We start from the raw sequence: 130,633 nt of genomic DNA on the forward strand, positions 1-130,633 counted from the left end.
TTTTACACTATTGTGGAGAGATGTACTGCTTGGATTCTTTACAAACGATAGAAATAAGCTGAAACATTTTTATGTAATTAATTTCATTATTCTTTTGGCCAAATTTCATATACACAAATGTAAATTTACAAACAACAAAACACATTTTCTTACCCTACAAAAATAAATTGAACTGTATTTTAAGACAGTTAAATACTGTACTAACAAAAAAGCTGTTAGAATTGTAAGTGTATGTATATCCCTTAAGGTCCTTGTGTAATTGTAATGTGATATTGTACCCCCTAGCTCGATTGTCCATTGTATATAATCTATATATTGTGTTCTCTCATGTACTTTCTGTATTGATTTGTTGTTAATACAAAAATTAAAAATAAAGAGAGAGAGGTATTTCCGTTAAATAAAATCAGACGTTAGCCGCGACGTTATATCCGTTTCCGGGCAAACTAAAATAATGTAGTTTTATTAAATTACAAACTCGCCCGTTTTCCTTCATGTTAAATGTTATATCACCGACACTCTTGTTATGGACAGGATACAATTATTCGCATTCAGAAGAAAATGCTGGGTTGTTCGAGGGGGGCGGATAGATACCTCGCTCGTACGCTTCAGCTCGACCGACTAGCTAATCTCTACAGCATCTGAGAAACCTAGCCAGCTAGCTACACGAGAACTTGTTTCTTCGAGAAATCCACACAATGTGGAATCGATGCACGTGTATAAACGTAGTTTTTTTTTAAATCGGACATTAAGGGGGGCGGACACGATCTATTTAGCTTACGCAAGCTCATATTTGATTTAATATAATAAACGAAACTGATTTATATAAGAAAATATAAAACAAGTTATTTTTCTGTCTCAGCATCATTTAAAGACAGACTGTTTTCACTATCGAATAACTCGTTTTGAGGTGAGTTAACGTTCCATGAATTATATCCTTGCTCTCTTAACGTTAGCTACCTGCACATTTGTGTTGGGAAATAGTTTCTAGCTACTGTTATATAGCGACAGCTTGTATCTAGCTACGGAAAGATAATATACAATGCATGTCCATATACATTGCGTCTTTGTTAGATTGCTTAGCTAGATAGCTAACACATTAAGCATGTGCATGCTAGCGTAGTAACGCTGCTTTTGTTTTCTTTTTAAATCAATATGGAGGAGAGTGGCGTGTATACTAGAAGTGGAGAGAGAGCTCGCCCGAGTCGCTGCTGGTCCTTGACCATGACTCTAATGCTGGCTAATAGCTAGTTAACGTTAAACAGTTAAATAAACACAGGCAGCAAGCTAGACTGCTAACTGAGAGTTTTCAAACCATCTTTGGCTAACTGATCATTATTTGCATTTGCAAATGACCAAATCATTTTTTAACGATCTTTGACTTTGGTATCACCTCCTATTGTAAGCGGTAGCTAGCAAGCCCTCCGATTGTTTACAGATTGAAGAATGTGTGTTAATGCACCATCTCCTGCATGATTGCCACGGCAATTAAAATTGGAACTGCCAGTGGCCAACCTATCCATAGTCTTTGACTTCTATTGAGCGCTGTGCTCATTGGATGTTTGAAATTTGCGCACTGGTCTCTTGCTGGACATCCCTTTGAATTATCTACCCCCCAAAATAACAAAATACTGTGACATTAGGCATAGTAAACCTGTAATAACCAAGTTCTTACATTATTTTTTACTCACCTATGCAAAGGGCCCCTGATAGAGAACTGGAAACAAGACTGTAACTACCAATTGGAAATTGGGGAGAAAGGGGTAAAACGTACAAAGAAATGTATATATAGACATGTAGCCACTGATGATTCGCCTTCTCTCCAATGCTATTTTGTTTCCTGTCTACCTTTTATTGATTCCTGATCCTCATTGCCCTATTCTTGACTTTGACCAGGAACAACTGTTGGTCCCACGGTCTACCTGATGAGTATGAGCGAGATTACAGAACCTTCTAATGATGATGCTCCCACTCTTACTGAAGGTCTTATAACATTTTTCATATTTCATATATACAATGTCACTGTTTCGTCTGTGTGGGGTAAGGGATCACATGTTTTTGCAAAACTCAAGCTGCTATTTCTACTTACAAATATACTTCTGCAGCAATGGGTAAACATAGACGTTTATCATTTATGTGTGGCACTCAGTGTTGTGAGTTTCCCATCTACCTCTCATTTGTTTAACTGAATTACAGTATATCAATTCAGAAGGTGAGGCTATTTGTCTCACAAGATGCCATAGAACAGGGCTCTCCAACCCTGTTCCTGGAGAGCTACCACCCTGTGGGTTTTCAATATAACCCCAGTTGTAAGTAACCTGATTCAGTTTATCAACAAGCTAATTATAAGTATTAGGTGTTTGATTGAGGTTGGAGTGAAAACCTACAAGATGTTAGCTCTCTGGGACCAGGGTTGGAGAGCCTTGCCATATAACTTAGCATTTGTAGGCTTTAAAGGGACAATCTGCAGTTGCTACTTCCATTTTTGATAAAGATGAGCAAAAAAAACGGTATAAAATAAATAATAAACACTGAGCTGTTGTATCCTCAAAAAAAAAAGTGAAATTATTTTATACAAATACAATTGCTTAGAGGTTTTGTTAAACATGTAGTAGAAAATACATTTAGAAAAAGAAAGAGGTCAAAATTATTAGCACCCCTGTTTTCAATACCCTAGCACCCTCTTGTGAGGATAACGGCACTGAGCCTTTTTCTAAAATATGAGATTGGAGAACACATTGGGAGGTGTCTTAGACCAATCCTCCATTACGAATCTTCCCAGATCCTTGATATTCTTTGTCTGCCTTATGGACGGCCCTCTTCAAAATCAAACCACAGGTTTACAACGGGTTCATGTCCAGAGACTGAGATGGCCTTTGCGAAATGTAGTTTTTTTGTCGGGGGGGAGTTAACCATTTCTTTTTGGATTTTGATATGTTCTTGGGGTTATTATCACAAACAAATGTAAACACAGTTGTCTTGAAATCACCACAAATCCAGAGGAGGCCAGACTTAGATGGCAAAGTTTGACAATTTGCCCATGAGAGACTGCCTGTTCAAGTGAGCACAACAAGGTGAGTCCAAAAATGAGTTGTACGCTGCTGCATAAATAATATACCAGAGAGGTGTGTACAGTGCCTTGCGAAAGTATTCGGCCCCCTTGAACTTTGCGACCTTTTGCCACATTCCAGGCTTCAAACATAAAGATATAAAACTGTATTTTTTTGTGAAGAATCAACAACAAGTGGGACACAATCATGAAGTGGAACGACATTTATTGGATATTTCAAACTTTTTTAACAAATCAAAAACTGAAAAATTGGCCGTGCAAAATTATTCAGCCCCCTTAAGTTAATACTTTGTAGCGCAACCTTTTGCTGCGATTACAGCTGTAAGTCGCTTGGGGTATGTCTCTATCAGTTTTGCACATCGAGAGACTGAAATTTTTTCCCATTCCTCCTTGCAAAACAGCTCGAGCTCAGTGAGGTTGGATGGAGAGCATTTGTGAACAGCAGTTTTCAGTTCTTTCCACAGATTCTCGATTGGATTCAGGTCTGGACTTTGACTTGGCCATTCTAACATCTGGATATGTTTATTTTTGAACCATTCCATTGTAGATTTTGCTTTATGTTTTGGATCATTGTCTTGTTGGAAGACAAATCTCCGTCCCAGTCTCAGGTCTTTTGCAGACTCCATCAGGTTTTCTTCCAGAATGGTCCTGTATTTGGCTCCATCCATCTTCCCATCAATTTTAACCATCTTCCCTGTCCCTGCTGAAGAAAAGCAGGCCCAAACCATGATGCTGCCACCACCATGTTTGACAGTGGGGATGGTGTGTTCAGGGTGATGAGCTGTGTTGCTTTTACGCCAAACATAACGTTTTGCATTGTTGCCAAAAAGTTCAATTTTGGTTTCATCTGACCAGAGCACCTTCTTCCACATGTTTGGTGTGTCTCCCAGGTGGCTTGTGGCAAACTTTAAACAACACTTTTTATGGATATCTTTAAGAAATGGCTTTCTTCTTGCCACTCTTCCATAAAGGCCAGATTTGTGCAATTTACGACTGATTGTTGTCCTATGGACAGAGTCTCCCACCTCAGCTGTAGATCTCTGCAGTTCATCCAGAGTGATCATGGGCCTCTTGGCTGCATCTCTGATCAGTCTTCTCCTTGTATGAGCTGAAAGTTTAGAGGGACGGCCAGGTCTTGGTAGATTTGCAGTGGTCTGATACTCCTTCCATTTCAATATTATCGCTTGCACAGTGCTCCTTGGGATGTTTAAAGCTTGGGAAATCTTTTTGTATCCAAATCCGTCTTTAAACTTCTTCACAACAGTATCTCGGACCTGCCTGGTGTGTTCCTTGTTCTTCATGATGCTCTCTGCGCTTTTGACGGACCTCTGAGACTATCACAGTGCAGGTGCATTTATACGGAGACTTGATTACACACAGGTGGATTGTATTTATCATCATTAGTCATTTAGGTCAACATTGGATCATTCAGAGATCCTCACTGAACTTCTGGAGAGAGTTTGCTGCACTGAAAGTAAAGGGGCTGAATAATTTTGCACGCCCAATTTTTCAGTTTTTGATTTGTTAAAAAAGTTTGAAATATCCAATAAATGTCGTTCCACTTCATGATTGTGTCCCACTTGTTGTTGATTCTTCACAAAAAAATACAGTTTTATATCTTTATGTTTGAAGCCTGAAATGTGGCAAAAGGTCGCAAAGTTCAAGGGGGCCGAATACTTTCGCAAGGCACTGTATACTGTAGCAAGGAAAGTAATACTAAGTGTATATTGTGTAGTAAGCTGTTAGTAGCTCATGTGGCTCACCCTAATAATTTGGTCTATTTTCCTCTTAATTTCGCTTACTGCAATCATTGAATATTGTAAGAGCTGTCATTGTCTGCTTATATGCCCCCTTTATTTATCCTATGGTTCTGTCCTAGCTCACTTATGTCTTAATCGAATTTACAGATTGCCTCTTATCTGCTTGTCGTCCCCTTATGCTATAGTTTGTACATCTCAATTGTCAGTAGAAACCACATTTGTTTAAGCAAGCTAGGCATATAAGCTATGTTTTTTTTGAAAGGCAGTAAATGAGGCTGAATGAACTGTTTCGCTGCCAGACAAGTCTCTGCCGATAGCCAGGTGTAGCAGCGGTAAGGTGTTGAGACTGCTGTTGGGACAGCTTTATGTAGGCCCTAACAGTTGGTGGACGGTTTGTCACCTTTATAGTGCAATTAATGTATTGTTTAGTGATTTGTAGTGGTTTTACTGGCATGCTTCCCCAACATTTTGTTTGTGTTTGCCCCACCAAGATTTACATGCCAAAATCGCCACTGGCCAGGAGGCTGAAGCTTGGCCGCAAGTGGATCTTGCAGCAAGACAATAACCCCAAGCACACATCAAATTCTACAAAGAGATGGTTAATCGACCACAAAATCAACATTTTGCAATAGCCGTCTGTCTCTGGATATGAACCCCATTGAAAACGTATTGTTTAAATTATCAGAGGGCCGCCCATAAGCGCAGATGAAGGATAGCAATATTCTGTATAGAGGAATGGTCTAAGATCCTTCCCAATGTGTTCTTCAATCTCGTCAAACATTTTAGAAAAATAATTGGTGCCGTTATCCTTGCAAGGGGAGGGTGCTGGAAAACCTGACTCCTATCTTTTAGACTTTTTTTTATGACTTGTTAAACAAAATCTTTCCCTTTTTTTTCATACAATATTGCTCAGGATTGTTTTGCTTATCTTTATCAAGGGTGCCAATAATTTCAGTCATGACTGAATACACATTCATTCTTGAAGAATAACTTATGAATGCCTCCTTAACTCAGTTAAGCTGTCGGACCCCATCAGAACCCAAAATATGCTTGTTTTTCTCCAATGTTTGTAAACATAGTAAATGTATAGCCTCAAAACTATCATGTTTATATATTGGGTGGTCAGTCCTTGCAACCATAGCGCTGTCTATAAATTTAAGATTGGTTACATTTCTCCAGGCCCCTTCCCTTAGCTTTTTACCAAAACAGAGGCCGGAAGGCACTTTATTGTTTCAACTGGAGTTAGCCCCCTTAATGAACAGTTCAGTATAAGTGCCACCATCAACAGAGTGGGCGTTTTCTGGAGCCGTGATTTGCTGCTCCTGCACCCACAGCCGCCATTAACCCTGCACCCACAGCCATCATTCCCCCTGCACCCACAGCCCCCACCCAGTCTGAGGTGACGATGACGACACCGGCTGAGGAGATACAGGAGAAGGCGGCTGAGGATGTGGTGGCCGTGGAGGAAGAGGAAGACGAATATGTGGTGGAGAAAGTTTTGAATCGAAGGGTGGTGAAAGGGAGAGTGGAGTACCTTCTTAAGTGGAAAGGCTTTTCGGAGTGAGTCTACACAATACAGATATATATATATTTTTTTTATCCGTATGTGGAATGCTTGTATTGACCAAACAAAACCCCTCTTTCACTCCAATGCCATTTTCTGGCTTAATTAACACTGCTTTTGTTTCTTCAGTGATGACAACACATGGGAGCCAGAGGATAATTTGGACTGTCCCGACCTAATTGCACAGTTTCTGCAGAAACAGAAATCCGCTCATGAGTCTGTAGGCAAGAGGAAGTCTGCAGAGCCTAATGTGGAAGGAGAGGAAAGTCGACCCAAGAAGAAAAAAGACGACGTAAGTCCTAAAGACAGAAGCGTGTACACAGATGGAATCATTTAGTCTTTTTCACATTGAGTGACACTCGCCCTGTGTTTTAGCCAGAGAAACTAAGGGGCTTCACTCGAGGTTTGGACCCAGAGAGGATTATTGGCGCCACTGACTCCACTGGAGAACTCATGTTCTTAATGAAATGGTTTGTATAGCCCTTACTGCCCTATTCATTAGATTTTTTTTTAAACCTTTATGCTACTAGACCTAATCATGCAGCAGTCGCAAGTCAATGTACCTGTCAATTCACATAACCGTGTTATTTATCATGCCTATGCATCAATAAAAAAAAGTAGATCCATTGCCTTCAATCTCTTCATTCTGTGCATCCTAACCTATTTCATAGCGCCACTACAATCCACTTAAGTACTCATCCAACTCGTGGTTCTCTCTACACGGCCTGTTCTTGTAGGAAAAACTCAGATGAAGCAGACCTGGTACCAGCTAAGGAAGCAAACGTGAAGTGTCCACAGGTGGTCATATCCTTCTATGAGGAGCGGCTCACGTGGCACTCTTACCCCACAGAGGAGGAGGAGAAGAAGGACGACAAGAACTAGCCGTTTTGGAGAGAGGTATCAAGCTGGTTCTGAAGACTGTAGAGGTAGTGTCAAGGGCTTATGGGGCTCTAGGCAAAGGGTCTGAGACAAGCACGACAGCACATGGACTCCCTTTTTGGTTTAATATCACCCATCAGGTTAAAATCTCTGGATATGACCAAAGTCAATACAGGCTATGGGTTCTCTTGAGAAATCACAACCCTGGAAAAAATGTATAATGCAGTGTTAAATGTTAAGATTCACTCTAGTGACCATTTGGACACTACAAGATCATTTTCACAGGGCAGTTGACTAAGAGGTCTAGGCCTTGTACATTACTGTGTAGGCTGGTGGAAATGTTATCATTCATTGTCTTGTAAACAAGTCAACGGTGCCATTTAGTTTTATGTAAATGTTTTGTAGCTTATAGTGCAAAACAATGTTAATCTTTGCTCATTTTGTGACTGTTTTAGTGTATTGAGGTAACACATTTTTGAAAACCATGTTTTTTTTAAACTTTGCTCATTTGTCCATCTTATTCTAACATGTCATAAACAGGACTTGCTTGTCTGTTTTTGGAGAATAAACAACTTGTTACAATTGTCATCGGTCTCATACTGACAGAGCCTAAGCTCCAAATTTGTGTAAATAGTTGGATACATTAAGGCATGTATTTATCTTCACAAAACCTAATGATCAGATATTCTATTCCCCCCAAATGGACACATTTCCCCTCATTATTAAATCATGCAAATGATGCAGTCACAGATGAAAATAAACACTTTATTAATCAATAAAATAACAATCCCAGATTGCCAGGAATTATTTAAAAGTAAACCAAAAGAAAATACATAACCAAAGCAGGGGCTGTGCAAAATGCAGACAAACTACAGAAAAGAATGACAAAAGGAGAAAATATTTACTGAACAAACAAGACCATTAACAAAAGCAGCACTAAGAAGTAATAACTTAAATGGGCTTTGCATTGTGTTGCAATGCAGGTGAACGTTTGCACGTCTTAAATATCAAATGTTTTCTGAAGTGCGACAACAAACAACTTCATTTAAATTGAGACAGCAACTTTTTCCCCCCTGCGAAAGTATTAGTACTGCATGAAAAAGTATTTTTTACTTTGGCTCCCCTCACAGGGTAATGATGACAAGAACTATGAAAGTTATGTGGATGAAGAACATAGGACACTCATCAGTGCAGCGACTTAGTTCTTTCCCATCCTTCACTGTAGATCTGGGGTTCACAAATGTACTCATTCTCTTTAAACAGCTATTCCTGTTGCATTAATAAATGGCCTAGTCTTTTTTTGATTCGGGGTACATGCTAAAACACAATTTGACCCCAAAAAACACATACGCTCAGGCAATAGCACTTCTAATGTTCTGATAACAGTCCAATAACCCTTTGTTCTCAAAACCCTCAAATTTAGAAATGTGCTTGTGAAACAAAGGCATTCGAAAACAAGGCTCTCACTTCACATATTATCCTTGTCAGTTCACTCAGTTCGATTCAATTGGTTTACAATTCTAAATGACACGTATGACCGTAGACTATTAAAGCCGACAACTAGGTTATTCATCAACTGTCTTGTCCATTGCTTCAGGTAACTATCAAATAGAATGACAACTCTTTCAAAGGCTACCACTGCAATTACTCGACAGCCGAACGGCTCATCTGTCACTTTACAAGAAACAAACCAATGATAGTAAAGATGGGTGCATTTGATTTGTAATAAAACGGGACACTTCCACAGGGTTGCAGTTCATACAATACTTCCTGCAAAGACGACTATCAAAATCAATATTCCCTGGCCTGTAAAATTCCTGCAATGTGGTTACAGGCACAACCAACAGTGTGTGATGCAATAAGGGCAGGGAGTAGACCCAGCATGATGAAGCTAGACTTATAACCTAGCTTATTCTGGACAGTATGAGGATGTGTGGAAAACGAAAAGACTACCAGCAGAGCTCATCCTTAAACCTGCGGCAGACGGATAGCCAGAGACACGGCACGATGCATACAGCCAAGCCTTAGGAGGACAAATTACAGAGCTATATAGATATACAGAAGCTGATACATTTGTAACGCAGCGTGTGCCTTCTTCCTCAGCGTTCCATCTCCTATACTTGTCATGCTCCACCATCGTGGCAAGCCCAAGACTACTCTCCCAGCCTCTTTTGTGTTCCAGTGTCCTAGTTCTACAGCAAAGGGACTCAAAGTCAATGGCCAGTCAAAACCGGTGGTATTTGTAATAAACACATTTTGAATGAGTGCAGTCAGACTAGCTAGACTTTTGCTTAGAGTACAAGTGAAGTGCACAACACATTTGGTTAGTATCGGCGGTATTGTTAAGATAATGGTATCCTGGATGATGGACTTGCTTTACCCCACTGGTATCTTAACCTTTGACATCTCCAGGCCCTGTCTTAGCTTTCTTCTACATGTGCAACTTCTACTTACTCCAGAAACAGTCACTCCACCAATCACTCCAAAGCCCAAGCAAGAAAATCGGTTTAACAATCCGTTCAAAGCTGACTAACAATGGACCGGAATTTACACCCAGTTTCACGTTGACTTAATGTTAGTTTTTCCTTTAACTCTGACTTCACTTGATACGACTCCCTTCACTTCATAACATGAAGTAATAACATGGCCTGGTGCCAAAGATCCAGAGAACTCTTTCAACCCCTTCTTTTCCTTGTTTGTTCCTTTTTTTCCACCCAAACAATGAAAATTCAGTACTCAAATTAAGAACTTCTGCTTCAAAGTCGTTTCCCAGAGAAAACACAGGAACCACAAAAGAAAAGGAAAAAACCTAATGCAGGAAAAGTAGTCAACAATGCAGTTTCTCCTCACAAGAATCTTCTCAAAGGAAAAAAGACCTCTCTTGCATCTGCAGAAATCTTTCTTAGTGATTTTAGCTAAATGAAAGAAAAGGCAACAGCTTCCTCACTTCTTTTTGTCCTTTTGTTTCTTTTCGGGCTTACGGGTTTGCTGATCTGTCATGGTGCGGGGCATGATCAGGACGCTGCCGTCGGCGCTGTACTGGAGCGAGTACTCGCTGGGGGGGTAGGGCTGGCCCTCCTCATCCCGAAGCTGGGTGAACACCTCCTGGTAGAGGCTTTGCACTTTCTGCTTCATCTGGCGGATGGAGCGAATAAACTCCATCTTCTCCTTCAGCAGCCGCGCCTTGTCACGGCGCAGGTCGTGCACCCCTTGCTCCAGGTTGATGATGGTATCCAGCTTGCGCTTGCGGCAGTTCTGGGCCGCCATCTTGTTCTTGCCACGTCTACGAATGTCGCGGACGAGGGCCAGTTGGGCCTCGCTCAGGTGGTGCTTGGACAGAAGCTCGTTGAACTCCTCCACAGGCAGATTTATGATCTTCTCGTTTGAGAAGGGGATCTTCATGGCCCGAGCCCGTCGCTCATCGCGACTCGACTGTTTGTCCAGGAAATCCTGTTGTGGCTTAAGCTTTGACTGCTTCTCACGGCCCATTTTCTTGCCAGTGGGAATCGGTAGCTCTAGGTGTTCATCGAACGATGAAGACAGTGGTAAATTGTAGGTGTGATTGTGGTTGATGTTGTCGAGCTGAGGGAGCCCATGGAACTGGGAGGGGTCCTGGTAGCTCATGCGGCAGAGCTTGTTGAACTCGGGCTGGTAGCCCCCCACAGCACCTTCTTCTGGTTCCACGGCAGCTGACTCCGAGTCAGTGCTGTATCCCACAGCCCCTTCCTCTGAGAAGGTGGCAGAGGTGGAGGAGGAGGAAGCGGCGGAGGAGCAGGAGGTCTCAGAGCTGCTCGGTGAGACCGGGCTGTGACTGGAGTCTAGGGAGAGGCCGGAGTCCGAGTCGAGTTCATCCTCCAGCTGAGAGGCCTGGGCCTGGTTGAAGCCCTCCTCCATTGCCAGGTCCAGCAGACTGATCTCATCCAGCATAGACACCTCCAGCATAGTGCTGAAGGGATCAGGCAACACTGGAGTGCAAGTGATGTTGTTGGTGCTGTTCAGAGGCGGTGGGAGAAAGAGTCCAGTCAGGTTGGTGGCTCCGAATGTAGAGTTGACGTTGGAGGAGTTGCTAGAGGACATTCTAAGCAAGGGGGTCCGTGGGGTGCTAGTGGCATCCATCTCTGGATTGAAAAGTGTTGGAAAGTCCTGGCTGCAGCTAGGGAGGGAGGCCTGGCGAAGGCTGACATCTTGGTGAATAAGGGTGGAGGAACGAGTAAGTCCAAAGCTTCCAACTGAGCCGGACTCACTTGTGCTGCCACTGGTATTGGTACTGTTGGAAGTAGTGCTGAGGAAGGAGTTGTCTGAGGTGTTATTAACCTCCATTTCCTTCAAAAGAGAAAAAAATTGTAAGAAAAATGTAGTTTTTTTTACTGGAGAAACAGTTGTGATTAAACCACACGTACAAACCTGTAGTTCCATGATAGCCATGATGTCTTGCCACTGCTGCTCCAGGTCCAACTGAGGCAACGGGGGAGTCAGTGGTAGGCCCAGAGATGTGGATGGAGCTTCTTCATTGGCCACCGCAGACTCAGCTGTGACTACAGGGGCTGGAAACTGATAAGAAGTTTACCTTTAAAAGTCTCACAATTATTTTTGGATTTCCATAGACTATAATGTTAATCTAGCATTTGTAATATCATAAAACAGCATGCAAATGTCTTTACCTCAGGAGATTCTTCTCCGAAAGGGAAGGTGGCCTCCAGCAGCCTTAGACATTCCTGCAGGGACAGTGAGGTCTGAGAGCCAAGGCCTAGGATCTGGGGGAGGAGCAGACAGCACAGAGGTCACTCCCTTTACTATCAACTACAGTGGACACACAAGATCATGAACACAATCTGTTCCCTTAGCTACCTGCTCTGGTATGCTCTCCCCGGTCTCTCCATCCACAGGCTGAGCCTCTTGAAGGTTCACTCCATTCCTCCATCTCTCCTGTGCCTCTGCTCTTTCCTCCTCCTCTGGGCTGGGCTTTTCCGCCTCACTCTCCTTCTGGCGACTGCTATAGTTGAACACTTCCCGTCCCGCGCCAAGGTCGATGTCCTGTCGCCACAGGATGTCAATCAAATCAATGTCCTGAAAAATCCATGATGTGAAAAATATGTTAGGACTACAAAGAAAAGAGCCCCCTTGATTGAGTTGCACAACATCTTGTCTTACACAACTTAATTCAAAATAAAAAGCACAAGGAGAGAACTACAGTGCCTTGAGAAAGTATTCACACCCCTTGACTTTTTCAACATATATATATATTTTTTAATAGCCTGAATTTAAATGTATTATATTTAGATGAGTCACTGGCCTATACACAATAGCCAATAATGTCAAAGTGGAATAATGTTTTTAGAAATGTTTACAAATTAATTAAAAGCTGAAGTCTTGAGTCAATAAGTATTCAACCCTTTTGTTATGGCAAGCCTAAATAAGTTCAGGAGTAAACATTTGCTTAACAAGTCACATAATAAGTTGCATGGACTCACCGTGTGAAATAAGTGTTTAACATGATTTTTGAATGACTACCTCATCTCTGTACCCCACACATACAATTATCTGTAAGGTCCCTCAGTCGAGCAGTGAATTTCAAACACCGATTCAACCAGAAAGACCAGGGAGGTTTTCCAATGCCTCGCAAAGAAGGGCACCTATTGGTAGATGGGTAAAAATAAAAAAAAGCAGACATTGAATATCCCTTTGAGCATGGTGAAGTTATTAAATTACACTTTGGAGGGTGTATAAATATACCCAGTCACTACAAAAGATAACAGGCTTCCTTCCCAACTCAGTTGCCAGAGAGGAAGGAAACCGCTCAGGGATTTCACCGTGAGGCCAATGGTGACTTTAAAACAGTTAGAGTTTAATGGCTGTGACAGGAGAAAACTGAGGATGGATCAACAACTTTGTAGTTACGCAACAATACATTAATCCTGTTTGCAATAAGGATCTAATGTAAAACTGCAAAAAAAGTGGCAAAGAAATTAACTTGATTACAAAGCGTTGTGTTTGGGGCAAATCCAACAACACTGAGTACCGCTCTTCATAAAAGCTCTTCATAAAAGCATGGTGGTGGCTGCATCACGTTATTATGCTTGTCATCGGCTTGTCATCGGCAAGGAATGGGAGTTTTTGGGGATAAAAAGAAACAGAATAGAGTTAAGCACAGGCAAAATCCTAGAAGAAAACCTGGTTTAGTCTGCTTTCCAACAGACAAATTAATATTTCAGAAGGACAATAAAACACAAGGCCAAATACACACTGGAGTTGCTTACCAAGATGATATTGAATGTTCCCGAGTGGCCTAGTTAGAGTTGTGATTCAAATCGGCTTGAAAATCTATGGCAGGCCTCCCCGGGTGGCGCAGTGGTTAAGGGCGCTGTACTGCAGCGCCAGCTGTGCCACCAGAGACTCTGGGTTCGCGCCCATGCTCTGTTGTAACCGGCCGCGACCGGATGGTCTGTGGGGCGACGCACAATTGGCCTAGCGTCGTCCGGGTTAGGGCGGTAGGGATATCCTTGTCTCATCGCGCACCAGCGACTCCTGTGGCGGGCCGGCGTGCACACTAACCAAGGTTGCCAGGTGCACGGTGTTTCCTCCGACACATTGGTGCGGCTGGCTTCCGGGTTGGATGCGCGCTGTGTTAAGAAGCAGTGCGGCTTGGTTGGGTTGTGGAGGACGCATGACCTTCAACCTTCATCTCTCCTGAGCCCGTACGGGAGTTGTAGCGATGAGACAAGATAGAGTAGCTACTAACAATTGGATACCACGAAATTGGGGAGAAAAAGGGGTAACATTTTATTTAAAAAAAATCTATGGCAAGACTTGAAAATGGCTTAACAACCAACTTGATAGAGCTTGAAGAATTATTAAAAGAATAATGTGCAAATATTGTACAATCCAGGTGTCCAAAGCTCTTAAGAGACTTACCCAGAAAGACTCACAGCTGTAATTGCTGCCATATTGACGCATGGGTGTGAATCATTTTGTAAATTAGATAATTCTGTATTTCATTTTAAATAATATTAAAAAAAACATTTTCACTTTTTCATTATGGGGTAGTGTGAATAGATGGGTGAGAATTTTTTTTTATATATAATAAAAATTGTATTTAGGCTGTATATAACACATGGAATAAGTCAAGGGGTATGAATACTTTGATGGTACTGTACTTGACTGTGGTGCAATAATCAAGGATGCCTATACCTGTGATACTGTAGGTTTTATATTTCGATATTTTCATCCTCAAGTAACTGTCCTGTCAAAATCTCACTTTTAAAAGCTCATATTCAGTTAGCGCATACACAAATAATGTTGTTGACTCATCCTGTACTCTTGTGGCCAAAGCATAAATTGGAGGGGGAAAAAAAACACAACCCACATCAAATGTGTGTCTCAAACAGACATGCTAGTTCCTCATAGAGGATGAGTTGACCAATCAGCAGTCCACTGGCATGAATATTTTTTCATGACGGGTATAGGCCTAGGCAACATCCTGTTGTTGGGTTATGCATGCCCACACCATTCCAACACAGAAAATCTGCTTTTTTAACAAACTTTCCTTCCAAAAGATAAGCATTTCAATCATATTATAATTAATTATAGGTCATATTTCATAGAAAATCATGGAACTTCAGATCATGTAAGCAGGGATGGGCAACTGTAGCCCTAGTCTTTGAGGCTTTAAGTAAAATTTTGGGCTAATTGGCTAACATGGGCTAATTGAGTGAATGGCAGTGACTGACATACGTGGAAAAACTGCTGATGGACGACCAAATTTCAAAATTGCACTTTATGTATTCTACTATTCTAACTCAACCTATTAAGTTGAGACCCCAACTGAGTTACTAATATACACAGTGGGGCAAAAAAAGTATTTAGTCAGCCACCAATTGTGCAAGTTCTCCCACTTAAAAAGATGAGAGAGGCCTGTAATTTTTATCATAGGTACACTTCAACTATGACAGACAAAATGAAAATTTTTTTTCCAGAAAATCACATTGTAGGATTTTTAATGAATTTATTTGCAAATTATGGTGGAAAATAAGTATTTGGTCACCTACAAACAAGCAGGATTTCTGGCTCTCACAGACCTGTAACTTCTTCTTTAAGAGGCTCCTCTGTCCTCCACTCGTTACCTGCATTAATGGCACCTGTTTGAACTTGTTATCAGTATAAAAGACACCTGTCCACAACCTCAAAACAGTCACACTCCAAACTCCACTATGGCCAAGACCAAAGAGCTGTCAAAGGACACCAGAAACAAAATTGTAGACCTGCACCAGGCTGAGAAGACTGAATCTGCAATGGGTAAGCAGCTTGGTTTGAAGAAATCAACTGTGGGATCAATTATTAGGAAATGGAAGACATACAAGACCACTGATAATCTCCCACGATCTGGGGCTCCACGCAAGATCTCACCCCGTGGGGTCAAAATTATCACAAGAACAGTGAGCAAAAATCCCAGAACCACACGGGGGGACCTAGTGAATGACCTGCAGAGAGCTGGGACCAAAGTAACAAAGCCTAACATCAGTAACACACTACGCCGCCAGGGACTCAAATCCTGCAGTGCCAGACGTGTCCTCCTGCTTAAGCCAGTACATGTCCAGGCCCGTCTGAAGTTTGCTAGAGAGCATTTGGATGATCCAGAAGAAGGTTGGGAGAATGTCATTTGGTCAGATAAAACTAAAATATAACTTTTCGTGTTTGGAGGACAAAGAATGCTGAGATGCATCCAAAGAACACCATACCTACTGTGAAGCATGGGGGTGGAAACATCATGCTTTGGGGCTGTTTTTCTGCAAAGGGACCAGGACGACTGATCCGTGTGAAGGAAAGAATGAATGGGGCCATGTATCGTGAGATTTTGAATGAAAACCTCCTTCCATCAGCAAGGGCATTGAAGATGAAACGTGGCTGGGTCTTTCAGCATGACAATGATCCCCAACACACCGCCCAGGCAACGAAGGAGTGGCTTCGTAAGAAGCATTTCAAGGTGCTGGAGTGGCCTAGCCAGTCTCCAGATCTCAACCCCATAGAAAATCTTTGGAGGGAGTTGAAAGTCTGTGTTGCCCAGCAACAGCCCCAAAACATCACTGCTCTAGAGGAGATCTGCATGGAGGAATGGGCCAAAATACCAGCAACATAGTGTGAAAACCTTGTGAAGACTTACAGAAAACATTTGACCTCTGTCATTGCCAACAAAGGGTATATAACAAAGTATTGAGATAAGTATTTGGTCAATAACAAAAGTTTATTTTCCACCATAATTTGCAAATAAATTCATTAAAAATCCTACAATGTGATTTTCTGGATTTTTGTTTTCTCATTTTGTCTGTCATAGTTGAAGTGTACCTATGATGAAAATTACAGGCCTCTCATCTTTTTAAGTGAGAGAACTTGCACAATTCGTGGCTGACTAAATACTTTTTTGCCTCACTGTGTGTGTGTGTCACACACACACACACATACATATATATATATATATATATATATATATATATATATATATATATATATATATATATATATATATATATATATATATATACACACACACACACACACGGGGGCTGCCAGTTGCCCATCCCTGATGTAAGCCCACTAATGCAACCGTAGCCACTTAATGACCATAAAAGCATGTGATTCATTTGGAGACTTAGTTAATTCTACTTTAACAATGGCTTAGTGTCACCCAAAACCACTGCCTCCAATTGGTGGTCCTGTGACTATTAGGGGCAAGGATGATTCTAATGGAAGGACATTACAATGATGCAAAAAACACATTACACAATAATGGCAGAAATAATGATATTTCATTAAAATGGTGATTTATCAAGGTTCACACATAAAGGCGTCTCTGATAGACAGCTAAATACAGTCATCTGAGAAGTAGGCCTATTTCCTCCTAGTAACATATCCCTCCCTGTACAATACAATAGAAGTGCCATGCCCCAGCTTGCCTTGATCTCACCTCTACTCAGGCTTTCCTACCTCTTTGGTGAGGTCATCATTGCCATCCCTGTTGCGCTGCTCCTGGCTGTCCTCAGGGGCCACGGCTCCCAGGTTGCTGTCCTCTCCACTTGGGTTGTAGGTGGACTCAGGCGCTCCGCCACCACCCCTCATGGTCGGGGTTTCGGAGGTGTTCACGTCCTCCAGGCCGGCTCCATTGTCCAGGGTGATGCTGGGGCTGGATTGGCTGGCGGCGGACACCACAGTCTCAGGGTCACGGTGCACCAGCCACGTGCTCAGCTCTGGACTGGGCACTGACAGGCGATCCAGCTGGCGCACCTGGTTCAGCAGCCGGCGGGTGGTAAAGAACTGGTCAAGGTCCACACTCTTGGGATGGATGCCATACCCGTCCAGCGTGTTGCGGAGGTTGTGGAACTGCGTCTGGGTGTAGGCCGAGCTAGGACCTAGGATGATCTCCCGCAGTGGGGGCAGCTGATTGCTCAGGTAGGTGTCCAGGTCCACCCGCACCCCAATGAGACTCAGGAGGATGGTGAACTGAATCAGGCCCTCTGTGAAGTACTTTTTCAGGTAAAGCATTGCTTTACAAAGGAACAAAAAGTGAAGTAAAAAAGTAAAAAATTAACAGGGGACAAACTAGCGTTGCGCAATAGTTAATACTGAGATAAAGACTGGGATAAACAATGAAAGTATGACAATTGCAGATATGACAGAAGAGGGACTTTCTCTTTTTGCAGAGTTAGCTTAAAATGTGAATAGAGAGGGTTTCTGTGGTCTTGTATGTGCGCCCAATATCAGTCAAAGGGTAAACCGTGTTCTAGGTCAGGCTTTGGTCTTCCCCATCAGTAAGTCCTCCCATACCTGCACAGACAGACAGACAGACAGAGAGAGATCAAGGCCAAATGAAACCTTGATGCCTTTAAAAAAAAAACGTATGACAGGATAAAGAAATGTGAATTTGTTGAGTAAACAAGCTTAGATTAATTGTTAGGTTAAATGTCCTCCAACCTAAGCTGTGTACTACAGTATGATTTCACAGTAAAAATATATATAAAAACATGACATTACATAATGTCAAAAGAATATATTACATGACATAACAGAAGCTGAATGCATCAAACATTGTTCGGACAAGATGAAATGTGAGTATGGCCTCAGATGTTGAAACAAACAGGCTTTTCCTCAAACGTGTACAATGGGCAGTCAGCCACAAACGATTTAAGATGACCAAATTCAATGATAACCAACATGAATAGCCAAATCAAACTAAACTTTAAACTCACAACCATAAACCTAGCATATGCACTACCAGTGAATGCAAAAACAAACTCATATTCCACATATTTCTATGGGAGGGAACAATAGACACACACTCCTTAAAAGCAAACCATCATGTCGCCACTTCCTAAAGCAGTAGTGTTCAAACATCTCCCTGGGGACCCCCAGCTGTTCCATGTATTTGATATATTCCAAAGAAAGAACACCTGATTCCAATTGTCAACGAATCATAAAGCCCTTGCGAGCTAGTACAGGGCTACAATCAAATTGTTAACTGGGGGTCCCTGAGGAGAGGTTTGAAAACCACTCTCTCTAGAGAACACACTACCTCAACCCCAATTCAAGAAGACCAATTTGACATGCCAACCTGACAATGTACAACTGAAATGCATCACCCAGTCCAGTGCATAACAGGAATAGATGTGAAGGTGAAAGAGGGAGGGTCTCGGGTTCTCCTCCAGTAGCTACGCTTCATGACTCCCATCCCTATCAGTCTCCCTCTCATCCATTTTCTTTTCAAGATCTGCAGCTCACCGATGTGTCACTCACACATACACAATTACATTAAAATAATAGCAATAAAAACGATGCATCAGTATATCTGTCAATGTTTAAAAGTAGGCAGCCTAACAACATCGTAGCCAGCATCCACCGGTATTTATCGTCCAGAGGGAAGTGTTGATAGCGCTCATTTCCGATATCAAGCAACCTCCCTAGCAACAAGTGGCGCAGGGATGACTGGCAGGCTGGTGAACCATTCACAAACCAAGGATTCGATCATAACGTGTGATTCTCAGAAACGTTAACCAATGGGGAAAAGATGGGGGCGGGATGTTGAGGTGACAGCAACGGGGAGGAGAAATTGCTCAAATGTAACGTTAGCTCGCTAACTGTTACTATGTATTTTAAAACAATGTGTTGCATTGCCAATCTCAACTAAACGTACACACAATAAGCAGATAATGCATCCGCCTACTTCACGTCGCTTGTCCAAAACATTCAAGCGCAATTAGCTACAAGCTAACGTTATGCTGCTAGCCAACGTTGGCTATCTACCAAAGCTAGTCGGCTAACGTTAGCTATCTAGCTAAAAACCTATTTTATACTTACGCGTGGAGATGTTATACATCTGCCTGTATGCCCACAAGTCGGCCACCTTCTATAACCATTATCTGATTTCAGAAGAGTTATCTCATATGTTTTATTAGCATTACACAATGTCATTATCCACCCTCTCCCCCCATTGAATGGCCCACCATGACTTGACAATATTTCCATAGGCTAGCTAACAGCGGCGCATCTGACACCAAAACACGCTTCCCAAAGAGCATGCGTAGGCGCATGTTTACATCACCGCAGTGAAAATCCTCGAATTTAATCGGCTGGCTTCAAAAATTAATTATTCAGTTAGTCTAAAAAAAAAACTACTTCATGTCATATTAAGATTGAGAAATTATGGAAATTGAATACAACAATCAGACCTTTCCATAAAATGAGTCGATTTCTGTGGGCTACACGCTTCCAAATCATTTGAGAATTAGGATGAGCTGCCTATGAATTATCGAATAATTCACACAGAAAGTGAAAAACTGGTTTCACCATTATGCCTAGGCTATTATGCCTGTGTAACAACATGTTTTGTGAAACATTTTATTCCATGTTTGTTTCTTAAAATTGTATTTTCCTTTCCACTATTTTCTAACCATCCTCTTATTTTAAAGGTCTAATGCAACCGTTTTATCTCAATATTTAATCATTTCTGGATAACAAGTACCTTGCTGTGATAATTTTTTACAATTTTATTTGAAAACAAACAAATAGCTTCTTTGCAAAGAACAATTTCTCAAGTAATAATTTTGCTAGGACTGTCTGGGAGTGGTCTGGGTGGGGAGGGGAAAACTGAAAACTAGCTGTTATTGGTAGAGAGGTTTGAAACAATCTTTCTCTATTGACAAATTTACTGCCTAGCGATGTCCCCAGGCAGGCCAAAACTCCATCCCAGCCAAACAGGCTGAAATTTCAGGCAGTCTTTTCAAACAGTTCTTACACTTAAAAGGGAATTATTATAATTTTCACAATATTATTCCAACCTCACAGTGTGTAAAAATATATATAAAAAACAGGAAATCCCATTTTTGACTGCACTGGGTCTTTAAAGCCTGACTCGTACACTACATCACTGTGCATGATTCATGACACAATTCAATTTAAAAGTAAAAAAAAAAAATATATGAAAATTGGAAATGGTACACAGACATTCTAAATAAAAAATGGTAAATGGTAAACAGAAAAAGGCAAATGGTAAACAGTTAATTATTAAAAAATAATTAACCTTATTTAGCATTCTGCGGCTGTGCTCTTGCAGTTATATTTGCAGGGCGACCAGTCCTAGGGTGAGTAGCAACAGTCATGAACTTTCTCCATTTGTAGACAATTTGTCTTTCCGTGGACTGATGAACATCGAGGCTTTTAAAGATACTTTTGTAGCCCTTTCCAGCTTTATGCAAGTCAACAATTCCTAATCTTAGGTCTTCTGAGATCTCTTTTGTTCGAGGCATGGTTCACATCAAACAATGCTTCTTGTGAATAGCAAGAAACATTTCCAATCTCGTCTCATTGATTGGACTCCAGATTCTCTGACTCCTGACTCCAATTAGCCTAGGGGTTCACATACTTTTCCAACCTTTACTGTGAATGTTTAAATTATGTATTCAATATAGAGAAGAAAAATACAATATTTTGCTTCCATCTGGTCTGATTGGTGGAGTGCTGCAGAGATGGTTGTCCTTCTGGAAGGTTCTCCCATCAATTGAATTTACCACAGGTGGACTCCAATCAAGTTGTAGAAACATCTCAAGGATGATCGATAGAAACAGGATGCAGCTCAATTTCAAGTCTCATAGTAAAGGGTCTGAATAGTTATGGAAATAAGGTATTTATGTTTCTAATTTTTTTTATAAATTAGCAAACATTTATAAAAACCTGTTTTCCCTTTGTCATTATGCAGTACTGTGTGTAGATTGATGAGGGGGGAAAATATTTAATACATTTTAGAATAAGGCTGTCCTGTAACAAAATGTTGAAAAAGTCAAGTGGTCTGAATACTTTCCAAAGGCACTGCATGGGTAACAGGGTTGATGTTTTATGCTCAACCCGCTTGGTTTTTCAGCACAAAACACCAGAAAATGTCCGAAAAGAGCAGCTCACCTGCTTTTACAGTATGATTTGACTATTAGATGTTCAATGTTACCTTTGAAAAAAACATTTAGAAAGGAATAGTTTCACCATATTAATTAAAACAAGAGTTAAGTTCATGTAACTGACCTTAAAATGAGGGATGTAAATGAATCACTAATCACATAAAATAAATTATAATCTTCAGAAAGGATTTGTCAAAGCAACAAAATAACTAGGGCTTTACAATGATGGTGAGAACTTGGATATATGTAGGGGTTAAGTGGGTTAAAATCTTCATAGAAGTCACAGGGGTGCACTGAGTGACATGTCAAAATGCTGAATTTTGGCCCTTTAGCAAGTCTTTATTGCTATAATAAATTTGATCTATTGAATTATCCATGTGGTTTATATTGAAGGGCACTTTATGTAATATAACATGCTTTAAAAATTCAATATTGGTGACCAATTTCAACTTAAAATATCAAAGGGACGCAAAAGGCATTATTCTCAATTGCTGTATGAAAAGTCACTAGTAATGCATCCATTCCATAGTCTAAGTGTTTATGTGTGATAATCTACTCCGTTTTTGTTGAGAGTTCCAGGACATTTGAGCAAAATGTATTTATATTTATATTATTAGGAAAAAGGTCTGTCGATGTGCCCTTGAGCAAGGCACTTTACCCTAATTGTTCCTGTAAGTCACTCTGGATAAGAGCACCTGCTAAATTACTAAAATGTAAATGTATATGAACATTTTCACCAGATTTGACCTTTGACCCCTTGAAAATGGCCTTAAAAATCGATATATAATGTGACATCCAGCCTAACTTTGTGTATCACCCAATCCTTGTTTGATCTAGCATGGATGAAAGCCTCTAACAAGCTATTTTTTCAAGCACTTTCTCCAGGCTGACTGTCGTACTTAACTCAAATGCAGTCAAAAATGCGATTTCCCTGATGTTTTGTATATATTTCCACACTATGGGGTAGTGTAAAAGCTGTTTAAAAAGACTGCCTGAAACTTCTGCCTGTTTTGGTTGGATGGAGTTTTGGCCTGCCTGGTGACATCACCAGGTGGTAAATTAGTTAATAAACCAATAACAAAGAGACTTCCAAACAGGGTTGGAACTTAAATTATTTTCCAATCGTTTCGTTCTGAACAGAACCATATATTCTTTTGGTTCCATTCCACTGTTCTGGCCAGCAAAATAAAGCTCTGAACGGGTTCGAACCAAAAAACTTTTTTTTTTATTGTTCCTTTCTGTTCCTTTTTAAACTTCAGATTTGTTTTCTTACATTTAGCTCAACATTAAATTATTTCACCAATCAGTGCGGATAGAGCAGTGGAGTGTGCTATAGAGCGGGCAAGCTATTTACATGCATTGGACAAACAAGTGTAGGATGCGATATGCAACAAATTTTGCGGGTGTTGGAGAGTGCGAGAGAGGGTGGAGCAGGAGGTTTGGCTTGAAGCACTGGGCATCTTGTTGTTTGACATGCATTATCTGAAATAGGCCCACAGAATTATACCTATGGAGGAGCGGCTTCTATGAAGGAACGTTGAACATCTTTGAACTTCAGAGAGTTGGCTTCATGTTGGACCAGAGCTAGCTAGCTAAAAGTAATTAACCGGTTCCCATGATTTTAAAATAATGGTTCTGTTCCGGAACAGTATATATTACTTTTGTTCCCAGTTTTCGGTTCTGTCCCCTGAACCTTTTCCGGTTTTCTGTTCTGTTCCAGTTCGAACCCCTGGTTCCAAACCTCCGTCAATAACAGCCAGTTTTCAGTTTTCCCCTCCCACAATCCCAGTAAGGTACATAATTATGACCCAGAAAATATTTGATATTGAGGTAAAAACAGCTGCATATTGGACCATTGGGATAAAAGTTGATCATCATCAGTTTATGCAATTTTATTTAAAGGTGCAATATGCAGAAATTTCTCCGCCATATCCTGGTTGCTAAAATTCTAATAGTTTGCCAAATTTCAGTTTATGTGACAAAACAAGCAGTGCAGAGAATCATTGTACCGTCTAAACCACTGTGAAATATATAGTCAATGACCCAAAATATTGTATTTTCAGATGTTTGAAGCTTCTGTACAAAAACAAAAGTAGAAGTCGCAAAAACTAAACTTAAGAATAGGAATCATACAAATAGCGCACATAGAACAGATCTACCGCTTCTTACACTTGCTTTCAATGAGAATGACAGATCTATAACTAATATTCCTATGTGAATTTGTCACCCAAAAAGTTACATTTTGCAGCTTTAAGGTCTGGATAATTTTCACTTTAGTCTGCCAATCAACTACAAGAAACATGTCATTGTCTCAAGAATCCCCCCTGCCTTTGTCTCTTGAACTTGAATCCTCTTGCTGTGCAACTGTCACAAAGACCCACATTACTGATTGACAAAACCGGGTGTCCTTTCCCTCCCTAGGTCTGCACCCCCCCAGTCTCTGTCTGTGCCGTGGCTGACCCTGGCTGGTGGAAGCTGACCTTCTCAAGCAAGAAGTCTGAGGTCAAGGTTCTGTACAAGATCCCCCCCCTGAGTATGGCAATAACACTGGGAATAAAAAGCATTCCAACAGCTCTAAGATCCCCACAGACAACCAGTTCAGTGCCAGACTGGAGAAGATAGTTGATAAGTCGGTCCCTGAAGGGCGCCATGTTAAGGTATCCCACGCTGGTCGCTTCAAGAAGATCCGTGCCACACTGGCTGAGAACCCAATGTTGTCCCCTGAACATGGTCTTAGTGATGAGAACCACAGGGCAGAGAAATAACATACATAACGCATGTGCATGCGCACACATACACACAGGCAAGTGCATATCAATACCTATGAACAACAAACAGCCACACCATTCACAAAAACGCAGCAATCTTATTCGCACAAAACATATATATACACTCCCAATGTGGACACCACACTCAAGTACACCGATAATACTGTTACCATCTAAATTCTCACTCACACCCATATAAACAATACTGTTCAAGGTTCTTGATGCACAGACATATTAGAATGTGTGGTATCTTTGTGTGGATAGCAAAGTACCTTCAACAGTTAATTCCTGTGAGCATTGCACTTTTCAAGACGGCAACAAAGTACGGCAACAAATATGTTGCCTGTGTCTGAGCAAGGGCACATGAACATACAGTGCCTTGCGAAAGTATTCGACCCCCTTGAACTTTGCGACCTTTTGCCACATTTCAGGCTTCAAACATGTATTTTTTTGTGAAGAATCAACAACAAGTGGGATCATGAATCATGAAGTGGAACGGCATTTATTGGATATTTCAAACTTTTTTAACAAATCAAAAACTGAAAAATTGGGCGTGCAAAATTATTCAGCCCCCTTAAGTTAATACTTTGTAGCGCCACCTTTTGCTGCGATTACAGCTGTAAGTCGCTTGGGGTATGTCTCTATCAGTTTTGCAAATCGAGAGACTGAAATTTTTTCCCATTCCTCCTTGCAAAACAGCTCGAGCTCAGTGAGGTTGGATGGAGAGCATTTGTGAACAGCAGTTTTCAGTTCTTTCCACAGATTCTCGATTGGATTCAGGTCTGGACTTTGACTTGGCCATTCTAACACCTGGATATGTTTATTTTTGAACCATTCCATTGTAGATTTTGCTTAATGTTTTGGATCATTGTCTGGTTGGAAGACAAGTCTCCGTCCCAGTCTCAGGTCTTTTGCAGACTCCATCAGGTTTTCTTCCAGAATGGTCCTGTATTTGGCTCCATCCATCTTCCCATCAATTTTAACCATCTTCCCTGTCCCTGCTGAAGAAAAGCAGGCCCAAACCATGATGCTGCCACCACCATGTTTGACAGTGGGGATGGTGTGTTCAGCTGTGTTGCTTTTACGCCAAACATAACGTTTTGCATTGTTGCCAAAAAGTTCAATTTTGGTTTCATCTGACCAGAGCACCTTCTTCCACATGTTTGGTGTGTCTCCCAGGTGGCTTGTGGCAAACTTTAAACAACACTTTTTATGGATATCTTTAAGAAATGGCTTTCTTCTTGCCACTCTTCCATAAAGGCCAGCTTTGTGCAATATACGACTGATTGTTGTCCTATGGGCAGAGTCTCCCACCTCAGCTGTAGATCTCTGCAGTTCATCCAGAGTGATCATGGGCCTCTTGGCTGCATCTCTGATCAGTCTTCTCCTTGTATGAGCTGAAAGTTTAGAGGGACGGCCAGGTCTTGGTAGATTTGCAGTGGTCTGATACTCCTTCCATTTCAATACTATCGCTTGCACTCCTTGCTCCTTGGGATGTTTAAAGCTTGGGAAATCTTTTTGTATCCAAATCCGGCTTTAAACTTCTTCACAACAGTATCTCGGACCTGCCTGGTGTGTTCCTTGTTCTTCATGATGCTCTCTGCGCTTTTAACGGACCTCTGAGACTATCACAGTGCAGGTGCATTTATACAGAGACTTGATTACACACAGGTGGATTGTATTTATCATCATTAGTCATTTAGGTCAACATTGGATCATTCAGAGATCCTCACTGAACTTCTGGAGAGAGTTTGCTGCACTGAAAGTAAAGGGGCTGAATAATTGTGCACGCCCAATTTTTCAGTTTTTGATTTGTTAAAAAAAGTTTGAAATATCCAATAAATGTTGTTCCACTTCATGATTGTGTCCCACTTGTTGTTGATTCTTCACAAAAAAAATACAGTTTTATATCTTTATGTTTGAAGCCTGAAATGTGGCAAAAGGTCGCAAAGTTCAAGGGGGCCGAATACTTTCGCAAGGCACTGTATGTTCATTCAAGTATATGAAATTATGAAAAATACATTTAGCTTTAAAGGTTTGTTTGTTATAGATGTTTGTTATACATATACATGTTACACATAATTACCTTGGCACAACTGCTCTCACATCAGCTCTTTTAACAATAATATACAGTTAAAGTCGGAAGTTTACATGCACCTTAGCCAAGTACATTCAAACTCAGTTTTTCACAATTCCTGACATTTAATCCTAGTCAAAAAAAATCCCTATGTTAGGTCAGTTAGGATCACCACCTTATTTTAAGAATGTGAAATGTCAAAATAATAGCAGAGAATTATTTCTTTCAGCTTTTATTTCTTTCATCACATTCCCAGTGGGTCAGAAGTTTACATACACTCAATTAGTATTTGGTAGCATTGCCTTTAAATTGTTTAACTTGGATTCACACGTTTCAGGAAGCCTTCCAAAGGCTTCCCACAATAAGTTGGGTGGATTTTGTCCCATTCCTCCTGACAGAGCTGGTGTAACTGAGTCATGTTTGTAGGCCTCCTTGCACACGCTTTTTCAGTTCTGCCCACACATTTTCTATGGGATTGAGGTCAGGGCTTTGTGATGGCCACTCCAATACCTTGACTTTGTTGTCCTTAAGCCATCCAAAATCTCCTTAAGCCATTTTGCCACAACCTTGGAAGTATGCTTGGGGTCATTGTCCATTTGGAAGACCCATTTGCAACCAAGCTTTAACTTCCTGACTGATGTCTTGAGATGTTGCTTCAATGTATCCACATAATTTTCCTCCCTCATGATGCCATCTATTTTGTGAAGTGCACCAGTCCCTCCTGCAGCAAAGCACCCCCACAACATGATGCTGCCACCCCCGTGCTTCACAGTTGGGATGGTGTTCTTTGGCTTGCAAGCATCCCCTTTTTCCTCCAAAAATAACAGAGGTCATTATGGCCAAACAGTTCGACTTTTGTTTAATCAGGCCATAGGACATTTCTCCAAAAAGTACAATCTTCGTTCCTATGTGCAGTTGCAAACCGTAGTCTGGCTTTTTTATGGCGGTTTTGGAGCAGTGGCTTCTTCCTTGCTGAGCGGCCTTTTAGGTTATGTCGATATAGGACTCATTTTACTGTGGATATAGATACTTTTGTACCTGTTTCTTCTAGCATCTTCACAAAGTCCTCTGCTGTTGTTCTGGGATTGAGTTGCACTTTTCACACCAAAGTATGTTCATCTCTAGGAGACAGAACTCGTCCCCTTCCTGAGCGGTATGACGGCTGCGTGGTCCCATGGTGTTTATACTTGCGTACTATTGTTTGTACAGATGAAGGTGGTACCTTCAGGCGTTTGAAAATTGCTTCCAAGGATGAACCAGACTTGTGGATGTCTACAATTTTTTTCTGAGGTCTTGGCTGATTTATTTTGATTTTACCATGATGTCAAGCAAAGAGGCACTGATTTTGAAGGTAGGCCTTAAAATACATCCATAGGTACACCTCGAATTGACTCAAATGATGTCAATTAGTCTATCGGAAGCTTCTAAAGCCATGACATATTTTCTGGAATTTTCCAAGCTGTTTAAAGGCACAGCAAACTTAGCGTATGTAAACTTCTGACCCACTGGAATTGTGATACAGGGAATTCTAAGTGAAATAATCTAACTGTAAACAAGTGTTGGGAAAATTACTTGTGTCATGCACAAAGTAGATGTCCTAAACAACTTGCCAAAACTATAGTTTGTTAACAAGGCATTTGTGGAGTGGTTGAAAAACGAGTTTTAATGACTCCAACCTAAGTGTATGTAAACTTCTGACTTCAACTGTACCTATATATATATATATATATATATATATATACACATATATATACACATACACACCTTAATATACCTTAACATACGTTTATTTCAAAGGCAGTTTTATCCAGACACGGATTGCCTGTGGAAACAATCCATAACAAATTCAACACAAGGACTTCAGTCTAATAGGCTATCGTTATTACATTATGACAGAGAAACTGCTGTGGTTGTGGGCCATTAAAAGACATATTAACAGCTAGACAGAACATGTAGGCTATCCCTGCTCCAATAGAATGGAACTCATGTACGAACGTTAAATAACTGACACAGTACTGGAGATTGTGCTTTTTACAAGTACAGTTTCTAGAGGTTGTTGAGGCCTGCGGAAACACATTGCTGATTTTCTGTCAATCATTATCAAACAGTGACTACTCTACTAGACAGACTTTGCACTTCATGAGTAAGAAAATGCAAAGCATTCCATATAGCATATTCAGATTAGTAAAACCTTGTGTCACAGGTTATGTGCCAGACTGTATAGTTCATAGTTGCATCACATGAATCATGTTCCATTGTTGCCTTGGAGACAATAGACAATCAGGCCTCCTAACCAACCAGAAAATGTCTCCTTTATTTGGTATAAAACAATACCAATTGAACAGAACAGCAAATGATGGATTAATAAGATACACATCATATAGCACTTAGTTATTCAACATCAAAATGTTCCTCATGTATTGAAATGATGGTGGTTTGATTGATGATGTTGTCATCATGAGTGAGTTGTACGCTAGCCCCAATCTCCAGCCTGCTCTTTAGTCCATTTCCCCTAACCGTCCTTGTCAAGGGGATAGCCTCTGGTACACCCAGCCTGCCTCAGCATGATGTTGATGCTCTTCTAGATCACTCTCTCCATTTTTCGGCCGTGTGAAAACAATACGGTCATGTAGCCTGTTGGTCTGACCCTGCCAGAACTCTATCATGTAAGGCTTGACGATATAGCCTCCCCTGTTGAAAGACAGGCAAAAACAAGAACAGGCTTGCATGATAAGACCACTTACTGCACAGGTTTGGCATGGCAAAGTCATGTAGAATTCCTGGTGATTTGATAGTAATACTAACCAATAGTCAGGCATTGGGACATCTGTGTCCTTGTACTTTTCCTCCAGCTCCACATTTTTCTGTCTCAGGTACTACAGAGTGAAACAAAACCGTCAAATGGGCGATTCCACGCCAGGACAGACCAAGAATATTTTGTGTATCTCAGATTCTGGCAATTTTCACAGAGAAACTTAATTGGGAGGAAGGATGTTTGACAAGCCTTTACATTTGTATCACTCTTTTTTTTTTTATCATGATGAAAGTGGTCATTTTAGGCCCTTTTAAAAACTAGTTTTAATGACTCCAACCTAAGTGTATGTAAACTTCCAACTTCAACTGTATGTCTTAAACCACTCCACAAATTTCAACCACTCCACAAAATGGGGAGGTTTGCAAGCCGAAGAACACCATCCCAACCATGAAGCACGGGGGTGGCAGCATCATGTTGTGGGGGTGCTTTGCTGCAGGAGGGACTGGTGAACTTCACAAAATAGATGGCATCATGAGGGAGGAAAATTATGTGGATATATTGAAGCAACATCTCAAGACATCAGTCAGGAAGTTAAAGCTTGGTCGCAAATGGTTCTTCCAAATGGACAATGACCCCAAGCATACTTCCAAGGTTGTGGCAAAATGGCTTAAGGACAACAAAGTCAAGGTATCGGAGTGGCCATCACAAAGCCGTGACCTCAATCCCATAGAAAATTTGTGAGCAGAACTGAAAAAGTGTGTGCGAGCAAGGAACCAGTTTTGTCAGGAGGAATGGGTCAAAATTCACCCATCTTATTGTGGGAAGCTTGTGGAAGGCTACCCGAAACATTTGACCCAAGATAATCAATTTAAAGGCAATGCTACCAAATACTAATCGAGTGTACATAAACATCTGACCCACTGGGAATGTGATAAAACAAATAAAAGCTGAAATGAATCATTCTCTCTGCTATTATTCTGACATTTCCCATTCTTAAAATAAAGTGGTGAGCCTAACTGACCTAAGACAGGGAATTTTTAATAGGATTAAATGTCAAAAATTGTGCAAAACTGAGTTTAAACGTATTTGGCTACGGTGTATGTAAACTTCCGACTTCAACTGTATACTGTACATGTAAGACCCTATGATCCGTAAACCATACATGATACAAAAACATCTTGGTGTCATTATACTTCTTTATAGTGTGCTTTCAAGTATTCTGAAATAAAATGTTTAACATTCATTTATTCAACATAAACAACATGAATATCTCAAAAGTACCCTTTTTGATACATCGTTTGGAATAATATACACATACAATTTCCAGAGTGGGCTCTCTGGTACCATTGAAGATATGACAAATGTAATACATAGACATGTATATTATAGGTCATTACCAATCACAGCCCTCCTTTAGGATTGCACATTCACATGTATTTTTTACTGTGTATATTATTATTTTTATTCATTTAACTAGACGAGTCAGTTAAGAACAAATTATTATTTACAATGATGGCCTACCAAAAGGCAAAAGGCCTCCTGCGGGGATGGGGGATGGGACTAAAAATAATTTAAATAAAAATATAGGACAAAACACACATCACGCCAAGAGAGTCAACGCAACACTAGATGAAGAGAGACCTACGACGACAACATAGCATGGCAGTGTGGGTGATGCTTATAAAATAATAACTTAAAAATGGTAGGCACTTGTAGAGTATGTCTTAAAATGAACAAAATCAAAAAGGGTACTTTAGATATATATTTTTCATGTTGAATAGATTCATGTGAAGAAGAAAAGTCTGAATCTAGAGGTACTCCATTATGTTAGAGCATACTAGAAGCACACTATAAGGAGTATAATGACACCAAGATGTTGTCTGTATCATCTACGGTTCACAGATTATAGGGTCTTACAGGAGGCATGTATAGGTTTAAAAAGGACCTAAAATAGCCAATTTCATTATCATTTTCTAAAAAAAAATTGTCATACATGTCAAGCATCTTTCCTCCCAATGAAGTTTCTATGTGAAAATTGGCAGAACAATCTGCGATACCCCAAAATATTATTGGGCTATCCTGGCCTGGAATTGCCCAGATTGAACATATTTCATTAATTTCCCTAATTTTGAGGGAATAAGTCCCTCAATGGTGGATGGCAATAATACAGTGGAGTAGCATGGACTGGTTTTTACATTTCTGTCAGGGACAGCAGTGCTTTGTCTGCTCACAATGGCCCCGATCTGGCTACTCTTGGGCCGGGAGTGGAAGTAGTCACAGGAGCTCTGGTAGGGGATTCTCTCCACATTGCCCTCGATACGGATCTGCACACACACATTCTCAAGGGTAGTGCCAACTACTGTGCAGTGCATTCAGTGTCATCCTGCATTAGTTAATTCATTCAAAAACCACATCACAATGTGTTTTTGAAAATCGATAGTTCGAAGATATTTGAAGATATTAAAACAATGGGTTGACAAGTAGGCTACATTTTAAGAGGTAAAATGAAGCACATACCTGCCTGTTGATGGGCTCCCAGTAAAAACACAGACATGCGTAAGGGTTGCTCTCCTACAGGAAGGGAAAGTAAAAATTCTGATGTAAAGTCTGCAAACAGAAGTAGTAGGGCTGGGCGATATGGCCCAAATATCATATCACAGTAGTTTTTAGTGTTGATGGTAATTGACTATTTTTTTAATTTTAATTTTAATAATAAAAGTTCTACATTTGCTTTATATGAGTAGTGCGTGATGCTACGGTGGCAACATATACATTCTACATGATTTTAATGGGTCTTTCTTCCTTCTGATTGTTTTATACTGTTTAATTTAACTTCAACCTAAAATAATTTCCTGCATTTTCATCAATTTCTGCATTTCCTGCAATCATTTTAGATCATTTTCACACTGCCAGCTAACTAGCGATTAGCAGCTAACAGGATTTAGCTAAAACGTGCTAAGAAAAGACAATGTAGCTGTGCAGATGTAACACAAACTAATTGTGTAATTATAGAACGCTTGTGGATTTAAATTAAGAAGACAGGTGGAAATAACATTGTTGTCATCAACATTGTTGCATGTGCTAGATTGACCATGCAGACTGAACGGAAGTGTCTCGTGGTCAAGCAACAACAAATGCGCTCCTTGAGTGACAAGGGGCGGGGCTACGTCTGTGTGGAAAGCGGCATAGATATAGAGAGCGGAGAAGGATGACTCAAGTAGAAGGTGTAAACTATAAAAATGGACGTTACACACATATCACATTTAACAAAACCATACATTCAAATACGGTTATAGAAGGTAAAGTAAAAACCCAAACCGGTCCGTGCATCAATATCGGTATATTGTAAAATCCTGTATACTGCCCAACCCTAAGAATAGTTTGGCATAGTCTAGTAGTACATACATTTGAGAGGACAGGAAGATGCCTGCCTTATGACAGTAGCAGACACTAACCAGCTCTCCACCTTTCCGGCTCTCGTAGTTGGTAAAGAAGCGGAAGCCTTCATCGCTGTAGCCTTTTAACAAGACCATACGAGCAGATGGACGTCCTTCTCTTCACAGAGAAATAAGCAGATTGATAGAAAATGTGTTACAATTTGAGCTTAAGAAGCAAGCATTGTGTTTGATGGAGTATTTATGGGGGTACTCACTTAGTGGATGTGGCGATGCACATTGCATTGGGCTCTCCAATTTCAGGACATTTTGTGGCTTGATCAAACCAATCTCCAAACTGCTTGATGGGGTCCAGAGAAACGAGCTGATTCTCCTCAAAGCACTACGACATGTTAATATAATGACACTTTTACATCAAAATGCACATTACATTGAAGACATAAGCAGACATTGACATTTAAGGAAACACATTTTAAGCAATGTCTATTATGCCATCTTCAATACATTTCTGATATATCTCCAATTACTTGGGTGTATGCAGTGAGGTGAACTTTCATAACATTGTAGATGATAAAGATGTTATGACTAGAGGTGACACAATTCTCTATTCTAGTATGTGGACAGCTGCTTGTTGAACATCTCATTCCAAAATCATGGGAATTAATATGGAGTTGGTCCCCCCTTTGCTGCTATAACAGCCTCCACTCTTCTGGGAAGGCTTTCCACTAGATGTTGGAACATTGCTGCGTGGACTTGCTCCCATTCAGCCACAAGAGCATTAGTGAGGTCGGGCATTGATGTTTGGCAATAAGGTCTGGCTTGCAGTCGGTGTTCCAATTCATCCCAAAGGAGTTAGATGGGGTTGAGGTCAGGGCTCTGTCCAGGTCAGTCAAGTTCTTCCATACCGATCTTGACAAACCATTTCTGTATGGACCTCGCTTTGTGCACGGGGGCATTGTCATGCTGAAACTTGAAAGGGCCTTCCCCAAATTGTTGCCACAAAGTAGGAAGCACAGAATCGTCATGGATCATCAACTAGATTCAGCCGCGAGCCAATTTTATCTTGAGGTGATGGTCGGGGGGCCGGGAACATATTTACAATCATTTGTATATGGCATCCATCCACCAAACCCAGATTTGTCCGTCGGACTGCCAGATGGTGAAGCGTGATTCATTATTCCAGAGAACGTGTTTCCACTGCTCCAGAGTTCAAAGGCAGCAAGCTTTACACCACTCCAGCCAATGCTTGGCATTGTGCATAGTGATCTTAGACTTCTGTGTGCCTTTTCGGCCATGGAAACCCATTTCATGAAGCTCCCGAGGAACAGTTATTGTGCTGACGTTGCTTCTAGAAGCAGTTTGGAAGTTGGTAGTAAGTGTTGCAACCGAGGACAAAATACTTTTAATGCGCTTCAGCACTCAACGGTCCCGTTCTGTGAGCTTGTGTGGTCTACCACTTCGCAGCTATGCCGTTGTTGCTCCAAAGACGTTTCCACTTCACAATAACACCACAGGGCAGCTCTAGCAGCGCAGAAATTTTACAAACTGACTTGTGGGAAAGGTGACATCCTATAATGGTGCCACGTTGAAAGTCACTGAGCTCTTCAGAAAGGCAATTATACTGCCACTGTTTGTCTACAGAGATTGCATGGCTGTGTGCTCGATTGTATACACCTGTCAGCAACGGGTGTGGATGAAATACCAGAATCCACTAATTTTAAGGGGTGTCCACAGACCTTTGCATATATAGTGTATATTATAGGGCCGTTATGCTCCCTTTCGCCAGTGGTGGAGCTGTTGGGAGATGCCCCTTCATTACATCACAAGACGTTGCACGTAAGCAAAGTCAGCTTTGTAAGCAGATTTTACATTTGACTAAAGTGCAATGTGATGGAAATGTTGGGGTCATCAAGGTCATTTACACTCAAAAACAGTGCTAAATAATACACCACTGAAACAATGTGGGCAAACTGGATAGGCATTGTTGTGCCGCTAGAATATGCAAGTATCTGCATTTGCCATTGACATTTAACCCAAATTAGAAGTGTAAGTGAGGTAGCTTGTGTCATAACAAGAATGTAAGGAATAAAAACTCTTGTTTATTCTCACCTCTTCGTCTCCTTTGTATTTTTTCCGCATGCCACTGAGATCCATGGCTGTAGAATCACTCGTAGATTTCGTGCAAAAGGACCGAGAAAATAAGGCTCGACAGCAAGCTGTCAAAGAGGCATGGGGATGAAAGTATTGACCTATTTCACTGATATTCTTTAATGTACTGCAACTGGGTATGCGCCTCATGCTTGTACAACAACCACGCAAAGCCTGACTGACGTAATCACGTTCACTGTCTCACGTAAAATATTACGCAAACATTCGCTGACTTTTTTAACCATAAACAATACTGTATGAAGAGAGGCAGAAACTGCTTCTCCAGGAGAAATAGGTGGCAAGCTAAGCTTATGCGCAAAACTACGCAGATTCAAACTACGCATATACAGGCCGTCAAATCAAATGACTTTTTTTTTTAAACGAAAATGAAAACGTGTCAGTTTGTAATTTGCACGAGGTTGGAGAAATAACATGTTCAACTAGTTAAGGCATTTGCTCGAATCTTGGTTGTTCCTTTAGATTTCGAGAAAATTACATTATTAAATGAATACAGCTACATGTCGAGTCAAACCATGTTGTTGGAGCACGAGTCTATGTCCTCGGATGTACACAGTGTACACCTTATGACTTCCTAACTAGCCGTCATTAGTTAGTTACACCTGCTAGTTACATAAAAAGCTAGTTACAAAAAGCTAGTTACACCTGCTAGTTACATAAAAAGCTAGTTACATTGTAGCAAGTACCTGGCTAGCAAGTGCATGGCAACAACAGCCTAAAAAAACACCTGGAGAAAAAACAAATGGCAACTTCATGCTTTACTCTTGGGTGGAAAGTTATTACAGAAAGCTTGATGTGCAAAATGCTCTGTACACTACCATCATATCCATCCTTTCTTTGATGTCAAACCTGAGCCAAGACCATCACTGTACAAAGATAATCATATTGACAGAAAGATGGATTGTATTGTGTAACTCACACCATATACTGTATTATTGGAATGTATACACATGAACACTTTTATTCCATGCAACACAGGTTTTATTGCCTGCATAGAACGGTAGGGCTCCTGAGTGGCACAGCGGTCAAACCAGTTTAGGAGGTCAGTGAAGTCCAGCGCATGTGTTTATAACTCAAAAACAAGCACAAGCAACCTGTCAATGTCGTGTGCATACTGGAGCTGTCTTTTCAGCACCACACAAACACACATCTATAGTTGTGTGGCGCTGAAAGGAGAGCTCCTCCATCCGGTCAGTTAGGAATAGCATCCGGTCAGTTAGGAATAGTAGTGATGTGAGCTGGTATCGAGATGTGGACTGATTTATGAGTCCTGGTTTATTCACAGGAAAGTGGCCTGGTGTTGCTCTTGAAAGATTTGCAGACAGTGTTCCAGGACTGTAAGATGATCGCTGTGATCCAAAACAACCCCACCAATTCAGAGGACATTCTGCTTCTCAAGAACAGGCTCTGCTAGCATGGAATCAACATTAAGTTTATTTATATTGTGCCTTTGAGGCAAATTGTATAGCCATTTGAATTTGGAAATATTTTAATATGACGTTTTTTACATTGTTTAACCATAGGTGATGAGGTCCTACCTGCCAGACAGCCCTTACATTAACATGGGGCCTCTATTAATTGGCCAGACTGTTATATTTGTTATTAAAGAGCCAAAGGTGAAGCAGATGTTTCTGAGTTTGAGGACCAGCCCCCAGGTGGTATTATTGGGTAAGTACAATCTGATGGTCCTACTTACTTTTCCTCCCACTGTTTTAGGGGCCGTAAATGGAAGACATTACTGAGCCAGCAGGGGGTGTGGAACTATTGCCAAGCTGTCGTCAGTGACCCTGGTCCAGGGAAAGCTGGTGAGCGGCCTGACCATGATGACCCCTCAGACAGCCTCCATGCTGCAACGCCACCCCGTCCACCACTCATTGCTGCTCCAGCAAAAAAAGTAAATGCCCCAACCTACTTGGTTAAAGAGGTTAAGAGGTAATCGTCTGGGCTGATCCTTTTTTAATATATCAAAATCTGAGTAAACATTTGCAAAAGTCATTACCAAGAGTCATGCATGTTGCAATAGTAATGAGAATCAGTCTAGCCAAAATAAACACAAGTGGTCTCGGGGAGATCCTGACAAATGCTAATCTGGGGATTACAGAATGTTCCCCTGGGTCAGTCTATTACCGATTACCGCTGCTATTCTGGGTTTGTGGGAGAGAACCTAACATATTCATCTCAATTCAATATCAGTCTGTCACAGGGCAAGCCCTACTAACCCACAGGGTTGCGTATTAATTGAATGTATGTGTGCTAAATCACATGAAGTATCCTATTCAAATAGCCCTCTTGAGTTTCTAATTTAACTATAGAAAATAGCTTTTCACATGATGTCAAAACATTCGATCATGTGTATTCTATGCTGCAGAACAACATTGAAGAGACTTGATTTAAATGTCTTGTAAACATGCAGTTATCCAATAGAGATGTAGGTACAGACAAGCCTAGGTGCACCATAAATTGTCAGGTCTACATGTCTAGCAACACCCCATAAGCACATCTAATTCCTTAAGCTAATGCGGATAATGCCCTGGCCACATTGCGCAGTGGCACTGCTCTCCATGGATTTGGGGGATGCACATTTTACTCATTGCTTGAGGACAGGGAAGCCCTCATTGGCCGTTTCTACAGCACTTTTTGAAGGCATTTCTTGTTTTTCCCACACATTTGTTGAGAAAGCCATGGTCAACGATATGGCGAGGCTCTGTGATTTGACAAACAAATGGGAAATCACAAAGTTTGTTGGACATTTGAAGAAAAAAGAATTACCATGATGAGAGTGGTCACACATGAACTTCAGGTAAGCACACAGACTGATATTTGCATTTATTAAATGTGTAGTTTGACGAGATTACTTTTCAGGAAAGGGGAATTTCCAAGAATTGTATATGAATTGCAATTTCAACATTCACACTTTAGCCAACTAAACAAACAACCACATAACCAAAACAAGCTACAGTATTTATTTGGTTGACCTATTTCAAAGTGTTGTGATTGGACAAAAATATTGCAATAAATCAGATAATTATAGATTTGGCTAGTATAGAATACATTTGTTTTAACACTTTATTAAGCACATCATTAATCAGACTAGGATCTTATGGCTATGAAGGAGATGTTTAATCAATGGATGGTTGGAGAAAAAAAATCCCACATTTAAAACTGAATGGTTTTGTTCAGTTCAGACCATGAGTCAAGTTGTGTGGGACAATAATTCATAATGGGCTTTAGATAAGAGCCTCCTTGCCCCTATTTAACCCTTGTGATGAGGCCCAAGGTTATGCCTTTATGCATAGTGCTTTCTTGACAGTAACAAGTAGTTTGTATTATTTAACTACATAGCAAGTTGACTCACTTGTTTGATCACCACCTTCATCCTGTCTGTGGTACACTCACGTAATTGTCAGACAGTGGCATCAGAGTTTTCAATCCCAGAGGCACAACATCGCGATACTTCCAGGAACGCATCGCAAATCAGACTCGACAGACCAGACCGAGGTTTGGCAAGTCATTGGAAGAAATCTAAAATGTGTTTAAATAAACATTTTCTAATTCAAAAGGCAAAACCTAGGTTCGAACCTATATAGTGCGTTAGGAAGGTATTCAGACCCCTTTACTTTTTCCACATTACAGCCTTATTCTAAAATGGACTAAATTGTTTTTTCCCCTCATCAATCTACACACAATACCCCATAATGACTGAGCAAAAACAGTTTTTTTCCTTTAAATTTTAGCAAATTTATTCAACCCCCCCACATTTACATAAGTATTCAGACCCTTTACTCAGTACTTTGTTGAAACACCTTTGGCAGCTATTACAACATCAAGTCTCCTTGGGTATGATGCTACAAGCTTGGGTCACCTGTATTTGGGGAGTTTCTCTCATTCTTCTCTGCAGGTCCTCTCAAACTCTGTCAGGTTGGATGGGAAGTGTCGCTGCACAGCTATTTCAAATCAAAGTGTATTTGTTACGTGTGCCGAATACAAACAGGTGTAGACCTTACAGTCAAATGCTTACTTACAGGCTCTAACCAATAGTGCAAAAAAGGTATTACGCGAACAATAGGTAGGTAAAGAAATAAAACAGTAAAAATTACAGTAGCGAGGCTACATACAGACACCGGTTAGTCAGGCTGATTGAGGTAATATGTACATGTAGATATAGTTAAAGTGACTATGCATATACAGTATGAACAGAGAGTAGCAGTAGCGTAAAAGAGGGGTTGGCGGGTGGTGGGTGGCGGGACACAATGCAGATAGCCCGGTTAGCCAATGTGCGGGAGCATTGGTTGGTCGGCCCAATTGAGGTAGTATGTACATGAAGGTATAGTTAAAGTGACTATGCATATATGATAAACAGAGAGTAGCAGCAGCGTACTGTGGTCTTTGACAATTTTTAGGGCCTTCCTCTGACATCGCCTGGTCTAGAGGTCCTGGATGGCAGGCAGTTTAGCCCCAGTGATGTACTGGGCTGTACGCACTACCCTCTGTAGTGCCTTGCGATCAGAGGCCGAGCAATTGCCGTAACAGGCAGTGATGCAACCAGATGCTCTCGATGTTGCAGCTGTAGAACTTTTTCAGGATCTCAGGACCCATGCCAAATCTTTTTAGTTTCCTGAGAGGGAATAGGCTTTGTCGTGCCCTCTTCACGACTGTCTTGGTGTGTTTGGACCATTCTAGTTTGTTGTTGATGTGGACACCAAGGAACTTGAAGCTCTCAACCTGCTCCACTACAGCCCTGTCGATGAGAATGGGGGTGTGCTCGGTCCTCCTTTTCCTGTAGTACACAATCATCTCCTTGTCAACACAACCAAATATCAACATTTGAATGATACTTATCTTGGATAATTCCATCTGTGCTACTGTGCCACTGTCTGGCGTTAATTCTAGTTTGTCTACAATTAATAATTGATATGTTGGATTCACGTCTCCATCTCAACCAAACATCCTATTATTTAACTTAGATTTTTGAAATGGAGATGTGAATCCAACATATACATAATTAATTTGAAAACAAACTGGAATTAAATCCAGACAATGGTACAGATGGAACTATCCAAGTAAAATATACATCTCCTTCAAATGTTGATATTGGTTGCGTTGACAACCAAACACAATTCAATATCACTAATTATACCATGGCATTGTTGAATACTTGTTTCTGATTGGCAATCAGAAGAGCGTGCATTATGTAAGGGATAGTCAAAGGGCTATGCTTTCTATGGAAAATAATAATAGAATGTCCTTCAAGCTAATCAGAAATGAGTATTCAACAATGCAATGGTATAATTATGCAATAAGGCCCGAGGAGGTGTGGTATATGGCCAAAATACTACGGGTAGGGTCTGTTCAGTGCAACATGGAGTGCCTGGACACAGCCCTTAGCCGTGGTATATTGGCCATATATAACAAACCCCCGAAGTTCCTTATTGCTATTATGAACTGGTTACCAACATAAGAGTGATAAAAATACATGTTTTTTTGCATACCCGTCATTTACGGTCTGATAAAGTGCATTCAGAGAAAGTATTCAGACCACTTGACTTTTTCCACATTTTGTTACAGCCTTATTTTAAAATGAATTAAATACTTTTTCCCCTCATCAATTTACACACAATACCCAATACTGACAAAGCAAAAACAGGTTTATATAAACGATTGCAAATGTATAAAAATACAAATAACTGAAATACCACATTGACATAAGTATTTAGACCCTTTACTCAGTACTTTGTTGAAGCACCTGCTGAGATGGTTATCATTCTGCAAGATTGTCCTATCTCCACAGAGGAGCTCTGTCAGAGTGACTATCGGGTTGTTGGTCACATCCCTGGTCAAGGCCATTATTCTCCGATTGCTCAGTTTGGCCGGGCGGCCAGCTCTAGGAATGATGGAGGCCACTGTGTTCTTGGGGACCTTCAATACTGCAGAAAGGTTTTGGTACCCTTCCCCAGATCTGTGCCTCAACACAATCTTGTCTTGGAGCTCCTCGGACAATTCTTTCTACCTCATGGCTTGCTTTTTGCTCTGACATGCATTGTCATCTGTGAGACCTTATATAGACAGGTGTGTGCCTTTCCAAATCATGTCCGATCAATTAAATTTATCACAAGTGGACTCCAAATTGTAGAAACATCTCAAAGATGATCGATGGAAACACGATGCACCTGAGCTCAATTTCGAGTCTCATAGCAAAGGGTCTGAATACTTATGTAAATAAGGTAATTCCGTTTTTTATTTGTATATATTTGCAAAAATGTAAAGAAACAGTTTTCGCATTGTCATTATGGGGTATTGTGTGTAGATTGATGAGGCTCTTTTTTTATTTAATCGATTTTAGAATAAGGCTGTAACGTAACAAAATGTGGAAAAAGTGTAGGGGTCTGAATACTTTCTGAATGTACTGCATACCACGGCTGTCAGCAAATCAGCATTCAGGGCTGAAGCAGTTTATAATTATGCAATAAGGCACAAGGGAGTATATTGGCCATATACCATAACCCTCGGGCCTTATTGCTTAAATAACGCAAACAGTATATCAGCGAGGTAGAATAGTTCTTAATTCCCCTTTGAAGGTACAATGTACTTTCCATGTAGATTCCACGCCACAATACGTTGGAAAATGACTTTGAAACAACGTTGATTCCACCAGTTTGTGCCCAGTTGGAAGTTTGTTCGAACTGATTTGTGTTCAAGCGGCAGTGGAGTCACCAAAGATATTTATAACCAACCCAAGATAGTTCATTTGTGTCGTTTTCAATGGGAGTAAATTAAGCATAGTGAGCAGAATATGCAAGGAGGTGGGCAGAGCCAAGCATGTGTGCAGCGTGTTCTAGCATGTATTTGCATATTTATGTTAGGGAACGCCTTCTCTGTGAAGTACACATATACAATAACTAAATTCACCCTTGCACACCTTGTAAACAACATTTTGGCAAAGGGTCACGTCTACAAAACTTAGTGTACTCTGTTTGCAACTGATAATAGTTTTGGGAATAGAAAACTGTATTGAGATCAGACTTTTCTTTGGTGAGAAAATCATCAGAATGTCGGCCCAGTGCCACCTCACTCCATACATATGTATACATACGGTGAAACAGCTGGCCCATTGTTCTATCTGTGAACTCACAGTGACAGCACTGAGCAGCAGCTGAAAGGAGGTAGACTAATGGATCCCGCATGCGTAGAAATCTCCGTATTTTTAGCAAAGAGCAAGTTGGGTTCCTGAAAATCCGGAACCGCAGCCACTCCGCTATGGGTTGTAGCCTATAGTTTTTGTATTTTTAGGAATATAACTTCTTGCCACTGTGAGGCAGTAATACATAAGGTGATGGGTCAGGTCATAGGTTTGGTTAGTTATAAACGTAGACTCATCGAGATGACGTAGATGCACAAAGTAAACCGTAGTAGTGGGTACATTTCCGTAACAACAAAGAGCAATTAAAGGTGAGGCCTAAAGGAGAAGTTGTATTTTTTACAACCAAATCTCTGTTTTTTTATGTTATAGAAAGGTCCAGACATCTTTTTTGAGATTTCACTTGTTTTTGAGAAACTTACCCCAACATTGAATCGTCCTTTTAGAGACGGCAAGCTCTCAGTATAGTGATGCAGCTCTTTAGATGTTGTACACATGAAATTGTCATTCCAAACTTTATCTGCAATGTTATATTCCAGTTTTCCTTTACACTGCTGTGCAGGCCGGGTGTGTCTATGTAGTATACGAACATAATTCATGATTTTTACTTTATTTTAGTTAGTTTTGGAGTCAAAGATAATAGTTTCAGTAGAGTTTTAGTTTTTCAAATGGGTTTGTTAATTATTTAATTTCAGTTTACTAAATCGTTTTTTCATGATTATTTTTCGTTAAATTTTTCGTTTACGATAATAACCTTTTAGTATGGTTACTGTGGGTGCGAAATACGTCAGGACAAGTGTATATTTAGCATTTTATCAGGAATCAGGTAAGACCCAGATGCAGAAGTAAACATGTTTATTAGAGCAACAGGGGCAAAGATACAGGACGGCAGGCAGGCTCAGGTCAGGCAGAGGTCGGTAATCCAGAGGTGGGGCAAAGGTACAGGATGGCAGACAGGCTCAGTGTAGGCAGGGGTCAAAACCAGGAGGACGCGAAAAGAGAGATGGGGAGAAAAGCAGGAGCTGGTACAAAAACCGCTGGTAGGCTTGAACAAACAAGACGAACTGGCAACAGACAGACAGAGAACACAGGTATAAATACACGGGGGATGATGGGGAAGATGGGCGACACCTGGAGGGGGGTGGAGATAATCACAAAGAGAGGTGAAACAGATCAGGGTGTGACACATTTATCCTTTTGACGTGATATGAAAGTAGAGGGCCTTATGTTTCTAGAACCGAGTTGCAATTGTGAATCGATTCACGTTTAGATCGTGCCGGCCTATTTGACGGTTTTGACTAACATATCCTTCATCCTTCATTGACTCCCTGTCAAAATAAAATAAATTGATTCAGTTAGTTGGAAGTGGTCCCTTGAACATATAGATAATTGGTGTGATCAAATGTAAACCATAAACATCACCTAGCATGCAACATCCCCACATAGTATTCATAATCCAATGGATAAATTGCCCGCTTAAAAATGCCATGCAAGGCAATACACGGAGGATGCACTGTAATTGTGTATTTTTCTGTGTTGAGTAAGCAAGCTTGAAGCTTGGCTAGCAGCAAATCTCATTATCCAGTTCCTGACTGAGGTCAGAGAGGCACCCATCCCTACCTCTGTCCTCAACCATCACATGTAACACCAAGCCAAGCCAAGCATGCATGGGTGCACATGGACACACAGCCTCACAGCCTAACACACATCATCTAATGTGTTTTTGATGGCTGTAGACGTGTCACTTTTGCATAGGCCTAGCACTCCCATACATAGGCCTCAAACTTTGTTTTGTTGTCACCACTAGCTTCAGTGTTCTCTGCCTTGTGATGTCATTATTGCATGTGCAGGCGGGGTGTTGCTAAAAAAGACTTGGCTAAGCCAATTAGAAGGAAGGTTGCTAATCCTGTTCTCAGATTCCCAGCCTGTTGGGAGGAAATGAGCACAACTCTTACCAGCCTACAGGCAATGGCCTCTGATATCATGGCTCTTCCTTTACTGTATATTGAAATGGAAATGGTTATTACACTAGATGGGAAATCTGACATTGATCTTATATAGCTTAGAGGCACAAATACCTGTAGTTCAAGGCTGAGAGGGATCTCAGGTTCTGTCACAAGCCCCCATTGAAACCATTTGCCAAGACCTAGATGTGGTTTTCGTATTTTAGAAATAACACCTGCTGTCAAGTTATGAATACAGGCCTCATATCTTCATGCAACGACCTCAGACAAGAGATTTGTGAATCAAACATGTTGAAGAGTCTCTTCAGCCTCTCATTCACATAATTGCAGCAAACAATTGTTCAATTCAGAATGGGCAATTTACTCAAAAAAAGCTACACGCCAGTGCTGATGGTCCCTTTCCACACCCATTTGGTCTACCTCAGATTTTGATGTGAGTCTGGCTACTATTGCAGAATTATAGCACTGCTTAGATTTGCCTTTAGTGAGAGAGTATTTGTTTCCTGACAAAATGCAGTCTTTCTGAGGTGAACAAGGTAGATCCAGTACAATCCAGGTAAGCCTAGGCCATGTGTTCAAGTGAAGCATCTCTCTGGGAACCAGATTAGAGTGAGTCCCCTCAAGTCCTCCGAAGTTTAGTATGTTTCACAGATTTGTGTCAGTGTTCAGGTGTGTTGGACACCTCTGGGGGAAGGGTGCATAGGATTTAGTACTCTTTTTCGGCCAAGAATGCAGCTCTGTTGAGGTGCCATTGAGATCATCTTAAATAACAACTATTTCAAAACCTTCCACGTACAGTGTCTGTGTTGTCCACATAAGTCATTGTTTTTTTCTGTAAAGGTTGTTTGATTATTGCTCACATTTCATGTGTTTTACTTTCTTTCTCAGACCCATACCCTCCTAAGATGACAGGGAGTTTGTAGCAGGACAGTCTCACTGAAAAATATACCATTAACACAAGGGAGGGAAGCCTGACATTATAATTAAAAAAATGGAATCATTTCAAAATCCTTATGGGGCCACTCTCAACCGCAGCCAATCGCTGATGAGTGGCCTGGAGAAGACCCCTCCCACCTGCAACAAGCCCACCCACTCTCGGAGCAGTAGCACTGCCTCCTCCCGTCACTCCCGGGTGAGTATGTCTCTTCCACCAAGAGAGTCACAATGACAAAGAATCAACATCAACAAATTCAATAAACAATCAACACATTCACAGTCACTGACAGAACTAATTAAATTCTATATGTAAGGAGTTTTAGGCCCATCCTGCACTTGTTCAAATATCAAATATCCAAACAAAACTTCAAACTGGATGTTAACATTTCACAAACAACAGGACTGTCTCTAGATGGTTGTTGATGTGTCTGTTATGGTGTTGTCTCACCCTCAGAACATTAAAGATTGGGAGGTGATGGACGACCTTCAGGTGGACGTGACGTCAGGTGACAACCCCCAGGACCTGACCATCCCAGGCATCTGTGAAGGATACCTCCTCAAGAGGAGAAAATGGCCCCTGAAAGGCTGGCACAAGGTCAGCAAACTGTCCATTCATCACTATTTTGGAAATTAGTTCATTTTGGCCTTAATTCATGTGTTTATCCTACTTTCAGAGGTACTTTGTGTTGGAAACAGGGATCTTGCGATATTCCAAAACCCAACAAGATGTAAGTGCACATTCTCTTTAATTATATATTTTAGTTAAATTATGAAAACCTCCCCATTAATAATGGAAAGCACTTATTTTTACTTTAAAGATTACAAGGGGAAAGCTCCATGGTTCATTAGATATCAGCCTTGCAGTCATGTCAATCAACAAGAAATCCAATCGTATCAATTTGGATGCAGGAGACATTCTATATCACATGAAGGTATGCCCCATCCCTTTCACCTTATTTTAGCTTGTTGACTGTACTACTACATACACTAACATTCAAAAGTTTGGTGTCACTTAGTGATGTCCTTGTTTTTGAAAGAAAAACACATTTTTTTGTCCATTAAAATAACATCAAATTGATCAGAAATACAGTGTAGACATCGTTAATGTTATAAATGACTATTGTGCTGGAAACGGCAGATTTTTCTATGGAATATCTACAAAGGTGTACATAGGCCCATTATCAGCAACCATCACTCTTGTGTTCCAATGGCACGTTGTGTTAGCTAATCCAAGTTTATAATTTGAAAAGGCTAATTGATCATTAGAAAACCCTTTTGCAATTATGTCAACACAGCTGAAACTGTTGTTCTGATTAAAGAAGCAATAAAACTGACCTTCTTTAGACAAGTTGAGTATCTGGAGCATCAGCATTTGTGGGTTCGATTACAGGCGCAAAATGGCCAGAAACGAATAACTTTCTTCTGAAACTCATCAGTCTATTCTTGTTCTGAGAAATGAAGGCTATTCCATGTGAGAAATTGCCAAGAAACTGAAGATCTCGTACAACGCTGTATACTACTCCATTCACAGAACAGGGCACACTGGCTCTAACCAGAATTGAAAGAGGAGTGGGAGGCCCCAGTGCACAACTGAGCAAGAGCACAAGTACATTAGAGTGTCTAGTTTGAGAAACAGACACCTCACAAGTCCTCAACTAGCAGCTTCATTAAATAGTACCAGCAAAACACCAGTCTCAACGTCAACAGTGAAGAGGCGAATCCGGGATGCTGGCCTAGGCAGAGTTCCTCTGTCCAGTGTCTGTGTTCTTTTGCCCATCTTAATCTTTTTATTGGCCAGTCTGAGATATCGCTTTTTCTTTGCAAATCTGCCTAGAAGGCCAACATCCCGGATTCGCTTCTTCACTGTTGACGTTGAGATGGGTGTTTTGCTGGTACTATTTAATGAAGCTGCCAGTTGAGGACTTGTGAGGTGTCTGGAACACAGGAGTGATGGTTGCTGATAATGGGCCTCTGTACTTCTATGTAGATATTCCATAAGAAAATCTGACGTTTCCAGCTACAATAGTCATTTACAACATTAACAATGTCTACACTGTGTTTCTGATCAATTTGACGTTATTTTAATGGACAAAAAATGTGCTTTTCTTTAAAAAACAAGGACATTTCTCAGTGACCCCCAACTTTTGAACGGCAGTGTACATTATGATTAAACAACTTAATAAACTAAATTAATATAACTAAATTAAGTATTGTCCAAGGTTAAATTGAAGAACAGTTGAGTTGGATTACTTTTAGATACCTGTAGTAATTCAAATGAACTTGACGCCACTCTTCCTGTTCTTTTGTCTACTAGGCCAAGAGTCATGAACTGTTCTACATCTGGGTGACCAAGCTGAGTGCCCACCGCATGTTCAAGAAGAACGAGGCTGCTCAAGTGCACAATGGCTTCCTCCAGGCCTTGTCCCAGGGCACCAGTGTGGCTGGACTAGCACAGCGGAACGGCATGCAGGACGTGGTAAATTCTCTTTGTAGAGATCCAGTCTCTGTTGGTAATGATGGTGGTTCATAGTCTTGTATTGACTCTCTTTCTTCTCTGTCTCTGTCTGTCTGTCTGTCTGTCCGTCTGTCCGTCTGTCTCTCTCTCTCTCTCTCTCTCTCTCTCTCTCTCGTCCGTATACCAGTCTTCCTACCAACACTACCAAAGCACTACAGGCTCTTACATGGGTGAGATAGCTGCACCAACACTGTCAGAGTTTCCCTCGGTCAACCCTGGGGTGAATGGGAAGGTGTCAGCCTGGTTACAACAGACTCATGACCCAGACAGCTGTGCTGAAGGTACTGCACTCTTATCTTGTATACAAAGTACACCCAATATGTTATAGTTATATACACTCAGGGCTCCCGAGTGGCGCAGCGGTCTAAGGCACTGCATCTCAGTGCTTGATGCGTCACTACAGACACCCTGGTTCGAATCCAGACTGTATCAAAACCGGACGTAATTGGGAGTCCCATAGGGCGGCGCACAATTTGCCCAGTGTTATCCAGGTTTGGCCGGTGTAGGCCGTCATTGTAAATAAGAATTTGTTCTTAACAAGAATTGAAGCTTTCTACCCATATCAGATCTTTGTCCTGGGAAATGTTCTTGTTACTTACAACGTCACGCTAATCACATTAGCGGATGTTAGCTCAACCCTCCTGCAGGGGGGACACCGATCCTGTAGAGGTTTTAACTGACTTCCCTAGTTAAATAAAGGTAAAATATCTATATTTTTAATTGTTTGTTAGGGCTATCAAATAAAATACAATTGTATTTGTCACATGCGCCGAATACAACAAGTGTAGACCTTACAGTGAAATGCTTACTTACAAGCCCTTAACCAACAATGCATTAAGAAGTTTTAAGAAAAAAAAGTTAAGTAAAAAAATAGAAAATGAATGTAACAAATCATAAAACAGCAGGAGTAAAATAACAATAGTGAGGCTATATACAGAGGGTACCGGTACAGAGTCAATGTGTGGGAGCACCGGTTAGTTGAGGTAATTGAGGTAATATGTACATGATAGACAATAAACAGAGAGTAGCAGCAGCGTAAGAGAGGGGTCTGGGTAGCCTTTGATTAGCTGTTCAGGAGTCTTATGGCTTGGGGATAGAAGCTTTTAAGAAGCCTTTTGGACATAGACTTGGCACTCTGGTACTGCTTGCCGTGCGGTAGCAAAGAGAACAGTCCATAATCAGGTTGGCTGGAGTCTTTGACAATTTTTAGAGCCTTCATCTGACACTGCCTGGTATAGAGGTCCTGGGTCGGATGCCGAACAGTTGCCATACCAGGCAGTAATACAACCAGGATGCTCTCGATGGCGCAGCTGTAGAACCTTTTGAGGATCTGAGGACCCATGACAAATATTTTCAGTCTCCTGAGAGGAAATAGGCTTTGTCATGCCCTCTTCACGACTGAGTGTGTTTGGACCATGATAGTTTGTTGGTGATGTGGACACCAAGGAACTTTAAGCTCTCAATCTGCTTTAAGCTCTCAACCACTGCAGCCCCGTCGATGAGAATGGGGCGTGCTCGGTCCTCCTTTTCCTGTAGTACACAATCGTCTCCTTTGTCTTGATCACGTCGAGGGAGAGGATGTTGTCCTGGCACCACACGGCCAGGTCTCTGACCTCTTATTGATGTTGGTGATCAGGCATACCATCGGAAAACTTGATGATGGTGTTGGAGTCGTGCCTGGTCATGCAGTCATGAGTGAACAGGGAGTACAGGAGGGGTCTGAGCACGCACCACTAAGGGGCCCCGTATTGAGGATCAGTGTGGCACATGTGTTGTTCCCTACCCTTACCACCTGGGCCGGCCCGTCAGGAAGTACAGGAACCAGTTGCAGAGGGAGATGTTTAGTCCCAAGGTCCTTATCTTAATGATGAGCTTTGAGGGCACTATGGTGTTGAACGCTGAGCTGTAGTCAATGAATAGCATTCTCACATAGGTGTTCCTTTTGTCCAGGTGGGAAAGATTGCATCATCTGTGGATCTGTTGGGGTGGTATGCAAATTGGAGTGGGTCTAGGGTTTCTGGGATAATGGTGTAGATGTGAGCCATGACAGCCTTTCAAAGCACTTCATGGTTACAGAAGTGAGTGCTACGGGTCGGTTGTCATTAAGGCAGGTTGTGTTCTTGGGCACAGGGACTATGGTGATCTGCTTGAAATATGTTGGTATTACAGACTCAATCAGGGACATATTGAAAATGTCAGTGAAGACACTTGCCAGTTGGTCAGCAAATGCATAGAGTACACATCCTGGTAATCCGTCTGTCCCTGCGGTCTTGTGAATGTTGACCTGTTTAAAGGTCTAACTCGCTCGACTATGGAGAATGTGATCACACAGTCATCCAGAACAGCTGATGCTCTCATGCATGCTTCAGTGTTATTTGCCTCAAGGTGAGTATAGAAGTAATTTAGCACGTCTGGTAGACTTGTGTCACTGGGCAGCTCGCGGCTGTCCTTCCATTTATAGTCTGTAATAATTTGCAATCCCTTCCACATCCCTCGAGTGTTGGAGCCGGTGTAGTACGATTCAATCTTAGTCCTGTATTGACGCTGTGTCTGTTTGATGGTTTGTCGGAGGGCATAGTGGGATTTCTTATAAGCTTCCAGGTTAGATTCCTGCTCCTTGAAAGCGGCAGCTCTACCCTTTAGCTCAGTGTGGATGTTGACTGTAATCCATGGCTTCTGGTTGGGGTATGTACGTACGGTCACTGTGGGGACGACGTCATTGATGCACTTATTGATGGAGCCAGTGACTGATGTGGTGTACTCCTCAATGCCATCGGAAGAATCCCGGAACATATTCCAGTCTGTACTAGCAAAACAGTCCTGTAGCTTAGCATCTGCTTCTTCTGACCACTTTCTTATTGACTGAGTCACTGGTGCTTCCTGCTTTAGTTTTTGCTTGTAAGCAGGAATCAGGAGGATAGAATTATGGTCAGATTTACCAAATGGTGGGCGAGGCAGAGCTTTGTATGCATCTCTGTGTGTGAAGTAAAGGTGGTCTAGAGTTTTTTTCCCTCGTTGCACATTTAACATGCTGGTAGAAAATAGGTAAAACGGATTTGAGTTTCCCTGCATTAAAGTCCTTGGCCATTAGGAGCGCCCCCTTTGGATGAGCATTTTCCTGTTTGCTTATGGCCTTATACAGCTCATTGAGTGCCAGCATTGGTTTGTAGTGGTACATAGACAGCTACAAAAAAATACAGATGTGAACTCTCTTGGTAAATAGTGTGGTCTACATCTTATCATGAGATACTCTACCTCAGGCAAGCAAAACCTTGAGACTTCCTTAGATTTTGTATACCAGCTGTTGTTTACATAGACCACCACCCCTTGTCTTACCAGAGGCCACTGTTTTATCCTGCCGAAAAAGCTTAAAACCCACCAGCTCTATGTTATTCATGTCGTTGATCAGCCATGACTAGGTGAAACTTAAGATATTACAGTTTTTAATGTCCCGTTGGTAGGATATACGTGATCGTAGTTCGTCTATTTTATTATCAATTGATTGGCTAATAGGACTGATGATAAAGGTAGATTAGCCTCTCGGCGATGGATCCTTACAAGGCACCCGGATCTTCGTCCCCGATAGCTCCGTCTCTTTCTCCTGCGAATGACGGGGATGAGGGCCTTGTCGGGCGTCTGAAGTAAATCCTTTCCATTCGACTCGTTGATGAAAAAGTATTCCTCCAGTACGGGGTGAGTGATCGCTGTCCTGATGTCTAGAATCTATTTTCGGTCATAAGACATGGTGGCGGAAACATTATGTACAAAATAAGTTACAAATAACCCGAAAAAACATACACAATAGCACAATTGGTTATGGTATCGCAAAACGGCAGCCATCTGCCAAACGTATAAATATAGGATTTTTTTGTACTCATTCAAACAATATCTATAGCTCCTAATTATCATGACTCATGGACGACCACAGTTAGGAGATACAAGTGTTTTGGTCTTAACTCCCCAGTAGAACTGTTCTAGGACCTGCCCTAACAGCATCTGTATTGTTTTTGCAGAGCTGAACCGTTGTCAGTTGGACCTGTCTGAGCTGAACCGGCTGGTCCAGAGGCTGCAGTCACTGGAGGGGGGGCAGCAAGCCTTCACCAATGGAGAGCTGCAGCGCATCATCAGCATGCAGGTGAGATGACGCAACACCACTACGGCCCAGTTCCAAACTAAAACTTCCTAGGATAGGTTTAGCAATGTGGTAATGGTTTCACCCCAGCCGTCTCAGAGGGTAGGATCAAATATCAACACTTAACCAGATGTTTCATGTCTACACATTTTCCCAGGGGCTAGGGGTGACTTTGGAACTAGGCATACCAGTGAGTTGCAGGACAAGGGTGTGAGCCATGCTCGAATGTAGTAATGTAATGAGACAACTGGCTCATCCCACTGGGCAAAAACTGGTTGAATTAACATTGTTTCCACGCCATTTCAACCAAAACATTCAACGTGACGACGTTGAAAAGGGAATTGAATTGAATTGAATTCATGTCTGTGCACAATGGGATGCCTGTTCAGTAATTTAAGATGAGTCTGTTTTTTAATTCCACCAAGAATCTTTCCCTTGAGAAACCCAAGAAGTCCAGGTCTGGCAAGATATGGGGTCACTCACGCACAATGTCAAGGGTGGAGGCCCTCGGAATGGTAAGACAGGTTTGTAACACATAAAGCATTTGGTTTTAGCTGTGGTTCTTAGATTAAATGTGAAGGTGATTTAGGAAAACTTTAGACTCACCTTTTAGTTTTGACTTATGGATATTGTTCCAGTGAATTTTCCAATGGATTTGGTACTAATATTCAGATATTTTTAAATCCCCCAAATCCTGAAAGTCTTAAAGGTGATTGTGTACCACTAACCAATCTGTTATGCATAGAATGTGTTGCTTTTGTGTATTAGCCAACCCAATCCCCTGATAACTTTTAGGCTTCTTTTTAATCCAAAGCCTTTTCGTGGGATTACAAAATCGGTGAGTCAAGACTATGACACTAGGCAGACTGCCAAAGCATGGAACAACTAGTCCTAATTTAGCTCTTCCATGTTGTCCAGACAGCCAAATATAGACAAAGGGGTATATTTGTTTACAATGGAAAGTAACATCATATCAGATGTAACTTTGGGGACAGAGTAAAGCAACGATTTTACAGTAAACGTTAATATCAGATGGACGATTGCAAATTGTAGTTGTGATAAAAGTTTGAGAAATAAGACATTTGTTTTGGCTAAAACCTTGTAGGACATACATGCTCCTAGAACTTGACGCTAGCTTTTAGCCTTCCATAGTAGTTATATTGCATGGCTTGTACACAGCTCTCCTTAATTTTCCCTCTAACATTTGAACATATTTAACATCTCACTAATGTGGGGAATCAGTGACTGACAAATACTGTAGAAAATGGCTATTCTGTTTGTTCTACTTTTTCATTCTTCACCATTCCTCAATTTTGTAGCTGTCCTCCAGTCACCTGAACAGCTCTTCCCAACTGGGTGCGTCTGTCCCCTCCCTCCCAGACTATGTACCCTCCATCCCAGACTACGTCTGCTCCCAGCTGTCCCCTCCCACCAACACCTCCGCTGAAGGCAAGAAGATCCAGCAGGACATCTGTACTTTGTCCCAAAGAGGTCAGAGCCAAATACACACAGACACACACACACTTTGCCTTCAGGTGTTACTGTTACTACTGATGCTAAATGTGAATTTCTTGATTTTCCTGTCCCCATCAGTGCACACGTCCCTCAAGTCTGTGCATGAGGCCTTGGCCCAGGAGCGTCAGAGACTGCAGGACACTTACCACCAATCAACCACACAGGCTGAGGTGAGGGTACACACCTTCAAGGAGACAGGTTTGGTTTACAATAGACCTGTGAGTGCTTTTCGTCACCGATTCTGTCTGTTTTGCTGTCTTTCTCATGGTGTCTATTGTTCGTCACTCTTCCCCTCTCTTTAGACTGCATCTGGGAACCAGTCCCGCCGCACACCCTCAGTGACAGACTCTGCAGCAGAGTATTTTGATGCGAGTGACGACGTCCTGAATGGGAGCTCCTCTGAGTCTGACGAGTCTGGTCTGAGCGACAGGACCACCAGCAACTCTGAACCCGAGGAGGGCCATGGTGAGCGTGAACACACACGCACATGCACACACACACACACACACACACACACACACACACACACACACACACACACACACACACACACACACACACACACACACACACACACACACACACACACACACACACACACACACACACACACACACACACACTGTAACCAGTTATCAATTAGAAGTAGTTTTTCAGTGTTGCGGTGTCACTACAGCCTGGGGTTCGATCCATGACCGGGAGTCCCATAGGGCGGCGTACAATTGGCCCAGCGTTGTCCGGGTGAGGGGAAAGTTTGGCCAGGGGGGCTTTACTTGGCTCATCACGATCTAGCAAGGTGGCGGGCCGGACGCCTGCAGGCTGACTTAGGTCGTCACTTGAACGGTGTTTCCTCCGACACATTGATGCAGCTGGCTTCCGGGTTAAGCGAGCGGGTGTTAAGAAGCGCGGCTTGGTGAGTCATGTTTCGGGGGACGCATGACTCGACCTTCGCCTCTCCCGATCCCGTTGGGAAGTTGCAGCGATGAGACAAGATCGTAATCACGAAGTTGGGGAGAAAAAGGGGGTAAAAATGTACAAAAATGAAATATGTTGTTTTTCAATGTATTGAAACATTTATACATTTTCCTCACAGCTTCGGCCACTCGTGAGTACCGTGCCAGCATCTCTAAGGCTCCCAACAGTGTTGTGCCCATGAACACTGGTCGCCGTACCACTCTGCCTGCCCACTGCCCAGAGAATGCCCATGTGGGCCTGATGCAGATCCTCTACAACAATATAGGCAAGGACCTGTCCCGTGTCTCCATGCCTGCTGCTCTCAACGAGCCTATCAACCTGATACAAAGACTGTGTGAGGAGCTGGAGTACTCCGAGCTGCTGGACATTGCCAACAACACACAGGACCCCTACCAGAGGATGGTAAAGATTTTATTTAAATACATTAATGTATATGTCTTCAATATTTGGTAACGCAAAGGATGTACGGCTTTTAGATACATCTTAAAGACACTGAATGGGAAAGTGCTCAAAGTAGCAGCATTTTTTCACATCAATAAACTACGATAAAGATTTTCCATACTGTCAAAGGTATATGCTAGAGTACAGTATACATTGAGCCTCAGGATTGAAAGGAAACCCCGTAACGACAGCTGCAGTATGTTAGATTAGAAGACTGAAGGTGTTTCTCTGTTCTTGCGTAGGTCTACATTGGTGCCTTTGCCATCTCTGGTTATGCTACAGCTCACTACCGCAACCGCTACAAGCCCTTTAATCCACTCCTGGGGGAGACCTATGAATGTCTGAGAGAGGACAAGGGCTTCCGCTACATCAGTGAGCAGGTAGGAGGACTGAACCTTCTCTGACATCCCTCAGCAGGACTGAAGAGTGACCAGGCCAGACTAGTTCTGTCAGATTCAGACTAGACCGTTCTTGTCTTTCATCAGGTTTGCCACCATCCCCCCATCTCTGCGTGTCACGCTGACTCAGATAACTTCTCCTTGTGGCAGGGTGAGATTTCTTGATTATAAATGAGCAAAACATTTATTCTAGTCAGCTAGCGATAAGCGTCTTAACATTTGCCTTGAACCATTTTAGATTTTTTGTGGTTGTAACTATACTATCGTACACTTGTATCAATACTGTTTCTCATGGAACTCAACATATTTATGTCACCTGAACAGACCAGCGATGGAAGAATAAGTTCTGGGGAAAGTCACTGGAGATCATGCCAACAGGGATCGTGAACGTCACTCTCCCAAGGTAAGTGTCCTGGTGGCCATTTCTTTACTGTCTACTCTCTCTAGCTGTTATAAAATAAAATGTGAAATGCTCTACCTTCAATCACTCTTTCAGGTTCGGGGACCACTATGAGTGGAACAAAGTAGTGACCTGTGTCCATAATGTCCTGAGCCAGCAACGCTACCTGGAGCACTATGGGGAGGTTATCATCCGTAACCTCAACAGCAACGCGTGCACTTGTAAAATCACCTTTGTCAAGTCCCGCTATTGGGGGTCGGACACCATCAAGAACGAGGTGCAGGGCACTGTGCTGGACCAGACTGGGAGTGTTATCCACCGGTTTGGGGGGTTGTGGCATGAGGGCATCTTCTGTGACACTTTTCCCACTCCGCAGTGTATCTGGAAGCCAAGTGAGTATCCCACCCACACAATGAAAAAACTCAAAGAGAGTTTAAAACAGAAATCTTGTATAAAGGCTTTATTTCTCCTGTAAAGAAAATTGGACTCATTATGTTCGACGCCCATTGAATACAAATATTTAGTATGTAGGAAGCCTATTTTAGAAAGACCAAGTTGTAAAAGGTCATTCTAAATGTGCAGTTTTGTCACACAACACAATGCCACAGATGTCTCAAGTTTTGAGGGAGCATGCAATTCAAATGCTGACTGCAGGAATGTCCACCAGAGCTGTTACCACGTGTAACCACGACGGCTGATGAAACTGGGACTTGGCACAACGGAATCATTTCCGCTCAAACTGTCATAAACCGTCTCAGGGAAGCTCATCTGTGTGCTCGCCATCCTCATCAGGGCCTTGACCTGACTGCAGTTTGTCATTGTAACTGACCTCAGTGGGCAAACGCTCACCTTCGATGGCCACTGGCACGCTGGAAAAGTGTGCTTTTCAGGGATGAATCCCGGTTTCAACTGTACCGGGAAGAAGGCAGACAGCGTGTATGGCATCATGTGGGCGAGCGGTTTGCTGGTTCACGTTGTGAACTGAGTGCCCCATGGTAGCGGTGGGGTTATGGTATGGGCAGGCATAAGATACGGACAATGCATTTTATCGATGGCAATTTGAATGCACAGAGATACCGTGACGTGATCCTGAGGCCCATTGTCGTGCCATCCATCCACCGACATCACTTCATGTTTCAGCATGATAATGCACGACTCCATGTCACAAGGATATGTACACAATTCCTGAAAGCTAAAAATGTCCCAGTTCTTCCATGGTCTGCATACTCACCACACATGTCATCCATTGAGCATGTTTGGGATGCTCTGGATCGACGTGTACGACGGTGTTCCAGTTCCCTCCAATATCCAGCAACTTCGCACAGCCATTGAGGAGGTGTGGGACAACGTTCCACAGGCCACAATCAACATCTCTATGTGAAGGAGATGTTTTTTTTATTTTTTAATTGTACCTTTATTTAGCTAGGCAAGTCAGTTAAGAACAAATTCTTATTTTCAATGACGGCCTAGTGGGTTAACTGCCTGTTCAGGGGCAGAACGACAGATTTGTACCGGGGATTTGAACTTGCAACCTTTCGGTTACTAGTCCAACTCTCTAACCACTAGGTTACCCTGCCGCCCCTCTGTCGCGCTGCATGAGGCAAATGGTGGTCATACCAGATACTGACAGGTTTTCTGATCCTACCTTTTTTTTTAAAGGTATCTGTGACCAACAGATGCATATCTGTATTCCCAGTCATGACACTTTTTTTTTGGGTGCGCCAGGACCATTCACAGCGGAGCCCACTCAGTTTAGCTCAACACTGATTGGCTATTATTTTTATTGTTATATATTATATATATTATATATATATATCAAGGTAGGCCAAATGCTCGCTGTCTCCCCTTACATTCAATGCTACGGGCAGCAACAATGTCATACTCTTTTTACCCAGACAGCATCAGATAGATATGCTACACATACTGAGACAGAGGGGCACTGTTTCATTCGCTTTGATGCTTTCTCCGGTGAGATACATTCAGTCTTTTGCATATTGAAGGAAATGTATGAACACAGTTTTTTATGTTTGTTTATTTTTTTTCTTGATAAATGTTTTGGGGAAGCCTGGTTTCCCTGGGCATCCATGAATACACACCACATGTTAAGATGAATCGGTGTTTTAGGACATTTTCTCATGGTTAGTGGTATGCTAACTAAAGACATTGTGGTTTGAGACTGTGGTTACATTAGCTTATTATTGTAGCTGACCTCTTCTTTCACTGTGCAGATCCCCAGCCCAAGGACTACTACCTGTATTACGGCTTTTCCAACTTCGCACTGGAGCTGAACGAGCTCACCCCAGGCTTGAAGCCTCTTCTGCCCCCCACAGACTCACGCCTTCGCCCTGACCAGAGGTGAGTGGTGCCTCAATGGGCCTGATTATTATGAAACAATTTTACAAATCATGTTTTTATATTGATAGGTCCTTACATTTTTAAACCAGGAAAAATTCAGGGCCTTACTTGTTGATACGATGTGATAGGTTTGATGAATTGGAGCGTTTTGTTATGAGGTTTTTCTTTTCCTCAGGATGCTGGAGGATGGGAGGGTGGATGATTGTGATAAGTTTAAAGAAGAAGTGGAGGACATGCAGAGGGAGCGGAGGAAACAACTGGCTAAGAAAGGACAAGAGCACAAGCCACGCTTCTTCAAGTAAGTCCCTGCTCTTTTAGTCTTCAGTGATACTGAAGCAATAACAATCAGTGTGTCATCTTATATCTAGGATAATACTTCACCAAAAAATAGTTTGTAGCCCTAACTTCAAGGTATGCATTCAGTCATTTACATTTTCTGTTCCTTTTCCATATTCAGGAAAGCCGTGGATTCCTCTGGGAGGGATGTGTGGCTGACCAACGGAACCTATTGGAAATTCAGAGAGAACCCAGGGTTTGCTAACACAAACAACCTGGAACTATGGTGAGGAAACACACTGGGGCCATTTGGTGGCCTGCGAGAATCAAATGATAAAATTACCCAAGTCTGTATTGAAACCCAGAGGATACGTGGTGGGAATTGATGAAGGCTTGGATGAACTGTCCTGAGAAGCCCACCTTCTATCATCACCATCTTATATGCACTCCCAAGACAAAGAAAACTTCCAGGAAAGTCTGGAAACTACTTGGATCCACTGAACAGTCATCAGTGAACAGTCAAGTTGAAAATAGTTCCCAGAATTCCCTGAAAGTGTAGCATCACCTGTTCCATCACCTAAGAAGGATAAAGAGAGACTTTGTTCATTTTTCTAATGCATTTCTACTGGTACTTGTATTGTCCATTGCAATGTAGTTACGATCATTCCCTATTGTTTGTGTACATTTATGTTCCTCTATCAGGATGCATTTGCTGTCCAGAGCAGTGTTTCCCAACTCCAGTACTCGAATACCCCAAAAATACAAATTTATGTTGTAGCCCTGGACAAGCACACCTGACTCAACTTGTCAACTAATCAGCAAAGCCCTCAATGAGTTGAATCAGGTGAGTTAGTCCGGGGCAACAACAAAAATGTGTGCTGTTGGGGGGTACTGGAGGACTCGAGTTGAGAAACACTGTCTAGAGCAGGGGTATTCAACTCTTGCCCCATGAGGTCCGGAGCTAGCTGGTTTTCTGTTCTACCTGATCATTAATTGCAACCACTTAGTGTGCCAGGTCTAAATCAGTCCCTGATTAGAGGGGATCAATGAAAACAATCAGTGGGACTGGCTTCGCGGTCCAGAGTTTGAGTTTGAGCGGCCTCGAGGGGTGGAAGTGTGAGGTTAATTTGCTCAGGTCAAGAAAACATTTACTGTGGACTAATATTCAGAGATTGTATATTTTGAAATGTGTATTTTATACTCTCTGGGCTGAATCCTAACTAGATTTTTGTGTTTCATCACTCAACGTTTTCACATAAATCTCCCAAAGACATCTATGCATGATTCTTAGTTACGTGAGTGGATCTTAAGTTAAGATACAACCCTTTATGAATTATTGTTGAATCATATTTATTTCAGTGGCACTAGTGTATTAAATACCTCTCTTTTACAAGAGTTAATTTTAGTAAGTCAAACAATTTGACATGGGAATATAACCTATAACTTGTCATCTAGCTTGCATAAATTGTGCTTTTGATTTGTGATTTTAGTTAACACTAATAATGCTATTGTGATGATTAAAGATATTTCTCATGAAAGGGGTTACCAAGTCGAAACTGGTTGAGTGGGAACTGAATGTACTGTATTCATCATAATTCATCTGCTTTATGGTACCTTTTATAATGGTGAATTATGAGTATAATCAAATTATGATCAAACTAGACTTAATATCAACATGTGTAATATACTGTACAATGGATATATGGCTATTATTCAATAGTTTGTATTTACATTCAATGAGATACCAAACCAAACAGTTGTGATTTAAGATAGTTAAACTTTAATTCATGAATAAAAAACAACAGTACAATACACACGTAAGCCACCTTTAATAAATAACATTTTCCCCCTCTGTTTTCTGCCATTCAAGTCTTTTTTTTACATTAGAATAAATCAAACACAATATTTTGCATTTCTCTACTGCATTCCTGAATCATCTGAGTCTGTATCCCTTTCCAGCCTCCTCGGACCGATTGAGTTCATGATGATTTATACACCTCTATAAAACGTGAGGATAATTCATCTCACAGAATGGAAGGTGCCCTACTCCAAGACAAACAGTGCACATTAAACACAAAGGAAGATGATTCACTATCCAATGTTGGATGGAGAATTTGACCTTTCAAGTCAACACCTTATTCTCTAAGCCTTTTAAAGTCATCATTACTTCTGTAGACAATGGCAATCCCAGGGGACTACATTTCCCATTCACAGGTTTATTCTGATATTGGGGACATGAAAGTTAAAGGATGGAAAATATCATCGGTTATGGAGTGTTTACGGAAGATTTCTATTGTCACGAGTTGGGTTTGTTTTGCTCATTGTAAGGAGTAAGATTACCACTAGGTGGCAGTTCTGAGGAGTCCACACCACACATACAGAATTCTCTATTTCCCCCAACAGAGACACTCACTAGCTGTCATGTTAGTGCAGGTTCAGTGCCAGTGTAACATACAAAAAGATACAGAGTAAAATGTCAGCACATTTCCATAGCATTTGATAAAACCAACGTTTTTAATTGCTCTTGCCATATTGAACACCTTATAAATAATTGCACTTAAATAACGTAAATAACTCTCCACCTCTTATCAAATAACTCTGATTTTTAAGTTAAGATATATTAAGAAACCTCGTCCTTTTTTTGTTTTTTTCATTTAAACTGCTTAAGGGTAAAACCAAAATGTTCAGGAAGCAATATAATATTTTTGTACAGTGTCCAGCATAAGATTCTGCATAAGAAAACATCTTGCTTGACTTTTCAAGTTCCAGTTTATTCCCTTTCCCTATTTAAAAACATGAAGTCAGTCCAATGTCCTGTGCGAGACCTTTACTGTGCTGCAGCATTATTCCATTATGATGGTGTCACAGTAGTCAAGATTAGTTCCGTTTAGGGATGTCTTTCTGTTTACAAACATACTTAATATAGAGTTCTGCAATACCACAGACCTGATTGTCTTTTCCATCCTATTGCTCCAGTTTTTGTCAGAGAATCCCTGATTAGCCTGACACAAATGGCAGAATTTCCTTTTGAAAGTTGGCACCTACTGTATATAAGTCATGAATGAATAATATAAAAACACTTTGATGAGGTCAACAAAATGAACATCTAGTATACTGTATATGTATGTTTTTTTTAAATACAATTATATCTTACATGAAGTATATTCAATCTTAGCCAGCAGTGTTGACTATAGACACACAGACCTCTATTCTTTTTTTTATTTTAAAGTGGATGTGTTTGTCACCTTCCAGTGTGAGTGGTTGACTGTGTTTATGAGTCATGTTTTCATGGTTGGCCTGTCACTCACTAAATGCTAATTATACCATGTCTGTCCTCTGTGCATCATATACTGTAATCACATACTTTAGCTACAGAAGTGTGATAAATAATGAGGTCTTGCCTTGATTACATTCCTGTCTCTTTTCTGATGGCCTTGCAATTGGAGCACACAAACCCAGCAATACGTGGTTTAAGACCACCACTATCCCAGGGTCCTCTGAGTGAGTGGCTGACTGTCACCCAATAGTTGTCTGTGGTCATTAGCACCTTGTGAAGGCCAGGGCTCTGATCAGCTCAGACTGGAGGCTCTCTCTCTCTCTATAGATCTCTTGTCACCTTGCCAGGAAGCTGCGCCTTTGTCACGACATGATGAACCTAACGTCTGGGGGTGGACATGGTCTGTCAGGTCACCCTAACCAAGCCTGGGAGTGACAATACATAGGCTACATGTACCCTGTCTGTTTGGCTCTCTCTTAGCCCTAGGATACATATTTGCCTGGTATCAGGGTGGGTGGAAATGGAGAAGCAACAGAGGTCATCAAATCCAATAAATAAATACAAATACTACCCTATATTACTATTACCCTGTGTAGGCCATATAATGGGCTTTTGGCATTATGATTGTGTCTGTGTGTTTGTGTGTGTCATTATCAGCTCTCTGTTAGTAGGATTTCCAGTGTGTGTTGTCCGAGTGGCCCCCGTTTTAATGCAGTTATTGATTGTGGTCTTTATTTGTGTGTTGACGGGGGCACTCTCAGATTGATTTAAATCACACAGAGGGCGACCTCTGTTACAGTGAAACCGTCAAAAACTTTTACCCTGTAATACTGAACGCAGCTCCCTGAAATGGTCTGGGATGGAAGCCTGAGAGTAAATTCATCCAATGATTTAGGTTCCCTTTGTGCGCTTACAAATTCAAATGAAGTTGCCTCCAGAGTGTCTGTGAGATATGTTGAATTCCATTGTGTTGTGAGTCTTTCAGAGTGGCGACTCCTATTGGCTGCTAAGGCCAATAGTTCTAAATGACAGACCTGCTGTAGGCTTCAGAAGACCAGAGGAAGACTGTCCCGTCGGGCTTGAGGCTGATTAGCGTTGCCACTTCAGGGCTAAGGTCCCCCTCACCTCTGACACCTGACCTCTGGCCTCTCGCCTGTGTGCTCGACCCTCAGCTTGCAGTTTTTCACTGCTGTCACAAGGGGGAGTTGGAATCTCCTCAGACAGTAGAGGGAGGATAAGTCAGAAATTATTCAATTATGTTATTAACATGCAACCAGTCTTGTCTGCATCTTAGTACATTGGGGCATGTAATTGTGATCATATACTAAAAGAGTTGGGAGAATAGAGAAATGTCTGTGCGTGAGCATGTGTGTGTGAGAGAGAGAAAGTGTGTGGGCGATTGTGTAAGTGTGTGTGTGTGTGTGTGACGTGGGAAGACCGGACAGTCCCTGCAGGGTTCTGTCAGCAGGTGTGCAGACGTCTTATTTTCTAATCCCCAAACGTTAGAAAGACTTAAGTCACAGGTCTGCGTGTCGTTGTGTCTACGTGTCTCTAGGGCAGTGTCAGTGGACCCAGTCAAATCGCCTTGGCTCTTTGGCCCTCACACACTTTGACAGTCACCTTCAAAGTGTTAGTGTCTGACCTCAAAGGGTCCTTGTTCTGAAACACGTAGCCAACACACAAAGAGAGGGCCTTATGAGTAGAGTAGCCACACGTTTGGGCTATAGAGAGGTCTACTCTATTTCTAAAGTAAGTATATATATATATATATATATATATATATATATATATATATATATATATATATATGTGTGTGTGTGTGTGTGTGTGTGTGAAAATAGCTGAGGTACAAGATATCTGACTTGTCTTCACCCTTTTGTTGTTGGACTTCCGTAGCCAATTGAGCTCCAGTCCAGCGCCATTACATGACTTCATTGGACAGGCAGAGACACACGGCCATGTGGGAGATACTAAAGCACAAAGAGGATCGGGTAGGACACTAGGAGAGGGTATTTACGTGGTGGGTGGGGGGCTCAGTGGGTGTAAAAGCCGTAGTAGCCGGCGTCACTACTGCTGTCCTTTTCACAGACCTCCGCACTGCGAGTGGGTGGCGAGTTCTCCGTGCTAGAGGCGTAGGGCGACACTCGCGGTTTCTTGCTCTCTACCCCACTCTCGAACAGGCCGGAGTCGGCCGAGTCCACTGATTTGACCGAGGGGGGTTCCAGCCAGGGGTCCTCTCCCCCCACCTCCTTGGGCTTGTCCTGTAGTGGGGGTGGGGGGCGGAGCGGCTCTAGCAGGGATGGGGGGTGGAGCCTGGCGGGACCTGAAGAGGAGGAGTTGGAAGAGGACACAGGCCTGAACCAGCCTAGACTGGGGCCGGCTTTACTGGGGTGGGGGTGGTTAAGGTACTGAGGGGAGGGTCGGCTGGTGGTCCAGGCTGCTGAGGAGGCTCCCGAGACGGATACGCTGGCAGAGGCGAAGGGGCTGTCCCCGTAGTAGCCCAGCGCGTGGTGGGCCGACGTCTGCAGGGGAAAGGGCTTGTAGAAGCTGTTACTAGCAAAGTCACTCTCGTAGGTGTTGAAGTCCAGCCGGTTGGAGGTGACACTCTGCTGGGGGGAAAGGTACCAGCGGCTGTGGGGGCTGGCTGAGGGGTCTTTGGACTGCTGGCCCATGGCAGCCATGTGCTCCCGGCTGTAGAATCGGCTCTGGGGCAGCGGGTTCATGTACTGGTCCGTCAGGTACCCCTGTGTGTAGCAGGTCCCCGGCAAAAACTGCTGGCCCTCGGTGGGGGACGGGGTGAGGCGGTCCGTGTCAGGCGGTGCATACAGCCTAGGCAGGGGAGGTGTTACTTCCTGACAAAACCTAAGCCAAAAATATCTCTCAATCAACTAAAAGGCTTCTAACGCCTACTCATATCAACACATCTTTGTGAGATAGAAATACATAGGCCTACTAGCGTTAGCAATTTTACATGATATATTAGATGGAGATATCTAGTGTTGATACGGTTGGACTGAGTAGGTGTGTGAACACTGTGCCTCAGCGCCTGCTTGTATAGACATAGAGCGGCTTTAAACATTCTCATTCAAGACTAGAGGCCCCTCTGGAGAGCAGGGTTTTGTTTTCTCTTTATTAATTCAGTTATTTTCTGGCATACTCACGTGTCATAACTGTCCCGGAAACCTTTAGCAAAGGGGTTATGGTCTATTTTCAGCTGAGTGATCTGTGTAAGAAATAGCAGGAGACAGGATGGGAGAGGGGGCAAGGATAGGACAGACAGATCGTTGGAGAGAGAGTGTGAGAGCGTAGATGCATTAGAAACAGAGAGAGAGAGGGAGAGAGAGAGATCACTGACTGCATGAAATAATTAATGAGGGTTACACACAGTTTATTTTCTTATCATGGGAAAGTCTTCTGCTTTGGCACCTTTGTGCGAGTATACTTCTATTCCTAATTAAGTTATAATTGTCTATGATACGCTATGGAAAAGGGCACGCCCAATGAGCTGTTGAGGTCAGGCGAGGTGACTCACGTCTGCATTTTGATAGGCTGTGACAGCGATGAATTGGTTCTCCGGAAAGATGAAAGTCTGGGCCTTGGTGGTGAGGAAGGGGTCCTCAGAACCATCGTCCTTCACCTCAATGATGTGCAGCCGCGGCTGGTACTTATGGAGTGACTGCAGCACGATCATCTAGGAGGGAACAGCACTGTAGAGTTAGTTATAGAAGAGCATTATGACCATCATAGCCTTAGGAAGTAGTGGGGGGTGCTGCGATATTTTTCGCTGTGGGAGGGGAGGGGGGATGCTGAGAATTTTGGGTCAAAGGGGGAGGGGGGCGGCGCTGAAACAAATGTGTTGTCCGCGCTACAGATGGCTATATCGGTCTGCTAATACAGGACTAGTAAAGGCCCAGTGCACTACATTTGTGAGAACACACACACACACACACACACACACACAAACAGCGTATTCAGACTCCTTCACTTTTTCCACGTTTTCCACAATACGTTACAGCCTTATTCTAAAATTGATTAAATAATTATTTTCCCTCATTGATCTACACACAATACCCCATAATGACAAAGGAAAAGCAGGTTTTTATAAATGTTTGCTAATTTCTAAAAATTATAAACAGAAATACCTTATTTCCATAAGTATTCAGACCCTTTGCTATGAGACTCGAAATTGAGCTCAGGTGCATCCTGTTTCTATCGATCATCCTTGAGATGTTTCTACAACTTGATTGAGTCCACCTGTGGTAAATTCAATTGATTGGACATAATTTGGAAAGGGACACACCTGCCTATATACATTGCCTTGCGAAAGTATTCGGCCCCCTTGAACTTTGCGACCTTTTGCCACATTTCAGGCTTCAAACATAAAGATATAAAACTGTATTTTTTTGTGAAGAATCAACAACAAGTGGGACACAATCATGAAGTGGAACGACATTTATTGGATATTTCAAACTTTTTTAACAAATCAAAAACTGAAAAATTGGCCGTGCAAAATTATTCAGCCCCCTTAAGTTAATACTTTGTAGCGCCACCTTTTGCTGCGATTACAGCTGTAAGTCGCTTGGGGTATGTCTCTATCAGTGTTGCACATCGAGAGACTGAAATTTTTTCCCATTCCTCCTTGCAAAACAGCTCGAGCTCAGTGAGGTTGGATGGAGAGCATTTGTGAACAGCAGTTTTCAGTTCTTTCCACAGATTCTCGATTGGATTCAGGTCTGGACTTTGACTTGGCCATTCTAACACCTGGATATGTTTATTTTTGAACCATTCCATTGTAGATTTTGCTTTATGTTTTGGATCATTGTCTTGTTGGAAGACAAATCTCCGTCCCAGTCTCAGGTCTTTTGCAGACTCCATCAGGTTTTCTTCCAGAATGGTCCTGTATTTGGCTCCATCCATCTTCCCATCAATTTTAACAATCTTCCCTGTCCCTGCTGAAGATAAGCAGGCCCAAACCATGATTCTGCCACCACCATGTTTGACAGTGGGGATGGTGTGTTCAGGGTGATGAGCTGTGTTGCTTTTACGCCAAACATAACGTTTTGCATTGTTGCCAAAAAGTTCAATTTTGGTTTCATCTGACCAGAGCACCTTCTTCCACATGTTTGGTGTGTCTCCCAGGTGGCTTGTGGCAAACTTTAAACAACACTTTTTATGGATATCTTTAAGAAATGGCTTTCTTCTTGCCACTCTTCCATAAAGGCCAGCTTTGTGCAATATACGACTGATTGTTGTCCTATGGACAGAGTCTCCCACCTCAGCTGTAGATCTCTGCAGTTCATCCGGAGTGATCATTGGCCTCTTGGCTGCATCTCTGATCAGTCTTCTCCTTGTATGAGCTGAAAGTTTAGAGGGACGGCCAGGTCTTGGTAGATTTGCAGTGGTCTGATACTACTTCCATTTCAATATTATCGCTTGCACAGTGCTCCTTGGGATGTTTAAAGCTTGGGAAATCTTTTTGTATCCAAATCCGGCTTTAAACTTCTTCACAACAGTATCTCGGACCTGCCTGGTGTGTTCCTTGTTCTTCACGATGCTCTCTGCGCTTTTAACGGACCTCTGAGACTATCACAGTGCAGGTGCATTTATACGGAGACTTGATTACACACAGGTGGATTGTATTTATCATCATTAGTCATTTAGGTCAACATTGGATCATTCAGAGATCCTCACTGAACTTCTGGAGAGAGTTTGCTGCACTGAAAGTAAAGGGGCTGAATAATTTTGCACGCCCAATTTTTCAGTTTTTGATTTGTTAAAAAAGTTTGAAATATCCAATAAATGTCGTTCCACTTCATGATTGTGTCCCACTTGTTGTTGATTCTTCACAAAAAAATACAGTTTTATATCTTTATGTTTGAAGCCTGAAATGTGGCAAAAGGTCGCAAAGTTCAAGGGGGCCGAATACTTTCGCAAGGCACTGTAAGTTCCCACAGTTGCATGTTAGAGCAAAAACCAAGCCATGAGGTAGAAAGAATTGTCCGTAGAGCTCCGAGACAGGATTGTATTGAGGCACAGATCTGGGGAAGGGTACCAAAAGATTTCTGCAGCATGGAAGGTCCTCAAGAACTCAGTGGCCTCCATCATTCTTAAATGGACGAAGTTTGGAACCACTAATACTCTTCCTAGAACTGGCCGCCTGGCCATATTGAACAATCGGGGGAGGCGGACCTTGGTCAGGGAGGTGACCATGAACCCGACGGTCACTCTGACAGAGTTCCAGAATTCCTCTGTGGCGATGGGAGAAACTACCACAAGGACAACCATCTCTGCAGCACTCCATCAATCAGGCCTTTTTGGTAGAGTGACCAGATGGAAACCACTCCTCGCTAAAAAGACACATGACAGCCCACTTAGAATTTGCCAAAAGGCACCTAAATGACTCTGACTATGAGAAACAAGATTCTCTGGTCTGATGAAACCAATATTGAATTATTTGTCCTGAATGCCAAGTGTCACATCTAGAGGAAACCTGGCACCATCCCTACAGTGAAGCATGGTGGTGGCAGCATCATGCTGTGGGGATGTTTCAAGGGCAGGGACTGGGAGGCTAATCAGGATCGAAGCAAAGATGAACGGCACAAAGTACAGAGAGATCCTTGTTGAAAACCTGCTCCAGAGTGCTCAGGACCTCCGACTGTGGCGAAGGGTCACCTTCCAACAGGACAACAACCCTAAGCACACAACCAAGACAACGCAGGAGTGGCTTCGGGACAAGTCTCTGAATTTCCTTGAGTGGCCCAGCTGGAGCCTGGACTTCAACAGATTTGAACATCTCTGGAGAGACCTGAAAATATCTGTGCAGCAACGCTCCCCATCAAACCTGACAGAGCTTGAGAGGATCTGCACAGAAGAAAGGGAGAAACTCCCAAAATACAGGTGTGCCAAGCTTATAGCGTCATACCCAAGAAGACTTGAGGCTATAATTGCTGCCAAAGGTGCTTCAACAAATGTACTGAGTAAAGAGTCTGAATACTTATGTAAATGTGGGGGCTGGTGCCAGGTTTACTTCAGATGTGACGCTTGGCATTCAGGCCAAAGAGTTCCATCTTGGTTTCATCAGACCAGAGAATCTTGTTTCTCATGGTCTGAGAGTCTTTAGGTGCCTTTTGGCAAACTCCAAGTGGGCTGGCATGTACCTTTTACTGAGGAGTGCCTGATTAGTGGAGTGCTGCAGAGATGATTGTCCTTCTGGAAGGTTCTCCCATCTTCACAGAGGAACTCTGGAGCTCTTTCAGAATGACCATCGGGTTCCTGGTCACCTCCCTTGAACAAGGCCCTTTTCCCCTGATGGCACAGTTTGGCTGGGTGGCCAGCACTAGGAAGAGTCTTGGTGGTTCCAAATTTCTTCCATTTAAGTATGATGGATCTCTACGGTCAATTCCTTCGACCTCATGGCTTGGTTTTTGCTCTGACATGCACTGCAATCAAGTTGTAGAAACATTTCAAGGATGATCAATGGAAACAGGATGCACCTGAGCTCAATTTCGAGTTTCACAGAATTGGTTCTGAATACTTATGTAAATACGGTATATGTTTTTATTTTTAATACATTTGCTAAAATTAAAAAAAAACTGTTTTTGCTTCGTCATTTTGTGGTATTGTGTGTAGATTGCTGACAATAATTGTTTTCTAAATCCATTTTACAACAAGGCTGTAACGTAACAAAATGTGGAAAAAGTTAAGTGGTCTGAATACTTTCCGAAAGCACTGTGTGTGTATATATATATATATATATATATATATATTAGAGGTCGACCGATTAATCAGCATGGCCGATTAATTAGGGCCGATTTCAAGTTTTCATAACAATTGGTAATCGGCATTTTTGGACGCCGATTATGGGCGATTACATTGCATTCCATGAGGAGACTGCGTGGCAGGCTGACCACCTGTTACGCGAGTGCAGCAAGGAGCCAAGGTAAGTTGCTAGCTAGCAAGCATTAAACTTATCTTATAAAAAATAATACATCTTAATATAATCACTTGTTAACTACACGTGGTTGATGATATTACTAGTCTAACTAGCTTGTCCTGCAAATAATCAATTATTTGTTAATTTATCATCGAATCACAGCTTACTTCGCCAAACGGGTGATGATTTAACAAGCGCATTTGCGAGAAAAAAAAGCACTGTCATTGCACCAATGTACCTAACCATAAACAGCAATGCTTTTCTTAAAATAAAATCAATACACAAGTATATTTTTTTAAACCTGCATTTAGTTATAAGAAATTCATGTTAGCAGGCAATATTAACTAGGAAAATTGTGTCACTTCTCTTGCGTTCAGTGCAAGCAGAGTCAGGGTATATGCTTCAGTTTGGGCCGCCTGGCTCATTGCAAACCGTGTGAAGACCATTTCTTCTTAACAAAGACTTGCCTGAATTTTAGCCAGCAAAATTTAGACTTATGGATGCCACCCGTTCAATTAAATACGGAACGGTTCCGTATTTCACTGAAAGAATAAACGTTTTGTTTGCGAAATGATAGTTTCCAGATTTGACCATATTAATGACCTAAGGCTCGTATTTCTGTGTGTTTATTATATTGTAATTATGTCTATGATTTGATATTTGATAGAGCAGTCTGACAAAGGTGGTAGGCAGCAGCAGGCTCGTAAGCATTCAATCAAACAGCACTTTCCTGCGTTTGCCAGCAGCTCTTCGCAATGCTTGAAGCACAGCACTCTTTATGACTTCAAGCCTATCAACTCCCGAGAATAGGCTGGCAATACTATAGTGCCTATAAGAACATCCAATAGTCAAAGGTATATTAAATACAAATGGTATAGAGAGAAATAGTCCTATAATTCCTATAATAACTACAACCTAAAACTTCTTAACTGGGAATATTGAAGACTCATGTTAAAAGGAACAACCGGCTTTCATATGTTCTCATTTTCTAAGCAAGGAACTTAAACATTAGCTTTTTTACATGGCACATATTGCACTTTTACTTTCTTCTCAAACACTGTATTTTTGCATTATTTAAACCAAATTGAACATTTTTCATTATATATTTGAGACTAAATTGATTTTTATTTATGTATTTATTATATTAAGTTAAAATAAAAGTGTTCATTCAGTATTGTTGTAATTGTCATTATTACAAATATATATATAAATAAAAATCGTCCGATTAATCGGTATCAGCTTTTTTTGGTATATCGGTATCGGCATTGAAAAATCATAATCGGTCGACCTCACATTATATAGATATATTTTTCATTATTTCTAGTTTTTTTCTGGGGGGAAATACGATCAAAAGCACCATCAAAAGAAAATCTAATTTGGATAAATATTCAAACTACTGAACAAACACACAAATAGCAAAAAAGAAACAACATAAAACATTAGGATTTTATGACGTATTTAAATGACTTTCTGAGCATACTGTATTCTGTTACCTGTGCAACGTTGTTGGAGCTGCCCTTGTTATTGGTGAGCTTGAGCTTGCCAAACGACACCTCCTGCCTCATCCAGTGAGCCCCTGTGTTGGGAGAGTCTGGGTGCATATACATCCTGTTCCCTATGGGACAGAGTTAATAACAACATTAATGAAGCCTTCTTGAGCTCTTTATAAGTCTACATAAGCCTACATAAATGCTTCACAAATCATTTACAAGCAAATGCCCTACTACACAATCACAGCTCCAGTTAACATCGGCACAACAACATTCTAACCCGCCACCACATAATCGTTAGCTACCATGGCAATGTTACCACAACTACCACTACACTGTAATAAGTCCGGTGCCACACAGCCACCATACCTGCTATGACACAGGCTGACCTATTTCGATGACTGCAGTGCTGCGTGGTAGTTCAAATTGATGCTCTAACTCTCAAGGCTACTCTGGAGGAGTATTGGGGATTCACTGATTGTACCACTGTATGTCATTGATTGGAGCTGTATGGATGACAGAGAGTGTGGTGTGGAAATATTATAAACTGGGTGGATCGAGCTCTGAATAGTGATTGGCTGAAAGCCGTGGTTTATCAGACCGTATACCACGGGTGTGACAAAACCTTACTTTTAATTGTTCTAATTATGTTAGTAACCAGTTTATAATAGCTATAAGGCCCCTCAGGGGTTTGTGGTATACGGCCAACATACCACAGTGAATCTTAAGAACAGCCCTTAGCAGTGGTATATTGTTCATATACCACAACCCCTTTGGTCTTATTGCTTAATTATAGTACAATCATACCTGGCATGTTGCCCTCTGCTTTGCCACACTGGACCCACTTGCCTCCCTGGTACCTCCAGTGGTGCTGGTCAGCCAGGACCACGTCCACATACACATTGTAGTGGGCTGACGGGTCCAGAACGCTGATGTTGAAACTCAGGAAGGGGAACATCCTCCTAGAGTAGAAGAGAGATCATGGTCAGATGAGAGAAGAGGGAGATATATTTGGTTAAAATTACAACAAAAGAGTGGCGCAGTGGTTAAGGGCGCTGTACTGCAGCGCCAGCTGTGCTCAAACCGAGACTCGAACCGAGACTCTCGGTTCGCGCCCAGGCTCTGTCGTAACCGGCCGCGACCGGGAGGTCCGTGGGGCGACGCACAATTGGCCTAGCATCGTGAGGGTTTGGCAGGTAGGGATGTCCTTGTCTCATCGCGCACCAGCGACTCCTGTGGCGGGCCGGGCGCAGTGCGAGCTAACCAAGGTTGTCAGGTGCACGGTGTTTCCTCAGACACATTGGTGCAGCTGGCTTCCGGGTTGGATGCGCGCTGTGTAAAGAAGCAGTGCGGCTTGGTTGGGTTGTGTATCGGAGGACGCATGACTTCGTCTCTCCCGAGCCCGTACGGGAGTTGTAGCGATGAGACAAGATAGTAGCTACTAAAACAATTGGATACCATGAAATTGGGGAGAAAAAGGGGTCAAATTAAAAATAAATAAAAAATACAACAAAAGAGATGTAGTACATTCTTATAGGGCAAGATTTAATTGAAAGGAAAATACCACTAAAAAATGCATTTCTTGGTATTTGTTTTATTGGTCCACATACAGTCAAAAAGACAGTTGACTAATGAAACAAATAGCAAAATATAGTTTGAGTGGAATTATTTCAGAGAGAAACACAAATATGATACTGTATTGCTCTTTCTAATAACCTTATCATGTATAACGTTTTACCCCCATTATTCCAATGTGGATATACACAGTACAAACAATTGGAATTAAAATACACAAACATTTCTTGACTTGACAGCTTTTACAACACTACCATCAGAATGACTAAATCTACTTCGAGCTACAAATTGTACTACAATCTGAACCAACCCCAAGGCATCTTTGTCAGAAACAACATCGAGCAAGATAGAGAGGGGATTTCTTTTTAAAAGCTCTGTGTGTGTTTCTTCTGTGTGAGGTCAGATGGCTGAGGGGCAGAGCGGGGTGATAGGAGAGGGGGGGCAGGGTGTTGTAGTGGAGGTGAATATTTAATATGGCTGTTAATAAAAGATGGGCCAGAAAGCAGCGTCTGATTGCTGGAGCTTTACTTGGTGAACTGATTTGATCACCGGGGCAGTCACTGAGGAGGTAACGGGGAGGTCAGCCTGTCCCAAGGCAATACAGTGGGGAAATGGAGGGTAAAGTTTGTCCAAAAACAGGAAAAACACACTCATACATACATAATGTACTGTAAAACACACACACACACACACACACACACACACACACACAAGGCTACCGGAACAGCATGGCACAACACAACCACAGGATTACTTTCTGTCGGCGTGGATTAACGGTCTCTAAGCCTGTGTACATTTTATAACCCCTTGCCCTTTGACGCCCTGGCATATACACTATACATATCAGTTTACACTAGGCTGTATATGCCTTCATTATGATACTGCAGGTTACGGCTGTTTGAGATAAGCACAGGGTAATTGATGTTGCTCAAGATTCGCGGCATGCTTTTGGCCCGCTGTTTTGATACTTCATAGTACCTGAGGCTATAGCTGTATAGCACTTCCAACGCAACACATAGACCGAGATAGTGTGCCTCTAGTGAAGGTAGATACTTGATCAGATAAGGCTGTGCCCACTCCTTAGTGGTTCAAAAAGCTGTGCTAAAAGCACACTTCCTTTCCAGATACTCTCATCACCACCACCAACTAGCCAACTCAGGAAATTACTATTATGGTGAGAACCTGAATGCAATTTCTGCTACGATATTCATCATTAATACTGAAGGTGCTTACGTTTTAGAGGGTTATTTGTTGGTTGACTACTATGGTGAGAATATGAAGGCAATTTCTGCTATAATATTCCGAATTAATACTGAAGGCACTTACTTTTTATAGGGTTATATGTAGGTTGCTTTAAATGAAACCATGGTAACGTATGTAATTCTACAATACTATAGCAGAGATTGAGAGAGAGCTACTCTCTGCCTCTTACACTGACAGCCCTGTCTACCTCGGTATGACAGAAGGGGCATTACCTTTTCCACTTGGTGTGAGCCTATAAAGTCAGCTCATTTAAATTCAGTCTGCTCGACCCTCAAGCTCTTTCAGCATTTAGCAGTGTAAAACAAGTGAGGTGTATAAAGAGACATTTCTTTTGGGGGCAAATGTTTGTTTGTGTGTGTGTGTGTGTGGGGGGGGGGGGCATCCACTCTGGAGGGTAACTCCTACTCCAATTGGGTGTGTGTGCATGGCATATGTGTGTATCTCACAGATTTCAATACCACAGTCAATTAGTCAAGGCAAACTGTACTCTGCTGAGACAGCGTTAACCTCTCCTCTTCAATGACAGACATTAGGGAACCCAAAGGATCTGTGCCAGAATACTATATAATAAATTAAAATGTATTCAGAAAACAGACCACCTTAGGTTGTGACATTGTTATAAAATCTGTTTGGTTTGTGTTTGTTCTGCATGCTTTTATGTGACAAGATGGAAGAGGCTGTCATATCTGTACGAGGAAATGTGCCATTGACAAAACCCACACGAGACCTTACACACATCATACCCTATGGTAAGACAAAAGACAATTGGGTGATGATATTTTTTCCTTTTACGGTAAATCTCCACACTGTTGGATATGAATATGTCTACCTGAATCATGGGCAGTCCAGTGCAACAATCAATCTCAAATCTCTGTGAAACCCAAATATTGTGGCAGCTCCTTAGCTGCTAGGACATAACAGGTGATAGGTTTCTCCTTCCATGGCTGTGTTTAATATAAGTGAAAACAGACACTGGCACTGTTTGAGTCATGAGTGGAACCCCATTACCCTAAAACAGAAAACAAGAACACTGATAGCTGACATTTTCCTTCACTGATATTGTCAGACTTATTTAAACTGAGGCCTTTTATAGGAAATCAGAAGCCACAGAGATGTGGGGGAGGTTCAGGGGTTTTCATTATTGATTATGCAGGATGAGATCTGGAAACTTCTCTGGCTGAGTCTGAAAGGCAGAGAGCCTGACTGAGAGTGGGCAGCCACAGACTGGTCTAGCCATGCCACGAGTCCATGTCTATTGACTCCTACACTACTGTCTTTAGCCGAAACCTGTCTGGAAGGACAGGGACTGTGGTGCCACAGGTAGTACCTGTTCTAACTAAATCAGCATATTTAAGTCAAATACTTGCCAGACAGCCAATCATTCAACATGTGGGTGTAGTTGGGAAAAACAAAGCTCAATGACAAACAAACATCGGCTGGGTTAGAGAGAAAGAGAAAGGGGGTAGCCCTGGGGAAATGAAGCAGAAGCTGCAGTGACTGCATATTCACATGGGAGAAGACTTTTCTGCTTGAGTGCACCCACTGATTCAACAGGACAGGATTTCAGGTCCAGTTTATGTCACCACACATGTACACTTGATCATCGGTGATGAAAACATGCCAGTCTACAGCTGCTGCTGGACACAAGGAGAGTATCACAGTATTTATAGGCACCTATTCTCTATCCAATGGATCGAGGTACAGTACAGAGAACCTTTGTGTAGACAGAAAACCGAACAGCAGCTCAGGAATATAGTCAGATGATGTTATTTGATACACTATGAAGATATGATTGATAATGTACTGTTTGCATTGGACTTTAGATTTTGGCTGGACAGTAATTAAAATACACAGAATATATTCAAACAACATATTTTTGCTGAAAGCATGAATTTTAGGAATGCACGATATATCTGTGAACATATCGGAATCGATGTCTAGTTTAACGCCCAATGTGCAAAACCGATGTCAAAGCTGACGTGCATATATAACGAAGGAACATGACGTAAAGACACCACGTAAAATTTTGCACTATACTTGCAACACACAGCATTCCTAAACTAGCCCACAATGTCTGCTGTGTGGATCGAGCAGTCAACAAGTCAAGCAGTCATTTGAAAGAGTAAGAACATTTCAGTGAGACAACGCAAAGGCAAAATCCATTATAGCCAAGATAATGGAATTCATTGCCCTTGACAATCAACCATTCTCAGTCGTGGGTGATGTTGGCTTTCGCCGACTGGTCGAGCACCGGTTAACACTACCAAGTGCTCTATTTTTCAGATGTTGCCCTACCGGAGTTACACAGTAATAGCCTCACTGCTATCAGCTTCACGACATACATACTGTGGAACGCCATTTGGATCTTTGCGTGTCAAAAAAGATACAATAGCACTGTCAAAGCTGTACAAAAAAGTCAGGAAACAAGTAAACACCGGCCACGAACGATGTGTTTACAATACCGTGTTGGTAATTAAGCATAATTTGTTCAACCGCAACTTTCGGGGTAGATAGCTTTAGCTTGGCACCTAGCTAGCATCAATACAACCAGCCTGAAAACAATGACCAGTAGAAACTGCAGTCATTTTCATTATTCTTAGCAATGATTTAGGAATCCTTGTGAGTAAGTATTTGCTAAGTTGCCACTTGTTGTTCGCCTATTGAAATTGAACTTCAATTCATGAAACTAAATAGCTAGCCAGCTACTTAACCCTGTGGCCAAAAGCAAACATTATAAGCAGCCAGCTAGCTTATGTGTTGTGAAGCTAGCCACAATAAGGATTAGGCACAATAGTGGAATTTGCGGTTTGCCTTCAAAATAAAAATATGTAATTGACAGTGATGCAAATGAATATGAATAGTAAATTATGTCATACTTTATTTTGAAGGCTAACCTTAAAGTCCACTATTGTGGCTAATCCTTATTGTGGCTAGCTTTACAGATGGGTCCGACCACCATTAGTCAAATAAGAACGGTCTTAAAAATTAGGGTAATTTTAGATGATGACTAGCTATGAGCTAGCTAACTATAGCTATTGAAACAGATTATGTCATTTTGCTATGTTTTTGGGGAAGAACATTGTTTGCATCCATGAGCTAGCTAGCTTTTTTAAAAATGGCCAGCACTGTAGGTGTGCGAGACAACTTTACCAGCATCATAGCATACATATCGATGACTCATTGTGACATATGAAATACGAGTGATAGTGTAATCAATGTGTAATAACTACGTAAAAAAATGTATGAAAGCGTTAAATTATTATGTGATGTGCAGTCACATTCAAGTCCTGATTGGTCAACAAGCTTACTTAACATGTCAAATAGTGTTATTCACACGCCAAATAGTGTTAAATAGTATATTTATAGACATGCAAAGACCCAAACGGCATTCCATAGAAGTCCTGGTTGAGAATGAAATGACTGAACAAATGGACAACGAAACAGCACAGCAAGTATGTGAAAGAAATAGGTTTTGATTATGTTTTACTGGTAATGGGGACATACGTAAATGCCAACAAAATAACTTTTTGGTCAGTGTGGTGTGTGTGCGTGTGTGTAACCTTTATTTAACTATGCAAGTCAGTTGACAGACTACCCCGGCCAAACCCGGACAACGCTGGGCCAATTGTGTGCTGCCCCATGGGACTCCCAATCACGGCCGGATGTGATACAGCCTGGATTCAAACCACGGACTGTAGTGACGCCTCTTGCACTGAGATGCAGTGCCTTAGACCGCTGCGTCCATGTGTTGCGTCCATGTGTGTGTGTGTAACTGTAGTAGAATGCTTAAAAGGCTGCTAGAATTGTAAATATCGGATATCGGTATCAGTTTTGTTTTGGCAAGGAAAATATTGGATATCGGTATCGGCCAAAAATGTCATATGGGTGCATCACTAATGAACTTCAAATCAAAGGTTTCTATGAGTGGGTGCCATCATACATGCAGGGCTCTATGGCAACGCGGACTTTTTTTTTTATATTTTTTTTTACAAGTAGCATGTGTGCTCCTAAGTTTAAAAATTGAGTCACACACAAAGAAATTTGTGCTCCTAAACTATTTTACTACAGTGTGAGTAAAATGGTCACACTGTAGAGGCCTGACATGCTCCCCATTCTCGACATCTTTCAAGAGGCGATGAGAACCTAAACATCAGAGCATATAGGAAGTACTTGGGTTAGTTCCTTCTGAAAAGTTGGTATTAGAGGTTTCTGCAAGACACTGCATACTTTATGTATGCACACACTAACATCTGTACAGGATGTGACAAGTTGTTTAAAAAGCCTAAGACATCAAAACCTTGAAATAGTCCTACTTCTGCTTCACTGGAGAGAGAGAGAGGTGGAGCATATATGCATTACCCAGACACAGACTAGGTTGCACTTGATGTTGACAGACACTGATTGCTATATCTCTACAAACGCTTATGTGCATTTTTATTTAACCCCAGTTTTCAGAAACACCTCGACAGCTACAGTAAATAAACCTAAAAGCCTAAAACGTCCAACACTTTCTGCTACAGTGTCAACGGCCAACATAGTATTACTCCATGAACTTGAATAGTGAAAAAATATATTACAAACATTGGATTTATATAATACTTTTATAGGACCAAAGACACTTAAAACAATCAACAAAAACTCTACTTTATCCTTTGAGGCGTGTTCATTACTTGTTTATTTATAAATGGGTTATAAACAGTCAAAACACAATGGTTTAATTACATTGTGATTGATTGATCCTAGTTACAATTTTGAACATATTAAGTGAGAAATATATACTTGATGTGTTTCTCACAACATTACAGAGATTCATTGAACCAGAGAGACAGAGATGTATTTTCTCTCTGAGCAGGTTACCATGATTCCCATGAGTCTCAGGTTAGGGCAGAACTCTTCCTCTGAAATGGGCTGCCTACACTGTAAGAACTTACTCAATCATATCTCCGTCCAAGAAAACATCTTGCTATTGATCAATAACAGTTAGAGATGTCATCAAATTATAGAGTATTCAAAATTTTAATACTACAACAATCCAAAAAGCACACAACATAATGCTCATGTCTTCTTTGACAAGAGACGTTTCTGAAACCTAACAATGGCTGAATGCAGTTGTTGCTAAAAATGCATGTCTTGGTTAAAACCTCTTGAGTGTAGGGGGCAGTATTTCGATGTTTGGATGAAAAACGTACCCAAATGAAACTGACTATTTCTCAGGCCCAGAATCTAGAATATGCATATAATTGTCAGATTAGGATAGAAAACACTCTACAGTTTCCCAAACTGTCAAAATATTGTCTGTGAATATAATAGAACTGATACTGCAGGCGAAAACCTGAGGAAAATCCAAAGAGGAAGTTCCTTCTATTTTGAAAGCTCCCTGGTCCATTGCATCCCTTCCCTCCATTTAAAGGGATATCAACCAGATTCATTTTCCTATGGCTTCCACATGGTGTGAACAGTTTTTAGACATAGTTTCAGGCTTTTATTCTGAAAAAATTAGCGAGAAAGATCACATCACATCAGTGGATGGCTGGGTGCCAGCAGCGTTTTGCATGTGTGAGCAGCTTGGAGGAGACATTTTCTCTCTCTCTCTCCTATTGAAGAAGCTACGGTTGAAATATTATCAATTATTTATTGTAAAAACAACCTGAGGATTTATTATAAAAAAACGGTTGACATGTTTCTACGAACTTTACGGATACTATTTGGAATTTTCGACTGCCCCGTCGTGACTGCTCGAGGCTGTGGATTTCTGAACATAACGTGCCAAACAAATGGTATTTTGGATATAAAAATAATCTTTATGGAACAAAAGGAACATTTATTGTGTAACTGGGAGTCTCGTGAGTGCAAACATCCGAAGATCATCAAAGGTAATAAGCGATTCATTTTATTGCTTTTCTGACTTTTGTGACCAATCTACTTTGCTGCTAGCTGTTTGTAATGTTTTGTCTGCTGAGAGAGATGCCATTACATAAACGCTTGGATAGCTTTCGGCGAAAAGCTTTTTTGAAATCTGATTCGCCAGGTGGATTAACAACAAGCTAAGCTGTGTTTTGCTATATTGTACTTGTGATTTCATGAAAATTAAATATTTTTAGTAATTTAATTTGAATTTGGTGCTCTGCAATTCAGCGGATGTTGACGAAAATGATCCAGCTAAAAGGATGGGTGCGCCAAGAAGTTTTAAATTCCAATCATGTTGAACCAGCACCTAACATAATCTCCTCAATTATGTTTCTATCAGCAATCTAAGTACATGGTGGACCACTATCACAATCAATAGCAACCTCTCACCAACAGATATGGTTCCATTGCCACTGCCATGAGTCAAAGAGTCAGTGGTGGTGGAGATGGCTGGTCCAAGCCCATGTTAAATTAATTGGTCTTGTCTTACAGGAACACTTGAAAAGAGCAGGAGAACCCTTGCCCCTGCTGCATGCCTAGGGATTGCTGCACATTTCAAAAGGCCAGACTTGTTCTTCTGAGGGAATGGGATCCTCACTCCCTATACTCTTAACTGTACCAGAGAAGAGGTGTGAGTGAAGAAAGAGGAAAAAAAGCTTGCCTTCCTTCCTGGACTTCAAAAGGTGCCTAGCACCACTGCTCTGTGTATGGCCATCTGAAACCTCGCTGGTGCCTGCTCTGCCCTTCACCCCCTACCCCTCTCTCTCCCTTTCTTTTGTGCACTTGCGTGCTCTCTCTCTGTCTCTCTCTCTACAGTATGTCTCTCTATGTGTCTCTCCATGTCTCTCTCTCTACAGTATGTCTCTCTGAGTCTCTCTATATGAGTCTCTGAGTCTCTCTGTCTCTCTATGAGTCTCTCTCTGAGTCTCTCTGTCTCTTTATGAGTCTCTCTCTCTGTCTCTCTCTGGGTCTCTCTCTGTCTCTTTATGAGTCTCTCTCTGTGTCTTTCTCTCTGTGTGTCTATGTCTCTCTCCGAGTCTCTCTGTCTCTCTCTCTCTGTGTCTCTCTCTGTGTCTCTCTCTCACCCTTTCACTTGGCTCCATTGGAAGTGAGTAGCATTAGAGAACCCAATGGTTCCAATACTTTTCTTTCACTATCAGTGGAAAATGTTATCATGAGAGTAGCTATTTAGTGGTAAGTCTGTTTACACATACAGTATTTAAATTCAATGTGCATGTGATCATTAATATCATGATTATGTAGGCATGTATGTTGCCTGTGCCTCTGTGTTTGCGTGTGTGTGTGTGTGAAGGGGGGTGGCGGGGGGCACGGCAATATGTGTATTTTAAGATATGCATTAATTACTTTAATTATAAGAGCCGAGATAACCATGACCAGACTGTCATTTTCCACAGGGTTATCTGCCAGGAGAGGTTATATCAAAAACTGACAAACGCACACACAGACATACACAGAGCACCAATATACTGTAGGCCTACACAATCATGATAGTAATGATTAGAGTAGAGAGATGAATGCGATTGACAGAACCTGAACCAACTGTCACTGATTTAAACCATTACAGAGAAGTGGGAGTGTTCTTTTAATTTGGAATAAGGTTTTATTTTCATATTTACCATTGTAGCAGCACAAAATTGCATTTGAAACAAATAGGAAAATGGTTCAATTAGAGACGGCGGATTATGCCAGCGTGGTGATACACTCGGCATGCACTTCAGGGAGTCAGGCTGAAGTATCATAATGTTTTCCAGCAACAATATTTCCATGATATTGTGGCTAGTATTTATGCTCCTCATCATAGCACATTGGACTCAAACCAGCGCATGAGAACTTGGATTGCTTTGCCTAAAATGTTCATGTTGCACAAGTTAAATCAGTTAGAACATGTAATTTAAAAAAATATGCAAAGGAAAACTAGAAAAATATGTGAGAAGCTCACAATGTTGGAGTTTATTTAAAGTTAAGCTTAAATAGCATGCAGATTTCATGATGGGCAAAAAGCAACAACTAAAATAGCCAGCTAGTTTAACATGTACATTATTATGTTTTGTGCATCATATGAATTAATATCTAATAAACAAGCCGGAATATTTCTGAGCACTTTGTTAGTCTGAAGCGGGTCAATAGTCTCATGCCGTGTCTGGATTCATTCTTATAGGCCCAATTAATTTTCGTGTGACATACTCGGCTTTGGCAGTTTGGTACACACTGATATGGCTAACATTATGTAGCCTACACATACAATGTTTAGGAATGAGTTTGAGGAAAACATGAGCAATGCAGCAAGGAACAACTTTCCCTGAACTTCTCACCAATGATTAGCTCACATGTTCTCATACCTTGAGACCTGTCAAAAACTTTTTAGCGCGATTGACCTAGGCCTACAGTACCTATGGAAGGAACTAACACATTTTGCTGGTTGAATTCATGTTGTTTCCACCTCATTTCCACCGAAAACAATACGTGTGATGATGTTGTATCAACATGGACAACTGATTGGATTTGAAAAAAAATCATCAAAGGGATTTTTTTTTTTTTAACCAACGTTTAGCTTAAATCCATTGTCAAGGTGTCATGTTGAATTCACGTTAGTCGACAACTCAACCAAAAAAATACATTTGGAACTGACGTCTGTGCCCAGTTTATTGTCATTTGGTGTCTACATCAGATGCTATTGCTATAGGCTTATAATAAACAGGCAATAACGTTTCCCTCTGAGGGAATTTGCTTTTTTACTCACCGTCCCTGTTTCGTTATGATCATTTCCGTTTGGTATTTGTGGAACTTCGCCCACAGAGGATAGTTGTTGAGGAGAGCCTGCGTCTTCCCGCACACCTGTAGCCCAGGTAATGGGTAGAGCGGAGTGCGAGGGTACCCGTGTTGAAAGGGTGCGGAATAACTCTCTGGAGAGGCAGGGTAAACTTCTTTGCTAGTTGTCGAGAAACCGTCGCCTCCCGTCGGTAAATAAGTCTGTCCCATTCCGTTTCTAGTTGGCGACCTGACACTGCTGAAGTGGCAGCTATTGAGGGGAGTTGGTGAGTAAAACCTCCCGGGTTGTGCTCCGAAACCTGCCACAGTTTGGTCTGCGTGGTATGGCAGTACCAACCCGTCTTGTCCGTTTTGAATTGCGTCTTGGTAATATAACCTGGTGTCCTGAATTCCCATTTTGAACTCCGCTAAATCCTTGCTGCGTTGAAGGTGATTGTTGATTTCGGTGTCTTTTCCGAAAGTTTGCGTATCAGTCCCATTCAACATACTGAGATAAAGATTGGGACCTATGCCGCCCATGTGCAGCCCCAGTCTCAGTGTATGCGCAATGTCATAGGTTCACCGTGCCCCTTTTGTTTCAAGTCGAGTGGAATGAAAGCGCGTTTAACGATTTTGAGATAAAGGCACACAAATCAACATTTCGTCCACCTACCGTTTTTTGTTCACCCAATAACTAAATAATACGTTCTAAAGTTCATAGAACAATAGGTCTAGCGACTTCTGGAAAACGCACCATCAATTTCAATATATCAAGAAATAGGCAATATTTTTAGTAAAAGTCACGGGTTAATGATTTTATCGTTAACCTTCGGAAATAATTGCCTTGTCTTTTTTTCCAAGAGTCCCTACCAGTGTCTCAAACACATGCCCTGCTTCCTAACCTATGATATATACATTTTGCGATTGGTAATTGGCTGGAGGTGGGTCTGATGCCGAAGCTGGACGTGATAGGCTTGAATTTCGCAAAGACCCTCCCCATTTCTCAAGGACTTGCTCGTGCGGCTCATATATTCTAACTAAGCAGACAACAGGATAAACAATTGTCAAACTATTGAACTCTCTGAAACGGTTGTGAGTGCAACGTTTTCTCACTTTAGGCTACTTAAGGTCAATAACACATTTTAGGAAATATAAATAATACAGTCCATTGATTACTGGAATTGCATGTGATCAAAATAAACTCAATATTTTATTGTAGTGGCAGATGCAGGTAGGCAATGATAAAATCATTAACCCGTTATAATGAACATTATAATAATAACAACATCAACAATATTATTATGATTACTTAGTAGTAACCTACTATAATGCTACTGTTCTAGGCCTAATAGCCTAATGATAAATTAGTCATTTTGAATACAGCATACAGAGAAAATAAACAGATAATAAACATGTACATACATATAGACATATTGTTCATCAGATGTAAATTATTCCTATAGCTTGATAAGATAGTCATACCCTAACTGTGGTGAGCCTATTCTTCGATAGCCTATTCTTCTCTGATTTTGGCCCACAATATTTTGCCCTTTTGTTTTAAAAACGAACAAACAAACAAAAACAAGTTAATGGTTAGTCTTTCGTTTAATCATAACCTTAAGATATAAATGCATGCACATTTCTGGGATTCATGTTGTCATAATTGAAATGTTGAAATATCAACCATTTACAACGCTTTTGGTTAACTGAGACAGCGTGCACTGATGTGCGCAACACGTTCTGTACCACACTGACACCAGACTGTGATTAATATACTCTCAACCCGTCTCTGACTTTAAACCAACTTTCTTACCTCAGCCTACATGCAACATTTTAATTAAACGCTATTTTTTTTCAAAGTTTTAGTCATCATCAGAGGGAGGGTTGATAAAAGTATCCGCACACCCACAAGGGTTGGATTTAATTTTAAAAAAAGTGTCTAATCGGGTAACAGAACGAGTGTGAACGATTCAATTTCACAAAAGTTTCAGAGTTTGGTCATGTTTAATAAAATGCCATTTCTAAAATGTTTTTGTTTTGTAAATTAATGCATATCACATGTATTTCATATATTGACTCAATCATGTTTTAGAAAATGTAAAAAAAAAAAAAACAAATACCAGTAATTGTCAGCGTGATGCATTTAAATTAGCCTGATTATGATCAGTTATTGATTGGTTGAAAAGGGATGTATACAATTTGAATACATAATAGTCCAGAGGTTCTTCTAACCGTGACTTTTAAAATGTTTAACAATTTTGTTTTTGAACTTAAATTGGTCAAATCTGTGACATTTGCTGTCAAATGAACCACATAAATGCATTGATTTCACAAAGAAGGGAGTTATTTCTAATAATTCAGTGAAAATAATGGGATGTGACCGCTACAATAAATGTATTAGCTCAGTAGCAGAGTGAAGAATACAATAGAATAGTGTACAAGATGAAATAGAGACTGAGGTGACTGAAATATTGTCTATGACTGACTCCAGCAACTGTCCTTGTGTGTTCCAAGAACACAGACACAACTGTTAAATCTGCTCAAAGAGAAGATCTTTATGTTAAACACAGATATCCCCCCCCCCCCCCACACACACACACTAATACACAGAAATCCCCCAAGTGCAGGTATGACACAGTCCTCCCACTCCACACTGTCATTGCTCTAATCTTAACTTCCTGTGTATCTCCTAGCAAGGTGAGCTCACAAGGGCACGCCGCTGAAGTCATCGTTGTTGACACGAATGGCGAGAGGGCCACAGTCTGAGCAACACAGCGGCCAGGCCAGCCAGGCGTACCCATGAGCCTCCGGGGCAGAGCCACCATTTCTCCCGCATTGCTCTCATGTCATCCTACTGCAGGTTTCCCCAGGACATTACGTTGGTGTGCACAATCAGCTTTCATTTGATCCTCTAACAATTACAAACAGGCCACGTGCTAGTTCTCAACATGTTCTTCGGTTTTGGATCTGAGCAAACAGACCAACAGAATTACAAGGCACTAACCTCACATTTTATGTGTGGACAACCTATTTCAGATATTTGTTTGGCCCTATTTCCCAAAAATGTACTTACTATATATTGGTCAAAATGCAGTTAAAAGCTGTCTTTGACCTGGCAATCGAAGAAGCTAGAATGGATCATTAGCTTTTTAAAGACTTCCATGGGCTGACAGATTTAACATTAGAAGTGCTTGACCTCTGAATGATTTACGCTCCGGTGTGGAGTCAGTTGGTTAATCCAGATCTTTATCAAGATTGTCATCTAGCGCCTTGACTTAACAGTGACACATTTTTGTGAAAAGTATTACATATATCACATCGGACATTAGCGAGTGGCCTCTGAAGATATCTACCCAAAGGGTTACATGATCGTAAAAGTTACTGATAGATTAGTCGACACCTCAAATGATCAATGAACACTATGCTTGGTTGTTACCCATAACATTTACAATTACATTTACAAACTGTTGACAACAGTACGGTCCTTATGCCTTCAGGCGGATACATTGATTCTGTCTGTATCATGCCCCCTTTGGCTCAGTGCGGAGAGGAAGGGAACAAGTGCCCCCAACCCCCCACTGAACCTGATTGGGCAGTATGGTGCCTAGACGGAGGACTACAACACGGGACACTATGTCAAACTGAACTACATAATTCATGCTTCTCAGTTGACAACACTTGTTTACAATCTAGTTTATGTTCGTTAAACAGAAACATGCTTAGACCGCTGCTTTCCAGAATTCTGTCAAACTTTATAATATAATTGTTATCCATGTGTTCGGTGTCAACTTTTCCCACTGAGAGCATAACCTCTAGTCATAAATACCAGTGCCTTGACATTTCACCAATGTGGGTGGGCCTCCCAAGTGTGACCCACATGGATCTCAAATCAATGAATCAGTTGTAGCCTGTATGAATCATAATGTTGACTTGTGGTGCACCACACTTGAAGTTGGTTTCGAAGCTCCTGCAAAACTCTTGAATGGAGCAAATAAAAACTCTGCAGTCATTACACTTGGCACTATCACTACGAAGCATGACGAATTAGAATCTTTGTTCAACATTAAATGGATAATAATCCCAGGGTTATGTCAATTGACATAAGTCTTACGAATGTTGTTATAATCTGTCGTTACGTTACGACAGGTGTCGCATCTTCGTATGACTGTGTTATAACCGATACATTGGTGCGTGTTTCATGGCAGCTGTGAAAATGTGATGAAGTCTCGGTTTGTGTTTGGGTGTGTTGATTCTGCTGAGGCGGTGCGGTGCAGGTGTGAAAGCCGAAGCGGGAAGCTCCTCGTAATCGCTCTGCAAATGGTTCTGATTAGAAGGACTTAGCGGCAACACATGCTTCTCAACCGGCTCCTGGAGAACCACCTTCCATTCTGGGTGCGCCGTGGCAACGGGGCCCTAATTAAAGCAACATATGTTTATTTAAATCTCCATGCGGAGTGTGAAAGGAGGCTTCAGGAGGCACCACCTACCGAGGCTGTGAAAACCAAGGGAGGGCAAATTAAGTGGTGAAGGGAGTAGAAGGATAGGGAGAAAGAGCGAGAGACTGCGAGAAGAAGTGAGAGAGGAGAAGATAGCACTTAGTACTCGGCGGCATTCGCACCCGATATCACATGAACTCTTGGAGAAGTGAAAATGTATTCCACTGCAACCCTATAAACAAACAAGTTGCCACTTCCTTAGTTTATAATTAGATGGTAATCAATGCTGGGTTGGTTTCTCCCTCAGTACTAGAGCTCCAGCCATGGCCGGGCAATGCCGGCCCTGCAGTTGCAAACAGACAACTAAAGATAGGACAGAAGATCCATATAATTCTTTGACCTTAATTAAGAGACACTTTCCATGCATTCTTGGCACAGTATTTGAAATAAAGGTTGTCTTTATGGCATGACTTAACAAGTATTTACAAGCATACTTTATGGATTGGCCTTGAAAAAAATCATTTTTGGAAAGTCCTGATTCAAGAATTCACACATGGCTAGCCTAGAAAATAACTTCAATTAAAGAAAGCTGGAGGCCATGTTTGCTTCACCAGTGATTTCACAGAGAAAACTGGCCATTGACATGGCCTCTAAAAGCATTGTTATGGAGCATCCCTTTGACATTTGCCATCAGAGAGAGCTTGCGTAAGATGAGGGCAGTGTTGTGATGGCTAGTGGGAGAGTACTCATTCTCTGGTCAGCCCGTGAACCCTGGCTCACCTCCATAAACACCCAGAGTGTTTTTAAGCCACAGACATCTGCCTGCACCTTCTCAAGCACACAGAGCTGCCCTCACACACCCAGACTCCAGACGTGACCTTTCAGCCTGGAAATGCTAACATTGGAGCAAACTGTTCAGAGATCAGTCACAAAGACCTCTGTGCTCGCCGTGGACACTCAGCAGACCCAGCTGTAGGACCAGTCAACCTAAATCAGTTGACCTAAGATTAAACACACAGTCTGTGATTAGATGGTCTAATCCTATTTATAGGTGCTAAAGCATTCAAGGCAAGAGAAGCACCTTACCATTTAAAATAAAATGAGGTTACAATGTTCGGGGAAGAGTGCTGCAAAGAAATGTTGTGGTGGGCCAAAAATGGCTCACGGGGTGCAGACAGTACGTGATGCCTCTTTCTCAGACAGTGCATCTCATTCAATGTCCTGGAGGTTGCTCAAGTGTCAGTATTTTATCCTCTCTCTCTCTCTCTCTCTCTCTCTCTCTCTCTCTCTCTCTCTCTCTCTCCCTCTCTCCCTCTCTCCCTCTCTCTCTCTCTCTCTCTCTCTCTCTCTCTCTCTCTCTCTCAAGCTTGACTGGTACACCATGATATATAGAGCCTCATTACTCCCTAAAAATGCCATACACCTGCAGGATCAGAAACTTTACGCTGTAAGATGAGCAAGCCTAGTTTCCAAATGCCAAGGAATTGTATCCCACCTTGAGGGGCTTGAGTGTTTATCACCAGGAAGTGCTTCTATACAGAACGGTGCATGATGCATCCCAGGCCCTAAACTCCATCCATGAAAGGTCCTGCTCCTCAGACAGCACAGTGCCTGTGGTTTGATGGGACGGGGCAGCTGTGCACTCCATCGCATTCCTCTGGCTTGCTCCGGGGGGCACAGAGCGACCCCCATTCCAAAACACTGCCAGTAAGTCTCAGTCTTCCCTTACAGGGACCATGCATCTCACTTCCCATGCACCCCCCAAATGCACAGAAGGATGCCCCCAGTACATCCTCAGTTCACCCACTGACTGCATTAAGAAATCATCGCCCCCTGTCGTACACGCTGACCCCTAAGTACAGGCCTGGGGTCACCCGATATAAGGTAAACCAGAGAACACTGAATCTGGAATGATAGCAAAACCAAGTAGGGATTATTATTAGGTTGCCCCCAAAATACATAATATACGATCGAAATCATGAATGTGTAAGAACCGACGCTGGAGATGAGAAGCAGGTACAGAGAGTGAACATTTAATTTACACAGACATGGAAAAGGACAGGAACAGCTTCAGAACCGGGTAATACAAAGACATATGACAATTAACGCTGGAATGGGGAACAGAGCTGGGGAACAGACAGATATAGGGGAGGTAATGACACAGGTGATTGAGTCCAGGTGAGTGCAATGAATCGCTGATGCGTGTGACGAGGGGAGCAGGAGTGCGTAATGATGGTGGCAGGAGTGCGTAGTGCTGGGCAGCCTGGCGCCTTCGAGCGCCAGGGAGGGGGAGCGGGAGCAGGCGTGACAGAATGAAGTGTAACTGTGGAAGCGTAGCGGTTGGCCGCTCGCTCTGGAAAATGTTCTCTCGTCATGTCAAGCCACAGCTTTGTTAATGTGCTGAGACCCAGTTTATATACACTTTTGTGCAGAAGTCAAAACAAAGCTAGATGAAGATCTGGTTGGTCTAAATCTGACAGGGCAAGAAGCAGAGAGATGGTAGAAAAGAGACGCTGTCACGAACATCGTCTTGAAAATGACCGGACCAAGGTGCAGCGTGGTGAGGGTACATTTTTCTTTATTTTTTTAATGTCGCCAACAAAACAATAAACAACAAAAACGAACGTGAAGCTTCGTAAGGCTATACATGCATTAAACGAAGACAACAACCCACAAATGAAAAAAAGTTGCCTAAGTATGATTCCCAATCAGAGACAACGATAGACAGCTGTCCCTGATTGAGAATCATACCCGGTCAAAAACAAAGAACCAGAAAGCATAGACTTTCCCACCGAGTCACACCGTGACCAAACAAACATAGAGAATAAAAGGATCTCTACGGTCAGGGTGTGACAGACGCATTGTTAAATGAAGACATGAGAGTGTCGAAAGGAGTGATGTAGAAGAAGAAGGGCCGTACTATCATTGATGGAGGACACACAGTGAAAAGAGGATAATCGTATATCAAATGTTGGGATCCTGAGTTTATTGATTTCATGTTGTTCATTGAGTCATTCACTGGTAGAGGTTTAAATGTGTCTGCTATGTATCCAGAACACAGTACTGGCCCCTACCCTATTACCTGCACAATGGCTTTTAGCACATCCACTGTATCTGGAGGAGGAAGAGCTGAATGAACCACACAACTCCTGTGCCCCCTTACGCTAAGTCCAGGCAGTGTATCTCTCCCAGCGTTCTCCAGCAGCCTCCAGTGTTGGGTTGGCTCTGCACTCTCCGCTCCCTTCCATTCACCCAGGACAACAAGAGTCTGCAAAGAAAAGCAGGGCACATTAGTCACTTAGCTTGATTCGGCATATTTCAGTAAGTTCACAGCGAGTTCAAGACATCTTTAATGAAAGAGTAAACAACAAGGTTAACAGCTTTTGAAGCCCCGAAACAAGCAGAGTCAACGAGATGAGCCACTAATTCATAGCATCCTCATCACTGGAGTCACTTTCACAGTGGTGCGGACGAAGCTGACTTAATGAAATTACATTCATACAAACAGAGTAATACAGTAAGTTTACATGAGGCAGGCAGAGGCTAGTGCCAAGCTGAACATCTGACTTTATTTTCACTGCTATGGGATGTACACTTTAGCTGCCATTTTGAATAGATCTAATGCCTAATTATCATGTCATAAATCCCAGTGGACAAGGTGTTAGATGCTGTCAGTTCAGATGAAAACTGTGGAGGGTTCCATTTCCCCCCTCCCCTTCCAGACAAAGGCGCTGTCTGTCTGTTCACTCAATAATTCATCCTTTCTCCTCCAGCCCCCATGTTCAACACTTTCAGACACTCCACATGCTTATTTCCTTCCAGTCTCAACATTTGATTTGTTCCCTCATATTTCCCCATATTGACACTCACAAACTGATTGATGATACATTTATTGTGGATTGATGTAGATTTTGATGCATAGGATAATGCCATGATGGTCAATGACTCAGTGGATGTAACGGCAATAAGGCAGGAGACATGAGGGGCTCATTTGCGCAAAGAACATACAGTTGAAGTCGGAAGTTTACATACACCTTAGTCAAATTGTCACGATCGTTATAATGAATATCTGACCAAGGTGCAGCGTATGTTGAGTTCCACATAATTTATTAAAGAAAGTGAAATTTCACAAAGACAAAAACAAATAACGAACCGTGACTACAGAGAATGCTACGTGCACTAACTCAAAACAATATCCCACAACACACAGGTGGAAAAAATGCTACATAAGTATGATCCCCAATTAGAGACAACGATAGCCAGCTGCCTCTAATTGGGAATCACACCAAAACACCAACATAGAAAAACCAAACTAGATTAAACCCCTAGTCACGCCCTGACCTACTCTACCATAGAAAATAAAGACTTTCTATGGTCAGGACGTGACAAAAATACATTTAAACTCAGTGTTTCACAATTCCTGACATTTAATCCTAGTAAAAATTCCCTGTCTGAGGTCAGTTAGGATCACTACTTTATTTTAAGAATGTGAAATGTCAGAATAATAGTAGAGAGAATGATTTATTTCAGCATTTATTTCTTTCATCACATTCCCAGTGGGTCAGACGTTTACATACACTCAATTAGTATTTGTTAGCATTGCCTTTAAATTGTTTAACTTGGGTCAAACGTTTCGGGTAGCTTTCCACAAGCTTCCCACAATAAGTTGGGTGAATTTTGGCCCATTCCTCCTGACAGAGCTGGTGTAACTGAGTCAGGTTTGTAGGCCTCCTTGCTAGCACACAATTTTTCAGTTCTGCCCACAAATGTTCTATAGGATTGAGGTCAGGGCTTTGTGATGGCCACTCCAATACCTTGACTTTGTTGTCCTTAGTCCATTTTGCCACAACTTTGAAAGTATGCTTGGGGTCATTGTCCATTTGGAAGACCCATTTGCGAGCAAGCTTTAACTTCCTGACTGATGTCTTGAGATGTTGCTTCAATATATGCACATCATTTTCCATCATCATGATGCCATCAATTTTGTGAAGTGCACCAGTCACTCCTGCAGCAAAGCACCCACAACATGATGCTGCCACCCCCGTGCTTCACAGTTGGGATGGTGTTCTTCGGCTTGCAAGCCTCACCTTTTTTCCTCCAAACATAACGATGGTCATTATGGCCAAACAGTTCTATTTTTGTTTCATCAGACCAGAGGACATTTCTCCAAAAAGTACGATCTTTGTCCCCATGTGCAGTTGCAAACCGTAGTCTGGCTTTTTTATGGCGATTTTGAAGCAGTGGCTTCTTCCTTGCTGAGCGGCCTGTCAGGTTATGTCGATACCGGACTCGTTTTACTGTGGACATAGATACTTATACCTGTTTCACCCAGCATCTTCACAAGGTACTTTGCTGTTGTTCTGGGATTGATTTGCACTTTTCGCACCAATGTACGTTCATCTCTAGGAGACAGAACGCGTCTCCTTCCTGAGCGGTATGACGGCTGTGTGGTTCCATGGTGTTTATACTTACTTATACTTATACTTATTGTTTGTACAGATGAACATGGTACCTTCTGGCGTTTGGAAATTGCTCCCATGGATGAACCAGACTTGTGGAGGTCTACAATTCTTTTTCTGAGGTCTTGGCTGATTTCTTTTGATTTTGAGGTCAAGGAAAGAGGCATTGAGTTTGAAGGTAGGCATTGAAATACATCCACAGGTAAACCTCCAATTGACTCAAATGATGTCAATTAGCCTATCAGAAGCCTATAAAGCCATGACATCATTTTCTGGAATTTTCCAAGCTGTTAAAGCCGCAGTCAACTTAGTGTATGTAAACTTCTGATCCACTGTAATTGTGATACAGTGAATTATAAGTGAAATAATCTGTCTGTAATCAATTGTTGGAAAAATTACTTGTGTCATGCACAAAGTAGATGTCCTAACTGACTTGCCAAAACTATAGTTTGTTAACAAGAAATTTGTGGAGTGGTTGAAAAACGAGTTTTAATGACTCCAACCTAAGTGTATGGAAAATTCTGACTTCAACTGTCGTTGAGCCTAAGGGAACAAGGAAATGTATGCAGTCTACCAAAGTAATTTTAATGAAATCTCAGAGCATAACATGTGACATGATTTGGCATAAAATACTAATACTAGGCTAAAATGGTTCAAATGTTTCAAAATATTTTTTTTGTTCTCATCTCAGTGCAGTTCTCAGTTAGCTAGCAAAACTTGGATCAAACACGATAATCAACATCAACATCAGCCATTTCAACCTGTATAAAAACAACACTGATTCCAGACCGGCCTGCCTCCCCGTCTCCCTTTTCTCCCCCTCTTTTTACCCATCCATTCGTGGTGACAGACATGGCACAGGGTCTTGTCGCAGCCGTCCGTGACCGGGAGACCCATGGGTGGCGCACAATTGGCCCTCTGTCATCCGGGTTAGGGAGGGTTTGGCCGGCAGGGATGCCCTTGTCCCGTCGCGCACAGTGCACGCTGACACGGTCGCCCGGTGTACGGTGTTTCCTCGGTGCGGCTGGCTTCCGGGTTAAGTGGGCACTGTGTCAAGAAGCAGTGCGGCTTGGTTTGGTTGTGTTTCAGAGGATGCATGGCTCTCGACCTTTACCTCTCCCGGGTCTGTATGGGAGTTGCAGTGATGAGACAAGACTGTAACTACCAATTGGATACCATGGGAGAAAAAGGGGTAAAACAAATAAAATAAAATAAAAACATTGTTCTCTGAAAATAGCCCAATGCAGTTATTCCAGGCGTTTATTCTAACTGTCATATTTGGCTCATTGAAAACAATCCCATAAATTGTACAATTAGCTACTTTTGAAGGAAATTAGTTCTGAACATACTATAAAAATAAGCTGCCCACTTCTCCATAACCTGCCATTAGCCTGTGCTGGGGGGCCTGATTTTACAATCACTGAAATAATGTTATGATTGATTGAATGATTGACAGTTGCAGACAGGCGTAATGAAGGACTTGAGCTGGTGCACAAATACAATGATGGACATGTGGCTCTGGCTGTGAAGCCATGGAAAGTGCAGCAGGGTTAGGGCACAAGGGCCCAGGACACAGTGCTGTGTGTGTGTACAGTATGTGCGTGTGTGTCTGCCTCAGGTCTGGCTGGCCCTGCTCATTCCACTTGCTCCTGGGTTGCGGCTGGGGCAGGCGTTGGGGTGTGTGTGTGGTATGTGAGTGGCAGGAGACAGAGGGGGGCTGTGTTTGGGAGTGGTCTAACACAACCAGCGCATAGGGTGAAGGAGGGGATGTTGGGACGATGATCTGGATGTGGTGGTGGCTTTAAGCGGCGTTCCAACTGACAACAGCTTGCCAACCAGAGGTCTTGCCCAGCCCACCTCCCAAACCATCTGTCTTTATCAGTCTGCCGCTTTCTGTATCAATCATTTGCATCATTTATTTTTAGTGGGATGTGGCCCCTCGCCCTTGTCACCCCCCCTCGCCACCTGCCCACCCCGCTGCCCTCCTCATGCCCCCCACTGGCCCCTTGCTTAGAGGCCCTCATTAATGAGTGTCAGTCTGGGCTGTGGCAATTTGACTGCAGAGTAGACACCTTCTCTGACAAATGCAGGGCTGCAGTCAACACGCATCATGTGCAACAAGAACAAACTGACATCACGCTGCCTCGGACGCTTCCCTTCCAGTCCCAAGAGGCCGCAGTTTGCTGGTGGAAAACCCTTGTTCATTTGTTTTGATAACTCCAATATGAACGAAGAGTTGAGAATCTGTGTTAAGCGGATCTTCCTGTAGATGCCATCTGGGGAAAAGCAATTAACAACAGATCCATCTTGGACAATATCTCTCGTGCCCTAGTGTCTTTAGGAGCATGGTGCTGCTGCTATTTGTCACGGTCTTCGGAATAAATATCAGACCAAGGCACAGCGGATGTTGAGTTCCACATAATTTAATGATAAAGTGAAACTTAACAAAGACAAAAACAAATAAACTAACAACGACCCTTGACTACAGAGGTGCTACGTGCACTAACACAATATCCCACAAACACAGGTGGGAACAAACACTACTTATTAACGATTACAACGATTACCAGCTGCCTCTAATTGGGAATCATACAAATCACCAACATAGAAACATGAAAACTAGAACACGCACATAGAAATAATAAACTAGACTAACCCTCCAGTCACGCCCTGACCTACTCCACCATAGAAAATAAGGACTCTCTATGGTCAGGACGTGACACTATTGTACATTACGTACTGTACTGATCCACTCAATGGAGTTGGAGGTCACCAGGTCACCCCCCCCCCCAATCATATTACTCTGTTTAAATGCAACTCAACACTTCTATTAACTGATGGCTGCACATTGTTTAATTGGCAATGCATGAACTTTGCCAACTGTTTATGTTCATCAAGTCACAATAACAACTCTGGAGAGAGAAAGAGAGTGTGTGTGTGTGCGCACTTCTGTCTACTGTCTACGTGGGTATGTCATGTATCTGTGTCTGTGAGTGCCACCGTACCCCCTCAGCATTAGATAGGGATACATCTGAGCCAGGGATGTTGTCTTGTGTATCCTTGCTCCCGCGGTTCCCGGGACAGGGTAGTTTTCTAGTAACCAGGGCGGACGTCACAGGGCTATTCTGGCCGCCCGGTGTGACAGCCGGACAGCAACAGTATGCTGAGGGTAGGAATGTAGTCTCGTCCGGAGGCCGAGCCGAGTGCTGATCCTGTTGGAGGAAGTGGAGAGTGGTGCTCTCCCATTTCATGGGCTATGGAAAGGGAGGAGGGGCAGTGGGGGGAATTGGGCCGACTCCATATCCCCCAGGATAGATGAGGCAGAGAGAGAGACAGGATGAGGGGTGGGCAAAGGTATTTGGGTTTGGTGCCAGTCGAGCCAGGTCTCTGGCATGCCGCATTCCCGGAGATCAACACCCCCCCAATATGTAAGACATTCTTACTACAATCAGGCTTATTTGGACTTTTATTACGTTTATAGAAATACAGCTGTTTTTTACAGGATGAAAATCCATCACCTTGTTGATGTGAGTGTAAGCGGAGACTCTTTACTAGGATAAAGGCATCTCAGAGCACTTAGGTTTTGGTATGGTGATATCAAAGGTATATTAAAATAAAGGATAAGAATAGGCATATACTGATACACCCCCCCCCCCACCCCCCCACCCCACCCCACTCCACACACGCACACCCCTGCTACCATGATGGGCATCTAAGGACCAAGGGGCACTGACCCCTAGATACCACCGGATATACCAGACTCTGTCTTACAGCAAATATATTGAGGATTGGATTTACACATTATGAATCATGGACGACCATTGCTATCCTGTGACATTTGCCTTGACATTTTCAACTTCAGGGAGCAGTCACTGTCCTCAGAAAAAAAGAGAATAGAATCAAGGGGAATGCTGTAATCAAGGGGAATGCTGTAATCAAGGGGAATGCTGCAATCAAGGGGAATGCTATAATCAAGGGGAATGCTATAATCAAGGAGAATGCTGTAATCAAGGGGAATGCTATAATCAAGGAGAATGCTGTAATCAAGGGGAATGCTGTAATCAAGGGGAATGCTGTAATCAAGGGGAATGCTATAATCAAGGGGAATGCTATAATCAAGGGGAATGCTGTAATCAAGGGGAATGCTGTAATCAAGGGGAATGCTATAATCAAGGGGAATGCTGTAATCAAGGGGAATGCTATAATAAAGGGAATGCTATAATCAAGGGGAATTCTGTAATCAAGGGGAATGCTATAATCAAGGGGAATGCTATAATCAGGGGAATGCTATAATCAAGGGGAATGCTGTAATCAAGGGGAATGCTATAATCAAGGAGAATGCTGTAATCAAGGGGAATGCTATAATCAAGGGGAATGCTGTAATCAAGGGGAATGCTGTAATCAAGGGGAATGCTATAATCAAGGGGAATGCTATAATCAAGGGGAATGCTGTAATCAAGGGGAATGCTGTAATCAAGGGGAATGCTATAATCAAGGGGAATGCTGTAATCAAGGGGAATGCTGTAATCAAGGGAATGCTATAATCAAGGGGAATGCTGTAATCAAGGGGAATGCTATAATCAGGGGAATGCTGTAATCAAGGGGAATACTGTAATCAAGGGGAATGCTATAATCAAGGGGAATGCTGTAATCAAGGGGAATGCTATAATCAGGGGAATGCTGTAATCAAGGGGAATGCTATAATCAAGGGGAATGCTATAATCAAGGGGAATGCTATAATCAAGGGGAATGCTGTAATCAAGGGGAATGCTATAATCAAGGGAATACTATAATCAAGGGGAATGCTATAATCAGGGGAATGCTATAATCAAGGGGAAGGCTGTAATCAAGGGGAATGCTATAATCAGGGGAATGCTATAATCAAGGGGAATGCTGGAATCAATCTATCAAATAGAGTTTGCCGAAAAGCCTTGGTCATTAATAGGAGTTTACAATTCATCGCCATTGTCAAGTCATCCATTGACATGCAATCTTAATGCCTCTCGTGCAGAATGGGCAAGTTATTGACTTTAAAGAATCCAGCTTTTAGAATCTGTGTAAGTTTTTCTTTGTTTGATACAAACATGCATCAAGTGGCTGACAAAAAAGCAGTGGATAGTTTCAAATATAACAGATTATCCCATGTTTTTTTTTACAATTTGAGTTCCTTTCAGAACGTGAACAGCAAGTATCACATTTACAGTACACTGACTGTATAGACATTTATTCTCGTTGTTCCTGCTATTACAGGGCATTCCAAAAACTTCTGCCGTTCTTGATTGACAGAAAACAGATGGCGCAACTAATTTATTGTCAGTAGAAGTTCTGATGTGCATGTACAGTATATGTACAGTATGTGTGTGAGCTTTGTATGAGTGTGCATTTGAGTCCCCGTCTGGGTGGTATGATTGTATGTTTGTGTATGTGTACATTATGTGTGTATGCGTATGAATGTGTGTATTTTCACTATTCTGTGTGTGTGAGTGTGTGTGTGTTTGCACTCTGTGTGTTAATGCTTGTGTGGCTGTGCCTGTCTGTCGGCTAAGGTTATCCTGACGCTGAGTAGCCACACCTTGCGGCTGCACAGACCTCCGGGATAGGCTCCCTCTCATCAGCAGCATTAGGCCCCAGTGTATGATGGGTGCTGACCCCTGGCCGAGCTTGGCGGTGGCGGTGGCGGCCGGTGTGGGTGACAACGTACAACAGGGCCTAGGCTCACTTCCTACCAGGAGCAGAAACACCCTGGAATGCCCTGGTACCAGTCACTCTGCTGTCGAGCCACGCGGGCCAGGGGAAAGACAACACGGCGACTAATTTGTGCCTGGCCTCAGACAAAGGGCACTCCCATTATTAAACCACCCTGTCTCTCAGAGTCATAGGCCATAGAGGAGATGGTTTACTGAGGGATGTGAGAAACTAGTTGAAGGAAGCAAAACTTTTTCTGCTTTGTTGAATACTCTGAATAGTCATATACAAACACAAATCTATTTCATTTATTGTTTGTGTATAGAGTATGGATCCCCACTGAGTGCAGTTGTGCCTTTCAGCCCCAAAAGCAGGGGACGAAGGGAGGCGAGGGCAGTTCCAATAGGAGAATGACCCCTGTATATAAAAATGACAATGTTGAGCCATTGCATTTGGAGCCTTGAAAATATGAAGTGACAAAGGCAGCCCTTTGTGTGGGAATTGACATGGCGCGAGGCTGACTCCGTGCACCCTCTAGGGGTTAACCTTCCAGTCAGGATCAAATGCTAAAACTAGGTCAGGGGGAAGAGGGGAGAAAGGGAGGGATGAAGAGAGGGAACATGGTGAACAACGAGAGGGGACTCGTGAAGGTTGGGGGGACAGGGATGTGGAGCTGTGACAAACCAACAGCATCCCATGCAGAGAGTGAGATGGAAGAAAGAGAAAGAAGGAGAGGGAGGGACAGGTAGAGGAAAGTAGCTTGAGAGAAGACATGGGTGATACAGACTGGCAGATGGACAGAACCAGAAACGCTTTATGCCTCTTCTCATGACCTCTAGCATTTCCACCCAGATCCTCATCCTAAATTAAGAGGAAGTAGTAGACAACCATGGAACCATGCTGTTGCCCTTACATGGACACCCCATGTCCTGTCTGGCTCCGTTGTGCCTAGCCAGGTCGCCACTGCCGGTATCCCCCACGCATGTAACAAAGGGCAACTGGGCCTGACAACTACACAAAAAGGGTTCTGGTAGTTACGATTCTCATTGCTCTCATAGTACTTCACAGATCCACTGTGCACATGCCAGCGCATCCAAAGCTTTGGTGAACTTTCAGAAGGGACGAGGGGATGTAAGGTCTCCAGCACCAGTCTGCTCCCGCCTCTAGCTTAGATCAGGGGCAGCTTTGACCACCATCAACCTCCACCACGTCCCTTTGTTTGTCGCTGTAGCTGACCCTTCCCTTCCATTTAATTAATTAAAATTAGCATCCGTCCCCGTAGCATTGACTTATTACGTCTGATAGAATCAACTTTTGTATCAGTGGGCCCTGGGGTTGCCGACCCTAATGAGGCCCAAGATCCTAATTAGACGGTGTGGGGGGATAAGGGAGGGGTGGGGGTCTGGGGGGGCAGAGAGGGCCCTGCTGTACCGAGCGGGCCCCCTGAGGGGACTGGGGATATTTATGTTTATACATCTTTCCTCCATCCTGCACCTACACATAGAGGGAAACGAGAAGAGAGCGGCCCCTGGTCTCAGACAGTGCCTGCTCCTCCTCTCTCTCTCTTTCTCTCATCACAAACACTCACAGGCCAGGGAGCTGGGTGATCCGCCATCTGGTCAATGGTCAGACAAGCCTACACTGCAAAGGACACAGCGTGGCATTTACCGCCAGTAAACTCCATGCACAAAAAAACTAAAACAATTTACAAATACAAAAGGTGGTCTCATGACAATTGGGACTAACAGAGAACGTATTGCAAATGAATGAAAAAGTGTATTTCATTAAATGTGGTTATTTTATACATACGGTGTGTTTTGAATGTGTTTCATACATACATGGGTTTCCAGTTCTCTTCCAAATACTAATTTTGATGTATCAAACATGGGAAGTTGCCAAGCAGATTCACTACAGGAAGTAACCAATCACACAGCATCTAGACAGACAATGCGCCACTCACCCACTGGTAATTTCTCGCTCTCTTCCTTGCGAAGAGTCACTACATTGGCAGAGTCACTTCCGACAGGTTAACGCTGCCAAACATAGGATCTCGTCTCTCATCTCTTTGTGTTGAACAACTGACTGAAAGGAATGTTTTTTGCTTCGTGTAGATTTACCTCTTATGCTTTTTCTAGTCACTACGTCTCCATGGCTAGCTACTGAGACTTGGCTAGCTCTCACTAGAAGGCTTAGCTAACCCAGCTAACTCGCTGCAAGGCTTGCTATATACCACCAAACTAGCTTTTCTAACTGTCCAGACTGTAGAATTGCTAGCTCTCCTCTCTAGTTTAGTTCATTGTGTCATATTGACTAGACTGACCGTCCTTGCTTCACAGCTCGACGTCAGAGAGAAACGCTTTGACAAAGAAAGCACATGCTTCTCCGGCTAGCATTGTGCTAACTAGTTAGGCTATAGCCCACGAGGCGAACGATAGCTAGCTTACGCTTTGCCCGAAGCCCTTCTCTTGTTTAGTACAATCTACGTTCACTCGTTTGTGTTGACTAGACTGACCAGTTTAACATCTCTGCATTATGATCGTGAGAAATTTTCTACCAAAAAACGAATGCCAGTAACCACCAAGCACACGGTTCCCTTTGGCTAGCACTGTGCTAGCTATAGCATACCTTTAGCCCACGAGCTGGTTGCTAGCTAGCTAATGCCTACACTAGCCCCACAGCAATAGCGTTAATACACAGTGCTGACTTCAGCTAGCCATTAGCCGCAAGGCCTCTAATAAGCTATCTCACATCTGTCAAGGCTAAATCGCAGCAGGCACTATTGGGTTAGCAGGCCGGTTTCCATGATTAGGGATGTAGACCCAAACTGACTCCTCGATTCAACAAATTATGGTCACTGCTACCCCGTCTGAGGCAGGCACTCAAACCCTCTTGCGCTGGCGGCTCGATGATGCTTGGAAGCCAGCCGCTACTGGCTCTTCCACCTACGGAGGATTTCGCCTTCCTCTCTGCTTCTACCTGCTCCCAGGGCAGGCGATCCTTCCCGGCCAGGATCTCCTCCCACGTCCAGGATCCCTTGCCATTTAAAATGTCCTCCCATGTCCAGTCCTCCTTCTTACCACACTGCTTGGTCCTTTGGTGGTGGGAAGTTCTGTCACGGCTGTTGAAGGAGAGGACCAAGGTGCAGCGTGGTGAGCGTACATATTCTTTATTTAAGATGACGCCAACAATAAACACTACAAACCAACCGTGAACCTAAAGCCTATGTGCTCTAAACAAAGTCAACTTCCCAGAAAGACAGATGGGAAAAGGGCTACCTAAGTATGGTTCTCAATCAGAGACAATGATAGACAGCTGTCCCTGATTGAGAACCATACCCGGCCAAAACATAGAAATACAAAATCACAGATAACAAAACATAGAATGCCCACCCCAAGTCACACCCTGACCAAACCAAATAGAAACATTAAAAGGCTCTCTACGGTCAGGGCGTGACACCCAGTTTGTGAATACCTGGCCTAGACAAGATGGGCGAGGTGGTTTCCAACAAAACAATGGTGGCTAACTAATTCAACTCATATTTTAGTTGCCAGTAAGTTGGTTAGCAACTTACCCACCACCACTAGTTTGTTTGGGAATCACCAAGTCAAGAGCTACTACGCCAAGTTAGGGGTCCAACCAATCTCTTTCTGATTTGAAAGTATTTCAGTATCCAAGGTTGCTAAAATGTTAGCTGTGCTAACTAGCTTACCAGCAAAGTTGTTAAGATATCTAGATGTTCGAATTGTCATTAACCTCTCTCTTGATCAATTTACATTTCCAAAGGATATGAAAATAGCCTAAGTAATTCCTTTGCACAAGAAGGGGAGTAAGACCAACCCTGGGAACTACAGGCCAGTCTCTATTCTCAGTGTCACGTCCAAGATGTTGGAGAGAATATGATTCATGAGCAGCTCTATGAATATGTAAACAAACATAATCTCATGTTTGAATTCCAGTCAGGGTTCAGAAAATCATACTCTACTGTCTCAATGATCAAATAAACTAAAATACCTTAGTTAGCTCACCACTAGCAAAGAGTTTTCTAACTAACCCAAGATAGACCACAGCCTGTCGTTTCCAATGGGAGCAAAATATTAAATAGTGGGCAGAACAAGCAAGGAGGTGGGCAGGGCCAAGCATGAGCTAGCGAGGGCCTATTGGTGTGTTCGAGCATGTATTTGCATAGTTCCATTAGGGAATACCTACTCTGTGAAGTGCGAGTGTGCAATAGCTCAATTCGCCCTTGCGCTCCTTCTAAACAATACCATTTAAAAAAACTTTGTCAGAGGGTAAAGTCTACAAAACTTAGACTACTCTGTTCATAATAAATATCAGTTTTGGAAACAGAAAACTGTATTGAGATCAAATGTTTCATTGATGACAAACTTAGCAGAATGTCGAGCAAAATCCATCCTGCTCCATCTTTTCCCAATGCCAGCCACTGGTCGAGTGGAAATGCCAACTGGATGCTTCACATGTACAGTGCCTTGCGAAAGTATTCGGCCCCCTTGAACTTTGCGACCTTTTGCCACATTTCAGGCTTCAAACATAAAGATATAAAACTGTATTTTTTTGTGAAGAATCAACAACAAGTGGGACACAATCATGAAGTGGAACGACATTTATTGGATATTTCAAACTTTTTAAACAAATCAAAAACTGAAAAATTGGGCGTGCAAAATTATTCAGCCCCTTTACTTTCAGTGCAGCAAACTCTCTCCAGAAGTTCAGTGAGGATCTCTGAATGATCCAATGTTGGCCTAAATGACTAATGATGATAAATACAATCCACCTGTGTGTAATCAAGTCTCCGTATAAATGCACCTGCACTGTGATAGTCTCAGAGGTCCGTTAAAAGCGCAGAGAGCATCATGAAGAACAAGGAACACACCAGGCAGGTCCGAGATACTGTTGTGAAGAAGTTTAAAGCCGGATTTGGATACAAAAAGATTTCCCAAGCTTTAAACATCCCAAGGAGCACTGTGCAAGCGATAATATTGAAATGGAAGGAGTATCAGACCACTGCAAATCTACCAAGACCTGGCCGTCCCTCTAAACTTTCAGCTCATACAAGGAGAAGACTGATCAGAGATGCAGCCAAGAGGCCCATGATCACTCTGGATGAACTGCAGAGATCTACAGCTGAGGTGGGAGACTCTGTCCATAGGACAACAATCAGTCGTATATTGCACAAATCTGGCCTTTATGGAAGAGTGGCAAGAAGAAAGCCATTTCTTAAAGATATCCATAAAAAGTGTTGTTTAAAGTTTGCCACAAGCCACCTGGGACACACACCAAACATGTGGAAGAAGGTGCTCTGGTCAGATGAAACCAAAATTGAACTTTTTGGCAACAATGCAAAATGTTATGTTTGGCGTAAAAGCAACACAGCTGAACACACCATCCCCACTGTCAAACATGGTGGTGGCAGCATCATGGTTTGGGCCTGCTTTTCTTCAGCAGGGACAGGGAAGATGGTTAAAATTGATGGGAAGATGGATGGAGCCAAATACAGGACCATTCTGGAAGAAAACCTGATGGAGTCTGCAAAAGACCTGAGACTGGGACGGAGATTTGTCTTCCAACAAGACAATGATCCAAAACATAAAGCAAAATCTACAATGGAATGGTTCAAAAATAAACATATCCAGGTGTTAGAATGGCCAAGTCAAAGTCCAGACCTGAATCCAATCGAGAATATGTGGAAAGAACTGAAAACTGCTGTTCACAAATGCTCTCCATCCAACCTCACTGAGCTCGAGCTGTTTTGCAAGGAGGAATGGGAAAACATTTCAGTCTCTCGATGTGCAAAACTGATAGAGACATACCCCAAGCGACTTACAGCTGTAATCGCAGCAAAAGGTGGCGCTACAAAGTATTAACTTAAGGGGGCTGAATAATTTTGCACGCCCAATTTTTCAGTTTTTGATTTGTTAAAAAAGTTTGAAATCTCCAATAAATGTTGTTCCACTTCATGATTGTGTCCCACTTGTTGTTGATTCTTCACAAAAAAATACAGTTTTATATCTTTATGTTTGAAGCCTGAAATGTGGCAAAAGGTCGCAAAGTTCAAGGGGGCCGAATACTTTCGCAAGGCACTGTATATATCCAGTGAAATATCAGTCTCGTTGTTCTATCTGTGCCGCTAGCATCAAATCAAACCAAATAATATTGGTCACGTACACATGGTTAGCAGATATTAATGCGAGTGCAGCGAAATGCTTGTGCTTCTAGTTCTGACAATGCAGTAATATCTTACAAGTCATCTTACAAATTCACAACATCTACCTTATACACACAAATGTAAAGGGATGAAAAATAATAAGTACATATAGAAATATGGATGAGCGATGGCTGTGCGGCATAGGCAAGATGCAGTAGATGGTTTAGAAAACAGTAAACAGTATGCAGTTGAAGTCGTAAGTTTACATACACTTAGGTTGGAGTCATTAAAACTATTTTTCAATCACTCGCCAAATGTCTTGTTAACAAGCTATAGTTTTGGCAAGTCGGTTAGGACATCTACTTTGTGCATGACACAAGTCATTTTTCCAACAATTGTTTACAGACAGATTATTTCACTTATAATTCACTGTATCACAATTCCATTGGATCAGACGTTTACATACACTAAGTTGACTGTGCCTTTAAACAGCTTGGAAAATTCCAGAAATGTATGTCATGGCTTTAGAAGCTTCTGATAGGCTAAATGACATAATTTGAGTCAATTGTAGGTGTACCTGTGGATGTATTTCAAGGCCTACCTTCAAACTCAGTGCCTCTTTGCTTGACATCATGGGAAAATCAAATGAAATCAGCCAAGAGCGCAGAAAAAAGAATTGTAGACCTCCACAAGTTTGGTTCATACTTGGTAGCAATTTCAAAATGCCTGAAGGTACCACGTTCATCTATTCAAACAATAGTACACAAGTATAAACACCATGGGACCACGCAGCCATCATTCCGCTCAGGAAGTAGACGTGTTCTGTCTCCTAGTGATGAACGTACTTTGGTGCGAAAAGTGCAAATCAATCCCAGAACAACAGCAAAGTACCTTGTGAAGATGCTGGAGGAAACAGGTACAAAAGTATCTATATCCACAGTAAAATGAGTCCTATATCGATGTAACCTAAAAGGCCGCTCAGCAAGGAAGAAGCCACTGCTCCAAATCCGCCATAAAAAAGCCAGACTACGGTTTGCAACTGCACATGGGGACAAAGATCGTACTTTTTGGAGAAATGTCCTATGGCCTGATTAAACAAAAATCGAACTGTTTGGCCATTTCTCCCCATAATCCCTTTTTTGGAGGAAAAGGGGGGATGCTTGCAAGCCAAAGAACACCATCCCAACTGTGAAGCACGGGGGTGGCAGCATCATGTTGTGGGGGTGCTTTGCTGCAGGAGGGACTGGTGCACTTCACAAAATAGATGGCATCATGGGGTAGGAAAATGATGTGGATATATTGAAGCAACCTGTCAAGACATCTGTCAGGAAGTTAAAGCTTGGTCGCAAATGGGTCTTCCAAATGGACAATGACCCCAAGCCCTGAGCTCAATCTTATAGAAAATGTGTGGGCAGAACCTCCTTGTGCTAGGCAAGGAGGCCTACAAACCTCACTCAGTTACACCAGCTCTGTCAGGAGGAATGGGCCACAATTCACACAACTTATTGTGGGAAGCTTGTGGAAGGCTACCCGAAACGTTTGACCCAAGGTAAACAATTTAAAGGCAATGCTACCAAATACTAATTTAGTGTATGTAAACTTCTGACCCACTGGGAATGTGATGAAAGAAATAGAAGCTAAAATAAATAATTCTCTCTACTATTATTCTGACATTTCATTCTTAAAATAAATTGGCTTAAGACAGGCAATTTTTACTAGAATTAAATGTCAGGAATTGTGAAAAACTGAGTCTAAATGTATTTGGCTAAGTTGTATGTAAACTTTCAACTTCAACTGTGCATATTAGATGAGTCATGTAGGACATGTAAACATTATTTAAGTGGCGTTGTTTAAAGTGACTAGTCATACCTTTATTAAGTTCATTTATTTAAGTGGCCAGATATTTGAGTCTGTATGTTGGCAGCAGCATCTCTATGTTAGTGATGGCTGTTTAACAGTCTGATGGCCTTGAGATAGAAGCTGTTTTTCAGTTTCTCGGTCCCAGCTTTGAAGCTTAGCTCTCTTGCATAGTTCAGATAACGTTCAGTTGTTTTTGTGCTTAACCATGCCCACCTACTCGACTCCAAAACCAGGTCAGCTACAGCGTCAATGCTAGCCTTGCCACCACCTACCCCGTAGGCATGGGTACCATGGCAACCAGGTCTTTCCCTCTCTGAGGGCAGTTTGCTAAAGCCAGTGTTAATTGAGTGACCAGCGAGGCAACAGGCTGCAAACCCACAGTCCAAGTCTCAGGACAGAAGCATACAGTGGGGGCATGCAGTGGAACACATTAAGGCACATCTGTGCTCCTTAAACCCTAACCCTCGTGCAGTGGCTCATTCCAGGGAAGACCTAGGGAGCCCACTCAACCCCCAAGTGCACTCTGTGCCACAGCTTTCCCTTCGGCTTTTCTCAAGCAGCCGAGGCAGGAAGACTAATTGACAGTCGCCACCAAGCACTGTCTTCATATCCCAGTGTTTTTACACTACTCTCATTAATAAAAAGGGCGACTCGCGATAAATGCCGCAAGAAGGTGCTTTGGCACCACTGGTGAGTGAGAGTCATTTCACTTTTGGGAGACTCACCACTAGAGCAGGGAACTGGCGTTCATGCGCAGTTCAGCCCTGGGTCTTGACCACAGTTACAAGGGGTACAGACTGCAGCTCGCTATGAAGCCACCCGTTTTCAATGGGATTCTAGCTTCAGTAGCATGTGGCGACTCAGCTTGCATACTAGACCGGGACATCTCCTTTCTATTTGAGCATAGGGGCAATCAGAGCCATACCAGGTTCTATTCCCGGTACTTCCTGGTTGCCAAATGGGGGGAGGGGGTGCACCCCATTCTGGTCCTATGGTTGCACCCATTCTGGACCTATGGGTCCCCAACAGCCATCTGAGAAAGCTCATAGACTTATGCTCAAAGTGCTGTCTCGCTCTATTCGTCCAGGCAACTGGTTCACTTCAGTCGACCTGCAGGACTTTTATTTTCACGTAAGTATTTTGCCAACAAACAGGAGGTTTTTCAGGTTTGTCTATCAAGGCACAGCCTGCAAATACCTCGCTGTCCACTTCGGACTAGCATTAGCTCCCCAGACGTTCAGCAAGTGTGTGGAGGCGGCTCTAGTGCAATCAGGGGGATAGGAGTCTCCACCTACATAAACGATTACCTAGTTTGCTCCCTGACACAGGAGCAAGTGGTACGAGACACGGCTTTCCTTGTATCCCACCTCAACAAGTTAGGCTTCCAGATCAACCAGAAAAAGATCTGTTTGATGCCGACACAGAGAATAGAATACCAAGGAGTCAAGCTGGATTCTCTCTCTTATTGAGCTACACTATCGTACGACCACATCATGTCGTTCCGACAGTGCCTCTCCCTGTTCCACAGGGGGTGCTCGGTCATGCTCAATATGTGTCTCTGAGTCCTTGGGTTAATGACATCCACCAGCTCAGTAGTACCACTGGGTCTACTGAGAATGAGAGACCTCCAGCGTTGGGTATCTGCCCAACGTCTGTGTACAGGACGTCACCTCTATTTAAGCATAACAGCAACCTTGGAATGTCTCTCGGCTCTCTGTCATTGGCAGAGCCCCACAATCTTCATTCTGGTACTCCCCTAGGGGTAGTATCCTAGAGCCTTGCCGATCCATCCCGACTGGTCTGCTGACGTAACCGTCCTAGGGGGTTTCAACAGGCTCTTCCGTCGCGACGTCCCCCGAATGCCCTTCTGGTAGCCTGCTAGCCCCAGCCAGCTAGCTGTCTGAATCGCCGTGTCTCCAGCTCGCCTAGCGACTCACTGGACCCTATGATGACTCGGCAACGCATGCTTCTCCCTAATGTCAATATGCCTTGTCCAATGCTGTTCTGGTTGGTGATTATTGTCTTATGTCACTGTAAGCCTCCAGCCCTGCTCAATATGCCTTAGCTAGCCAATTTTGTTCCACCCCCCACACATGCGGTGACCTCACTTGGCTTAAATGGTGCCTCTAGAGACAAAACCTCTCTCATCGTCACTCAATGCCTAGGTTGACCTCCACTGTATTCACATCCTACCATACCCTTGTCTGTACATATTCCTTGGATCTATTCTTCCACACCCAGAAATCTGCTCCTTTTACTCTTTGTTCCAAACGCACTAGACAACCAGTTCTTATAGCCTTGATCCCTTAGCCTACTCCTCCTCTGTTCCTCTGGTGATGTAGAGGTTAACCCAGGCCCTGCAGCGCCTAGCTCCACTCCCATTCCCCAGTCGCTCTCCTTTGTTGACTTCTGTAACCCTAAAGGCCTTGGTTTCATGCATGTTAACATTAAAACCATCCTCCCTAAGTTTGTTTTATTCACTGCTTTAGCACACTCTGCCAACCCGGATGTCCGAGCCGTGTCTGAATCCTGGCTCAGGAAGGCCACCAAAAATCCTGAAATTTCCATCTAACTATAACATTTTCCGACAAGGTAGAACTGGCAAAGGGGGTGGAGTTGCAATCTGCTGCAGAGATAGCCCGCAGAGTTCTGTCATACTATCCAGGTCTGTGCCCAAACAATTCAAGCTTCCACTTTTAAAAATCCACCTTTCCAGAAACAAGTCTCTCCGTTGCCGTTTGTTATAGACCCCCTTCAGCCCCCAGCTGTGCCCTTGACACCATATGTGAATTGATATCTTCAGAGTTCGTAATGTTAGGTGACCTAAACTGGGACATGCTTAACACCCCGGCCGTCCTACAATCTAAACTAGATGCCCTCAATCTCACACAAATTATCAAGGAATCTACCAGGTGCAACCCTAAATCCATAGATATCATCCTGACCAACTTGCCCTATAAATACACCTCTGCTGTCTTCAACCAAGATCTCACCGACCATTGCCTCATTGCCTACGTGCGTAATGGGTCCACGGTCAAACGATCACCACTCATCACTGTCAAACTCTCCCTAAAACACTTCTAATCGACCTGGCCCGGGTATCCTGGAATGATATTGACCTCAATCCGTCAGTAGAGGATACCTGGTTGCTCTTTAAAAGTGCTTTCCTCTCCATCTTAAATAAGCATTCCCCATTCACAAAATGTAGAACTAAGAACTGGTTCACCCCAGACTTGACTGCCCTTGACCAGCACAAAAACATCCTGTGGTGTTCTGCATTAGCATCGAATAGCCACCGCGATATGCAATGTTTCAGGGAAGTCAGGAACCAATATACTCAGTCAGTTAGGAAAGCTAAGGCTAGCTTTTTCAAACAGAAATTTGCTTCCTCTAGCACTAATTCCAGAAAGTTCTGTGACACTGTAAAGTCCATGGAGAATAAGAGCACCTCCTCCCAGCTGCCCACTGCACTGAGGATAGGAAACATTGTTACCACCGATAAATCTACGAAAATCGATAATTTCAATAAGCATTTTTCTATTTTCCCCGGCCAACATCTCAGCACCCCCTGCAGCAACTTGACCAAGTCCCCCCCCCCACTTCTCTTTCACCCAAATCCAGTCAGCTGATGTTCTGAAAGAGCTGCAAAATCTGGATCCCTACAAATCAGCTGGGCTAGACAATCTTGACCCAATCTGAATATGCAATCTGGTTTCCAAGCTGGTCATGGGTGCACCTCAGCCACGCTCAAGGTCCTAAACAATATCATAACCGCCATCGATAAAAGACAGTACTGTGCAGCCGTCTTCATCGACCTGGCCAAGGCTTTCGACTCTGTCAATCACTGCATTCTTATCGGCAGACTCAATAGCCTTGGCTTCTCAAATGACTGCCTCACCTGGTTCACCAACTACTTCTCAGATAGAGTTTAGTGTGTCAAATCGGAAAGCCTGTTGTCAGGACCTCTGGCATTCTCTATGGGGGTGCCACAGGGTTCAATTCTCGGGCCGACACTTTTCTCTGTATATATCAATGATACTTGCTGCTGGTGATTCTCTGATCCACCTCTATGCAGATGACACCATTCTGTATACATATGGCCTTTATTTGGACAGTGTGCTAACAAACCTCCAAATGAGCTTCAATGCCATACAACACTCCGTCCGAGGCCTCCAATTGCTTTTAAATGCAAGTAAAACTAAGTGCATGCTCTTCAACCGATTGCTGCCCGCACCCGCCCGCTCGACTAGCATCCCTACTCTGGACGGTTCTGACTTGGAATATGTGCACAACTACAAGTACCTAAGTGTCTGGTTAGACTATAAACTCTCCTTCCAGACTCACATTAAGGCTCCCCAATCCAAAATTAAATCTAGAATCGGCTTCCTATTTCTCAACAAAGCCTCCTTCACTCATGCTGCCGAACATACCCTCGTAAAACTGACTATCCTACCGATCCTTGACTTCGGCGATGTCATTTACAAAATAGCCTCCAACACTCTACTCAGCAAATTGAATGTAGTCTATCCCAGTGCCATCCGTTTTGTCACCAAAGCCCCATATACTACCCACCACTGCGACCTGTATGCTCTCATTAGCTAGCCCTCACTACATATTTGTCGCCAAACCCACTAGCTCCAGGTCATCTATAAGTCTATGCTAGGTAAAGCACCACCTTATCTCAGCTCACTAGTCACCATAGCAATACCCACCTGTAGCACACGCTCCAGCAGGTATATTTCACAGGTCACCCCCAAAGCCAACACCTCCTTTGGCCACCTTTCCTTCCAGTTCTCTGCTGCCAATGACTGGAACGAATTTCAAAAATCACTGAAGCTGGAGTCTTATATCTCCCTCTCTAACTTTAAGCATCAGCTGTCAGAGTAGCTTACTGATCAATGTACCTGTACACAGCCAATCTGTAAATAGCACACTCGACTAAATCATCCCCATATTGTTACTTGTCCAATTGCTATTTTGCACCCCAGTATCTCTACTTGCACATCATAATCTTCACATCTATCACTCCAGTGTTAATGCTAAATTGTAATTATTACGTAATTATTACCTCCCTACTCTTCTACATTTGCACACACTGTACATATATGTTTCTATTGTGTTATTGACTGTATGTTTGTGTATGTGTAACTCTGTGTTGTTGTTTTTGTCGCACTGCTTTGCTTTTTATCTTGGTCAGGTTGCAGTTGTAAATGAGAACTTGTTCTCAACTGGCCTACCTGGTTAAATAAAGGTGAAATATATATATATATATATTTTTTTTTAAATTATGCCTAAGGTCAGCGATAAATGTAATTGTCTTGGCTTTGGAGAGCAGATCTGCGATACGGGAGTTGGCCATATCCCATATGTGATACAGTACATCAAAACAAGTATTTTAAAGAGAACTCAAGGTTACTTTCGTAACCCAGGTTCTCTGATAATATGAGTGAGATATATCACAGCTTCTTCCTCCTCGCAGAGCGCAAGGAAGAGAGACATGCTTGAGAATGACCAGTGTCTCCAATAGACGCTGTGTGATTGGTTACTTCCTGTAGTGAATCCGCAAGGAGACTTCCCATATGTGATACATCTCACTCATATTATCAGAGCCCTCAGGTCTTCATGGGACCTCAGATCCGAAAAAGGTTCTACAGCTGCACCATTAAGAGCATCTTGACTAGCTGTCTCACCGCTTGGTATGGCAACTACTCGGCAGCTGATCGCAAGATGCTACAGAGGGTAGTGCTTACGGCCCAGTACATCACTGGGGCCAAGCTTCCTGCCTTCCAGATCCTCTATACTAGGCGGTGTCAGAGGAAGGCCCTAAAAATTGTCTAAGACTCCAGCCACCCAAGTCAGTCTGTTTTCTCTGCTACGGTACGGCAAGCGGTACCGGAGCACCAAGTCTGGGACCAAAAGGCTCCTGAACAGCTTCTACCCCAAAGCCATAAGACTGCTACATGTACATATTACCTCAATCAATCATCCCAACTACAGTACCATGCACCCCACTGACTCGGTTTCGGTTCTCCTTGTATATAGCCTGTATATAACCTTGTTATTGTTATTTTATTGTGTTACTATTTTATTTGTATCTGTTTGTTAATTTCCATACTTTTTAAAACCTCTAGTGACTCCCCATCCTGCATGCGGGAGCGTAATCATCACCTGACACTAATTAGCATAACGCAACGGACATAAATATCCCTAGAAAATATTCCTATTCATGAAAATCACAAATGAAATATATTGAGACACAGCTTAGCCTTTTCTTAATCACCCTGTCATCTCAGATTTTCAAAATATGCTTTACAGCCAAAGCTAGACAAACATTTGTGTAAGTTTATCGATAGCCTAGCATAGCATTTTGTCCAGCTAGCAGCAGGTAATTTGGTCACGGAAATCAGAAAAGCAATCAAATGAAATCGTTTACCTTTGATGAGCTTCGGATGTTTTCACTCACGAGACTCCCAGTTAGATAGCAAATGTTCCTTTTTTCCAAAAAGTTTATTTTTCTAGGCGAAATAGCTTTGTTTGTTCTTGACGTTTGGCTGAGAAATCACCCGGAAATTGCAGTCACGAAAACAGTAAAAAATATTCCAAATTAGCTCCATAATATGGACAGAAACATGGCAAACGTTGTTTATAATCAATCCTCAAGGTGTTTTTCAAATATCTATTCGATAATACATCCATCGGGACAATTCGTTTTTCAGTAGGACCGATTGGAGTAATGGCTACCTCTGTATTTTACGCGAGAATCTCTCTGGGAGCATCAGGTGACCACTTGCGCAATGTAGCCGCTTACGGGTATTCTTCAACATAAATGCGTAAAACTATGTCACAATGCTGTAGACACCTTTGGGAATACGGAGAAAGAGTAATCTGGTTGATAGCCCATTCACTGCTCAATAGGGACTCATTGGAACGCAGCACTTTCAAAACAGGAGGCACTTCCGGATTGGATTTTTCTCAGACTTTCGCCTGCAACATCAGTTCTGTTATACTCACAGACAATATTTTTACAGTTTTTGAAACTTTAGAGTGTTTTCTACCCTAAACTGTCAATTATATGCATATTCTAGCATCTTGTCCTGACAAAATATCCTGTTTACTACGGGAACGTTTTTTTTCCAAAAATGAAAATACTGCTCCCTAGTCACAACAGATTTTAACTGCATTGTTGGGAAAGGGCTCGTAAGTCTACACTTTTTGTATTCGGCGCATGTGACAACCAGGGTTACGAAAGTAACCTTGAGTTTCCTCACCCCTTCTCCATTCATTTCGTAAACTGCTTCCGATTTTAGTCTTGCAGGCATTTGTCACTGCTGGTGCTCTTTTCCAACAACTCTGCACCACCATGGCTCACACAACCATGCCAGTTTCATAACCAGAGCTGTTTGTCCCCTCTAATAGGCCCTGTGACAACCACTGAAGAGTTTAATGTGTTGGTGTCATATCATCTTTGGCTTACTATGGCGAGGGGACTGGAAATCTTCCAGCGACAATAATTCTCCTTTGCCGGGGCAGGCACAGAGAGACAGAGACAGTCTGGGCACAGGCGCTGAGGAGGCGGGTGGCTGGTGGTGACACGGGTGGTGCCAATGTTAGCAGACAGGACATGGGCACAGGGGGCAATGGGATGGCAGCAGCGCCCAGGATAGACGCGTGTCACTAACTCGCTGGGTGACGCGTGAGGACACCCAAGTGGAGAGAGACGCTAAGGCTTTGTGAAGGTGGAGGAGGAGGAGGCGAAGGGATAGAAGGACGGAGGGATAGAGAGGGGCTTCAGTCTGATACCAGTAGACATGCCCAGCTTCTCTCTCCTACTGGTGGCCTGGTGAATCAGTCAGCCAGGCATGAGTCAGGCAGCCCATGATAGCAGCAGAGCTGTGAAGCTGTACCGGATATATAACCCTGCTCAGCCAGACGCCCACATGCAGGTACCCAGAGCAACCAGCCACCAGCACACCGCACTGGCGCCTGACCTTCTCAGCAACCCACTTCTCTCTCTCTTGCTCTCTCGCTCTCTCTCTGTCTGTCTGTCTGTCTGTCTGTCTGTCTGTCTCTCTGTCTCTCTGTCTCTCTGTCTCTCTCTGTCTCTCTCTCACTCTCTCACTCTCACTCACTATCACTATTTAACCCTCTCTCCCAGTCTGTCTTTTCTTACACAACCAAGCCGTCAATAACAAAATAACATGAATGCCTTTGTACAGAGTAATACACAAATCACTATATTTTATTGTTTCATTTTACTCATGTCACACGATCCACTATGTCTACTTAGGCACCATGGATGCTGTTGACAGAAGCTGGCATAGTGGTGTGCATGGTGCAGTGTAGGGAGGATAGAGTGTGTACATGCGGGGTGAGGGGTGAGAGGGTGCTGTGCAGGGAGCCAGAGTAAGGTCAAAAAGGGGGGCAGGCATCACCCAGGGTGTGAGAAACAGGACTGGGACCACATGGCTGATATTAGCTGTGTCAAAATGACATGCACTCCTCAAATCAGATCCTTCGGTCACACAGAAGTCGCTACATGCAGCAGCATTTTAGCAATGCCGAGAAAATGAATCTAAAATGTAAAATAACTATACACTACACACAGGAACATTTTGAAATGTTTTGCATTGTTTTAAAGAGAGACGGAGTGACCAAAAGAAAGAAACAACTGGAAAATGACGGGTGTGATAAAAAGAGAGCAGAAACGTTGAACGAAAGTGAGAAAAGTAAGAAATCAGCCAAAGCAAGTGATACTATAGCTGGCAGTGCTTGTGAGGATGGCGCGTGTCTCTACATGTCTACAAGGACAGCTCCAACAGCCCCTCTCTGTTTGCCAGCCAGTGTTCTCAATATAAAGTGCTCTAATTGCTCAGAAAATGACAGCTAACGATGATTACACATGACATCGGCTGACATTACGGTGACACTGTGACGCCTCATGTGTCCCTCCCATCCTCCTCTTCCCCCAAATCCGTCCCCTCCCCTTCCCCCCTGTGTTCCTGTGTTGTGCCATCCCCCGTTGACCGAAGCCATGCCCCTCGTGACCGCCGGGTGCCCTCTGCTTGTTGAAGCTGTCGAGAGCAGAGATGTCCCAAAGTTCAATCTTGTCATGCTCTGGCATTGCTTCCTGCCACCCCCCATCCATCAGCCAAGCTGTTTTCGAACCGTGTGTGTGCCGGCCCCCCTGCCCTCCACTGTGCTCTTTCCCCAGCTGTGAGTCGAGCAATAGATTTTGGTTTGCGTACGCATTGGTATTTTTTTTTATAGCTTTTTATGTGTGTGTGTGTGTGTGTGTGTGTATGTGTATATTTTTTTTTGTGCATGAGAATATTTTATATCATTTTGTGTGTATACTGTCTTGAGTGTGTTTTGTGTATGGGTGTTTGTATGCGGTGCATGTGTGTGTATGCATGTGTGGGTGTATCTGCCGCTGCGGGCTGGGATGTGTCACCCCTTTGTCTCGTCAATGTTAATAGGAGCGTGGCCAGCCAGGCGTGGAGCTGTGACAGATCAGCAGACAACCCCTGCCACCCCCCCCCCCCCCCCTTCCCCTGCTCCCAGCATACAGCTCTAATATCCCTGCCTGCCCGGGCATCACCCCTGGCACACGTAAATCTTAATTTAATTTCAGGTCAGAACCTGCCGGGCTGTGTCTCTGGCACTGGGCTAGGATGCAGCACCATGTAACGCGGTGCCCGGCGGGTACTGCCAGGGTGGCAGGTAGGAGCAGCGATGATGTCTGGGATAACGAGGCACCTTTCGGCAGTATTACTCACCGCTAGGAGCCATAGTGTCACAACGAGCCGCTTCAGATTTTTGGGGGGATAAACTCTCATACAGTAGCGTGCAAATCTATGTGATTGAGAGTGAGCTTGTTAAACAATGCTTTAATAGATATAAACTCAGCAAAAAAAGAAACGTCCTCTCACTGTCAACTGCATTTATTTTCAGCAAACTTAACATGTGTAAATATTTGTATAAACATAACAAGATTCAACAACTGAGATATTAACTGAACAAGTTCCACAGACATGTGACTAACAAAATTGAATAATGTGTCCCTGAACAAAGGGGGGCCACCAGCTGCATTAAGTACTGCAGTGCATCTCCTCCTCATGGACTGCACCAGATTTGCCAGTTCTTGCTGTGAGATGTTACCCCACTTTTCCACCAAGGCACCTGCAAGTTCCCGGACATTTCTGGGGGGAATGGCCCTAGCCCTCACCCTCCGATCCAACAGGTCCCAGATGTGCTCAATGGGATTGAGATCCGGGCTCTTCGATGGCCATGGCAGAACACTGACATTCCTGTCTTGCTGGAAATCACTCACAGAATGAGCAGTATGGCTGGTGGCATTGTCATGCTGGAGGGTCATGTCAGGATGAGCCTGCAGGAAGGGTACCACATGAGGGAGGAGGATGTCTTCCTTGTAACGCACAGCGTTGAGATTGCCTGCAATGACAACAAGCTCAGTCCGATGATCCTGTGACACACAGTCCAGCCTCTCTCAGCCTATTGCAGACAATCTGAGCACTGATGGAGGGATTGTGTGTTCCTGGTGTAACATGGACAGTTATTGTTGCCATCCTGTACCTGTCCCGCAGGTTTGATGTTCGGATGTACCGATCCTGTGCAGGTGTTGTTACACATGGTCTGCCACTGAGTGGACGATCAACTGTCTGTCCTGTCTCCCTGTAGCACTGTCTTAGGTGTCTCACAGTACAGACATTTCAATTTATTGCCCTGGCCACATCTGCAGTCCTCATGCCTCCTTGCAGTATGCCTACGGCATGTTCACGCAGATGAGCAGGGACCCTGGGCATCTTTCTTGTGGTGTTTTTCAGAGTCAGTAGAAAGGCCTCTTTAGGGTCCTAAGTTTTCATAACTATGACCTTAATTGCCTACCGTCTGTAAGCTGTTAGTGTCTTAACGACCATTCCACAGGTGCATGTTCATTAATTGTTTATGGTTCATTGAACAAGCATGGGAAACAGTGTTTAAACCCTTGACAATGAAGTCTTGGAAGTTATTTGGATTTTTACAAATTATCTTTGAAAGACAGGGTCCTGAAAAAGGGACGTTTCTTTTTTTGCTGAGTTTATGTGTTAGGTACTTATTGGCCTTTTTTACGAGCAGGTAGGGCAGCCTCAACAGATGTTGTCAGAATGTTTAAGTAACATTCCTCCAGCTCCACCTTTCCAATGCCTCTCTGCACAATCCTTATGCCCACATTCAAGAGTGTTATTTTGCAGCAATTGGATTCAAAACTGTATAATTCTTGTTGTGCATGTTAAGTTGTCCATGCAAGCCAAGTGTGAGTATAATCATATTCAGATGCAGCATTTCACACAAAACACCACTTAGATATAATTGAGGTCAAGTGGGAACAGTGCAATCCAGGCAGAAATATTACCCTTTTCACATGCAAGTCGTTCCTAAATGCTGATGGTAAAGCATGATCTCATACGAAAGTGTAACACCAGCTTGCCGTTAGAAGGGAAATCCTTGTCATGGAAAGTATCAAAGTGACGCCATTTTAGTCTCCTACAAGAATGAAACGCTGTGGTTCTTTTCACACGTACATTTGTTGTTTGTAAAAAATAAATTACCCACAAAGATGACTGAGTCAGTGGAAGTCGAGGTATTATGCTGTCTTTCCTGCATGAGTAGAGACCTCACCGACATCCACTGCATCTCTCTCAACACACTATGGACTTTCAGAGACACTCTCGGCCTTCCATTTTTAGGTTTTGTTCGGACGAACCTGTCTGTGTGCATTCTATGCTGTAGAATTGATTTGTTCGTCCATATCATCTACGCTATCCTCCTGTTGAGGCTGTTCATGTTCATAGCAGTTGTTCACCCAAGATGTGAACTTCAGCCCACCTTGACAGTCTGCTCTGCTCTACCCAGTGTCCCCTGATGCTGGTGTCCGTATGTATGCAGTGGGGCCCCTGCCATAGTGCTACACTACACTGTCTGAGCTGTGGTAGCAGTGACAGTGTTGGTGGGGGATGTGTGATATATTGTGACAGCGGGAGCCAGAGCTGGCGGGCGGTGACCGTGCGGCACCATATTGCAAGGCTCCCTGGGGATGGGGGATCAGCGTGCCAGCCTTACCAGGAAGTGCTAATAGGCACAACACGTCTTGCTTTCGCACATTAGGGCGAGCGAAGGGTGACAGATCGGAGCTGTGATACTGCCGTGTGGGAAAAAAAGGGCCTACACCACCCGTTTGCCATGCGGCGCCGCCTAATGATGAAAAGGAACGGCCCTAGTCGATCAACATGCCCACGCGGCAATCACTGGGCTGATGTGTTCTCAGATGGACATTTCCCTATCTCTCTGTTGTCATCACACGTCAGCGGACATGACCCTACTTTTCCGCAAGTGACAGTCACTGACTGTACATACTGTATCTGAGAATAAAGTTACAAGTGTGAGGATAGGCCTACACTCCTGAAAACAAACTGTTTGACTTCAAGTGCCAGGCTTGAGGGTACAACACGATTATGATATCTCTTATTTGATACCCAAATAACAGGATTGTTAACGTGTCTTTAAACCGCTAAACCGTGTTTTTCACAATAGAGAAAGAATGGCACTCCTGGATACAGTATGGAGCTAGTTGTTCGTTTTGGTAGATCCCACTTCTTACACCAATTGTGTTTAGCATTTTCACTCCCTCCACTTATTTGGCAATTGTTTTTGATATTAGGATTCTCATAGAGAACTGGGTCTAAGATCATTAGGTAGCTACAGTACCATACCTGGATGTTCCTGACACAAAAAAAGATCAGGGCCAATACTAACCTTCCTCATAATTACTATTGGCCGGCAGTGTGCTGTACATATGGGGTTGCTGGTGTGTAAATGTGTCATTGATATTGTGTCATTGAGGATACAGCGTTTCCCGGACTCTCTGTCTGTTTAATATTTCAGATAGAACTCTCGAGAATGACAAACATTGCAGCCAGCGCCTAATGCAAAATTTGAAAATGTACATGGAAATGAAATTAATGATTCATTGAGAGAGAGAGAGGAGCTCACCTCTCTGTCAACTGTGCTTGTGTAGAGAAGAATCCCTGCGAGTCTATGGCTCTGAGTGGTTCAGACAGGCTAGCAGCAGAACCGACTGCAACAGGCACACACTACATTTACACACACACACAACTTGTGATCAACCACACTTTTGTCTGATCATCCTAAGGCTATATTTGTTATCTTTGTGCTTGCTATTCCTTTCAAACGTCCTACAGTGCCTTCAGAAGTATTCATTCCCATTGACTTTTCCCCCATTTTGTTTTGTTACAGCCTGAATTTTATGTAATTACATGTAGATGTTTTGCCAGTGAACTACACACAATACCCCATAGTGTCAAAGTGGAATTATGTTTTTCAAAATGTTTACAAATTAATTAAAAATGAAAAGCTGAAATGTCTTCAGTCAATAAGTGTTCAACCCCTTTGTTATTGCAAGCCAAAAATAACTTCAGGAGTAAAATGTTGCTTAACAAGTCACATAATAAGTTGCATGGACTCACTCTGTGTGCGATAACAGTGTTTAATATTTTTGAATGACTACCTCATCTCTATACCCCACACATCACTTATCTGTAAGGTTCCTCAGTCGAGAAGTGAATTTCACACAGATTCAACCACAAAGACCAGGGAGGTTTTCCAATGTCTCACAAAGAAGGGCACCTATTGGTAGATGGGTAATGTAAACAGAAAATAAGCAGATATTGAATATCCCTTTGAGCACGGTGAAGTTATTAATTACACTTTGGATGGTGCATCAAAACACCCAGTCACTACAAAGAGGAAGGAAACCGCTCAGGGATTTCACCATGAGGCCAATGGTGACTTTAAAACAGTTACAGAGTTGAATGGCTGTGATTGGAGAAAACTGAGGATGGATCAACTACATTGTAGATACTCCCAAATACTAACCTAATTGACAGAGTGAAAAGAAGGAAGCCTGTACATAATAAAAATATTCCAAAACATGCATCCTGTTTGCAACAAGGCACTAAAATAATACTGATAAACATTTTGGCAATGCAATTAACTTTTTGTCCTGAATACAAAGCATTATGTTTTGGGAAAATCCAATGCAACACATTATTGAGTACCACTCTCAATATTTTCAAGCATGGCTGCAGCATGTTATGGGAATGCTTGTAATCGACGGGAGTTTTTCAGGATAAAAAAATACAAGGAAGGGAGCTAAGCTCAGGCAAAATCCTAGAGGAAAATCTGGTTCAGTCTGCTTTTCAGTCTGCTTTCCAAAGCCAAATCCTGCTTACTAAGAAGACCGTTACAGTACAATGAATGTTACTGAAAGGCCGAGTTACAATTTTGACTTAAATCTACTTGAAAATCTATGACAAGACCTGAAAATGGTTGTCTATCAATGATGAAGAACCAATTTGACAGTCAGCTTGAAGAATTTTGAAAAGAATTAATGAGCAAATGTTGCAAAATCCAGGTGTGGAAAGCTCTTAGAGACTTACCTAGAAAGAGACTTACCCAGAAATTCATAGTTCATATTTCATATTTCATTTTTGCAAAAAATTCTAAAGACATGTTTTCATTTGGTTTTTATGGGGTGGGGTATTGTGTGTTGATGGGTGAGGCAAAAATCTATTTAATAAATGTTGAATTCAGTCTGTAACAAAACAGAATGTGGAATAAATCAAGGGGTGTGAATACTTTCTGAAGACACTGTATGTTCATCCTCTGCTGCAGTAAGTATTTCTGCCTAACTCCCCCTCTCTACCCCTGCACCATAGCCCTGTTTCCTAGCTTTAATTTTGCATTTTGAACTGGGGACAGAAAGGCAGGGCATGAGTTTAAACTGTGGCATTATCCAGTTAACTTTCACTAACCCTGCCTGGGGGGCACATTGTGTGCTCATTGTTCTCTCTCTCTCTCTGCATCTTTTCTCTTTGCCTCAGTAATTATTGTAGTGTAAAAACTCAACATATCAACCCCACTCTTCTCCGCTGGCAGACTAGCACTCCTGCCTCTGTTTGTTTTTGACTCGGGCTCATCTCTCTCTCTCTCTTTCTCTCTCTCTCTTTCTCTCTCTCTCCATCCCTTCCCCACACGTCTCACTCCCCCTCCACTCTGACACCCATTGCCCCTTGGGCCATGCTGTGCCTGCTGAAGCGCAATGCTGTGAGTGAGCGAGAGCGTGGCCCGCCATCAATAGGGGTGGGTTACACAGGTCGGCGGTTCAAACGCAGGTCACAGCGTCACGGCGACGCTCGACATCTCTACCCAAGAGCTTCTGTGTGTGTGTGTGTGTGTGTGTGTGTGTGTGTGTGTGTGTGTGTGTGTGTGTGTGTGTGTGTGTGTGTGTGTGTGTGTGTGTGTGTGTGTGTGTGTGTGTGTGTGTGTGCAGCTCATAATTTATGCCAACGTGTGTTAACTGACTGAGTCTCAGCATCCAGGGTTCGATCCCTTCACTGGGCTAGTTTCCAATTAACATGCAATGAACATGTGACGGGGGCACATCAGAGGCAGTGATTCTCCGATGCTGTGTTGTATATTTGCTGTTCATCAGAGATCTTAGACTGTAAAATAAATAGTAGGCTAACTTTTATAAGAACATACTGGGGGGCGGCAGGTAGATTAGTGATTAGAGTGTTGTGCCAGCAACCGAAAGATTGCTAGATCAAATCCCTGAGCTGACAAGGTAAAAATCTGTCATTCTGCCCCTGAACATGGCATTTAACCCACTGTTCCTAAGCCATCATTGTAAATACAAATTGGTTCTTAACTGACTTGCCTAGTTAAAAAAATAAAACTACTGACTGATAAAAGAGCAACGGTCATAATGTGAATGATGACGGACAGAATAACCATAATCACATCTTTCTCATCCTTATTACCATGATCAATATATTTGTATCCTTTTGCAAATGTAACTGTAACACTTTTGGGAAACCCTATTCTCTGATTTGTATAATTACTTTCTCATTATCATTGAAATAATATTGTTTTATATCCTGCTTGAAATCAAATGCTATTTGAACGTGCAAATGCTCCACGATGTACATGTACGGGTTATGTTTGACATTCAATAGGTTATGATGACAGTGGAGTTGGAGGTTGCCCTGTGTAAGGTGGTTGTTGTGGTCTGGATGGCCACCTAGTGGGCTGGGTGGAATGTTCTGGCCATGGATACAGGACAAGACAGGGATGCATTGGAACAACATCACACTCTTAGAAAAAAAAGGTGCTATATAGAACCTAAAAGGGTTCTTCAGTTGGCTGCATAGGAGAAGCCTTTGAAAAACCCCTTCTGGTTCCAGGTAAAAACCACTTTGGGTTCCATGTAAAACCCTTTCCACAGAGGGTTCTACATAGAGCCCAAAAGGGTTATACCTGCAACCAAAAAGGGTTCACTCTGGAAACAAAAAGGTTTCTCCTATAAGAATTGGCAAAGAAGCCTTTTGGAATCCATAATGCTGAATATAGCTTAGCATTGAGTACATTTCCAGGAGTGTAGTGTACAGCAATCATTTTGCAACTAACTACTCATCTTACAAAACATTTCACCCAGTGTTGATCCCGCAGTGGTTTCTGTTTGAAGGTAGAGCCCAATGTGGCAGAACAGTCATGTCAGAAGTGAAAGAAGGAGCATTAGAGAGCAGAGACAGGGCAGAAACCGCTCACATTCTGCAGTGATAGAAAGTAACACTTTACAGTCCCTTAATTATCTGGAAATTACTTACAAATCAGTGCATTCGGAAAGTACTCAGACGCCTTGACTTTTGACACATTTTGTAACATTACAGCCTTATTCTAATTTTTCAGAATCAATATACACACCATGCCTCATAATGACAGAGCAAAAACGGGTTTTTAGAAATGTTTGCAAAATGATTACAAATAAAATACGGAAATATCACATTTACAAAGTATTCAGACCCTTTACTCAATACTTTGTTGAAGCACCTTTGGCAGCGATTACAGCCTCGAGTCTTCTTGGGTATGATGGTACAAGTTGGTACACCTGCATTTGGGGATGTATCCCATTCTTCTCTGCAGATCCTCTCAAGCTCTGTCAGGTTGGATGGGGAGCGTCACTGCACAGCTATTTTCAGGTCTCTCCAGAGATGTCCGGGCTCTGGCTGGGCCACTCAAGGACATTCTGAGATTTGTCTCGCAGCCACTCCTGCATTGTCTTGGCTGTGTGCTTAGGGTCATTGTCCTGTTTGAAGGTGAACCTTCACCCCATTCTGAGGTCCTGAGCGCTCTGGAGCAGGTTTTCATCAACGATCTCTCTGTACTTTGCTCCATTCATCTTTCCATCGATCCTGACTAGTCTCCCAGTCCCTGCCACTGAAAAACATCCACACCGCATGATGCTGCCACCACCATGCTTCACCTTAGGCATGGTGCCATGTTTCCTCCAGACGTGACGCTTGGCATTCAGGCCAAAGAGTTCAATCTTGGTTTCATCACACCATAGAATCTCTTTCTCATGGTCTGAGAGTCTTTAGGTGCCTTTTGGAAAACTCCAAGTGGGTTTTCATCTGCTTTTTACTGAGGAGTAGCTTCCGTCTGGCCACTCTACCATAAAGGCCTGATTGGTGAAGTGCTACAGAGATGGTTCTGGAAGGTTCTCCCAACCTCTGGAGCTGTGTCAGAGTGACCATTGGGTTCTTGGTCACCTCTCTGACCAAGGCCCTTCTCCCCCGATTGCTCAGTCTATTAGAATACATAGAGAATATGGATGTAACGTAACGAAATGTGGAAAAAGTAATGGTGTCTGAATACTTTCTGAATGCATTGTATACTGAACAAAAATATAAACGCAACATGCAAAAAATTCAAAATTTTACTGAGTTACAGTTCATTTAAGGAAATCAATTGAAATAAATTAATTGTGCCCTAATTTATGGATTTCACATGACTGGGCAGGGGCACAGCCATGGGGAGGCTTGGAAGGGGAAAGGTCCACCCACTTGCGAGCCAGGCCCACCCACTGGGGAGCCAGGCCCAGCCAATCAGAATTGGTTTTCTCCCACAAAGGGCTTTTATACCGACAGAAATGCTCAGTTTCATCAGCTGTCCGGGTGGCTGGTGTCAGACGATCCTGCAGGTGAAGAAACCGCATGCGGTGGTCCTGGGCTGGCGTGGTTAGATGTCGTGTGCCGGTTGGACGTACTGCCAAATTCTCTAAAATGACATTGGAGGGGGCTTTAGTAGAAAAATGAACATCCAATTCTCTGGCAACAGCTCTGGTGGATATTCCTGCAGTCAGCATGCCAATTGCATGCTCTCTCTGTGGCATTGTGTTGTGTGACAAAACTGCACATTTTAGAGTGGCCTTTTATTGTTCCCAGCACAAGGTGCACCTGCATAATGATCATGCAGTTTAATCAGCTTTTTGATATGCCACACCTCTCAGGTGGATGGATTATCTTGGCAAAGGAGAAATGCTCACTAACAGTGATGTAAACACATTTGTGCACAACATTTTTGAGAAATAAGCTTTTTGTCCTTATAGAACATTTCTGGGATCTTTTATTTCAGCTCATGAAAACATGAGACCAACAGTATACATTATGATTGTCGTATGGAGTAGACAAAAGCGCAGCGTGAATCCATTATTTTATTGAATGACGAAAAAACATGAAGAACACTTAAACAAAATGACACTATGCCACCGCGTGCAAACACAGGCAACTACACATAGACAATAACCCACGAACCACAATACAAAACAGGCTACCTAAATATGGTTCCCAATCAGAGACAACGACAAACACCTGCCACTGATTGAGAACCATATCAGGCCAAAACACATAGAAACAGACTAACTAGACATGAAACATAGAATGCCCACTCATATCACACCTTGACCAAACAAAACATAGAAACAAACAACTCAAATAATGGTCAGAGTGTGACAATGATTTGTCAATAATTAATAGTTATTCACTAACAATTACTTCTCCGGTACATAGGGACTTTTTGTTGAATCATTTCAAGTAATTGTTAATACCAAATGAGTGTAAAATTAAGGAATGCAAAATAAAACTAAATCGTTTTTTTGCTGTACAGCTAAAAGCTAGGGCCCAACAGAGAAGAGATGATTACTCATTTTTTTTTTTTTGTTAGGCTGCATAGCTCTAAATTAAAACAGTGGCTGAATAAAATTAATATGTTATTGGCTAAGGTGAAATGTTATAAAAAATGTGTCGAACAGCACAGCTTCTCTTTACTCAGTTCCTGTTTCCTTTTCAAGAGACATAAAAACATGTTTTCCTCCTCTTCTTTCTTTGCCATTTCAAAATGTTAAAATTTGTAATTCATGCTACAATATTAATTGATTTAAAAACAAGTTTACACGACACATTTTATTTAATATATTTGTAATACTTGTGTGTTTCGACCAAACTTATATTTTGGAGCTGTGATCAATTTGGGCCCACATAAAAGTCGAACACTTGGCAATTGTTGTGCTTAGGCCCACTCTGTATTCTTAAAAAATGTGAAGGATCACACTTTTAGATATTCTTCGCACTTTAGGGTGCAAAGCTGACACACCACAACACAGTAAAATACTTTTACCGGTGTTAACCTCACTACGAGGTCTTCTTTAGTTGTTTTTTAAAGGAAATTGTGTAGTTTTAAAGCATCTAACCACAGCACACTTCAAATACAGCATTTTAAAAATGTTTTACAGATTCATTGATGTACTTGTCATACAGACTATTATGAAGGTATACAAGTAGATAACATGTGTGTATATATATACATACACACACACACACACACACACACACACACACGTATGTGTATGTATATACAGTACTGTGAAAAAGTATTTGCCCCCTTCCTGATTTCTTATTTTTTTGCACATTTGTCACACTTAAATGTTTCAGATCAAACAAATTGAAACATTACACAAAGATCACCCAAGTAAACACAAAATGCAGTTTAAGTGATGATTTTATTTATTAAGGGGGAAAAAAGCTATCTGAACCTTCATGGCCCTATGTGAAAAAGTAATTGCCCCCTAAACCTAATAACTGGTTGTGCCACCCTCAGCAGCAACAACTTCAATCGAGCGTTTGTGATAACCGGCAATGAGTCTTTCACATCGCTGTGGAGGAATTTTGGCCCACTCTTCTTTGCAGAATTGTTTTAATTCAGCCACATTGGAGGGTTTGAGCATCAACCGCCTCTTTAAGGTCACTCCACAGCATCTCAATTGGATTCAAGTCCGGACTTTGACGAGACTCATTTTGTTGTTTTTAAAGCCATTCAGAGGTGGACTTGCTGGTGTGTTTTGGATCATTGTCCTGCTGCAGAACCCAAGTGCGCATCAGCTTGAGGTCACGAACTGATGGCCAGACATTCTCCTTCAGGATTATTTGGTAGAGAGCAGAATTCATGGTTCCATCAATCACAGCAAAGCAGCCCCAGACCATCACACTACCACCACCATATTTGACTGTTGGCATGATGTTTTTTTTCTGAAATGCTGTGTTACTTTTACGGCAGATGTAACAGGACGCACACCTTCCAAAAATTTCAATTTTTGTCTCGTCAGTCCACAGAATATTTTCCCAATAAGGTCTTGATGATCATCAAGATGTTTTTTGCCAAAAGTGAGAAGAGACTTTATGTTCTTTTTGGTTAGCAGTGGTTTTCGCCTTGGAACTCTGCCATGGATGCCATTTTTGCCCAGTCTCTTTCTTATGGTTGAGTCATGAACACTGACCTTAACTGAGACAAGTGAGGCCTGCAGTTCTTTAGATGTTGTTGGTTCTTTTGTGACCTTTTTAATGAGTCGTTACTGCGCTCTTGGGGTAATTCTGGTAGGCTGGGAAGGTTCACCACTGTTCTCTCTTTGTGGATAATGGCTCTCACCGTGGTTCGCTGGAGTCCCAAAGCTTTAGAAATGGCTTTGTAACCCTTTCTAGACAGATACATGTCAATTACTTTGTTTCTCATCTGTTCCTGAATTTCTTTGGATCGCGGCATGATGTCTTGCTTTTTGAGATCTTTTGGCCTACTTCACTTTGTCAGACAGGTTCTATTTAAGTGATTTCTTGATTCAACAGGTCTGGCAGTAATCAGGCCTGGGTGTGGCTAGTGAAATTGAACTCAGCTTTCCAAAAAATGTGATTAACCACAGTAAATTCATGATTTAACAAGGGGGGGCAATTACTTTGTCACCTTAGGGCCATGCTTTTTCCCCTTAGTTTTTTTCCCTTAATAAATCAAATGATCACTTAAAAACTGCATTTTGTTTTTACTTGGGTTATCTTTGTGTAATATTAAAAATCTGAAACATTTAAGTGTGACAAATGTGCAAAAAAATAAGGAAGGGGACAAATACTTTTTCACAGCACTGTATATTTTTCACTGGTACTAATATATATATATATATATATATAATATATATATATAATATAATATATATATATATTAGTACCAGTAAAAGGTTTAGACACACCCACTCATTCAAGGGTTTTTCTTTATTTTTACTATTTTCTACATTGTAGAATAATAGTGAAGACATCAAACTATGAAATAACACATATGGAATCATGTAGTAAAAAAGTGTAAAACAAATCAAAATAAACCATTTTAATAAACCAGCTTAATCTCAACCATCTTAATGAGATAGTCACCTGCAATGCATTTCAATTAACAGGTGTGCCCTATTAAAAGTTTATTTGTGGAAATTCTTTCCTTCTTTATGCGTTTGAGCCAATCAGTTGTGTTGTTACAAGCTAGGGGTGGTATACAGAAGATAGCCCTATTTGGTAAAATATATTATGGCAAGAACAGCTCAAATAAGCAAAGAGAAATGACAGTCCATCATTCCTTTAAGACATGAAGGTCAGTCAATACGGAACTTTTCAAGAACTTGGAAAGTTTCTTCAAGTGCAGTTGCAAAAACCATCAAGCGCTATGATGAAACTGGCTCTCCACTACAGGAAAGGAAGACGTAGAGTTACCTCTGCTGCAGAGGATAAGTTAATTAGAGTTACCAGCCTCAGAAATTGCAGCCCAAACAAAAGTAAGACACATCTCAACATCAACTGTTCAGGGGAGACTGCGTGAATCAGGCCTTCATGGTCGAATTGCTGCAAAGAAACCACTACTAAAGGACACCAATAAGAAGAAGAGACTTGATTGGGCCAAGAAACACGCGCAATGGACATTGGACCGGTGGAAATCTGTCCTTTGGTCTGTTCAGTCCAAATTTGAGATTCCAACCGCCGTATCTTTGTGAGACGCAAGGTGATCTCCGCATGTATGGTTCCCACCGTGAAGCATGGAGAAGGATGTGTGATGGTGTGGGGTGCTTTGCTGGTGACACTTTCTGTGATTTATTTAGAATTCATGGCACAATTAACCAGCATGGCTAACACAGAATTCTGCATCGATACGTCATCCCATCTGGTTTGCGCTTAGTGGGACTATCATTTGTTTTTCAACAGGACAATGACCCAAAACACACCTTCAGGCTGTGTAAGGGCTATTTGACCAAGGAGAGTGATGGAGTGCTGCATCAGATGACCTGGCCTCCACAATCACCCGACCTCAACCCAATTGAGATGATTTGGGATGAGTTGGATCGCAAAGTGAAGGAAAAGCAGCCAACAAGTGCTCAGCATATGTGGGAACTCCTTCGAGACTGTTGGAAAAGCATTACTCATGAAGCTAGTTAAGAGAATGCCAAGAGTGTGCAAAGCTGTCATCAAGGCAAAGGGTGGCTACTTTGAAGAATCTCAAATCTCAAATATATTTTGATTTGTTTAACACTTTCTTGGTTACGACATGATTCCATGTGTTATTTCATCAATTTGATGTATTCACTATTATTCTACAATGTAGAAAATAGTAAAAATAAAGAAAATCCCTTGAATGAGTCGGTGTGTCCAAACTTTTGACTGGTACTGTATGCGTGTGTGTGTGCGTGCGTGTGCGGAGTGTAGGAGTTTTTCTTTCATGAGAGAGGAAGGTATGGCCTGTATCACTATTTGAATAGGTCAATACGTGTGGGATTTTTCTTGGTACTGTAGCTCTTCAGTCCAGACTATACATGGGTATGTGCGCACATCCTGTGCTCAGCTCTGCTAGGGGTTTGTGGTTAGTAAGGACCGGATGGGTGGATGCTTTGAGCATGTGAGTTCCTGAGGTATAGCTCGAGGTTAGCGACAGAGAGCTGAAGCTAGGAAACAGGGCTATGGTGCAGGGGTAGAGAGGGGGAGTTAGGCAGAAATACTTACTGCAGCAGAGGATAAACATACAGGGCCTTCAGAAGTATTCACAGCCTTTGACTTATTCCACATTGTGTTGTGTTACAGCCTGAATTCAAAATGGGTGAAATAGATGTTTTCCTCTCTCACCCATCTACACACAGCACCCCGTAATGACAAAGTAAAAACATTTTTTTGCAAATGAATTTAAAATGAAATCAGAGATGTCTCATTTACAAGTATACACATGAGTCAATGCATGTTAGATTCACTGTTGGCAGTGAGTACAGCTGTGAGTCTTTCTGGGTAAGTCTCTAAGAGCTTTGCACACTTGGATTGTACAATATTTGCACATTATTCTTCAAGCTCTGACAAGTTGGTTGTTGATTATTGCTAGACAGCTATTTTCAAGTCTTGCCATAGATTTTCAAGCCGATTTAAGTCAAAATTTTAACTAGGCCACTCAGGAACATTCAATTTCATCATGGTAAGCAACTCCAGTATATAATTGACCTTGTGTTTTAGGTTGTCGTCCTGCTAAAAGGTGAATTTGTCTCCCAGTGTCTGTTGGAAAGCAGACTGAACCAGATTTTGCCTGTGCTTAGTTCTAGTTTCTTTTTACCCTAAAAAACTCCCTTGTCCTTGCCAATGACAAGCATACATATAACATTATGCAGCCACCACCAAACTTTCAAATATTGAAGAGTGGTACTCAGTGATGTGTTCAGTTGGATTTGCCCCAAACATAACACTTTGTATTCAGGACATAAACTTTATTTCTTTGCCACATTTTTAACAGTTTTATTTTAGTGCCTTGTAAACAGGATGCATGTTTTGGAATATTTTTATTCTGTACAGGCTTCCTTCTTTTCACTCAGTCATTTAGGATAGTATTGCGGAGCAACTATAATGTTGTTAATCCATCCTCAGTTTTCTGCGATCACAGCCATTCAACTCTGTAACTGTTTTAAAGTCACCATTGATCTCATGTTGAAATCCCTGAGCGGTTTCCTTCCTCTTCGGCAACTGAGTTAGGAAGGACGCCTGTATCTTTGTAGTGACTGAGTATATTGATACACCATCCAAAGTGTAATTAATGCTCAAAGGGATATTCACTGTATGCTTTTCTTTATATTTGTACCCATCCACCAATAGGTGCCCTTCTTTGCGAGGCATTAGAAAACCTCCCTGGTCTTTGTGGTTGAATCTGTACTTGAAATTCACTGCTCGAAAGGTTAGGTAGTCAATTCAAATAAAAATAAAATACAAAATAAATGTTATTTGTCACATGCGCCGAATACAACAGTTTTAGATCTTACCGGGAAATGCTTACTTACAAGCCCTTAACCAACAACGCAGTTCAAGAAATACCGCTGATAAAATATTTACTAAATAAACTAAAGTAAAGAAAATCAAATCAATCAAAAAGTAACACAAGGAATGTACATAACAATAACGAGGCTATACACAGGGGGTACTGGTACCGAGTCAATGTGCGTGGGTGCAGGTTAGTCGAGATCATTTGAGAGCTGCTCTACAGATGTTGGGTAGTCATAAAAAAAAGAGCTGAGATATTTGTGGTGTCTGTATATAAAGTGGTATATGCTGTGGTGGAGTGTAGGCCTATGTGGTCCAGCAAAGCTTTTTGCGTAGATTCACCAAGAACAA

At 42.3% G+C, this 130,633-nt stretch overlaps 5 protein-coding genes and 2 pseudogenes across 9 annotated transcripts; 4 read left to right on the forward strand and 3 right to left on the reverse strand.

Annotated features, from left to right (window-relative positions):
• Positions 1-437: 437 nt before the first annotated feature.
• On the forward strand, positions 438-7,858 carry LOC110499126 (chromobox protein homolog 1). Of its 2 annotated transcripts, none has more exons than XM_021576051.3 (6): positions 438-907; positions 1,894-1,980; positions 6,162-6,387; positions 6,521-6,683; positions 6,767-6,861; positions 7,129-7,858. In XM_021576051.3, exons 2-6 carry the CDS (start codon positions 1,923-1,925, stop codon positions 7,271-7,273), a joined length of 687 nt encoding a protein of 228 aa, XP_021431726.1. In that variant the 5' UTR covers positions 438-907; positions 1,894-1,922; the 3' UTR covers positions 7,274-7,858. The 2 variants fall into 2 exon arrangements, with proteins under 2 accessions (XP_021431726.1, XP_021431727.1); XM_021576052.3 differs by having other exon boundaries at positions 6,210-6,387.
• A 159-nt stretch (positions 7,859-8,017) lies between these two features.
• On the reverse strand, positions 8,018-19,870 carry LOC110499125 (endoplasmic reticulum membrane sensor NFE2L1). 3 transcript variants are annotated; one of them, XM_021576049.3, is made up of 6 exons: positions 19,613-19,870; positions 17,249-18,085; positions 12,119-12,337; positions 11,932-12,024; positions 11,675-11,821; positions 8,018-11,593 (listed from the first exon to the last, which is right to left on the reverse strand). In XM_021576049.3, exons 2-6 carry the CDS (start codon positions 17,801-17,803, stop codon positions 10,214-10,216), a joined length of 2,394 nt encoding a protein of 797 aa, XP_021431724.3. In that variant the 5' UTR covers positions 17,804-18,085; positions 19,613-19,870; the 3' UTR covers positions 8,018-10,213. The 3 variants fall into 3 exon arrangements, with proteins under 3 accessions (XP_021431724.3, XP_021431725.3, XP_021431723.3); XM_021576050.3 differs by having other exon boundaries at positions 18,870-19,780; XM_021576048.3 differs by lacking the exon at positions 19,613-19,870 and adding an exon at positions 18,870-19,227 and having other exon boundaries at positions 17,249-17,805.
• A 3,217-nt stretch (positions 19,871-23,087) lies between these two features.
• LOC110498764 (proline-rich protein 15-like protein B) lies at positions 23,088-24,467 on the forward strand (annotated as a pseudogene).
• A 3,851-nt stretch (positions 24,468-28,318) lies between these two features.
• LOC110499124 (pyridoxine-5'-phosphate oxidase) lies at positions 28,319-35,398 on the reverse strand. Its single transcript, XM_021576047.3, has 7 exons — positions 34,807-35,398; positions 32,955-33,079; positions 32,758-32,857; positions 31,820-31,873; positions 31,498-31,626; positions 29,353-29,423; positions 28,319-29,238 (listed from the first exon to the last, which is right to left on the reverse strand). Exons 1-7 carry the CDS (start codon positions 34,993-34,995, stop codon positions 29,073-29,075), a joined length of 834 nt encoding a protein of 277 aa, XP_021431722.1. The 5' UTR covers positions 34,996-35,398; the 3' UTR covers positions 28,319-29,072.
• A 565-nt stretch (positions 35,399-35,963) lies between these two features.
• Positions 35,964-36,761, forward strand: LOC110498763 (large ribosomal subunit protein uL10m-like; annotated as a pseudogene).
• Positions 36,762-37,409: 648 nt separating this feature from the next.
• Positions 37,410-59,757, forward strand: LOC110499123 (oxysterol-binding protein-related protein 7-like). Of its 2 annotated transcripts, none has more exons than XM_090212659.1 (21): positions 37,410-37,663; positions 44,851-45,094; positions 45,353-45,493; positions 45,573-45,626; positions 45,717-45,830; positions 47,213-47,374; positions 47,541-47,694; positions 51,427-51,548; positions 51,971-52,069; positions 52,360-52,383; positions 52,865-53,036; positions 53,139-53,230; positions 53,363-53,525; positions 54,154-54,437; positions 54,719-54,856; positions 54,962-55,025; positions 55,199-55,277; positions 55,371-55,666; positions 57,503-57,629; positions 57,805-57,927; positions 58,087-59,757. In XM_090212659.1, the coding sequence occupies exons 2-21, from the start codon at positions 44,954-44,956 to the stop codon at positions 58,193-58,195; spliced, it is 2,658 nt and encodes an 885-aa protein (XP_090068785.1). In that variant the 5' UTR covers positions 37,410-37,663; positions 44,851-44,953; the 3' UTR covers positions 58,196-59,757. The 2 variants fall into 2 exon arrangements, with proteins under 2 accessions (XP_090068785.1, XP_021431721.1); XM_021576046.3 differs by having other exon boundaries at positions 51,971-52,060.
• On the reverse strand, positions 59,663-83,039 carry LOC110499122 (eomesodermin). The gene is made up of 6 exons (XM_021576045.3): positions 82,112-83,039; positions 71,413-71,567; positions 70,609-70,730; positions 64,715-64,873; positions 64,344-64,405; positions 59,663-64,011 (listed from the first exon to the last, which is right to left on the reverse strand). The coding sequence occupies exons 1-6, from the start codon at positions 82,657-82,659 to the stop codon at positions 63,216-63,218; spliced, it is 1,842 nt and encodes a 613-aa protein (XP_021431720.1). The 5' UTR covers positions 82,660-83,039; the 3' UTR covers positions 59,663-63,215.
• Positions 83,040-130,633: the final 47,594 nt, after the last annotated feature.

The sequence above is a fragment of the Oncorhynchus mykiss genome, chromosome 20 (assembly GCF_057628025.1).
Source record: "Oncorhynchus mykiss isolate SJ-2025 chromosome 20, ASM5762802v1, whole genome shotgun sequence".
NCBI classification, from domain to species: Eukaryota; Metazoa; Chordata; class Actinopteri; order Salmoniformes; family Salmonidae; genus Oncorhynchus; species Oncorhynchus mykiss.

Bases quoted from the DNA above. Each gene is read 5' to 3' on its own strand.
- LOC110499126 (XM_021576051.3), top strand. From the start codon at position 1,923: ATGAGTATGAGCGAGATTACAGAACCTTCTAATGATGATGCTCCCACT. The intron at 6,684-6,766 runs GTAAGTCCTAAA...CCTGTGTTTTAG, and splicing joins CCAAGAAGAAAAAAGACGAC to CCAGAGAAACTAAGGGGCTT. The intron at 6,862-7,128 runs GTTTGTATAGCC...CTGTTCTTGTAG, and splicing joins CTCATGTTCTTAATGAAATG to GAAAAACTCAGATGAAGCAG.
- LOC110499125 (XM_021576048.3), bottom strand. From the start codon at position 18,894: ATGCATTTCAGTTGTACATTGTCAG. The intron at 12,338-17,248 runs GTAGGAAAGCCT...TGGATTTTTCAG, and splicing joins ATGATGACCTCACCAAAGAG to GACATTGATTTGATTGACAT. The intron at 12,025-12,118 runs GTAGCTAAGGGA...CTCCTCCCCCAG, and splicing joins GGGAGAGCATACCAGAGCAG to ATCCTAGGCCTTGGCTCTCA.
- LOC110499124 (XM_021576047.3), bottom strand. From the start codon at position 34,995: ATGAGGCGCATACCCAGTTGCAGTACATTAAAGAATATCAGTGAAATA. The intron at 33,080-34,806 runs GTGAGAATAAAC...AACATGTCGTAG, and splicing joins AATACAAAGGAGACGAAGAG to TGCTTTGAGGAGAATCAGCT. The intron at 29,239-29,352 runs GTTAGTATTACT...GTCTTTCAACAG, and splicing joins GTCCCAATGCCTGACTATTG to GGGAGGCTATATCGTCAAGC.
- LOC110499123 (XM_090212659.1), top strand. From the start codon at position 44,954: ATGGAATCATTTCAAAATCCTTATGGGGCCACTCTCAACCGCAGCCAA. The intron at 52,070-52,359 runs GTTTGTAACACA...TTTAATCCAAAG, and splicing joins CCCTCGGAATGGTAAGACAG to CCTTTTCGTGGGATTACAAA. The intron at 57,630-57,804 runs GTGAGTGGTGCC...TCTTTTCCTCAG, and splicing joins CGCCTTCGCCCTGACCAGAG to GATGCTGGAGGATGGGAGGG.
- LOC110499122 (XM_021576045.3), bottom strand. From the start codon at position 82,659: ATGGGCGGCATAGGTCCCAATCTTTATCTCAGTATGTTGAATGGGACT. The intron at 70,731-71,412 runs GTATGATTGTAC...TCTGTCCCATAG, and splicing joins AGCAGAGGGCAACATGCCAG to GGAACAGGATGTATATGCAC. The intron at 64,874-70,608 runs GTAACAGAATAC...GTTCCCTCCTAG, and splicing joins GCTCCAACAACGTTGCACAG to ATGATCGTGCTGCAGTCACT.